We start from the raw sequence: 144,179 nt of genomic DNA on the forward strand, positions 1-144,179 counted from the left end.
TGATGAAGGGATAGTTGTCTCGGATTGCAGCAGCTTTTACTTGCTTCAGATTTACACACACTTGCAGTTTACCATTCGTTTGGGCACCATGACAATTGGTGACACCCACTCCGTGTGTTCAATCTCATAGATAAACTCTGTTTCTTTTAGTCTGTCTATCTCTTCCTTTAAATTTTTTTGCATAGGTTTCATTGTAGGTGTAGGGACATTGCCGACAAGGTTTTGCATTGCTCTTCAAAGGTATTGTGTGTTGGAAAATGTTAGGATCTACCTCTTTTAGATCTTTGTAACACTAGGCAAATACATCTTTGTATTGTTTGAGGGTATCTATCAATGGTCGTTCCTCTTCCTCGGTAAGGTCTATGGAGATGTAAGCCGGCTTTGGTTCTTCTCCTCGTTCTACCAAATCTTTCTTCTTTGAATTCTCAGGTCCATCGTACGACGCAGCTCTCGCATAGGTTGTTCCACCACAATGTGTTGATCTTGAATGGTGTATTTACTGTAATGAGAGGATGCCTCAAACTTGTCTGAGTCAGATTCTTCCTCACTCTCCATTTGTAGTCCAAACCTCGTTTAGTGTCCGTTTTAGCTTCTGGTACTCGCTTTCGCGTTGAATTTTGGACATTCTGGTGGCTTTTTTGTTTCATCTTTCGGTTGTTTTTTGCTTTGTTTTTTTTAGTTTGTCCAAAAACTAGTCAACTTTAATGGTCTTTGTGTGATTTTGTCTCAGACACAACCGTCAACCCCTACAAGCATTAGATATTGCATTTTTCCCATCAATTTTGGCATGGGCTTCTTAGTTTTGTTTTGTTGTTGCTTGTTTTGATATCTCCTTTGTCTGCACATTATTTTTGTTAGGAAAGTCATAAAAGATTGGTTCATCCTGTTTTTCTACCCTTCCAGGTTTAGAATCATTTGAGAGCTCGTCTTTGGCCTAGTTCCCTACCTCATCACTTCTAGAATAATGGTATTCTTCCTCTTCATTGTGTAAAAGGTCTCGTATTGAAACTTCGTCTACTATCCATGTAGATCCGCTTATATGTCATGTCTCAATCATTTTAGAAAGGTTTTTGGATTCTAGAATAGTAGATACCATTAGAAAGAGTCTGATGTCGTACCCATCTTTGTCGCAAAACGTGGTATTGGTTACCTCGTTTACACAAACGTGGAGAGTCGCCAAAATTTGATCCTATCCAAAGGGTTCAAACAACTCCTCTAGAAATGGTTCTTTTACATAGTAGTCGCCTTCTATTTATGCATGAGACTGCGATCCTCCTTGCTTAGACTCCCACACTCAGATGCTCCACACATCCAAAGGTGCATGTCCTTTACTAGCCAGGTAGGTAACTGCGTCCCTTCATCTGTTGTGATAGGAAATCTCTACCGGAGTCTGGTTTACGTCTTTGTAGCTATGGTCTTTGGTATTTACTTTGGTGATGACTCCCTTGTGTCATAAGTAGAGATGGTCATAGCCCCAGTCTTGGACCATTTTGAGTTGACGCATAAATGTTCGCCCCAAAATAACTTCAAAATTGTTGCCTTTTCCAAAATCCACTACCGCAAAGGTGTGTTCATATTCTATTATGCATGAGGATACTATCACCTTTTCCAACATTTCCAAGGGTCTTTCTACATATCCATCAGCTAGTTGCAGTTTCATGCGTGTTTTCTGAGAGCTGGCTTTCCCCATTCCTCCCAAATTTCTTTTGTAGCGATAGCTATTCCAGCCCCATTATCAGTAGTATTGCAATGGTTGTCACTCCCTTGTATTCTAGAGGTAAAATTGTGTTTCCTTCTTCCCCTTCACAATAATCACCCAACCTTATTTACAAGAACAGGTTTTGCTTTTGTTTTCCCATGATTATGCGTCTCTTTGTTTTCGTCGGTTCAATTTCCAAAGCATTTTTTTTCGCAACTTCTTGACTTTCGTTTTATCCCGTTTTGCTTTCCAAGATTTTCTTTGAGTTCTGATTGATCCGTTGTCAAATTCAGTTTGTTCAAGAAGTTTTAGATCATCCTCAATAGGTCAATTCTTTGCAGCTGCTTGAGCTTGAGCTCTAGTCACCACTTTGACAAGAAATGTTGGCTCCCTCTCTGATCCGCTTGTGCATGGTAATATCCCAATGACATTTATAGTTGCTTTCCCAACATTATCCGCGTTTTTTGCACAATTCTAAATAAAATGGTCTCTTCCACACCCCTTAAAAAAAAACAAAGATTTTAGTGCGTTGACCTTTAAAAGGACATCCCCTCACCCAATGGTCACCTCCGTATTCATAGCATGGGCCCTAGGGTTTGGCTGCTGGGGATGCTCCCATTGGCTGGCCTGCTCTAGGTGGATAATCCCTAGGCTTGTAGTTTTGGTTTTCAATGAACATGAGTGTATTTTCATCCATCGTGAATTGGTTTTTAGATGTCTGAGCCACATAAAAAGGATCAGAATCTTCATCAGCACTAGCCCAATATGGACTTTTTTCTGGAGCGTAAGCAACTCCCTTTGTCTCTCTCACATGACTTTTTACTTGGTCTTCATAATAGACAGTTGGTGGTATTAGCGGTTGAGTTACAAAGGAGTCTATTGGATGTGCATAATGCACAATGCCTCGATTATCCTGTGATAAAGAAGGCTGTTGCCCCAATACTGGTTGTGGTTTATCCCCTCCCTGTATAGTGTTGTTATGTTTGGTACCTTGGAGGCGGCGATAATTGTTGCATTGCAGGCGGTCCATATGGCCTTTCCCTCATGTAGTTACGGTGTTAGCATGCAAATGAGAAGGAAAATGAATGCCTCTATAGCCTTGCACGAGCCACACCGTCGGAAGGAAGAACTATTACACGACCAAAAACACCTGTGGTAACCACTTGTGGGAATTTATGAAAAACTCTTCAAGCATGAGATACACTTGAAATTAAACAAATTAAGGACATCATGATGAAGCTCGTCTTGTGGAGATGTCCCTAGAGTATCCATATACAAAAAATAGATGAAAGATGAAGAAGTTATGGCTGCCCGAAACCGGGGTTGTTCTCTTTCTTGCTAAAAAACGAGCTCTCTAGAAGTTGTGTAGGTGTTGCAGCTATTAAAATGGGGGCTCTCTTAACTTTAATTCCCTCAAAATCTCCTCTCTCTTCTCAGCCGACAAGGCTTCATTTGCAGGCACCTTTTAATTGGCTCATTTTATGCCTTTTGGGCAAAAAATGAGGTGTCGTTGACCCTTTGACCAAGGAATGGGGTGGGGGCAAGTGGCCGGGGACATAAAGGTGGAGCCAGGTGCCTGTCTAGCTGAGTATGTACTCAAAAAATGTGCTATCTCTCTCCCCATGAGCCCACAAGCCCCTCCATGGCAAGCCTTGAGAGCCTCTCAGCAAGATTTACACCAGGGCTCCCCCTTTAGGCTATATACCCCCCACCTTCCACTTTCCCGTTCCCATGTGGGATAATCCCCCCGCCACATGGCACTTCCTCCTCAAGCTTCCCAAATCCCTTGTGCCCACGAATTTCTAGATTTCCCCCAAAGCAGGAGAGCTTCTCGGACAAACTTCCCCCAAGCATAACTTGCTGCTCAGGTCACCGAATGACACACCGTAACACACTACTCAAAGCCCATCATCTTGGCTACATCTAGAATTCTTAAAATTCAGCATTTCTAGTTCCAATTATCAAGTTGGCCCAGTTGCCCTTGTCGCATGCACCTGCAATCACCTTCTAAGTTGAAACCGTCCACTTCGAATGCCCATAACTCATGATGTGCAAGTCCGGTTCACGAGTTATAAAGCACGGTTGAAAATAATTATTAAAAACTATGTTTTGGAGATTCAAACAACCCAAAAAATCACCACCCAATCTTGGCAAAATCACACCTTTGTACGTGAATTTTTACACGACCACTTCCAAAACTTGCAGGGCTATGTACACATATATACATGAGGCTAGTGGGCAAGCTTTTAGGCATTACCTAGTGAATTTATGCTCATCCAAAAAATGCCTGACATAGCTTGCCAACCCCCCCTAGCCTGCTTGATCATGCATGACAATCAAAGGTTCCTAGGGTGAACAACTGTTGTAGCTCATTCCCAAAAACCTCATTTACACTCTCAAGTGTCTCCACACTGCCTTCCTCTATTGATAGCATCTCATCAGTCACAATCGTCATCAAACATGCCAAATATTTCTTAAATTTGTACCCATTAACATGATATTAATGATGTGCACCACTCAAATCTGCTAAGTGATATGTGCCATTATCAAACTTCTTGATAACAGTAAAAGGACCTTCCCACTTGATGTCAAACCTTTTTTGAAAGGTATTGTCCAATTTACTATTGTATCGCAATACAAGATCACCCTTTTCAATTCCCTTATCCTATACGCATTCATTAGCCTTTAGTTGAGCCTTCTTTGTCACTTCTTCATAGTAGCTCAAAAGCTAAAAGTCTGTCCAATTGCAAACATTGTAAATCCAACAACCTTTTCTGTCAAGTATTTGTTTTCTCTTCATCTCCCAATGACAACAACTTGAGTGCAAGAATCTCCACTTCAATTGGCAATAAAGCTTCCTTGTCATAAACCAAGTGGTAAGGAGAAAATCTTGTGCTTGTTTTGATAGCAATTTTGTAGGCCCATAATGCACAAGGCAACTTTGAATCCCAAGTCTTCCCATGTGTTTGGGTCATCTTTGTTAAAATCTTCAGCAACTCTCCATTGAATCTCTCAGTGAGACCATTACATTGTGGATAATAAGGAGAATTGTACCTATGTTGTATATGGAGCTTCTCGCATAAGAAATCAAACAGCTCTTCTCTAAATCATGGCCCTCTATCAAAAAGTAGCTCTAAGGGCACACCAAATTTGCAGCATATATGCTCATAAACAAACTTCCCCATTTCTTTACTGGTAATCTGTTTGACAGCCTTGGCTTTTGCCCATTGTGACAAATAATCAACTACTGTCAAAATGTAAGCATTTCTTTTGCTTGTCATAGGTAAGGGTTCAATAGCATCAAGACCCCATTTTTCAAACACATCAAAAGCTAGAATTGTCTTCCGCAATTCAGCCTTCAAAATTCTCTTTTCCATCTTCTGGCAAGGCAAACATGACTTGCACCAATGGTTAACATCCCGCTAAAGGCTTGGCCATACATAGCGTTCTTGCAAAATTTTATGCAACATGATGTTCATGGCAAAATGGCCTCCACAGGATTTCTCATGATTCTCTTCCAAAATCTTGTAAATTTCCTCTTTCTAGGGCACACGACGCAAAATCAAATCACTTCCTTTCATGTAAAGCACATCATCAAGCATTTTGTATTTCGTGGCTTTTCTTATAAATGCTACTACTTTGGAGGATGGTAAGCCTTTAGGTAGGACACCTATTAACAAAAAATCCATCTCCTTTGATAACACTTCCCTCCCATGATATAAAGGGGCATCTTCCTTCAGCACAAACACATGAGTGATCATTTCTTGGGCAGCATCATGAGCTTCTTCATTTTGGGACCTTTCAATATGCTGCACACTCCATGCTTCAAACTTTTTGAGCAACGATTTCACCTTGAAGCATAAATTTTTCAATTTAGGATTCTTATTCCTCCATACTCCTAACACTTGCTTCACAACCAACAAAGCATCTCTTTTGATCTGTAAGCGACTAATCCCCAACTATTAACAGATGTGCAAACCACCTTCAAGATCCATGTACTCTGCTTCATTGTTACTTTTTGCATCAAGCTTCATCCCTTGCGTCCTTACAATCTTTCCTTATGCATCATAAATGACAATGCTTCCTGAAGCAGCATCATGACTTCTTCAATAAGAACCATCCAAGTATAACAGTGAAGCATCAGAGATGGCAAGAGTCTCTACTTTCTTCTTTTGCACCACCTCTTCTTTAACCAAAACAGGAGTGTCTTTATAAGTCAGTAAATCTGTCAGGGTAGCCTGAGTACTCTCTTCTACCAAAAAGGTGAACCGAAACTCCTGGAGTTCAATAACCCATTTCATCACTGTTTTATATATATTCGAGGTATTAGACAGTTGAGGAAGTAATGAATAACTAGTGAGAAAAGTGAACAACTTTTGCAATAAGTAATTCCTGAATCCTCTACAAGCATAAACCATACTGGTCATCACCAATTCAACTTCAGAGAAATCTCTTTCATGAGGAGTTTTCACTTTACTAGCATAATGAGCAGGCTTCATATACTGAGACTCCTTCCCCTTTTGCAGTAACATGGCCCCAATGGCATCGTCTCCCACTGATGGGTTAACATAAAACTCCTTTTCCCAGTCAAGAGCTTGCATAATGGGTAGTGTACTCAAAACTTCTTTGACTCTGTCAAAAACATCGTCACAGTCAGACCACTTGAAGGGATCATTCTTAACTGATCGCTGCAATGGATACAATAGTTGTGATGCCAAAGGTATGAAAGGAGACATATATTTAACCTTTTGTATGAAAGTGGCCAACTATCTTGTATCTTTTGGAGATGACAACAACAACAAGCGTCCACTTTCTCTGAATCCTCTTCAATCCCATTTTCTAAAATCACATGTCCAAGAAGCTTCACCCGTGGCTATGCCAAATGACATTTCTTAGGGTTCAGCCGACCGTCGCATTCATCATACCTTGCAAAAGTCATTTCAAGCTTTTGAACATGCTCTTTCCTTGAGCTGTATACACACAAATTATCTATGAATCCTTTGACAAACTTTCCAAGGAACGGGGTAAGGACCCAATCCACTTTTCTTTCAAAATCTCCAGGCCCATTTGTCAACCCAAAAGGAAGGCAACAAAAGCAGAAATAGCCCATGGCGTGATAAAAGTAGTATTTTTTTGGTCTTCAGGAGCAAGGATAAGCTGAAAATATCTTGACTTACCATCACAGACACTGTATCTTTCAAAGCCAGCCATTGCATCTAAAAGTTGATTAATGAAAGGCAAAGGGTAAGGATCTTTCTTGGTCACCGCATTTAATGGCTTGTAATCAATGCAAACTCTCTAACACCTATCTTTCTTTGGAGTGATCACTACAGGGCTCACCCATTCAGCATTATCAACTGACACAATGAACCCTGCATCTAGAAGCTTATCCACTTCTTCCTTGAACGCATTCATTTTCTCTTTACCCATCCTTCTTAATTTCTACCGTATTGGCTTTGCCCCTTCTACTAGTTCGATCTTCATCAAATCCCCAGAAAAACCCCTTCTTTTCTGGTATGAAGTGATGAAAAGATCTGGAAACCTATCCAACATTTTTAAGTACTCCCTTATTTCTCCTTGCGTCAAATCAGTACTCAACATATTTTGAATCAACTCTTTCTTCATTGGCAATTCCTGTTTAGGCTGCATCAACTCTTCAAGTTTTTCTAAGTGGCTTGAAGCGTTTATATTCCCTGACACCTGCAATATTGTACCCACTTCCCTCTTCTCCTCGTCCAACAACAAGAATGACACTTCACCCTCATCACTGGAACTGGAAGCATAACTACTTTTTGAATCTTCACAATTGTCTTTCACTGGTAACTTCGGAGTCATCATTTTCACTCACATCTTCTAGTGCCATAGGTTGCTTGGTAGTCATATCAAACACCCTCTTTTCACCCTTCCTTCCTACACACAAAATGTGCCCTTGCCCTAATCTTGCAGAGCACCAACATCTCTCAACCAAGGTCATCCCAAAATGAAAGGAAAAGCTCCCAGGCCAGCTGGCATAACATGAAAGTTTACTATAGCCTTCATGTTAAAGACTTCAACTTCCATATTCTTAATCATCCCCAAACACTTTACTTTGGCATAGTTTTCTAGTCGAATCCAAAACCCAGAGCTTCCGCATGTAATGATACCCAATCTCTTGACACATGCCTGTGTGATCACACAAACTTGAGAACCTCTATCACTGTAGGCCTCTCCCATGCCCACACCTTTGTGCCAAGCATTCACCACAGGACAAATGTTGGGTAACTCTCCCACAGCCAACACTCTGACTTGTTCATGCTTCACCTCTTTCTCTAGATTCACTAATGACGTCCACTACCTCTTGAGTTTGATATTCATCAACTGTTCAAAACTACAATCTACTTTCCTCCCAATCAGGTTTTCCTTTAAACTGTAAGCGTTTTGGCCTTCTCCCAAATGTAAATCTGCTACTTCAAACCGTCTACGAGGTCTTCTCTTTATTTTGGCTTTTGCATCTTCATTGTCTTTCTCTTTCCCTTTCTTTTTGCTAGGACTTGGTGCATCATAGCCTTCCCTCTCTCTTTTGCCTACGGGTAGCGTATCTGCTTCTTTCTTTTCAACCCGCACAATACCCACATGACCACCAGAGGTTGAGGCCTGATTTTCCTGTTCAGTACCTTGATCTCCTTGTATATCCAATGCATAATCATTAGCCCTGTTAGGAATCTACTGGGGGAGTGGGAACATATCACCTCCCATCTTTGTTGGCTTTGAACAATAAGTGCTGATATGACCAAGATCACCACAATTATAACAGGTAGGGATGAACCTCCTTTGCAGCTCAAAGACGCCTTGTCCACGACCCGCATTAGCATTGGGTTGGCCTTCACATGCCTGGGCCATTCCTCTACCACGTCCATGAACACAACCGCCTCCACCTCCACCTCCAAGAACACTAAGTCACAACTCCTGCATCATGGTCATCATGTCTTGCATATTTCGATGTAACTATTCAGTATTAAAAACCCTTTGAGTAGGTTGGGCTCCAGCTTCTATCTGATTTTTCTCCTTTTGGCCACCATTACTTTGCACAGGGACCGCTTTTCCATACTCATTAAGTCTTTGAGCCTTCCATTCTTTCTCCCTATCGATAGTGACAGGTAGCGGACCTTTTTAGCTCAACTTTGAACTTCAGACTCTCTTTTAGGTTTTCCACAAAACGGTCCTTCTTTAACATGGATGGAGGGATTTCATTTCCCAAAGCTCGGGCCCATTTATCCCATAAATGGGTGCACTGTATGACAAAATCATCAACACTCTGATTACCCTTTTGAGTGTACCCCAAATTTCATACCAAACTTCATCAGGTACTGTGATGGATCTGTAATGTGCCAGGAAAGCTTGATTCACACGATTGTAGTCCAAAACCACCCCTGGAGTTTGTGCCTACAACACCAAATCTTCATGGTTGTGTAACCAAACTTTTGCCTCATCGTGTAAACTGTATTGCAGCAGCTGCAACAATATAGCTTGGTCTAGTATATTTCACAATAAGCAATTGACTTCCAATTTTTCAATAAAAGTATGTGCATTCTCATTATGCAATCCATGAAACTGTGGAAACTCATCTGGCAAGTTTGATTGCCACAAAAACACGTACATGTGACGTCGAAAGCTCAAGGGATGTCGATGGATCGCTCCAATACCTAATCCACCTCACATTGGGTAACCCAACCCCCAGTGCTTGTCTTTACAAAACCTCACGACCCTCCAAAGGCTACAATCCAATTACACGACCGCCTCATGTGTTGTCCACAATTTGCACATACATACGTGGTTGTCTATAAGGAACCACATCCTTTTTACATTCTCTGCTTGCAAAATAGACATATTTCTCAAGAGTTGGAGCATGGGAGCACTTGCTCCTCTGTGGGGGCACCAAAACAATGTTAGCGTGCAAACAAGAAGGAAAATAAATGCCTCTATAGCCTTGCACGAGCCACATCATCGGAAGGAAGAACTATTGCACAGTCGAAAACACCTGTGGTAACCACCTGTGGGAATTTATGAAAAACCCTTCAAGAGACATACTCAAAATTAGAAGAGACCAAGGACATCATGATGAAGCTCGTCTCATGGAGATTCCTATAGAGTATCTATAGGCAACAAAATAGATGAAAGATGAAGAAGTTATGGCCGCTTGAAACCGGGGGTGTTCTCTTTCTTGCTAAAAAATGAGCTCTCTAGAAGTTGTGCAGGTGTTGCAGCTATTAAAATGGGGGCTCTCTTAACTTTAATTCCCCCAAAATCTTCTTTCTCTTCTCAACCAACAAGGCTTCATTTGCAGGCACCTTTTAATTGGCTCATTTTATGCCTTTTTTGGGCAAAAAATGAGGTGTCGGTGACCCTTTTACCAAGGAATGGGGTGGGGGGAAGTGGCCAGGGATCACAAGGTGGAGCTAGGTGCCTGTCTAGCTGAGTGTGTACTCAAAAAATGCACTACCTCTCTCCCCATGCGCCCACGAGCCCCTCCATGGCAAGCCTTGAGAGCCTCTCACCAAGTGATACACCCATAATGGGCTCCCCCTTTGGGCTATATACCCCCACCTTCCACTTTTCCCTTCCCATGTGGGATAATCCCCCTACCATATGGCACTTCCTCCTCAAGCTTCCCAAATCCCTTGTGCCCATAAATTTCCAGACTTCCCCAAAGCATGAGAGCTTCTCGGACAAACTTCCCCCAAGCATAACTTACTGCTCAGGTCACCGAATGACACACACCAACACACAACTTGAATCCCATCATCTCGGCTACATCTAGAATTCTTAAAATTCAGCATTTTTTATTCCAATTATCAAGTTGGCCCCAGTTGCCCTTGTCTCATGCACCTGCAATCACCTTCTAAGTTGAGACTGCCCACTTCGGATGCCCATAACTCATGATGTGCAAGTCCGATTCACAAGCTATAAAGCATGGCTGAAAATAATTATTAAAACCATGTTTTGGGGATTCAAACAACCCAAAACATCAGCACCCAATCTTGGTAAAATCACACCTTTGTACATGAAGTTTTACAGGGCCACTTCCAAAACTTGCAGGGCTATGTACACATATATGCATGAGGCTAGTGGGCAAGCTTTTAGGCATGACCTAGTGACTTTATGCTCATCCAAAAAATGCATGACAATGGTTAAAGAAACACTCACTACTGTCATGGTTCATGTATTTTTGTTCTATGGCACACCACTTCAACATTTGTGGGGCATTGAATGCTTCTGGTTGTTGTGATCTCAGATTTGGATTTGGCATGTAGGTCTGATTCATCTTGCAGACCACTTCTTCAACTAGTTGTTCCACATTTGGTGTGATTGCAACAAGAACACTCTACTTTGCAATAATCCCATTGGAGGTAGAAGATGCACTGCTAGGATTAGTCTCTATCTCTTCCATTTCCTCGCCATAAATTTTACAATTGTCAATCAGTTACAAGGCTTCCTTGGTGACTTGTTTAAATGTGGTACATGCTTTTAGGTGTAAGTCCTTTTTGAGACTTTTGTTTCTCAAGCCCTCAATAAAGAGGACTGATAAGCAACCTCCTATGGTAATTCTCGCATTGGATGTATTACTTGAAACGAAGTGAATCTTCCTTCACTTTCTCATTTTCCTTTTGCCTGAAAGCATATATTTGGGAAATTGTGTTGTCCTTGATTCCTCTTTTGGAGAATTCCTCAACAAATTCTTGCAAGACTTGATCAATGTTTAAGAAATCTCTACTACTGAGTGGTTGGAACCAAGATAACGCAGTTCCCTTCAATGTTAACCCGAATCCCTCGTACTATATATGGAAATAAGCTACTTGTTTTGCTCTTTAGACTTGTTTGAAGATGGAGACATGCGCGTATGGATCTCCTAAGCTGCTGTACTTCTTCAATATGCATTTATCCACTTGGGAAGGTTGCATTCTTTGAGTTTCAACTACCATTCTCATCATTCTTGGCTCTCCGGCCATGACATCTCTCATTTCATAAGTGCCTATAGGTACTCTCAAAGGGGTTTGTTCAGTCGCCCTTCCCTCAGGTCTTAGATTGAGGTCCTAAGTGTGTTCACATACATCAGTACCACATGTATATGGTAACAAATCCCCCCTGGGAGTGATGCGATGAACGAGATCTCGCACCTAGAGTATAAGGAAGTGCCATGCCCTGAGGACATGATCAATTCACAAAGGGGAGTAAGCCCAAAGCTTTGCAAAAAGCTTCGAACTTCTCACAAGATAATTCCTTTCTGAAAATATCTACAAGGTTGTCATGTGTTGGCACATAAGCCAAACTAATCTCTCCTGTTGAGAGCCTCTCCCTGACATAGTGGTAGTGCAAGCATGAAAAACTGGGTTTCTCACAACTGCCAATGCTCTCCTGGTAAGAGCCTCTCCCTGACATAGTGGTAATGCACCTCAATGTGCTTTGTGCAAGCATGAAAAACTGGGTTTCTTGCAACTGCCAATGCGCTTTATACACACTCAAGTGTAGCTATGAAGACTTCCATGTACTTAGCCTCACAACTAGAAGTGGCCACAGTACGTTGCTTCTCGCTCAACCATGATATGCATGAGCTGCCAAGCATGAAACAAAAACCACTTGTGGACACTCGTATGTCAAAACAACCAGCCCAATCTGAGTCTAGAAAAGCATGTAAGTCTGGCGTAAATGATCCCCCCTTGGGATAAAACAAGCCAAGATATAAAGTGCCACTCAAGTAGCAAAAAATCCTCTTGAGAGTCTGCCAATGCTTAGACCTTGGGCTATGCATAAATTTGCTCACTTGTGAGACTGCAAATTGAATGTCTGACCTCGTGTTGCATACATAAATAAGGCATCCAACATTAGTTTGGTAAAGAGTGACATCAACAGGATCACCAGAATCATGAAGACTCAATTTCAAACCTATTTCCATGGGAGTGGCAATAGGTTTGCAATCCTCAAGTCCAAACTTACATAGCAATGTATCTATGTGACCTTTTGACACAAGGCAATACCACCATCGCACTGCTTAAACTGTATACCCAACAAATGATGCAATAGCCCCAAATCTTTCATCTTGAATTCAAATCATCCTTAAATTCAGCAATATGTCTATCATCGGTCCAGTGATCAACAAATCATCCACATAGAGAACCACAATGAGAAGTACATCACCCCATGCTTTACATACAATGTGCTTTTTGTTGGATTGTTACGAAAGCCTCATTTAACCGAATGAGTGTCAGCCTTCTCATACCAAGCACGAGGGGATTGCTTCAACCCATACAAAGCTTTCTTACATTTTCACACTTTATCCTCTTGTCCTTTCTTGACAAAACCACTGGGTTGTGTTACATAAACTTCCTCAAATATGGCACCATTGAAGAAAGCAGGAACAATGTCTAACTGATGTACATCCCAACCAAAATGAGCTGCCAATGCACAGAGAAAATGCATAGTGGTCATACAACAAGTGGGAACAAAAGTCTCTTCATAATCCATGTCTTTCTACTGTGCATAAACCTTTTGCAACAAGTTGAGCCTTCTAGCGATCAATCTCACCATCCGGCTTGCGTTTCCACTTGTAAACCCACTTTGTACCAATGGCCTTTTTGCTAGGAATCACATAAAGTCCATGTGTCATTTTCTATAAGTGCATCATATTCAGATTGCATGGCAACCATCCAATTTTTTGAATTATGTGCTTCATCAAAAGACAGAGTTTCCTCAACATCATGTAAGCTAGACACAGCCAAAGCATAAAAATCTTATGCATAAGATGCATGGCGAGAACCTGAACGAGTACAACTAGACAAAGGTTCATCCAATTTATTGTCATGCAAAGTATGCACCGGCAATTTTGGCATACCTCTAGCCTGCTCAATTTCAGCCCTTTTCTCATCAAGTACATCATGTACATCTGCATCAATAAGAGGCTGATCTGTAACATTTTCAAAACCTCCCATAGGCTGTACATTTGCCTCATTGGAATTTACATTCAAACATCCACCACTGAAAAGAGGCAAAAAAGTGTCATAAATGTTTTGTGAGCTTACATTACCGTCTCTGGTACATGACAGAAGGGTTGAATATAATCTTACACAAACACAACATCCCGTGAAACCAAGAAACTCTTTGTTTGTGGATGATACAACCTGTAACCTTTGATTTCAGCACCATAACCAACAAAAATACATTTGATAGCCTTATCATCCAATTTCATGTGTTGCATTTGTGGCACCAAAGCATATGCCAAACAACCAAAAACACGCATGTGCTCAATAGAAGGCTTTCTATGATGCCATGCTTCATATGGAGTAATAGACTACAAAGCTTTCGTAGGACATTTGTTAAGTACATAAGTGGCACAAATTATGGCCTCAAGACAAAACGAATGCGGCAAAGCTTGTCTTTTGACCATACATTGTGCCATTTCCATAAGTGACCTGTTTTTCCTCTCAGAAACACCTTTGCTGAGGCCTATAAGGCACTGTACATTGGTGTTTTATCCCACAACTAGCCAGGAATGCATTAAATTCATGAGACATATACTCCCCCCTTCGATCGGAATGGAGGGTGCCCATAGTATATTTCGAGACATTTTCAGCCATAGCCAAAAAAAAATTGAAGCACATAAAAACTTCAGACTTCGCTTTAAGCGGATATACCCATGCATGCTTGGAGTAATCATCAATGGAAGTCACGAAGTAAAGGTAATTACCCAAGGATGGAGTTTGCATGGGTCCACAACCATCACTATGCACAAGCTGCAACCTGCATGTGGGCCTAGTTGAACCATCCTTTGGAAACTTCAAACGCTGCATCTCGCCCAAAATACAGCCTTGACAAACATGTTTGGCAGGTGCTTCAAGAGGCGGCAAAGAAGCAACCACGTCAAATTTTTACAGACGCAACAAACTGGCAATTTAGATGTCCAAAACGTGCATGCCAAAGTTTTGCATCTGAAATAGCCTTAGAATCCACAAGTGCATTTGCAAAATTATGCCCACACTTGTCATACAAAGTGAGCTTATACAACCCACAACATAAAATGCCAGATGCAACCATGTCATCACCAAAACTGAGATAATGTATTGTACATTTGTCATCCACAAATTTGACTACAAATCCAAGTCTAGCAAGTGCAGATACAAATAAAAGATTCTTCTTGATCCCAGGTACATAAAGTGCATCAATAAGTGTGAAAGAATTTCCATTCATAGCAATAAGCACAAAATTTCCAACTCCCTGAACCGGATAAGAGGAATTGTTGGCATAAGTAACTGAATAAACATGAGGGACAGACTCAAGAGAGGTAAACAAATCACGATGTGAGGTAATGTGCTTTGTAGCGCCACTGTCAAAATACCACACATGTGAATTTACAGCAGCTGACATGCATGCATCATGGAAAATAGGATTATAGGTACACTCTGCACTAAAAACCTATTTTGCATCAACATCATCATCATTATCTCCTTTCATAGAAGACTCAATAATAGCTGTATTTGTAGTGGAACCAGTATTTGCAATGGAACCAACCTCTTTCTTCTTAGCCTCTTTACCCTTCAACTTAGACCCTGCTTGATCAAGTGATCAGTAGATTTACAATAATGGAAATACATTTTCTTTTTACCCTTATGAGCAAAATTTCCAGACGCATTGATGCCAGAAGATGCATTAGAAATAGGCGATTTACCACTCGTAGAAGAACCATGAGAAGTGGCTACATTGCTGTTACCACCTTTTCTTTGAGCAACAATAAAAGCATGTTCAACTGCACGCTGTCTAGTCTTGCTTTTTCTGGAAAGTGACTCTTGCAACAACAATGTGCATAATGCATCAAACTTGACAACTTCAGGATTTCCTTGGGTCATAAGTCTCCAAGTACTAGCAAAAGTCTGGTAAGAATTTGGCAAAGCATCAAGAACAATCTACACAAGAGAGCTGTCTGAAATGACTTCATCGGTAGAAATAAGTTACTGATTGATATGCTTGAGACCAGCAAAGAAAGTGTCCATATCATCTTCCTCATGCATATTCTTCGACTCCAGCTCTTTACGCAGCAATGCAATTTTAGCCTCATTGCGACTTGCATAAAGACCAACCTGAATATTCCAAGCTTGTTTTGCAAATTTCAATAAGGGAAAATTACAAAAATACCCCTCTAATTTGTGGAAATTCCCAAAATACCCCTCAAATCTCAAAAAATTCCCAAAATCGTCTTTTATCTATTTTGGTTGGATTGTTCAATATTTTCTAATCTTTATTCCTTTTCGACAATTGAGATTAGTTTTTGAGTCATTAGTATGTAATTTGTCCCAAATTATCTCAAAAAAAAAGGCAATCATGTCTGAAAACAAATGAAGCAATTCATATCCAAAGCCTACATAACCAACTCATTTTTAAGTTTTAGTATCTTGTATTGATAGTCAATCGGCCTTCTTACAAAAAGTTGCAAATTTTTTATCTTCGGAGATATGTAATCTCACAGCCAAGGGTATTTCAAAAAATTTGGAGGGTATGTTGGGAATTAATGACAAAGTATTGGGGGTGTTTTGGGAATTTCCATAAATTAGAGGGGTATTTTGGTAATTCCCCCTTTCAATAAATGAATGTGAGGAGTAATAGTGTGCTTCATCGACAATAGAATCAATGCATGAGCTTGTGCATCCTTTACATCCCAATGAGCTTGCTTAACAGTAGGCAAAATAGCTCTGTGAGCAGCAATCCTGCCACCAAAACCTGCAACATCCTCAACATCGCCTACATCCTCAGAACCAGGACATACATCAATGCCTTGCACAATGTTCCAAACGCCCTTTGACAGAAGAACATGTTGTATCATATAAGCCCACATAGGGTAATCAGCAGCAAACATCTTGAACACATCTGTGTTGTTGTCAGCCATGGAGAATGTTGCACTTGATGTGAAAACTGCCCAAAAAGGGGAGAAACAAAGTGGGAACAACACGTGCTATATAGCACAAACCGTTGAAGACTATACAGGACCTGTTATGCAAAAAACAACACTAAAATTTTTTTTGCACAAAATGAAAAAATAGTCTATGCAGTACTGCTTGTAGTGGAAACGGAGACCGAAATGAGCCCAAATCAAAAAACTGAGCAGACCAAGCTCTACGAGTTTCCCCAAAATATTTGTTGACCTGTGAATGCTCGCTAAAGCTCATAGAAATTGAAGAAACTGATCAGGCGTGTGCTGGAGCTGTTGGCAATTAAGCCTGAGAGGATGCAACCTACTCTGATACCGATTGTTGGAATTAGAGTTGCAGGAAAACATACAGAGCTTGGAGACGACGAAGGAAGCTCAAGGCACACAATAGAGAGTGTATTACTTAGTGTGCAATGGAAAGATAAGATAGCCCTAGAGTGATGGGCGTATATACAATGCACGGGGGAAAAAACCTCCTAGTGAGGGAAAAAATACCCCGACGATCCTAAGTGTGTTCACAGACATCACTACCACATGTATATGGTAACACCTACTCCTAAGTACATAATTGAAACATGAAAGAAAACAGACAAGACAAATTGAATTCAAAACAAAAAACGATACATCACTCTGAAAGTAGTGAGAAAATTGGAGAATGAAATGCTTTTGGCTATCTCACTCACAACCCTCTTACCTCTCAAAAATAGATATAGACTCTTAGACTCTACCAAGTACTAAACCTCGTGTCTAGCTACCTGACTGCTAAAGTGTAAATGTAGTGGGAATCAAAATTAAAGTTTCTAAGTAAAAGCTACGACTCGGTCACTCACCACCTAAGGATCACTCTCCCCGGCAATGATGCCAATGTTAGTGGGTTGCCGACGGACGTCTATAGCATAGCTTTTCGGCACTAACATAATGTCAATACTTGGGGAAGCGACTCAGATGGGGCACGAAAAATCTTTGAGGGTGTCAACCTTGAGAAGTGAACCGTCGGAATGGCTGAATCCTTAACACATGCAAAACTCTCGCTCTTGGATTTGGCAATTTACCTATGTCCTACGTCACTACACTTAGTAATCAACCCGTTTTGGCACTCAAACGGAGTCTTTAGGAGAAGGTCAAGGAGACTTAGGGGCACTATCCTACCAAGTTTGGTTGCATTTCGAGGAGGTATCAGAATCACGATTCATCATAATTTAGGTCTCAAAAACTATAACAGATTACATCAGATAGGTCTCCCTAGAGTCTAGCAACACTCTCCTATAGTTGGAATATCAAAAAACATTCATGAACGCACTCAAATCATCAGATTTAGCCTAATAACGTGTAGTCAAAAATCATAGCACAATCGACAATGAGCATGCCTGAATGAAAGAGCATCAAACAAGGAACACATTGCAAGGTTCAGAATTGAAATGTCATTACCAAAGCTCAAGATATGAGGATTACAAGTTGTAGGGAGAAGTCACTCTTAGCCATACGCTTCAACTCCTTCGAAACATGATAATAATGTTGTGTCCTTTTCCCACTTTACAACTTAGTCTTTATACCTAAACACTCGGTCATCAAAAATTACAATAGGGCATGAGGTGTACATTTGCTTGCCACAAAAAAACCCAAAAATAGCCCAAAAAACTCAAAAAATGAGCATTTAAGCTCGCAAGTTTTTTCCAAAAGAAATTATGGCTGAAAAATGTTAAAATTTCTACATCACGCTTCATTTAACAATGAATGATCTTGAAAACAATGGAGAATTGACGAATTTACAATCACATGTTTAAATCAAATTACATTCCCATAATCACATCAATTTTTGACCAATTAATAAAACATAAACTTTGTGATTTCACTATTGTGATGAAAAATGCAAATAAAACACATGCTTATAATTTACAAACCCACATTTTGCATCTAATTTTTCAACAAGTTAAGTAACAAGATTATCTTTACTTTTGCAACAAAGCTTCATAAACAAAACTAAAAACTAAAATTATGAAGCAAGTTTGAAAGCATATTTCTTCTCTTTGTCATTCACAATTTGTTTTACTTTCCCTTCTAGAAGACAATATAAGATATTTTGCGAGGTATTTTCTCTGACATCAAGAAGATAACCTACCACTTTGAAAATTCTTTCCTCATTGTTGAGACCTCTATCATCAACGACATAAAGAAATAAGAGCTTCAATAATTGTTTGATTGTGCCCAAAAACACCTACTCAAATTCACCAAGCATGACCTTCAGACTTCTTGTGTCGTGCATGCTCCCAAAGGATTTGAACATCATGAGTTGATGCTTTTTTTTTTATGAGAGGTAGCAAGCATACCTCTAGGGGGAGCCATGACTCTCTGTAAAGGCACCATCAGTAAAGTATCGTCAATACCTTGAGCTTGTTCTAGAAATTGATGAGTAGCTAACAAATGTCACCGAGGATTACCACTTTCAAAAGTGAAAGGAGGTGGAAGCAGTTGTCTTCTAGAATGTGCTCCAGCGATTGACACACGCATCCTAAGTGCTTGAAAGTGAGGACTTATGGGAGCAATTTTACTACGTGAGGGAGTGAGTGAACTTGTACAACCTAAACCAATTAGAGAAGATGAAGATTGATTAGCGAGATTAGATTTTTGACCTCTTCTTTGCTTCTTTAAAACATGAGCATCACCAGAAGGAGAAGGCTTTACAAAGAAGAAGCTGCAAACATTGACAAAAGAACCATAAATTCTTGCGATCAAGCATGCCGAATCCAAAATATATACTTAAAAACAACAAGAAGGATATAAAATTTGCAAAAAAATCAAACAAAGAAGATTAAAAAATCTCTTATATTTCAAGGCTTTCTTAAGTAGAAAATTAAGAATTTATGTGTACTTAAAGCAAAAAAATCAAAGTATGTCTTTAGTTATGGCACAATAGATCTTTATATGCTAACAAAATGATACCAAAAGCAAGTGTATTATGCTAGTTACATCTCCCTTGCTCTAGTGTGTCAACAACAATAGGTGCTACAATAGTACTGACACTATCTCTTTGTGGAGTGGCTAGAGCAACACTCAACGGTTCAATCTCCAAGCCAACCACATAATCTCACAAATTTCTTACAACAAGTACTTGTTTGACCAAGGAAGACCAAACAGAGTAGTTTATACCATCCAACCTACACTCATTGAAAAGTACATCAAGAATAGAAGAATCACACTTGCTTTCTTGTTGTGTCCTTATGCATATAACAATTAATCCGCACCATGTGTACAAAGATCTACACAACCAATGTATCAAACAACCAATGGAAACTTTCTCTACACAAGATTGACAAAACATAGCTCTCTTTGTATCTACAATCCATCATGCATGTATAATTCTAACCTCCACACCAATACATGTTTTCTATAAGATATATAGGAAGTTTTTTTGTATGGTTGAAAACTATCTTCTGTTGTATTTGCACACAACCATGCAAAGTACACACGTGAAGATAAAGCAAACTCACACAAAGAACAAGGAGATGGAGAACAAGGAGATGGAGAACATGAAGATGGAGATGGAGATGGAAAAGACATACCTAGATACGACCTCTGGAGAGAGCAAAACCTTCTTGTTGTGTTTTGGAATACAAGATTGCAGCAAAGTTGTATTTTAGAATACACCTATGCTATAAACTTGTATTCCAGAATACACTTGTGCTACAAACTTGTATTCCAGAATACATATGGGTTTCAAACTTGTATTCTAGAATACACTTGTGTTGTAATTTTGTATTCTAAAATAAAAAATTGTTACAATCTTGTGTTCTAAAATAGAGAAGTGTTGAAACTTGTATTCTCGAATACAAGATTGAAGTACTCTTGTCTTCTAGAATTAAAAAATCTTGAATCCTAAATACTTATACACAATAAATGAACAAAAATCTTCATACTTGTGTCTTCTACGATACAAGTGTATTGTAAATTTCTATTCAATTGATGTTCATTGATACAAAGTAGTTTGAGAAGATGCAAATACAAGTAAGTACTACTTGAGGTGGTCAAGGTGACTAAGAACAAGAAAACAAAAAATTGCAAAATACGTATCAATAAATTAAACTTGGAGGATATGAAAATTCTTGTTTATGGTCTCACTTTGAAGAAGTTTGGTCATCTTTGTCAACAAACCATAAAAAATTTGATGAAAAAATTTTAAGGATTGTAATTGAAAGCCTTGAGTCTTTAATTGTAAGCTTTCGAGGATGTAATTCTTTTTTTAGTGAAATGTTGTGTGATTTTTTAAGGAATATTTGCACTTTTTTGTCTTAAAAAACTTTCTATATTGACTTTAGTTCAAAAAATTGTAGTCTTTTTGACAATGTTCATTGTTATTTTTTTGAAGTTGCTCCAAAAATTGATGTTTTTTTAGTTCTTTTAGAACTTTTGGCCAAAGTCAAGGTGAGGTGTCTTTTTTGCGATTTAGGTGTACTTTTTGATGACCAAGTGTTCCTAGGGCTCTTTTGGCCAGTGGCCGACTTTACATGACTCAGACTCATTAAAGGGTGATATGATTCAACTTCTCAGAGTTTGTTCATCTTTATCAAAGATAATCAATATAATTACAAGGCTTTTGGAGAAGAAGAGAAATACATCAAAATTTTAGGCTCTTAGAAGAAGGGTTCAACTTAAAGGGCGTCCATCTGGCTTTGACTGCTAACAATTTCGATGAGATCTTTTCTTGAGTGGTCAAAATGACTACATTGCATCTTGTGCTTGGTTTAGTAGCCATAGAGGACATAGAATTGATCCAAATGGATGTGAAGATGGCGTTCTTCACAGGGATCTTAAAGAAGGTGTTTACATGAAACAACCAGAAGATTTTGGGATAAAGCCTGAGAAGCCGATAAGGCCAGAACTGGTGCCATGACAAATTTGCGCGATGCACATCACTTTCTTGGTATGCGTATCAAACGAGATTGTCAACATGAAATGTCATAAAATATAATATCTAACTTTACCAAATGATTTTCTCATATTAAACTGATCATTTAATATGGGAAGATAAAAGGGGAACAAGAGTTAAGATATAGATATGTGCTTCTAGACCTATCTCAATAGGGGACCAAAAGGAGGAATGGTTGCATCTCAATAGGGGTCCAAAAGGAGATGGCCTACCAAAGAGCAATGTGCAATAAGTGCTTCTAGATTTATCTCAGAAAGGGACCAAGAGGAGAGATGGTTACATCTCAATAGGGGTCCAAAAGGAGGTAGTCTATCGAAAAGAAACATGCATCTAATGGAGCTTAAAAGCCCTTAGGGTTAGCTTCATTAAAGACCTCCAATAGTTAGTGTTAAAAAGTCCTTTGACTTTAGGCAAGCTAGGGTTGACCTTGAGATGGTAATCCTACCCAAGCATGAGGTGCTTGTCGGCTTGCTAACTAAAGTGCTTAAAGTGTTTGTGGGAAGCTTGTCCAATCTTGAAGTGATCCTCATGATTAAATGACTAAGGTTCTTGAAGTGTTCAATTCAAAGATAAACTCTCAAGAGGCATAAACGATTAATTGACTAAGTGCTTGAAGCGTTCAATTCAAACCAAATGACTTAAGAAGCATAAAAGACACATGTCAAAATCCTCCACATGTGGCTCTCATGATGTGCTTGAATCCGATTGGATAGGCTGTAAAGGGGTTTAATGAGAATTTAGTGTTGGAATTAGGGTTGCAGAGAAACACACGCCAGCTTGGAGAAGATGAAGGAAGCTCAAGGCAGACAATAGAGAGTGTGTTACTTAGTGTGAAATGGAAAGATAGATAGCCCTAGAGTGATGGGCGAATATACAATGCACGGGGGGAAAAACCTCCTAAAGAGAGAAAAAATGCCCCGGCGGTCCTAGTGTGTTCACACACATCACTACCACATGTATATGGTAATAAATCCCCCCTGGAGTACTGCGGTGAACAAGAGCTGGCACATGAGTAAAGGGAAGTGCCATGCCCTGAGGACATGATCAGTCCACAAAGGGGAGTAAGCACAAAGCTTTGCGGAAAGCTTCAAGCTTCTCACGAGACAATGCCTTTGTGAAAAGATATCCAAGGTTGTCCTGTGTTGGCACATAAGCCAAGCTGATCTCTCGTGCTGAGAGCCTCTCCCTGACATAGTGGTAATGCACCTCAATGTGCTTTGTGCGAGCATGAAAAACTGGGTTCCTCACAACTGCCAATGCGCTCTGACTGTCAGTGTAGATAGTGTTGGCAGTGTCCTGTCCAACACCCAAATCAGCCATAAGGCGTTTGAGCCATACACACTCAACCGTAGATGTGGAGACTGCCTTGTACTCAGCCTCACAACTCAAAGTGTCCACAGTAGGTTGCTTCTTGCTCAACCATGATATACATGAACTGCCAAGCATGAAACAAGAACCACTTGTGGACACTGCGTGTCAAAACAACCAACCGAATATCTGAATCCGAAAAAGTCTGGCGGCAATGATCCCCCCTTGGGATAAAACAAGCCAAGATGTAAAGTGCCACTAAGGTAGTGGAAAATCCTCTTGACAGCCTGCCAATGCTTAGACCCTGGGCTATGCATAAATCTGCTAGCCTGTGAGACTGCAAACTGAATATCCGGCCTTGTGTTGCATACATAAATGAGGCATCCAACAACAGTTTGGTAAAGAGTGACATCAACAGGATCACCAGCATCATGTAGACTCAACTTCAAACCTGTTTCCATGGGAGTGGCAATAGGTTTGCAATCCTCAAGTCCAAACTTACATAGTAATGTTTGTTTCTATGTAACTTTTCTGACACAAGGCAATACCAGCATCACAATGCTTAAACTATATACCCAAGTAATGATGCAACAGGCCCAAATCTTTCATCTTGAAAGTAGCATTCAAATCAGCCTTAAATTCAGCAATATGTCTCTCATTTGGTCCAATGATCATCAAATCATCGACATAAAGAACCACAATGAGAAGTACATCACCCTCACGCTTTACATACAATGTGCTTTCTGTTGGAATGTTACGAAAGCCTCGTTTGACCAAATGAGGGTCAGCTTTCTCATACCAAGCACACGAGGAGATTGCTTCAACCCATACAAAGCCTTCTTACATTTGCACACTTTGTCCTCTTGTCCTTTTATTACAAAACCGCGAGGCTGCGTTACGTAAACTTCCTCAAATATGCACATAGAAAACACACAGTAGTCATACGACAAGTGGGAGCAAAATTCTCTTCAGAATCTATGCCTTTTTGTTGTGCATAACCCTTTGCAACAAGTCGAGCCTTATGGAGATCGATCTCACCATCCGGCTTGCGTTTCAACTTGTAAACCCACTTTGTACCAATGGCCTTTTTGCCAGGAGTCAAATCACATAAAGTCCATGTGTCATTTTCTATAAGCGCATCATATTCTGATTGCATGGCAGCCATCCAATTTTCTGAATTCTGTGCTTCATCAAAAGACAGAGGCTCCTCAACATCATGTAAGCTAGACACAGCCAAAGCATAACAATCTGATGCATAAGATGCATGGCGAGAGCCTGAACAAGTACGACTAGACAAAGGTGCATCGAATTTACTTTCACGCAAAGTGTGCACCAGCCATTTTGGCATACCTCTAGCCTGCTCATTTTCAGCCCTTTCCTCATCAAGCATATCATGTACATCTGCATCAGTAATAGGCTGATCTGTAACATTTTCAGAAACCCCCATAGGCTGTACATTTGCCTCATTGGAACTTACATTCGTATTTCCACCACTGAAAAGAGGCAACAAAGTGTCATAGATGTCCTGTGAGCTTACATTACTGTCTCTAGTACATGAAAGCAAGGGATGAACAGAATCTTCCACAAACACTACATCCCGTGAAACCAGAATTTGTTTTGTTTGCGGATGATACAACCTGTAACCTTTACTTTCAGCACTATAACAAAAAAAAAAACATTTGACAGCCTTATCATCCAATTTTTTGCGTTGTATTTGTGGCACCAAAGCATATGCCAAACAGCCAAAAACACGCATGTGCTCAATAGAAGGTTTTCTATCATACCGTGCTTCATATGGAGTAATAGACTGCAAAGCTTTTGTAGGACACCTGTTTAGTACATAAGTGGCACACATGATGGCCTCAAGCCAAAAAGAATGCGGCAAAGCTTGACTTTTGACCATACATCACGCTATTTCCGTAAGTGACCTAATTTTCCTCTCAGCGACACCATTTTGCTGAGGTGTGTAAGGCACTGTACATTGGTCTTTTATCCCACAACTAGCTAGAAATGCATTGAATTCATGAGACATATACTCCCCCCCTCGATCGGAACAGAGGGTGCCCATAGTACATTTCGAGACACTTTCAACCATAGCCAAAAATTGTTTGAAGCACATAAAAACTTCGCACTTTGATTTAAGCGGAAATACCCATGCATGCTTGGAGTAATCATCAATGAAAGTCACAAAGTAAAGGTAATTGCCTAAGGACGGAGTTTGCATGGGCCCACAAACATCACTATGCACAAGCTGCAACCTGCATGTGGCCCAAACTAAACCATCCTCCGGAAACTTAGAACGCTGCATCTTACCCAAAATACAGCCTTCACAAACATGTTTGACAGGTGCTTCAAGAGGCGGCAAAGAAGCAACCATATTAGATTTCTGCAAACGCAGCAAACTTGCAAAAATCAGATGACCAAAACATGCATGCCAAAGCTTTGCATCTGAAATAGCACTTGAATCTGCAACTGCATTTGCAAAATTTTGTCCACACTTGTCATACAAAGTGAGCTTATACAGCCCGCGGCACAAAAGGCCAGATGTAACAATTTCATCACCAAAATTGAGATCATGAACTGTACATCTGTCATCCACAAATTTGACTACAAGTCCAAGTCTAGCAAGTGCGGATACAGACAAGAGATTCTTCTTGATCCTAGGTACATAAAGTGCATCAACAAGTGTGAAAGAACTGCCATTTGCAGCAGTAAGCACAATCTTTCCAACTCCCTGGACCGGATAAGAGGCATTGTTGGCACAAGTGACTAAATTCCCATGAGGGACAGACTCGAGAGAGGTGAACAATTCACGATGTGAGGTAATGTGCTTTGTAGCACCACTGTCAAAATACCACACATGTGAATCTGCAGCAACTTACAAGCATGCATCATGGACACCAGGATTGTAAGTGCACTCTGCGCTAAAAGCCCATTCTGCATCAACATCAGCATCACAGTTTTCTTTCACAGAAGACTCAACAATGGCTGCATTTGTAGTGGAACCAGCATTTGCAATGGAACCACCCTCTTTCTTCTTAGCCTCTTTGACGTTCAACTTAGGACATTGCTTGATCAAGTTATCATTTGCTTTACAATAATGACAATGCATCTTCTTTTTGCCCTTATCACCAGAGTTTCCAGACAAATTGCTGCTAGCAGAAGCATTAGGAATATAATTTTTTCCACTCGCAACAGAACCATAAGAAGTGGCTGCATTGCTATTGCCACCCTTTCTTTGAGAAGCAATAAAAGCCCGTTCAACTGCTTATTGCCTAATCCTGTTTTTTTTGGAAAGTGACTCTTGCAACAGCAATGTGCATAATGCATCAAACTTGACAACTTCAGGATTTCCTTGGGTCATAAGTCTCCAAGTACTAGCAAAAGTCTGGTAAGAATCTGGTAAGGCATCAAGAACAGTCTGCACAAGGGAAATATCTGAAATGACTTCACCTGCAAAAATTAGTTGCTCATTGATATCCTTGACACCAGCAAGAAAGGTGTGCATATCATCTTCCTCATGCATAATCTTCGACTCCATCTCTTTACGCAACAAAGAAATTTTAGCCTCATTGCAGCTTGCATAAAGACCTGCTAGAATATCCCAAGCCTGTTTTGCAGATTTTGTTGAAGGAATGTGAGGAACAATGGTGTGCTTCACACACAATGAAATCAATGCATGAGCCTGCGCATCCTTTACATCCCAATGAGATTGTTCTGTTGTAGGCAAAACAACTCTAATAGTAGCAATCCTTGCAGCAAGACCTGCAAAATCCTCAACATCGCCTACATCCTCAGAACCAGGACGTACATCAATGCCCTGCACAATATTCTAGACGCCCTTTAACACAAGAACATTTTGCATCATGCAAGCCCAAATAGGGTAATTGTCCCCATCCAACCTGTCCTCAGCAGCAAACATCTTGAATGTGCAATGGAAAGATAGATAGCCCTCGAGTGATGGGCGTACATACAATGCACGGGGGAAAAAACCTCCTAAAGAGGGAAAAAATGCCCCGGCAGTCCTAGTGTGTTCACACACATCACTACCACATGTATATGGTAACATTTAGATGCATAAAAATAAATAATTAAGTTCCTTCTCTCAAAGAGGAAAAAGAGGACACGTGTCCAAATGATATAATTAAATAATACGAGCGAAAGAGAGAGAGAGAGAGAGAGAGAGAGAGAGAGAGAGAGAGAGAGAGAGAGAGAGAGGTGGACCAAGCTTGAGAGGGGGAGGTATACTCTCCCACACAGACACACACAAACACACAAACACATTCTCTCATTGTGTGGAGTGCAAAGTGCAAGAGCTCCATCTCCTTCTCCAAGCTTGTTCGGATGACCAAAGTGAAATAACTAATCTAACGATTCTTGAATCCACTAAAAGCCTATGTCATAAAAGTAGATCAACGTTCTCAATGAGGGAAGTACCTACCTCTTATAGAGTATGCGTCTAATGACATTGTACATACTTCTATGGGGAAAGCACCTTTCGAAGTTAAAGAGGGAAGATCCAAAAGTCCCTTACTACTTAAAGTACATGGGAAGATCTTCGCTGCTAATAAATATAGCCGAGACTTACAATAATCTTTTCCAAAGATAAAAAAAGGTCATATCCATCTCACAGAAAAGGCAAAAAGGGTTTCTACTAATAAGCACAAAAGAGCCTTAGCCTTTAAGAAAAATGATTGGGTCTTGCTAAAGTTTCTCAAGGCTCATCTAAGGTATACAACGAGCAAGAATCCTACGAGCCACCAAGAGTATTATGCTAAACTAGCAAAAAGATACTATGGTCCTTTCTTTTGAAAATTCTTAAGGCAATCAATGAGATGGCTTATTAGTTAAAGTTGCCCAGCCATTGGCTCATTCACAATGCTAACCATGTGAGTCTACTCAACCTGTAACATTTAATGGGGTAGTAACTTATGTGTAGCGGAAATTAACATAGACATAGTGAGCATTTCATTAAGAATAGATTCCTAATGAGCATAGCAAGAGTGCTTGGTTGGAGAGAGAGCAACAAAATCATAATGCCTCATTAGAACTAGGCATGAATAATACTTGAAAAAGAGAGAGAAATTAAGCTATTGACAACAGTTGAGGACCGGATGTACATGGAGCCAGTCCCCCCTCCAAAAGGCTTTGTATTATAGGTTTCCCCCATCAAGGGAGACATTTTACAATAAAACACTTTGTGTTCCTTCAATAACTTGCTAGTGCAATGAAGACGGAAGCTTCAAGCACCAAGCTTACACTTGAAAAACACAACATCAATTCCCTCACGGTCTCAGACCCAAGACCTCACACAATTTCGAAGATGGTGAGAGCTAGCGGGGTATGAGAGTAGATCTAGAGGAAGAAGAGGTATTCTTACAGAAAGAAGTATTTCTCCTCACATAATCACTCTTAATAGCTGAGCATAGCGTAGTAATTAGCATGGTAGAGGAGATGAGCATGCATTGAAGCTTGGCTCTTGGTTGGATTTGCATCACAAAGCCAAGAGTTGTTGGTGTAGGCCTCCCTTCTCAAAATCTTGGAGAAGATGATGAGCTTTCTATTAAAGCTTGGATAAAGAGAGAGTGTTCTTTGCTTCACACACGAGCTTGTGTGAGTGTGTGCCATAATGCCTTTTCAAAATCAACCCCCTCTCTCTCTTGGTCGACCCCTCTTGCTAGTTCCTCTTGCTGGCACCTCATTGGCTCTTGCCATGTTTAGCCAATAGGAAATAAGAGGTCAAATGAAGAGCCTTGTGACAAGTATCCCTCTTTCCCCTTTAATGAGAGCTTAGCTAATTCAAATATTACATTTAAATCCCCATTGGACCTTTTACCTTCTGGCCACAATAGGAATTAAGCAAGCCATTGGGCTGCTTAATTCCCATTGGAATCCTTGACAGGTTGTCCAATAATCTTCTAGGAGACTTAATGTTCATTAGTTCTTTTATCAAGTGTTTTTAAAAGAATTAAACTAAATTTACTCTAGCCTAATTTTTATTGGTCCACCTCTATGACCATCCCTTTGTGTAAAGGGAAGCTTTGAGTGAGTGTGTGTGTGTTCTCTCACCTCTTCTCTCTCTTCCCCTACCTTTAGGGCTCTCCCCCTCCCATCTAGGGATATGTGAAGATTTTATGGTCTTCGAAAGCATCCAATTCTGTTAAGCTTGACCATTTGGACTTTACCTTTGAATTTTGGAACCTTAGCATTTTGGAAGTCTTAATGGGCTAAACCCTAAGGTCTTTGAAGCACCATTCATGCACACTGCTCTTTTGCAGATGGCCCCCCTTTGGATCCCTATTTTCCCTCCTTTGTTGAATTATGGTGTAGAGAAGTGTGCGATGGTCTTCTCCATTTAGGGGGTGTTGGAGAGAGTTTTTTTCGCCCTCTTCGTGGAGCCATCTCCGTCGAGGTGGCGGAGACTCGCTTCTTTCTTGCTCTTTCAGTGGGGGCTCTACCGTTGAAACGTGAGTTCTCCTTTGGGAAGGAGATACGTTGCCGAGTAGTAGATTTTTGAGCCCTTCGTACGGATCCTCTTCTTCTTCCCTTCTTGGAGAGAGGCCTCTTTTGGAAGTCTCACAAGGAGGCTTCCTAGATACTCTCTCTTCTTGGTGGGGAGTTGGAGAATCACATGAGTACGTAGCTGCCATTGCACTTCACCTTGGAGGGATGGATTGCCCATGGCTTGTTGAAGCCTGGTAACAAAGTAATTAACAAGCATAGGGGCATCATTAGTAGTTTGTTCATTAGCAAAATCAAAGCTATCAACATTAATTTCACTCTTTGTACTATTGTCAGCCATTCTAAAAAATTTTAGGTGTAAAATTTTTAAGTGTACTTTGGCACTTCAAGCCCTAGTTGCTACTCCTCTTAACCCTTTAGAAAAGCACTCAAGCTTCTGTACCCGCACGACTCGAATATCATTAATTGCAAGGAATAGAAGAGAGGGTCTTTCACCACCAAAACAGTACCGGCTCTTGTCAAGCTTCTAATAGCTCAATAGTGATTAATCCGTAGGCAAGCCCCGTAGGACTCCACTATTAAGACCATAGCTCTCGACAGTGATGCCCCGTTATCTGCACGAAGCACGCGCACTGCAAGGCTGAAAAATCCCTATTCTACATAATTGCAAATAATAATACCAACCATTTATATCAGCTTGAGGACCTCTCTTCTTGAGCAAGAAAAGAGAAACCTTATGCTCTGATACAAATGTAACATTTAATGGGGTAGTACCTTATGTGTAGCAGAAATTAACATAGACATAGTGAGCATTTCATTAAGAATAGATTCCTAATGAGCATAGCAAGAGTGCTAGGTTGGAGAGAGAGCAACAAAGCATAACGCCTCATTAGAGTTAGGCATGAACAATACTTCAAAAAGAGAGAGAAATTAAGCTATTGACAACAATTGAGGACCTGCAGCCGGTCCCCCCTCCAAAAGGCTTTGTATTATAGGTTTCCCCCATCATGGGAAACATTTTACAATACAATACTGTGTTCCTTCAATAACTTGCTGGTGCAATGAAGATGGAAGCTTCAAGCACCAAGCTTACACTTGAAAAACACAACATCAATTCCCTCACGGTCTCAGACCCAAGACCTCACACAATTTCGAAGATGGTGAGAGCTAGCGGGGTATGAGAGTAGATCTAGAGGAAGAAAAAGTATTCTTACAGAAAGAAGTATTTCTCCTCACATAATCACTCTTAATAGTTGAGCATAGCGTAGTAATTAGCATGGTAGAGGAGATGAGCATGCATTGAAGCTTGTCTCTTGGTTGGATTTGCATCACAAAGCCAAGATTTGTTGGTGTAGGCCTCCCTTCTCAAAAGCTTGGAGAAGATGATGAGCTTTCCATTAAAGCTTGGATAAAGAGAGAGAGTTCTTTGCTTCACACATGAGCTTGTGTGAGTGTGTGTGCCATAATGCCTTTGCAAAATCAGCCCCCCCCCCCCCCCCCCCCCCCCCCCCCCCTCTCTCTCTCTCTTGGTGGACCCCTCTTGCTATTTCCTCTTGCTGGCACCTCATTGGCTCTTGCCAAGCTTAGCCAATAGGAAATAACAGGTCAAATGAAGAGCCTTGTGACAAGTGTCCCTCTTTCCCCTTTAATGAGAGCTTAGCTAATTCAAATATTACATTTAAATCCCCATTGGACCTTTTACCCTTCTGGCCAATAGGAATTAAGCAAGCCATTGAGTTGCTTAATTCCCATTGGACCCCTTGGTAGGTTATCCAATAATCTTCTAGGAGACTTGATTTTCATTGCTTCTTTTATCAAGTGTTTTTAAAAGAATTAAACTAAATTTACTCTAGCCTAATTTTCATTGGTCCACCTCTATGGACATCCAATAGGATTTGAATGCACTTTGGAGGCAATTGGGCTAGGAACCTGACATGTGTCCACTATGCCCTTTGTGTAAAGGGAAGCCTTGAGTGTGTGCGTGTGTGTGTTCTCTCACCTGTTCTCTCTCTTCCCCTACCTTTAGGGATCGCCCCCTCCCAACTAGGGATATGTGAAGATTTTATGGTCTTCACAAAAGTATCCAATTTTGTTAAGCTTGACCATTTGGACTTTACCTTTGAATTTTGGAACCTTAGCATTTTGGAAGTCTTAATGGGCTAAACCCTAAGGTCTTTGAAGCACCATTCATGCACATTGCTGCAGATGCCCCCCCTCCTTTGGATCCCTACTGTGGCCGGTCTGCTAGCCTTACCAATATTCTAGCTTTTTTCTCCCCTGGTACTTCCCCATATTAAATGATCAGTTTAACATGAGAGAATCATTTAGGAGAATTAGATATTAGTTATTATGACACAAGCCTTACAAAGGAGAGCTTTAAAAAGAACGAATAATGGAGGACCCGCCAGAGATCAAAGATCAAGAAGAGGTGTTGCAGCCCGAATCGATTCTTCAACACGAAGACAAGGTACTAAGAAATGTTAACGTTTTCAATGATATCTTGTTAAGTTTAAGAATTATCCTTTTAAAGATGCTAGAGGGATGCTTGGAACCTAGCTTAAGGATCATAATATAAACCTTGTCAATGCTTACAATGCTACACTAGAGTAAGCAAATGAAAATGCATTTTCAATGAACAATGTTTTTGTCTTATAAGACTCATTCTCTTTCTTTTATTGTGCACAAAAATCAAGAAGTATGCATGCTTAGGATCATGCTTGTGGTGACGACGTCTCCCAAACACAAGAACTTGTCACTCTATTTTGGAAGTATGATATGGACTAAAGAATAGACATGCTTGCAACAGCTAAGTCTCGCGAGCTCCAAATGGATTAGTCATCCATTCTGGAATGATGTCATAGGGTAAAAAGGGATTCTCTACCCGCTAAGAAACATGGACTAATGACTAGGCTTTATCTTCTCTACCTTATAGTCAAGGACGACTATGATTTCAAGAGAGAGATAATGTCATAAATTATAATATCTAACTTTACCAAATGATTTTCTCATATTAAACTGATCATTTAATATGGGAAGATAAAAGGGGAACAAGACTTAGGATAAAGATTTGTGCTTCTAGACCTATCTCAACAGGGGCCCAAAAGGAGAAATGGTTGTATCTCAATAGGGGTCCAAAAGGAGACGGCCTACCAAAGAGCAATGTGCACTAAGTGTTTCTAGATTTATCTGAGCAAGGGACCGATGCACCAAGGTGGTGTTCCTGCAGACACCAACAATTAATATTGGTTCTCCTCTTCATGCATTGCCATAGCTTTCCTTGCTTCTCTTTTGTTTTATGCCCTTCACATTTGAGAACAACATCTGAAGTGTGGGGTTCATGCGGAGAGGGGGACAAATTATTTGACATCAAAAGTCTGCCATGTCCCCGCCGCACTACTCTCATGAGAATTCAGACGCTCTTCAGTCTCAATGGACTTCTTTTATTGTAGCACTTCAAAGGGATTGCGGAGAGGGATGCCAACAATCCCTCCTTTTAGTGGAGCAGGGATGGGTGCTTTTCCCTTTCAAGGCATTAGCAACTCCCAGTGGCATCGAATCCCTTGCCACAACCTTCACCCTCTTGATTCTCTTCAGCCTTGGGACTTGCACGGCCTACGTGGCTGTTATTGTTAGAAGTTTACGTATAGCAGAAAACACTCTCATTGCTTGGGCATTGATGGACTTACAGTGTAACGCTCTGCTTTTCCACAGTCTTTTCCTGCATGAGCATGTCTTCTTTGTTGCAAGTGATCACAACCTCTTTTTCCTCCCTTGCGCTCTTCTCTTCATTAAACGTCATATGATGCTCACTCTCTTCCACTAATGTATTCCTAGCAAGGACCGTATTGCCGTCCCTTGTAACGGGATCTTGCACTTTAGGATTGGTACTTACTCTAGCTTTCATGGGACAATCCTTGACAAAGTGCCCAAATTTGTTACACTCGAAGCAAACCCCAAAGCAGGTCCCTAAGTTGAGAGAGATCGTTATGAATCCAACTTTTGCATTGATCACCATGCTCTTGGGTGGAGATCTAGACATATTCCAGCCTATACACACCCGATTGGAGGTCCTGCCTTGACCCCTCTTGTTTGGAACGAACAAGGGGGTTCCCAGTTGACTGGCGAACATCTTGATGTTATCCTAGAGCCAAGTAGGCAAGCCAACAATTTGACCCAAACAGGATGGAACTCCTGGAGAGACTTCGCTGAGTCAAATATTGGCTCCCATGCTACCACACAGACTGTTGCCCTGTTAAAAATAAGGGGACCCTTTTCAAGAATCCTCGAGACATTAGTGTCCTCCTTGGCCCGCCCCTCGGTGCTTGCCACCTGTGTGATCGAGGGCGCCCACATTCATCCTCTTTGTCAATCTTGGCAACCTGCTGGTCGCCCTGCAGCCTGCTAAGTGCTGCTCACATCCGCCCTTCTCGTCCTCCTTCGCCAGCCCTTGCCCCGTCATTTACCATATGAAGTTGAGAGAATATACTCCACTAATGTATGATTTTATGAATTTCTCTCAGCTGGGATTCCCTACTTTACCATCTGAAGTCGAGAGAATATACTCCACTAATGTATGAGTTTATGAATTTCTCTCACAAGCTTAATCCAATGGTCCACATTTGCTCCCAAAAATTTGGGGAGTCTACGAAAACTGCTCGTTGACTTGAAAGGTACAAGTTACATAGGGTGGCGCCGAGCAGCCAAGATTCTCTGTACTCATCTGTGCAGGTTTCATGGCGCATAGGCAACTATCTTGGCTTCTCCATAGAGGCCGCGGTCTAGCCTCTACCATTCGCACGAGTTATGGATTCGACTATGCCCTGCCTTTGCGCAGATCTATCACATATATGCCCCGTCCCGGTGATGGCACCCAGCGCACAGTAACCCTCATTCCCGGTGATGGCATCGGCCCCCTCGTCACTTCCGCCGTTGTAGAGGTCATGAAAGCAATGCATGCCCCCCTCTCCTTTGAACGCTTCGAGGTGAGTGGAAAGATGGACAAAGTGCCTGATGAAGTTATGGCCTCCATAAGAAGGAATAAGGTTTGCCTTAAAGGAGGGTTAGCAACACCTGTTGGTGGAGGTGTGAGCTCCCTCAATGTGCAGCTTCGCAAGGAACTAGACCTCTATGCATCTTTAGTGCATTGCTTCAACTTGCCCGGACTCAGGTCACGCCATGAAAATGTAGACATTGTGGTTATCAGAGAGAATACTGAGGGAGAATATGCTGGGCTCGAGCATGAAGTCATCCCTGGCGTTGTTGAGAGCCTGAAGGTAACCTTTTATAATGTTGATTGGCCTTGATTTATGGTTGCTCGAGAGTCATGTTTTTTGTGGGCGATTGCAACTTGTGCTTGAAAATTTTCAAATTGTAGAATTTTGTACATTGAAAACTAGCCTGACAATTATCCAAACCCTGTGTTAGAGCTTCATTAAAATGACCTGTAGTCTCTAGTGAAAAAAAACGCCTATACAACGGGAGAAATACCTCAGCAAGATGGCGAGCTACTGGGCGGCACTGCCTTGGGTTTCAGCATGTTGGGAAATGCCAGGAAAAGCCAAAAAATTGCCCTCAATCCCTAGCACTATATCTTTGTGTGCCTGGCCCGGGTGTGGATTACCGGATTATACTCAATGTTATTATAACTTTAGGGGTACTACAATTGTCCAGTAGATAACCAAATTCTGCTGTGGAAAGCTTGGGAAAGCCAAGCTTTCGCAGGTGGTTACACAAGTAGCACTACATATTCTGCTACATAAAGCAATTCTAGGCTGCTTCTTACTACTCCATGAATTTGTTATAGGTGCAGCAGAAAAGGTAATTGTGAGGCCAAGGGCTAGGTGGGGACTGGCACGGAGGCTGCTAGGATGGCTGGCTAGAGTTTGGGTTTCCACACTCCTCGTCCTTACAGTGGTATCATAGCATAGAGTTAGTGGTTCTATTTTGGGAAGCTCATGCATGCATGCAAGCCGTGGTGAAGGAAAAAGCTTCAAGGTCGGTGTGTGCAGAGCCACTAGCGCACCATTGGGCAAAAATTCTACCATCGCCGAATCAACTTCTCTCTCTCCCTATAGGTTCGCGCTGAGCAGAGGGCTCTTTCTCGTTTCTGCAACGACAGGAGGAGAGCAATGTCCGAAGCTTTTTTGTACTCTTTTTCTACTATAGACGATTTATTCGCCATTTTGCACATGTCATTGCACCTCTCCATGATCTCACAAAAAAAAAGATATCCTTTGTTTGGGGGACTAAATAGAAGGAAGATTTCGAAAAGCTTAAGTACCTCCTCACCCATGGGCCAATTCTCATTGTATGTGATCTCTGAAAACCTTTTGAAGTACAGTGTTATGCTTCAGGCGATTGCATTGGCTCAATTCATAATCAAGAAGGCCATGCCATAGCTTATGAAAGTAGATGACTTCATGATGCCTTCCATCTATGAGAAGGAACTCATGGCAATTATACATGTGCTTAGTTTGGAAGCATTACCTTCTAGGAGCAGATTTTATAATCAAGACAAATCATCAAAGTCTTCCATACTTTCTCTCTCAAGGTAAGTTGTCTGAGAAACAAATGCGATGGGCCAATTTTTTCTCTATGTTCACTTCCAAATTCTACACACTTTTGGAACTAAAATGTAATGGCAGATGCTCTTTCTCGATGGCCTCAAGTAAATGCTATAACGAGCATACATCATCATGAGTGAGAATCTCTACCCGCCGAGATATACCCTGATGACTCCAACTTCGGTGAAATGTGGCATTAGCTACAAACTGGTACTAAAATATTTTTTTACTTTATTAAGGATGATATCTTTATTTTCATCAGGCTTTTGTGTGGCACGTCCACTTAGAACAAAGTGATGGATGAAGCACATGCTTCTCCTTGCGCAAGACATAAGAGGTATGATGTCCATAACACAAGCCTTAGAAAGATACTTTTTTTGGCTAGCGCTACGAGATGACATAGGTAGATACGTTGGAGAATGTATACTATGCCAAAAGGCTAAGTATAATCGTAACACTCCTGGTTTACTTCAGTCCCTATCGATACCTGAGGTACCCTGGGAAAGTATTGCCATGGATTTTATAATGGATTTGCCATGAACTCGGAATGGAAATGATGCAATCTGGACTGTTATAGACAGATTCAGTAAGCAAGCTCATTTCATTCCAGTAAGAAAGACCATAAAAGCTGATCACATGGCCAAGATTTTTAAACATCATGGTATGCCCAAAACAGTTATCGGTGATTGCGACCCGCAAATGACTGGTAATTTCTGGCGAGCACTTTTTACGAACCTAGAAACTAAGTTGAATTTTTCTTCAGCTTATCATCCTCCGACAGATGTTTAAAGCGAAATCGCTAATTCTACAATCATAGATATTTTGAAGTGCTATGTCTCAGATAACCAACAAGAATGGGAGAAGTATTTACCTCTCACAGAATTTGCCTATAATAACACTATACATTCCACTACAGGAAATGCTTTTACTGAGGTTATTTATGACAAACCACAACTTTCCCCAATCCTTCTCACCAAGGATAAAATATTTGCAGCTAATGAATTTGTTCAAGACCTAGATACCGCTTACACGCAAGTGAAATGGGCTATCCTTAGATCTCAAGAAAAGCATAAGAAAGCAACGGATACACATTGTTGTGCTATCAAGCTAGTTGAAGAACAATTCGTTCTTCTCAAGTTTGACAAAGCTGGACTTATGAAACATGCCAATCAAAAAGGGAAAGTTGTAAAACTTTCCAATAGATACTATTGCGCGTTTAAAAAGAAGTCACATTTAGATTGGATCTTTCACAGACGTGGAAAATTCATAAAGCTTTTCACATGAGCCTTCTACGACCTTTTGTTGACAAACATCTTGCAGACCAATTACCGAAGATCCCCTAGAGGTAGATGAAATACTTCTTCCAGAACGGATTATTCACCATTGGGAGCTCCAAAACTAAAGTCTTGAAGGACTCATCGTAAGTACTTAGTAAAGTTCAGAAATTACTCCTCTCTAGATGCTTAGTGGATGACAGAATTCGAATTGAAAGATTTTTCAAACATCGTGCATAAGTATCATGAAAATCAAGGACGATTGTTTAAAAGCAAGGGATGTAATATTTTTAGCTAAAGCTATAGATGATTGAAATGAATTTTGTGCCCACAGAACAAATTTATGAATTTTCTGGTATCAATTAATAATTAAATAGACGGGTAAATTTTACAGTGCAATGTGCCATCTGGAAATTTATTGGTGTTTGGAGAGTACGATAAGTAGAGTAGTAGCCAGACACAGTGCGGAACACATCAGAATAAGCACATGAATAAGATGGTGTCCCCAGTTCGCTCCTAAAAGTCACTATTTAATATTTTTACTATGGCTTTCCAAGAAAGTCACTTTCCGGACAGTGTAAATACATCCCGACGGTAGCAGACGGACTGAGTCGGGAGAGGCATGGAAACAACAAAGTTAATAATGCTCCAAATTGGTCAGAAACTGTTGTTTTAACGCTTGTTTCTAAGTTTATGGTTTAAAACCTTGAAAAATGAGTAGTCGGGCCAATTTGAATGTGGTCATATTTAATAACATTAAAAAAAGAACACATAGCGTGGAGTTTGGGAAAACAAGCAACATTGACAAATTTGCGGCTCTCTCTCTCCACGTGTAGTGCCAGATGATAGGAAAAATGCACGCTTTCGTTTCTGTGACACAGGTCACTAGTGGGATTTCTACAAGGGGGATGGAGTTTTCACTATGTATTTAAAATGCACGCTTCTGTGACATAGGTCAACAGTGGGATTTCTACCAGCGGGATGGAGTTTTCACTACAATGTGTAGCATCACGCTTTGGACCATGTGGAATGCTCAATGTGCTCACATTCTAGGCGCACGGTCCTCCCCTACATCCATCATTTTGACAGCCATTTGGAATGAGCTTCTGGATACTCTTCACAATCAATGGGATACTTCAGGCTCCTCCAGGGCAGCGGAGCAGCGTAGATGCACCTTCCTTCAGACATGGGCAAGATCGCAGTTCTTTTCAGTCGTGATCATGCCCAACATTACATGGCATTATGCGCCTCCCTAATGGTTCATTTTACGCTCTTGTACCACCTTGGCGTTTACATAGCCTACACATTGTTATCTCGCTCTTGTACCTCCTTTGGGTGATAGGCCATTGTGTAACAAACTTCGGACACACCAAGTTAAGATTCTACCGCGACACAATAGAGATTCACTTCAAAACAGTTCACAAAGACGACACGGCCCAGCGTGGTTCCGTGCCCAGAGGTATTGGCCCCAAAGACTGGCGTCCCTTTCGGTATTTCTTTTTATATTAATTTGAGTTCAAAGTACAAGAGAGTCGGCAGGCGCTCACTCTCAGACTCTGCGTCCAGATGCCCTGAGTAATGAGGCCTAGCCCACTTATTTATTGGTACAAGGGATGCCCAAAAGCAGAGCCCCAAAAATCTTTAACTCAAAAGCTTACTAACTCAAAAGCAATTATCCCAAAAAGCTTGGCTTCAAAAATCAGCCAGCGTAAAGCAGCAGCGCAACTTACGGAATTCTGTACATTCTGCCACGTCAGCAATCATTGGAAATTGTAGTGTTCATACAACTGCCACGTGTCAGCTTGTCAACGCGATTTCCGGTGCGTTTTCTGGGGCTGTCACGTCAGTTTGTCGGCGCATTTCAAGGGTCCTACAGGCTGCCACGTCATCAGTTTGTGACATACTCCCCTCTTGAAAGAATTGTAATCGCCCTCGATTACGTTTGCAAAACAGACAGAGGCCATAAATTGTCTTAGTAGACACTGACTGTTAGTACCGACGCACTAGACACAACACATCTAGCACATGTACCAATCGACAGTCACATCACCGGACATCAAAGCACATCACTTGACAAATCACATTCAAATTCATTCCAAATCTCAGACCATGATTAATCGGCAACGTATTTAGTAATCGTATCTAGATCCATTTGGGACCTTACAGATGTCCTATTAACTAATCCTTATTGCAATCATGTCTATGGAGATTTATGAGACCGAAATGCTACAATCATTTCGTCTTTCAGTTCCTGCACTCAAACAAGTCAAGTACAAATCAATCATTTTCATTTTCGGGAATTCCAGTTCATAAAGTCATACAACAGAATACTGTCAGCCGAGCAGTATCCCTGAAACCCAAAGGGACATCAATGACTCTATCAAAATCGGGGTAATCCGTTGACAAAGGAGCGGGTGGAATGATGACGAGAACTGCAACCGTGTGCCAATGTTCTCCCAAATAGCCTTCCAAAACAAACCCATGAATCAGGGGTCTCTGTCAGAGACTATTGTCTTAGGCATGCCATGTAATCTGAAAATCTGTGAAATGAGTAGTTTCGCTAAATGATCCGGCTTCACTGTTTTCTTCACTGGACGAAGTGAGCTTGCTTGCTAAATCTGTCGATGATAGTCCAAATGTCATCATGCCCACTCTGTGTCTTCGGGAGATCAAAAAAGAAATCCGTAGCAATACTTTCCCAGGGGCGGGTGGGAATGGGTAAAGGCTGTAACAATCCTTGTGCTTTATGCCTGTCAAATTTGACCTTCTAGCATACCAAGCAACTGTGCACAAAGTCGTCCACATCCTTCTTGAGTCTCGGCCAAAAGAAGTAATGCTCCACACCTTTCAAGGTGGTGTCAATGCCGCAGTGACCTGTAAAAGGTGGACAATGGCATTTAGTTAGAACCTTTTTCTTCAACGGCTGTGTAACGCACAATATCGTTTTCTTCATCAAGTAGCCATCCCGTATAAAATATCCCGCACCTACCTCCTCATTCTGTATTTGAGTGAATATATCCGAAAAATCGGGATCTGTGGCGTACTGATTGACCATGTCTTATATGATGAATCGCGGAAATAGCAAAGACTAATGGCTTTTTGGGACAAAGAATCTGCCACCAAGTTCTTTTGTCCCTGAACATGGACAATCTGGAAGTGAAACTTTGACAAGATGTTAGCCCACCGCATCTGCTTTTTCGAAAGCTGCTTTTGTAACAAGAAGTAGCGTAAACTCTGATGATCAGTGAAGACCGTAAAATCGGCTCCGAGTAGGTAATGTCACCACTGAGTAAGAGCATGGATAACCGCCAAAAGCTCTTTCTTGTAAATCTGTGCTGTCAATTCCGGCCTTGAAAACAATCGGCTCTCATCACCGTCTTTCTTTAAAACCAACAACATCAGAGAACAGTAGGGTGAAGTACTTGGCTGGATAAGAGCCTTTTCCAAAAGGTCTTTCACTTGGTTCATAATCTCTTCATTCTGATGGCCGGTTCAGTGGTGTGCTTCCAGGTATCCGATCAATAGTGTTATCCTCAAGACGAGATGGTGGCAAGTCGCCTGGCATGCCCTCATAAAAGCAATCGGCATGACTGTGGAGAAAATCTTGGCGTTCTTTATCAAGTTCAGACATATACGTTCTGTGTTTATCACTTAACTCTTTCAAGTAGATTGAGTAAACAATTAGACTGGATTTCATTAATTTGGAAACGGCTGAGGCCGATACAATAGGGATAGATTCGCCCTTCAGTTTTACATCAAGTCTTGCTTTCATCTTGACCCAAGCTCGGCAAAGTTCTGTACTTTCATCAATCATGCTTGGGTCAGTACCCATGCAATCTGGAACTAGTCTTGCTTTCATCTTGCCTTTTTTGCCACGTTCCTTAGCTGCTCTCGAACTCTCTGGCCTGTCTTCATGTTGTTCTTGCTGTGCCTTATTGGGCACTTTGCGGAGACGTGCCCATTTTCCCCGCATCCCCGCATCCAAAACACTTCCCTTCGTTGATGTAATTGGCCCTCTCTCGAAGAGTGAGTCGGGGTCGTGTATCCTTGTCTTTCTTTTCTTGGGAACTCTTTCTCTTTCTACTTTCATTGTTAGAAGTCTGTGGGTTCTCTGAGTCAAGATCTCATCAGGTGGGTAAGTCAAATTTCCCGAATGTATTGCAAAACCCCGTTTCGCATGAGCCATCATTTCTTGAATAGAATTTGACTTTTATTCCAAGCAGTAGTCTCGGATCTCTGTAGGAAGTCCGCAACAAAACCACTCAATCTGTTCCATAAACGAGACCTTAAATGAAGAGGTTGGTAGAAAAGAGTTCCAAAATCTCTCGCAATAAGCGTCCAAAGAATTTCCCTTGGTTATCCGAAGATGATTCTAAGCGGTTCGTATATCTCGTTTGTATTCCCGAGTCAGCCAAGAAGAACGAAAGAGCCTTTTGAATTTCAACCATTTAACTGGAGCTTCCTTTCTCAGAAGAAGAGTGGACCACCATGTTCGAGTGTCACGTGACACATCCAACCCTATGTGTCCGTGGACAAGCTACAGCACGACAAGGGTTCCATCAGTCCATTCGGTCTAGATTTGAAGTGTTCTGACACTGTTTTTGAGTCTATTCGCAGATCGTGCACGCCCAGACACTTAGTGTAGATGCATATCCTCTGGTTGCACACAACATGATTATAAGCATTCCTATCAGAATCCATCAAAATCCTTCAGGGGAATTTTCCAGTGCATTTAGCCTATTTTCCCTATTTTTGACATTTTTCACTTATTGTTTTTAAGTGACTTTTGTTGGAAAGTAGGTAGGGCAAATTGAGTAAGTTTGTATATAAGCAAACCTATACTAGCACTAATTGGCAGAAGAGGCAGCAGGAGCACTCGCTCAACAGGCAACTTCTCAGCAGAACCCCAAGCCCTAGCATTTTTGCTCCACAGCAACCACCTAGCGTTTTTGGACCAGATCAGCCAATGTTTTTGCTCTTGCAGATCCCTGGCGACAGAAGACTCAACAAGAGACCTAGCGTTTTGCAGTTGCAGGCCATCCGGCGACAGCAGAGCCATTTTCAGCCCTAGCGTTTTTTATTTGCAGATCAGCCCCAGCGTTTTGCAGATTCACCGCGACGGAACATCAAGAAACCTCAGCGTTTTCAGTTTTCAGCCTTTAGACACCGCAGATCAAGTCCCGAACCTCGCAGATCTCACCTTCTCGTAGCAGTTCCTCGCCGCACGGTCAGTTTCCGCAAGGTTTACAGTTTCAGCCCGGAAAACGCAGATTTCAGCATCTGCGTTTTCAGCGCGTCGTCGTCGCATCGTCGTCATCGACATCGTCACCGACATAGAGTCAGAATTCAGCAGATAAAGATTTGCAGATTTCAGCCATTAGCGTTCTCAGATTTCAGCCCATCTCGGTGTCGTCCTCATCGTCGTCGACATCGTCGGCAAGTCCAAGCATTGTAGAGATTGTGCAATCATAAGTAGACCGCTCTCGCCATAGAGAGTGGGGCCTTTGGAGGAGGGTTTTACAACGTCTCTGGTGTCGTATTCTATTCTCTCTCTATCTCTCAGTCTCATGCACTTTCACGCACAATGTCCATTCACTTTGTTTGTGTCCATTGCACTCTCTCATTAAGAACGGAAGGCTCTCCCTTCCATAAGAACAAAAGGAACCTTGAGCACAGTTCAGAGCACTCATCTTGAGCAAAGTTCAAACATTCATTCCGCTGCACCTTACATTGGTATCAGAACTTTAGCAGTGTTTTGTATCACTCAAGGAAAGAACCACAAGAACCACACATAACTTTTTTGCTTGTTGAGGTCGCACGAACCCAAGTTCGCTTGGACGTGTCGATTCCTAATCGTGTTTTTGAAGAGTGACAGGAATCCCAAGAAAGAAGGTCTTGTTCAGCCTCCCCGTGTGCCTCTTTTCACTCATCGAGAGCGGACCGTGTACTTAGCGGCCGGCCAATTGACGTGAGGTGGGAAAAAGCAACCTTGGTGTGAGTGCAAGGCCGCCAAGGGGTGCGCCCGCGGAAAAGAGCAGAACTCGGGTGAAGAGAAGATCCTTCTCTAACACAGATTGCAAGCGAAAGAAGAACCTCAAGAACCTCAATACCCTCAATACCCTCAAGAACTCAAGACCCTCAAGACCCGCAAGAACCCAAGTTCCTCGTGAACTTAAGAACCCAAGACCACAAGAACCCACAAGAACCCATGACTTCAGAATGGTCATCACTCGAAGCGGAATGGATACTTCGCTTGGAGGTGATGAGCATGAGAGAGACGAAGAAGAATTTTCCCCACCAGGAGGTTTTTCCCGCCCTTCCTCATCTACGTCAAGGATTGCTCTAATTCCTATGGAGGCTTTGTACCAGATGTTTATGGAAAGGAAGTTAGAACGCGAAGCAAGACAGGCAGAAAGAAAAGCAGAAATGGATCGCAGACACGCAGAAAGCAAAGCAAAAAGAGAAGCAAAAAGAAACGTAGCCATAGCAAGACAAGAACAGAGCGACTGACACATGAAAGAGTTCTTGTGACTCTTTTCTATTGTGCAGGCATCGTTTGAACAAAATCAGGAAAAGGAGACTCTATTAGTCTCTACTTCTCCAAAGCATGACACATAGGATTTGCATCATGATAAGCATGATGATTTGAATGACAATGACAAGCATGATGATTTGCATGATCAAGATGTGATTTCTCACAAGCATGATGATTTGCATGATAATCAAGATGTGATTTCTCACAAGCATGATGATTTGCATGAAGATGACGTGATTGTTCACAAAGATGCTATGTTAGTTGATGCTTTTTCTAGCGAAGCTAACCTCGTTGTAGATTCGATCAATCACGAAGAATCGATCTTGACTTTCGAGTCGAGGTCCACAGAACCCCCACAGGAAGATTCGATAGATTCCGAAGAACCGATCTTGGCTCTCGAGCCTCGGTCCAAAGAACCCTTACAGGAAGTACTATGTGCTCGAATGATTAGTACGCACGCATTGTTCGAGTGTTTCATTCGTGATCGTTTTCTGTATTTTAGTCAGCGTCTTTATGTGATCCCTTTTCCTAGGCATGACATATTGTCACGTGACACATCCCAACCCTATGTGTCCGTGGACAAGCTACACCACAGCAGGGTTCAGTCAGTCCGATCAAGTTAGATTAGCAGTGATCTGACACTTTTGTGAGTCTATTCATAGACCGTGCATGCCCAGTCACTTAGCATAGATGCATATCCTCCCGTTGCACACAGCATGATCATTGGAATTCCCATCAGAATCCATTAGCATCAGTTAGGGGAATTTTCCAGTGCATTTAGCCTATTTTCCTATTTATTGGTATTTTCACTTATTATTTTTAAGTGACTTTCCAACAAAAGTAGGTAGGGCAATTTTGCTAAGTTTGTATATAAGCAAACCCAAGTTAGCACTTTCTGGCAGAAGAGGCAGCAGGAGCTTCCCGCTCAACAGGCAACTTCTCAGCAGTACCCCCAGCACCCCCAGCGTTTATGGTCTCCATCCTCGCCGGGCAGCCCCCATCATCAGCATCGCCATTGACTCATCTCCTTGGTGTTTCTCCCCTACAACAAACCATCGCCCCCAAGCATTTCAGATCAGGGTTTTGACATCAGCAGTACCACAGCCATTAGCGTTTTTGTGCATGACCAGCCCAGCGTTTTCAGCCATAAAAACGCCAGCAAGCTTTGCAGATCATCAGCGATTCCAGCCTTGGACTAACGCTAGCATCAGCAAGCTTTGCAGCCTCAGCGTTTTTACAGCAACTTCAGCCTTTTTCAGCGTTTTTTAGCCCATCAAAAATGCCAGCAGATCTGCAGTTTTCAGCCATGGGAAAACGCAGGTTTTCAGCAGCAGAACATTAGAAGATTTCCCCCATTCAGTTGCATATGAACCCCCAAGTTTAGCCCGACAAAACGCAGCCAAAACAGTCCATTTTCAGCCTTGAAACAGTCCCAGAAATTCAGCATCTAGAAGATCTCAGATTTCAGCCCAAGTCGTCGTCGTCACCGTCGTCGTCATCGGCATAGACCGAGTTGCATAGTCCCTTGCATTCGCATTGTACACCTTTGTGCAATCAAAGTAGACCCCTCTCGCCGACGAGAATGGGGCCTTCGGAGGAGGGTTTTACAACCTCTCGGTGTCGTATCTCTTCTCTCTCCTTCTCTCAGTTTCATTCACTTGCACGCACAATATCCAATCACTTTGTTCGTGACCACAACACTCTACAAGACGGAAAGCTCTCTGTTTCCCTAAGAACTAAAAGGAACCTTGAGCAGTAAAGATCACTAATCTTGAGAAAACACAACATTCATTCCGCTGCACCTAACACATATTGTACGTTGAGCACGTTTCACTCATGAATGAGCAAAAATGTATGCGGATTTTTCATGAAAAGCTAAAAAGTAAGCATTCAAGGAAGCCTATTTTCCCTATTTTTGACATTTTTCACTTATTATTTTTAAGTGACTTTTGTTGGAAAGTAGGTAGGGCAAATTGAGTAAGTTTGTATATAAGCAAACCTAGACTAGCACTAATTGGCAGAAGAGGCAGCAGGAGCACTCGCTCAACAGGCAACTTCTCAGCAGAACCCCAAGCCCTAGCGTTTTTGCTCCACAGCAACCACCTAGCGTTTTTGGAGCAGATCAACCAGCGTTTTGCTCTTGCAAATCCTTGGTGGCAGAAGACTCAACAAGAGACCTAGCGTTTTGTAGTTGCAGGCCATCCGGCGACAGCAGATCCATTTTCAGCCCTAGCGTTTTTTATTTGCAGATCAGCCCCAGCATTTTGCAGATTCACCGCGACGGAACATCAAGAAACCTCAGCATTTTCAGTTTTCAGCCCTTAGACACCGCAGATCAAGTCCCGAACCTTGCAAACCTCACCTTCTCGCAGCAGTTCCTCGCCGCACGGTCAGTTTCCGCAAGGTTTACAGTTTCAACCCGGAAAACGCAGATTTCAGCATCTGCGTTTTCAGCGTGTCGTCGTCCCATCGTCGTCATCGACATCGTCACCGACATAGAGTCAAAATTCAGCAGATAAAGATTTGCAGATTTCAGCCATTAGCGTTTCCAGATTTCAGCCCGTCTCGTTGTCGTCCTCATCGTCGTCGACATTGTCAGCAAGTCCAAGCATTGTAGAGATTTGTGCAATCATAAGTAGACCGCGCTCGTCATTGAGAGTGGGGCCTTTGGAGGAGGGTTTTACGTCGTCTCTGGTGTCGTATTCTATTCTCTCTCTATCTCTCAGTCTCATACACTTTCACGCACAGTGTCCATTCACTTTGTTTGTGGCCATTGCACTCTCATTAAGAACGGAAGGCTCTCCCTTTCATAAGAACAAGAGGAACCTTGAGCACAGTTCGGAGCACTGATCTTGAGCAAAGTTCAAACATTCATTCCGCTGCACCTAACATAGAGCATTTCCCTTGAAGAAAGATGTAGCCCTCCTAATCTTGGAGTGCTCTGAGTAATGCTCTCCAGAGAACGCTATGTCAAACTGTTGAATGAAGGCCAAAGCCCTCGGAGCATCTCGGAACCTAGAAAAGGAATCAAACTTAATCGACTGTCCACCTTCTTTGAATTCTTTCACTTTCTTGCTTTTGCTTTGAGAAAGTCATATTGGTTGGCTCTGTAAAAAATGCTTCTTCTTTGCATAAAACATGTAATCGTCGAAGTCCGAACTGTCAAAGAATGACTCCTCTGTAGAACTGTCAGAAACTGGGGGAAATCTGGGCTTCTTTGCCTTTTTCTTGCCCTTTCCGAAGCTTTTTTTTTTTTCCCCCCCGAGAAAAAGATCCTTCTATTAGTTATTGAAAGTGCCCATAGGGCTACTACCACCTCTTCAAGAGAGGGCTACAACAACCATGGTGGGAGACTCTCCCAATGAAAAAACCAGCATATGTACAATGGGGCTAAATCAAGAAATGGGGGGAGGGATAAGCCACACAGGTGGTCGGTAGTGCCATCGGAGTACACCCTGGACCATGGTGTAGAAAGGCCCAGGATGCCAGAGTCGAAGGAAAGCCTCTTTGCGCTCCCGCATGCGGTTGGAGCTGCCCTGTAGTCCCTCGAGCTGTCCTTTGAGAGTGTGGATCAGCTCTAGCCAAAAATCGCGAACAGTCTCTGCTGGTGGCACAGGGCGAGCCTCAAAGATGCGGAAGCAGCGGGCCCGCCAGATGAACCAGAGGGTCAGGCTCCCAACACTCCTCTCTCTCATTGCACCACTCTTGTGGAGTAAGCTCTGTGGCAGGCTGGAGTGTAGGTCACCCCACCCGCATCACTATCATCCTGCTGGTGGAAGATAGCTCAAACTGAAGTGCCGGGCCTGTGAGGGTGGACCAAGCCGCTACTCCCCAAGTGTACTGTCGAGCCGTGGAGAGAGCAGGCATCAGCCGAAGAACTCGAAGCCACACCTGCTGTGCCGAAGGAGAGTCCCAAAGACAGCGACGTTGACTCTCCACAAGATGGTCACAAGCTGCACATGCGGTCGAGAGACCACTATGCACTAGCCAGCTCCCAACTGTTGTAGCTTTGTGTGGGACCAGCCACTGAAACAAGGTGACTCGTCTCGGCTGTCTAGAGTCCCACAACCTCTCCCAGAAGGCTGCCAAGAACTCAGCTTTGAGACCCTCCTCCTGCCAATGAGGTGCTGCAGCGGGGCGGGTCTCTCTGTGTGCTTCTAGTATATGACGTCCCAATCAAACACTGTACTGAAAGAACAGGACACCTGGGTGGTCTGCAAAAGAGAAAGGGACCCTCTAGAGCCACTCACGAGGATCCCACTGTACTCGTGCCAGTGGACAGCACTCCAAAGCCCACAGCCTCCAGTGTCCAGTCTCAAGAGCTGCTTGGTCAAGATCGATGACACAAGTCCTCCCACAGATGCCCACTACTCGGATCCTCTGAAAACAGCACTCTGCCACCTGCGGGGCCTCTACTGCAACTCGCTATTAGCGTGCCCCACCGTGAAGCTCGAAGAAAAGGGATGGAACAGTCTCTGAGCAGGCCCTGATTGAGATGAGAACCTCCAGTCGTGTGAAGGCTCCCATCCACCTGGGTGCTACTGGCTCGAGAGGCGTGAGCCACTCAGCTGGAAGTGCCTCTGAGATGTCCTGGCATATGCTCTGCACCCCTCTCATGCCCTGTAACTGGAAACCCTGCACCTCCTCTGACAAGCCTGTGAACTCTAACCAGTCACCTAAAGAGCACGTTGGACCCGCTGCCATGGGACCCAAGAAACACGAGGCCAACTACCAACCAAGTGGCCTCTCTGAGTGCTAACCATGGGGTTCCAGACAAGGGGCTACTGTAGGCGCTCTTCCGTGCAAGTAGGCTGTCTCTACTCCAGGCCTCGCCGCAAGAGCTCCCAAGATCGAAGCAAACTCACAGCGAAGCAGTCCTCCAGTCTCCTGCTCAAACCAACTCTGCGCATCTCTGTGAAGATCCATCTGGTCGAAGTTCGCCAGGGGCCTCTAGCTTGAGGCACCCTAGCACGAAGCTGCTGTAGCAAGAACTCTTTCCTGGGCTCCTCACCTGGAAGAAGTCCTCTGACTATGAACTTCCCAAGAAGGGCGTTGCTCTGCTGTGCTGGGTCAATGATCCCAAGCCCTCCCTGTGAACAAGGAAGAGTGATGACCTGCAAGCCACTTTGGCTCGGGCTATCTGAGTGTCACGTCCTGACCAAATGAAGTTCTTGATCAGCCCCTCTACCTGGCTGATACAAGAACTCGAGAAGATCCAGCAAGAAGTGATGTACCATATAGTCGCCAACAACACCTGGTTGGCCACTACTACTCTGCCAGCCAAAGAAAGTCGTGCTGAGCTCCAGTGTAACAACTTCCTCTTGATAGACAGGAGGAGGGGAGCAATCTGCTGCTCGGGAGACAAGTCCAAACCAACCTGACAGCCCAAGTACCGAACTGCAATCCCTGGAGGAATCCACCTAAAACCCTCTCCTAGCATCCAATTGGGCACAGGAGCACTACCAACTGAGAAAGCCACTGTCTTTCTCCAGTTGATGAGTGCCTCGTGGCCATCTAAGTACAACGCTGAGTCGTTGGCAAACTCAGCGTCCAGTAGCTCATCTCCCCGAATAGGGAGTGCTAAGCCCCGTAGACCAACCTGTTGCGACACCAAAAACCTGCTCATCGTCTCCGCATAGAACAGAAAAAGGAAGGGGGCAAGAGGACAGCCCTATCTGACCGAACGTGTGAGCATGAAGCGATCACCTCTACCTCCTGCCAAAAGTACCTGACTGTGAGCTTGTCTGTACAAAGCTGACACCCCTCTGATCCAAGCATTTGAGAAGCCTATCCTGCGTAGAGTGCCCTCTTGAAAGTCCCAGTCAACTTTGTCGTATGCCTTCTCAAAATCGAGAAGAAGAATCACTAGGTCCTCACCACGGAGCCGTGCTAGGGCAAAAGCCTCCCAAAAAGTAAAGATGTTGTCAAGGATACTGTGTTCCTTGACAAAACCTGTCTGAGTCCCATGTATAAGGCTCTCTAGAAGTGGCTGAATCCTCAAACTCAGAGCCTTGGCAAGAATTTTGTAGGCTGAGTTGAGGATGGTGATGGGGCGCCACTGTCGAATCTCATCCAAGGAGCCACCCTCCTTAGGAATGAGGTAGATCAAGCTCTCACTCATGCTGTCAGGCATCACTCCTGTGTGCAAAATGTACTGAAAAGCACTACAGAGATCTGGGCCAAGCAGGTCCCAGTACTCCAAGAAAAAGCTGGGAGTCAACCCATCCTCACCTGGACAGCTACCACGGGGAGGGTCCTAAGAGCCGTGTGTAGCTCCTCAAGCTGAAGTGGCAGCTCAATCCTTTGGCGCATCTCCTCAGTCACAAGACAGGGCATCTGTGCCCAAACCTGCTCCTTGCATGCATCCTGACACTCTGACTGAGGCGCTGCAGACAGTAACTCACGGTAAAAGTCGGTAGCAACTGCACGCATATCCTCGGGCTTAGAAGCAACTGACCCGTCGGGCCTACGCAACTGACTGACCTTGGCATGCCAATGCCGAGGTCCCACTGCCTCAAAGAAAGCACCAGTCACTTTGTCGCCCACCTGTGTCCACTGAGATGCCTGTCGGTGGAAAGCAAACTCGTGTCGCCTCTCCTCTGTGCTAACAAGCTCCTGTCGAGCCTGCTGTAGCTCCTCCTCCAACCAAGGACTGGCTGGATGCTGCTCTTGCATCCTCTGTAACGAAGCAATGCCCCGTCCTAGACGTTGCTCCTCCTCTCTCGCTGCAGCCCGGCGAGCCAAAGACTCCTGGAGAAAGAAACGGCTAATCTGAGCTAGTCCTGAGGCCACTCTGTCAGTAGGAGAATCTTGCCTGTCCAAGCTCTCTGTCCAGAGAGCCTCTACTCGCTCTCTTGAGTGCAGAGTCCAACAAGACCCTCTCTGGGATGCGAAGCATCGTGCTCCCTCTCCTTTGCCTGTCTGCCACTGTGAGGATCACTGGTGCATGGTCCGAGAAGGAAGTCCCTGCCAGAATGCCAACTGTCCCTCCCAAGTCACCGAAATGGTCACTAGTGTAGAAGCAATCTATCCGCGATAGATTCACTCCTCCTACTCTGCGGTCCGAACGAGAAGGCAAGGCTCTCTGGGGGCCTCACAAAACTAGAGTGGTGCCAAACATCCGAGACCCTCAGAGTCATACAAAACCTCTCCCAAGCTGCCAACTCAACCACATGCACAGTAGCATGGCTACCACCAATCCTGTCAGAAGGTTCCTCCAACATGTTGAAGTCCCCCCCTATGCACCAGTGTTCTGCCTGCGGCAGAGACTCAACTATCTGTGACCAAAACTCTACTCGAGCACTCGCCACATTGGGCGCATAGATGTTCAGGAAGCCCACAAGGCAACCCTGAACCTGCACAATAATCCACTGAGCCCTGCCTGGCACAATAATCCCTCTGCCCACAATGGCCTGTTGCAAAGAGTCCGCAATAGTCATACATACCCCACCCTAGATGCCTCCAAGTCCAAAAGCAGCTGACCAAAAAGTATCATATCGTCCACGCAAGAGTTGACCACAACGTCTAATGCGGCTCTCACAGAGATGGTGCTCCTGAAGCATAAGGAGATCAATCTCTCCTCCCACAAGGCAGCGCTGAAGCTCCTGACGCAGTCGGCCCCGCTGACGCTAAAACTGGGGCCCACCAAGTCCCTGCACGTTCCATGAGACGATGCTCATGGGGAGCGAGAGAGAACAGATGCTGCCGCAGCAACTAAACGGGCTATCTTCGAGGCTGGCTTGGATGGGGAGTAATCCGCATCCGAGCGTCCTCTAGCTAGACGTGACTGCAACGAGTGCCTGGCCCAAGCCCAAGGAGAGCGAGCCGTACGCAAAGCAACCTCCTCTGTCCAGGAGTCCTCATGAATGTGTACATAGCATGGCAAGCACTGTGTATCGGCAAAGAAGTAAACCACAATGTGTCTACATCCTGCTGTCTGGAGGTGTCACACAAACTTGGCCAATGGCCACAAAGTCTGAAGGATGTCTGTAACTCCTAGTTCTTCTATGTGGTGAGAGAACTCTAGGACCTGTGTGTGCAACCACCCCAACACTGAGTCGAGAGTCCACTCAGTCTGGTCCCTGCCGCAAAGAGGAAAGGAGAAGCCAACTGCTGAGTCCAAGGCCTCTGTCCCCCTAGTTGCAAGGAACAGAACATGGACCCTGAAGCAGGCTGCCTCATGGTCTGCGGAGGGGTCACCGAGAAAACGAGTAAAGTCATAGTCGAAGAAGTCCCATCGGCGCCGGATGTCGATGCTCGTCAGACCACGAGGGATAGCTGCAAGGGGAGACGTCTGTACCTGTAGAGGGGGTTGCAAGAAAGGCTGTCCCTCTCTCGCCAAGCGACTCGTGGCAAAGGCGTTGCCAAGAGATCTCCTAGCAGTCAGAGAGGGCCTGTCCCTTGGGTCGACTGTGGAACTGGAGCGGGAGGGGGGGGAGTAGGACCAGGGGGGAGCGGCAGAGGGGCCGGGGGGAGCGACAGAGGTAGAGGAGTGAGGGGAAGAGGCGGCGGGAGCAGGAGGCGGGGGGGAGGATGATGAGGAGTAGGGGAACTCTGGGGGGGGGGGAAGGGGCTGTCGAGGGTGAGGCTGGGATGGGGGTTGGAGCAGGGACCTCATCCTGCTCAAGAGGACCGAACCGGTTCCCCGTGGGAACCCACTGCTGCTGGGTAGGCGCCTGAGGACCACTCTGAGTGCCAGGTTGTCGCTGTGGCCCTTCCCGTCGTCGACCACGGGCCTGCTACCATCCCTCCTCCGCTGGAGCCCCAGGCTCAGAGGGTGGCTTTGCATGTGTGTGCTGTCTCTGTCTGTGGCTGTTGGTTAGCCCTTGCAGGCTAGGGCTGAGTCTGTGGTGTAGGTCGAGGTCTCCTCCGTGGACAGGCCTTCGCAAGATGGCCCATCTGTCGACAAATGAAGCACTGGTTCGGGAGGCCCGAATACTCCACACTCTGTCTAAACCAACCCCCACTCACCCAAGGCAAAAGAATGACCTTCAGGAGCGTGTGAGAGTCTGTGACCAAAACGCGAACTGAGGGAATGCCAGCCGCCTTGGCAGCTACTGAGGCTGCCGTGCGAGGTGTCTCCAGTACAGTCCCAATGGTTGAGTCTATCCTGGACAAAAGTGGTAAGTACTCCCTCTGCAAGCCTGGAAAGCAGACGGAGATGGGGATGTCTGCCTCCTCTACTAGAACATCCGAAGTAGGGTCGAAACCATGTCTCCACTGTCGAAAGTGGGCTCGTGCTGCTCGGATGGTCAGTGGACTCATGGCTATGACCTTGGACGCCATCTTGAAGGTCTCAAGCTCGATCTGATAGTAATCTCGTCCGAGTATCTGTACGTCCAAGATCTTGCCCACCTCTGCGAGAAGGCGGGCTTGGAGAAGGTCACGCAGCTCTTCTCTGCTAGGTCGGGTGCCGAGAATCTTGCAGATGACAGAAGTCGCGTGCAAGCGCTCTACCTCTGCGGCAAGGCTCGCCTCTTGTCGGTGAAAGAGCAAGTCGAATGGTGAGCTGAGTGGGGTCGGGCAAGGGAGCTTCGGACGAGTCCCTCTGTGGTGGAGCTGGAGCCTCCATCTGTGTCTACTGCTGTGGCGAAGAAGCGGACGGAGAAAAAAACCTCTGCAACTGAGCGCGCCCAACACTGTCCAAAGAACAATGCCGCCAGAGCCAATTGCAGGGAGACTTCAGGAAAGAGGAAGGTTGGGGGGGGGGGGGGGGGATAAGGCGGGTAGGGGGGCGGCAGCTCAAGAGGCAGCAGGCGGGGGGGTGATGGCGCGAGAGGGCAACGGGTAGGGGGGGGGGGGGGGGGGGGGGGGGGGGGGGGCGGGGCTGCCGTGCGCAAGGATAGGCGGGAGGGGGGGCAACGAGAGAGGGGGGGCGGCAGCGCGAGGGCAGCGAGAGAGGGGAGGCAGCAACGCGAGGGCAGCGAGAGGGGGGGGGGGGGGGGGGTGGTGGTGTTAGCAGTAGCGAGCTTCAGCAAGGGTCGCCATGCCCTTTCCGAAGCTTTGGCTTTTGCTTCTCTTTTTACCTTTTCTGTCTTCCTCCCTCGAGTCAGAAGAGCTAGAAGAGCTGTCAGAAGGAGAAGAAGAAGAAGAAGAAGAACTGGGTAGTCCTTCAAATCGTACACGCTTCTTCTGCTTTCTTGCTGATGCAAAAGAAGATCGACGACCCAAATAACCGGGGAAGTCAGTCTCCTTCTTGTGCTTTTTGTCTTGCTTTTTGATTTGTTGTTTGCGTCCAAAAGCCGGCTAATCTGTGTCTGAACCACCTCTTATAATTCTTGCTTTGTAAACATCCTCGGAGAAGGAGGTTTCTTGATTGACGGTTTGATGAGTGGTTATGTGGCTTTCTACCACTAGGTGTGCACTTTTCCGATGGATTGCTGAGACAAAAATTTTGCAAATTTCAGATCCTTCAATCATCTGCTTTGTGCACTCGTCAACCTGCTGTCGACGTTCCATCTCTTCAAGTTCGTATTGAGTAGGCCGAGGTGGCCCGTACTCTTCCTCTGTTTGATCATGTAAATCTTCTTTGTGATCTCCTCCCGCATTAGCAACAAACTTGGACACCCCAAGTCAAGATTCTACCGCGACACAACAGAGATTCACTTCAAAATAGTTCACAAAGACGACACAGCCTGGCGTAGTTCCGTACCCAGAGGTATTGGCCCCAAAGACTGGCGCCCCTTTAAGTATTTCTTTTTATATTAATCCGAGTTCAAAGAACAAGAGAGTCGGCAGGCGCTCACTCTCAGACTCTGCGTCCAGATGCCCTGAGTAATGAGGCCTAGCCCACTTATTTATTGGTACAAGGGATGCCCAAAAGCAGAGCCCCAAAAATCTCTAACTTAAAAGCTTACTAACTCAAAAGCAATTATCCCGAAAAGCTTGGCTTCAAAACTCTGCCAAAAATCAGCCAGTGCAATTTACGGAATTCCGGACATTCTGCCACGTCAGCAGTTAGCGAAAATCTCCATGCCTTTGTGTGAGTAGCCTCACCACCCATCAGGATGAGAAGTTCCTTGACTTCCTCTTCCACATCATCCCGGTCTCTTAGACCGGTTACTCTTACATACAAAGCTCTAGTCTTCCTCCTCTGCTCTCTTCTAATTTCATATTGATGATTGTAGGAGTGGGGATAGATGTTGTTTCTTTCCCTTTCCCTTCTTGGCGACTTCTATCCATTTCTCGGCCTCATCCACCTTCTTCTGTTTTTGTGATCACATCGATCCACGAGGATGTCTTTGCTACATTTTGCTTCTCTTCTTGCTTGACCATCCGTATCTGCTCCTTGATAACTTTGAGTTCCTCTATCATCAAGGGCTGGATTTCTCCTTCTTCAAGTCCATCGCTTGCTCTATCGGCAAGCTCTCGCTTGAGGGCTGAAACCTCCTCTTTAAGTGCTTGAGAGTCCGCCTTCAGTGCTTGGATTTTTGCGTGTAAGTCCTCTTTCTCCTTTTTCCATTGCTTGCCTTCACTAAAAAGCAGTTGGAAAAGTCTAGCCTTCTCCTTCTACCATCCTTCCATCTCCGCTTTCCACTTCTTCATGTCCTTTTCCATCTGTGCTATCCCTTTGTTCGTGACCATGAAAGTTGCCTTCGTGACCGGTGGGGAAGACTTGCAAGTTGGTGTTCATTGCCGACCTTGGTACAATGCAAAAAGGAAAAGGGGGGGGGGGGGTCAGCCCATTACCTTAGGTGACAGCGGGCAGCGGGCTGAACAGTAGCAGCCGACTCCACTTGTTGGGAACAGAGGCACAAGAGAAAAAGTTCGCGCTAGATCAAGAGGGAGCAGAGAGTTTGCGCATTGAAGAGAGTGTAACTATGTCAGACTTTGTAAATAATTGGTTTATTTACGAGAAAATAGTTATCTAATTAGTTGTGTGTACATCAAAATAGAACTGGCAGTTCTAGGGCCTCAGATGCACCCAAGTTTGGGCCAGAGCACCTCAGGGAGACCCTAGCAGAAAATACCATGAAGCCCTAGTGATTGAGAAATCGGGTCTTCAATAAGGGGTAGACAGTAGCCTCAGATTTCAGGCTGAGAGAATTACGCTTGTTAGTGCGAGCACAAGAATGAGATGGGGTCCTTACAACAGTAATCCTAAGGTCTGGATTATTTATAATGCCTTAGGATAAGTCAGTTAACCTAATTTTAATTGTTTGTGCCGTACCAAATGGCTCGACAAGTGCGAACAAGTAATGCCGGAGCAGTGCCGGTACGACATTATGCCGGGGAGCAGCTAACGTTTTTATAAGTAGCATTCATGTGTGCAATTGTGAGTAAAATTGCACATTTCATTAATATTCTAGGAACTTTTAAATGTGAAAGTTGAATGGTTTTTAAGTTATTAAGTAAGTGTGCCACTTGGCACACTTACCAATGTAAAGTGACTCTCTTACTCTCACTCTCACCCTCCCTCTTCTTCTAGTGTCCCCTTCTTGCTGGAGTATAAGAGAGTGTAGCCCCTTCCCTCTTCTCAGGTTGGCAGTGCACCTACCCCCCCTAAAGTGAGCGTGCTCTACGCACCAGAGCTCACCATTGAAGCTTGAGAATCAACCCTTGTGGTGTATGTGGAGAGTCCTGGGGCTCCCATCACCTAGAACAAGGTTTCTTTTGATCATAGGCTGCTGTGGGGAAGGTTCATCGCAAAAAGTAGAAGAAAACTCTCTCTCTCTCTCTCTCTCTCTCTCTCTCTCTCTCTCTCTCTCTCTCGTCTAGCTGCTGAAAATTCTTTGTCTTCAGTCTCTAATCACCTCTATTAAGGTGAATTTCAGCAAAGTACTCATAGAATCTCGTTCTTCTTTACCTACACTACGCGTACACAAAGTTTGGTGCGATTCCATCGCGCAAAAGGTCTCTATTTCGGAATTGGAACGTGCTCAGGTAACATCTTCAGATTATGTGCAAAAAATTACAGCAAGCATGTGTGCGTGCATTTTGCGTGTTTCTCCCTTGTTTTTATTGCAGGAATGCTTATGCATGAAGGGACACAGTTAGCAGAAGGTAAACTCTCATTTTTGAGAGCTTCCGAGGAGTTTTGTGGAAGATAGATTCCCGTTTACGGGAGATTCCCAAAATCTCACAGCAGAGGGAAAATCCTCTCAGTAGTTAGAGAGTAGGTTTCTCACTCTCTCAGTCAGAAAAGCAGAAAAGGACCAAAGAAAGAATAGAGGACGGGCTTTTACCCCGTTCTTGTGTTTGTAAAGATTCTCCCTTAGTAAAACAGATATTTTCTTAATGGAGGGGGAGACCAGCCCATCTTCTGGTCCCCAATGAAGTGTCAAGCTCTCTCTCTCTCTCTCTAAAATTCTCAAGTATTTGAAGTGCAATTAAAAGTCGGTTTACGCTTTCGTATTTTTGTGATAGTGGTATCAGAGCAAGGCCATCTCTCTCTTTCTTAGGGGATTGGGCACACTGCAGAAATGGAAGGATGTGAGATAGAGTTCACTATCCTTCAACAGCAGGTGACAGAGTTGCAAAAAGCTCTCTCCCATCCAAAAGTTCAGAAGATTCTCCATACCCTTGAGAAAGGGAAGGAGAAAGTGCTGATAGGGTCGGGAGAAATGCCCCAGAACCCAAAGACGCAAGAACCAAAGAAAGATCCTTTAATTGGAACCTCCCTCATGCACGAGAGACAGAAGAAGACTCCAGAACGTCATGTGCGGTTGAATCCAAAGGTTCAAGAGTAGGATCCTCATGATTCCCCTTAGTTTTCTTTCATGAAGGATTTGGATGACATAGTCGCTCCAGAGGACACGTTCCTTGACGATTTGTCGCAGCAGGAAGTGCAGTCGAGGGAAAGGACTCCTGTCCAGAAGGAGTCTAAGCATAGAAAGAAGGAGCACCACAAGTAGAAAACATTCAAGTCAAGTGACAAAGATGTAAAAGTTGACACCTACAACGGATGGCGGGATAATGAAAAAGCTTTGGCTTTCATCCGCCAATTTGAAGTTGCATTTGCAGAAGGGAACTTTAAGAAAAGGTTCAAGCTTCGCCATGTCATACGTGAAAGGCACCGTCAGTAGTTGGTGGCTGACCCTGATCCTAGAAAAGCGCAATCCCCAAGATTGGACTGCTTTCAAGGAGTTCTATGCACAATTCCTTCCTCCAGACTATGAGAAGAAGTAAAGAAAGAATGGGATCGACTCTCACAGTCAGAGAACGAAACTGTTCCACGCTATGTGAATAGGTTTTGGGACGTTCTCTTGAAAGTCACCCCATTCAAGAAGATTGAAGATTCGGAGAAGATTTGCAAGTTTGAAGCAGGATTGCATGAAGCCTTGCAAAAGGCTATGAAGCTTTACCCTCGAGATAACTTGCAGATAGAATCAGCTCGCATAGCTGATGGTATACATGACAAGGGTACTTCCAGGAAGATGGAGCAAAGCACCTATCATGCTAAGCAAAAGGCTCTCCATGAACAACCTACTTCTACTTCTTCTGCTCAAAAGAAGAAAAGAACCGCCTCCCATGCAGAAGCAAAGCTGAATCAGCCCAAGAAAGGGAATTACCTCTCTTCTGTTGAATTGAGAACCTACATCAACGAAGGAAGATACTTCAAGTGTGGACAAATTGGACATGTGAAGGGTGATTGCCCTACCAAAACCCCGCACCCACCTTCTTCCAATGCAGTCCCAGATGTACAACGGAATACAACCAAGGATGGGAAAGAAAGATCTCTTCTCAAAACATGGGGTAGCATCAACAACTAGCAGACACTTATTGTGTTTGGCCTAGGCAGTGGATAACTTCATCTCTACGAAGTTAGCCGAAGATCTCAATTTTTTGTCCAACCATTTTGGAGTTTCTATTCAAGGAACATTTGCTTTTAAAGGGCAAAACTCCAGTTCTACTCCAATCAGAGGGAAGCTGAATTTAAAGGTGGATAACTACAAAGATCAAGAATCTTTCTTACTAGCTTCACTTGAAGGGTGTGATGTCATCTTGGGAATGCCTTGGCACTACAAGATGCATCCCATTCTTGACTATGTCCAGAAAACTTTATCTTTTGATCATAAAGAAAAGCAATATATTGTACTTGCGGATACAGGCGATTGGCGTATCCCCATCGCCAATCACATTGCAATCAAGAAAGCAATGAAAAAGTGTGTTTCAACGTACTTAATTTTTGCAAGAGAGAGAGGTGTCTTCTTCACAACTTTCTTCCTGTTTAGAGCTAAATAGAATTAAGTTACTAGAAAGTTTTGAAGATCGTTTTGCAGATGAACTTCCAAATGAACTCCCACTTTCTCGACCTGAGGATCGTACAATTGATTTGATCCCAGGAAGTTCTCCTCCAAATCATCTCCCTTATAGAGTCAGTTTAATGCAGCAAGAGGAGATCCTCAAGCAGGTTAACGAACTTTTGGAGAAGGGCTTAATAAGGCCTAGTACTTCTCCATATTGTTCACGTGTCTTGTTAGTACAGAAAAAAGATGGCACATTCTGTATGTGCCTAGACTATAGATCTTTAAACAAGATCACAATCAAGAATCGATTCCCAATCCCTCAGATCGATGACATTCTTGATAAGCTACAAGGAGCAAGTGTCTTTAGCCGTATAGACTTGAAGAGTGGGTATCATCAAATCCGCATAGCTCCTCAGTATGCGCATAAGACTTCAATTAGAACAACCTTCGGGTTAGTAATGTCTTTTGGACTCACTAATGCACTAGCCACATTCAACAGAATGATGGATAGAATCTTCCATTCATATAGAAGATTTACAAGAGTCTTCTTCAATGACGTCTTAATCTTCTCAGAGACGGAAGAAGAACACTACAAGCATCTCGCATTAGTGTTTGAAGAATTATGCAAACACAAATTATTTGTGAATGCTAAGAAGAGTGAGTTCTTTCTAAAAGAAATTCACTACTTAGGCCATATAGTATCTCACAACCAGGTGAGAATGGACCCTGATAAGATTCAGGTAGTTGTAAAATGGCCTACACCAATTACAGCACATGACATACGAAGTTTTCTTGGCCTCTGTTCCTATTATTAGCGTTTCATTCGAGCCTTTGCCACCATAGCGGGTCCTCTGCATGATGTGACAAAGAAGCGGATTCCCTTCTATTGGGGACCTTGACAATAACAAGCTTTTGAAAAGCTTAAGTATCTACTCAGTCAAGACATGTCCTCACTGTCCCTGATCTTCGCAAACCTTTTGAGGTGTACTGTGATGCATCTGGAGATTGTGTAGGAGGAGTTTTGAACCAAGAGGGTCACGCCATAGCCTATGAAAGTCGACGCCTTAAAGATGCAGAGTTGCATGCTTCCATTTATGAGAAAGAGCTAATGGCATTGATTCATGCTCTTTCCATTTGGAAACATTATCTCTTAGGAGTTGATTTTATAATCAAGACAGATCATCAGAGTCTTCGCTACTTTCTCTCACAGAGAAAGTTATCAGAAAAGCAGATGAGATGGGCCAACTTTCTTTCAATGTTCCATTTTCAGATTTTACACACTTCTGGAACAAAGAATGCGGTTGCAGATGCCCTCTCCAGGAGTCCAAAGATCAATGCAATGACAACTATTTATCATGAGGAACTAGAATCTCTCAGTGAGATGTATCCTCAAGATCCAGACTTCGCTACAATCTGGGCAGATCTTCAAGCTACAATCTGGGCAGATCTTCAAGCTGGTCATTCAAGATCACCCCCCGTTCCTGTACTCGTAAAGATTCTCCCTTAGTAATAAAGTTATTCTCTTCATGGGGGGGGACCATCCCATCTTCTGGTCCCCAATGGAGTGTCAAGCTCTCTCTCTCTCTCTCTCTCTCTCTCCCCAATTCTCTTGAGTATTTGAAGTGCAATAAAAAGTCAGTTTATGCTTCCGTATTTTTGTGACAGAGAGACTGCCCTATGGTCCCTGCACGCTTGCTGCCCTCAGATTGCAACCAACTGCCCTCAGATTTCACAAAGTGATGACGTGGCTACCGAGAGCAGAAACTGCCAGCAACCCTAATTCTTGCAAACCCTAATTATTACCAAAAACCCTAATTTTTGGAAACCCGAACCCTAACTGTTGGCTGAAACCCTAACCTGGCGACTGAAATGCCACGTGGCAGTAGTATGGATGTTTCCGGATTTTGCGGAGCTGAAAAAAAGCCAGCCAAGCGACGCAATTTTTTTATTTTGGCTCTACGCTTTGGAGATAGAGAGAGAAAGGGAATACTTTATTTATTTTACTCTCTTGAGAGAGAGAGAGAGAAGTTTTTCTTTCATTTTTGGAATCTTTTGGGGCTCTGCTTTTGGGCATTCCTTGTAATCTTTAAATAAGCGGTGAGGGGCTCACTCTGCAGAGCATCTGGATGCAGAGTCTGAGAGTGAAACCCTAACCGCTCTCTTGTACTTTGACATTGATTTAATACATAAAGAAATACCGAAAGGGGCGCCAGTCTTTGGGGCCAATATCTCTAGGCATGGAACTCCGCCGGGCCAGTGTAAATCTATTGTGATCTGTGAATTGTTTTGAAGTGGTTATTTGGTGCTGTGGTGATTGATTCTTGACTTGGAGTGTCCAAGTCTGTTACAGTGGTATCAGAGCACGGCCGATTTCTCTTTTACGGGAAATCCGATCCCCAAAATTTTTTTCCGCGGCACCTATGGCTTCACGCAAGGATCAATCGACTCCCTCTACATGTGGAGATGCGGGCAGGGATCACAACGGAGATTCCGGCAAAGAGTATGGCCCGCCTCGGCCTACTCAGGCGGAGCGACGAGAGATGGAGTATGAGCGAGACTTCTTTTCAGGAAGTGCACGAGCAGTGGCAGAAAACCAGAACACCACCCCCAAAACCCGCTCTCAAGAAACCTTCTGCTCACAAGAAATATTCAGAGAAGGAATTAGAAGAGGTGGTTGATGCACGGATTGCTCAGCTTTTTGACGCGCAAAAGAAAGCCAAAAAGCAAAAGAAAGGCATTGACTTCTCGGGTTATTTGGGTCGTCAGTCGACATTTGACAAAGCAAAGAAATAGAAGAAGCGTGTTCACTTTGAAGGAGTACCCAGTTCTTCTTCTTCTTCTGACAGTTCTTCTAGCTCTTCTGATTCGAGCGAAGAAGACAGAAAAGGCAAAAAGCGAAGCAAGAAACAACGCTTCAGAACGGGCAAGAAAAAGGCATAGAAGGCTAAATCTCGCCCAGTGACTGACAGTTCTACTGAGGACTCGTCTACAGACAGTTCAGACTTCGATGACGGAAACTTTTATGCGAACAAGAAGAATTTCTATAAAGCCAACCAGTATGACTTTCTGGAAGATAAAAGCAAGAAAGTCCGAGAGTTTAAGGAAGGTGGACAGTCGATCAAATTTGACACTTTTTCAGGATACTCAGACGCTTCGAAGGCTTTGTCTTTTATACAACAGTTTGACATCGCTTTCGTGGGAGGACGCTATTCAGAGCACTCCAAGATTCGGAGAGCTGCCTCTTACTCTAAGGGGAATGCTTGCACTTGGTGGTCCACGCTTCTTTTAAACAAGACTGCGCCAGTTTAATGGCTGAAATTTAAAAAGCTTTTTATTTCTTCTTGGTTGACGCAAGAGTATGAACACGATATACGAGCTGCTTGGAACCATCTTCGGATGACCAAGAAAGATACAATAAATGCTTACTGTGAAAGATTTTGGAGCTCTTTTCTACCCGCCTCTTCATTCAAGAAGATCTCGTTCAGAGAACAGATTGAGCGGTTCACCTTGGGTCTACCTACAGAGATCCGAGATCACTGCTTGGAGCAGAAGTCAACTTCTATTCAGGAGTTGATGAATCATGCGAAGCCGGGCTTTGCCATTCACTCTGGCAGTCTAACCTACCCCACAGATGAGGCCATGACACAACGAGCCGAACAGACTTCTGGGAATGAAAGTAGAAAGAAAAAGATCAACCCAGAGAAAAAGGATGCACGATCGAGCGAGCTCGATTCATCAAGGAGGGAAAGTGCTTTGGATGCGGGGAACATGGACATATCTCCGCGAAGTGCCATAAAAAGGCACAGAAAGAATAGAATGATAAGGACGACGGCAGGCCTGAGAGTTCGAGAGTAGCTGAGGAATGTGGCAGAGGCAAGATGAAAACAGGACTGGTTCCAGATTGTGTGGGTACCGATCCCAACACCATGGACGAGAGTACAGAACTTTGCCGAGCTTGGGGCAAAGTGAAAGATCAAGAGGCCTTGATCTTCTTTGATGGAGGAGCCAAGGCCAACTTCATTTCACCGGAATTGGTGGCGTGACTCGAGATCACTCCCGATCGGATGGGACCACTTGCGGAGGCAGTTCTAGCAGCACCTGGCAGGGACGTAGCCATTACACCTGTCATTGGCAAACTTCGGTTGCATCGTCAGGGGTATTTGGGGCATAAGGACTTCTTTATAATGCCTTTGGAGGGTTGTGATGTTCTCTTAGGGATTCCCTGGTACCACAAGAACAACGCTGTGGTCGACTATTGGGCGAGGAAAGCGACTTTGACTACAGAGAAGGGCAGAACCATTGTACTTGATATTAAATGGAAGGGCGAGTCTGTATCGGCTTCGGCCATTTCAAAATTAATGAAATCCAGTCTGTTGTTTACTCGATCTTTATGAAAGAATTGAGCGATAAGGATAGGACAAATATGTCTAAACTTGATAAAGAACGCCAAGATTTTCTCCACTCTCACGCTGATTGCTTCTTAGAAGGCCTACCAGGCGAGTTACCACCTGCTCGTCCTGAAGATCATACCATTGATCTGATACCTGGAAGCACACCACCGAACCGGCCACCTTATCGTGTGAGCCGAACACAGAATGAAGGGATTATGAACCAAGTGAAAGACCTCTTGGAAAAGGGTCTTGTCCAGCCTATTACTTCATCGTATTGCTCTCTAGTGTTGTTGGTTTTGAAGAAAGAGGGATCTTGGAGAATGTGCATCGATTATAGATCTCTCAACAAAATCACCATCAAGAACAGATTTCCGATTCCTAGGATCGATGATATACTCGACAGGTTACAGGGATCCTCGTGCTTTAGCAGGATTGACCTGAAGAGTGAATATCATCAGATCGAATCGCGCCAGGAGATGTCTACAAGACAGCCTTTCGGACTACTTTTGGGTTATTTGAGTTTTTGGTGATGCCTTTTGGCTTAACCAATGTTCCTGCGACATTTAACCGGATGATGGACAGGATTTTTCGAGACTACAGGCTATTTGTTGGCACTTTCTTTGACATCATTGTTTTCTCCAAGAATGAGGCAGAACACACAGATCATCTGCTTCAGGTCTTTCAGGCATTACGAGATCACAAGTTAGTGATTAATGCAAAGAAAAGTGAATTTTTCCTACCAGAGATACACTTTTTGGGACACATTGTCTTAGCAGCAGGAGTGCAAATGGATCCGGCCAAGATAGAGACTATACGTGATTGGCCCGATTTGAAGAATGTCCATGAAGTTAGAAGCTTCTTGGGACTGTGTTCGTACTACAGGCGGTTCATTCGAAAGTTTGCAGAGGTTGCTTCCCCTTTGCATATCTTGACACTGAAAGGAGTCCCTTTCTCGTGGGGACCCACAGAGGTGACTGCCTTTCAGACATTGAAAGAGAAATTGACTACAGGACCAGTTTTGACTTTGCCGGACTTGCAAAAGTCATTTGAAGTATATTGTGATGCTTGTGGTCGTAGTCTGGGTGTGGTCCTAATGCAAGAAGGCCATGTCATTGCTTACAAGAGCCGATTGTTCTCTAAACCGGAGATGACAGCACATATTTATGAGAAAGAGCTTTTGGCGGTTATCCATGCTCTTACTCAGTGGTGGCATTACCTACTCGAAGCGGATTTTACTGTCTTTACAGACCATCAGAGTTTGCGCTACTTCTTGTCATAGAAGCAGCGTTCGGAAAAGCAGATGCGGTGGGCGAACATCTTGTCACAGTTTCACTTCCAGATTGTCCATGTGCAGGGACAAAAGAATGTGGTGGCAGATGCTTTGTCTCGGAAGCCGTTGGTTCTGGCTATTTCCGCGATACATCATAGGAGCTTCGAGGATACGATCGACCAGTATGCCACAGATACAGATTTTGCAGACGTTTTCACACGGATACGGGATAGGGAGACAGTAGCGGGATATTCCATTCGGGATGGCTACTTGATGAGAAAAACCATGTTGTGAATTACACAGCCGTTGAGGGAAAAGGTTATGATTGAATGCCACTGTCCACCTTTTACGGGCCACCGCGGCATTGCTACCACCATGAAAGGGGTAGAGAGATACTTCTTTTGGCCGAGACTCAAAAAGGATATGGAAGAGTTTGTGTGCAATTGCTTAGTATGCCAGAAGGTCAGGTTTGACAGGCATAAGGCACAAGGATTGTTACAGCCTTTACCCATACCCACCCGTCCCTGGGAAAGTATTGCAATGGATTCCATTTTTGATCTCCCGAGAACACAGAGTGGTTACGATGGTATCTGGATTGTTATCGACAGATTTAGCAAACAGGCTCATTTCATTCCAGTAAAGAAAACAGTCAAGCCGGATCACTTAGCGAGACTATTTGTGGCCCAGATTTTCATTTTACATGGCATGCCCGAGACGATTGTCTTCGACAGGGCCCGATTTACGAGTTTGTTTTGGAAGGCAATTTGGGAGAACATTGGCACGCGCTTGCAGTTCTCGTCATCGTTCCACCCGCAGACTGATGGGCAATTTGAGATTGCAAATTCAGTGGTTCTAGATTTATTGAAGTCTTACATCTCAGATTAGAAGACTCAATGGGAAAAGTACTTACCTTTGGTGGATTTTGCCTACAATTACATGATACACTCTTCGATTGGGAAGGCGCCATTTGAGATTGTTGAAGGTGCTGCGAAGGTTCCACCCTTCCTAAGCACGAAAGATAAGATTTTTGAAGTGGATGAATATACGCGAGAGTTAGATACGGCTTTTGCCAAGGTTCGCGAGACTTTGCAGAAATCTCAAGAAGGACAAAAAAAGGCGCGACTTGAAATTGAAGAAGGATGATTGGGTGCTCTTACGTTTTGAGAAAGCACGCCTCAGAAAGAAAAAGGGAAAGGAGAGGCTTTTTCCAAAGCTTAGTATGCGATACTACGGACCTTTCCGGATCACTGAAAAGATAAATGATGTCTCCTTCCGATTGAAAGTGCCAGATACTTGGAGGATTCACAATGCATTTCATGTGAGTCTCTTGAAACCTTTTAAGGGAGATGTGCCTGATGATGGGGAGCCTGATGAGCAACCCGAAGTGGAAGAAAACGAGGAGATCCTTGTTCCTGAACAGATTTTGGCACATAAGGATGCGAAGAATAAAGGTAAAGTCCGAAGGCGGTTTTTGGTTAAGTTCAAGAACTATCCTGCATTGGATGCGAAGTGGATGGAGGAGGAGGACCTGCCAGATACTCCTCAGATTGTGAAACTTTACCTCGATGCTTTTGGTTTAGCATAGTCTACTCCAAACGGGACCCAGAATTCAGCTTGGCCAGAGATCTGGTGCAGTGGGATGCACAAGAGGGGAGTCACTCCGCTCTATTGTCAACAGATGCCTTGATTTAGATACTAAAGTCATTGATGTCTCTGAGAGTTTCAGGGATACTGAAAGCTGACAGTATTCTGATGTATGACTTTATCAAAATGGAATCCTTGATTATGATACTGATGTGTTCTTGACTTCTTTTAAGTGTAGGAACTGATAGACGAAATGATTGCAGCATTTTGGTCTGATTGATCTCGAATAGACATGGTTGCAATAGGGGTTAGTCAATCGAACATCGATGAGGTCCCGATTGAACCTAGATGCGATTGCTAGCTACATTGCCGATAAATCATGGTCTAAGATCCGAATGAATGTTGAATGTCATGTGATGTCCTGTGATGTCGTGTGATGTGACTGTCGATTTGGTACATGTGCTAGATATGTGTTTCTAGTACGTAGGTACTAACAGTCAGTGTCTGCTAAGACGGTTTATGGCTTCTGACGGTTTTGCAGGCGTAATCGAGGGCGATTACAATGCTTTCAAGAGGGGGGTATGTCACAAAGTGATGACGTGGCTACCGAGAGCAGAAACTGCCAGAAACCCTAATTTACAAAAACCCTAATTTCTGGAAACCCTAACCCTAACTGCTGGCCGAAACCCTAAAGTGGCTGAAACCCTAACCTGGCGGCTGAAATGCCATGTGGCAGCAGTACGAATGTTTCCGGATTTTGCGGAGCTGATAAAAAGCTAGCCAAGCGACGCAATTTTTGCTTTTTGGCTCTACGCTTTGGAGATAGAGAGAGAAAGGGAATACTTGCTTTATTTTACTCTCTCTTGAGAGAGAGAGAGAGAGAGAGAGAGAGAGAGAGAGAGAGAGAGAGAGAGAGAAGTTTTGCTTTTATTTTTGGAAGCTTTTGGGGCTCTGCTTTTGGGCATCCCTTGTAATCTTTAACACTAGTTTGGTACCAAAATAGGACAATTTAAGTGTCATTTTTTAACAAATTTAAATGAAATGCTACTTGCATTAGACGGTTTATTTAAGAAAATTCTCTTGATATGCTTAAATATGTTAGCTAGAGGGTCTTTTAAAAATATAACCTTGTATTTTAGAATCTATCATGATCAAGAACTATACTCATCAAGTTGACCCTCGTAAGACTGCGATTGACGCTTTGAAGAAATCGCCTTTATAAGCTCAAGAAAAAATGAAGCGACCTTGTAGAAAATTTTAGGCGACTCTTCCACAATTTTGCTATAGATAATTGAAAGTTTGCAAAAAAATTGACTTTGGAGTATATAAAATAATAGAAAGTTCCATGTGTTTGATATGATCATTTCAAGCATATCGTTGTATACAAAGAAAAATATGTTTCTGATGTATTTGGGAGTTTTAAAAAGTGATACATTGCTTGCCCTTTCCATTAAGCACTCAAGGTGGCAATTAGAAGGGCTTTTTGGTATGCAACAATATTGGATCATTTTAAATATTCAAAAGTGCATAAGAGAAAACTTTCATATTTTCATTCTTGAGACATAAGCATTCAAAACCTCAAATAATATCAAACTTTCCATGTAGATCAACTAAATGTATCAAAGTACGTGGTACATACACAATTGGGGTGCTTAAAACCTTGGTTTCAATGTTATTATGGAGAACTCTAGATTTTCAAGAGTTTTTGCACAATAAAAAATTCAAGATAGAGTTCAAACAACGAGATTTAATTGAGTTAGGGAGCCCAAAAAATACGTAGTTTCTTGGTTTAAACATATAAAGTCATTTGTAGTTGTCCAATTGCACTAGAATAGTACCAATTTCATGAGGGGACCTTTGGAAGACCAAAATTATGCTCTTATTCAGCACGTGCTCAAGTATGAAATTATGTCTATAGCTTGCATGTGACATGAAAACTTATCTTTGAAGTGCATTTCATTGTTTTGTAACACTAAGTGCTACCACTTGGCTTTTATAAACATAAAAAAGGCCATCTCTACAAAAAGATATAATAATTTTATGATTTTTTTGGTAAAACAGCTTGAAATTTTACTAAAATTTTATGTCTTAGAACTTACCAGAATTCTCTCCATATAAATTGTATTTTGATATGGAGAAAAATCCAGTGTTTTCTTTCCCTCATAACCAATCTATGGTAGAAGTAAGGTGTAAAAAACTTTTTTCTAGCTTGACAAATAAATTGTCAAAACTTGGTAGAAAAACAGGACACTTTAGTGTCTCAGGACACTTAAGTGTCCAATTACAGAACTAGTGTTAAATAAGCGGTGAGGGGCTCACTCTGCAGAGCATCTGGACGCAGAGTATGAGAGTGAAACCCTAACCGCTCTCTTGTACTTTGACATTGATTTAATACATAAAGAAAGACCGAAAGGGGCGCCAGTCTTTGGGGCCAATATCTCTAGGCACGGAACTCCGCCGGGCCAGTGAAAATCTATTGTGATCTGTGAATTGCTTTGAAGTGGTTATTTGGTGCTGTGGTGATTGATTCTTGAATTGGAGTGTCCAAGTCTGTTACACAGATCGCAGCCAGAATGAGCTACGTGTCTGGAGCCTATTGCCTTTACGCTACCTTGTTGGCTGTAGCCGGGCTACAGTGTCACTTTCACAGGACACAGTTAGTACAGTTGGTCCAGGCTGGTTCACACTGGACGGACCCTCTGGACCCTCTGGCCTAGGAGTGACACGTGGCAGGGTACCGACGGTGGTCTAGTGGACCTCGTGGCCAAGTCACCACATGGCTGACATTTATGAGCCGTTGGTGGCTCTTTATGGTGGTACATAGGAGTGGTAGCGGTGGGTCATCGGATTATCTTCTTCGCCTTTGGTCCGGCATCATCGAGGTAGCGAGGCTTACACAGAGCATTGCTTCACCATCCCTGCACATCTGAGCCTCGACACCCTATTTTGTACCTGTGAGTCTTGGGCTGGAGCTGAGTGTGCTGCCACTCCAGAGTCTGTACATGGTCCTTTGAGTTAGTCGAGTCCACATGTTCTGGTCTACTGCTGTGTCTCTGTTATTATCCATTGTTTCGTGTATTTCATTCTGTTGAGAGAGTTTCTGTTTGTTGAGTGAGATTGTCACGCACATTGCACTGGGGACACCCACACTGTAGAGAGCACGACACATTATCCGCGCTACAGGTGCTCTCATTTTGGCGATCACGGTGGGACGTCAACTGAAGTCTCACTCTGTTGAGTAGCTGGTTTCTTCGCTTCGCCTGTGCAGCCTGTTGGTCTGGTCCAGTTTCACCCTTGATAGCTTAATCTAGCTGGTCTAGTCTCTCGCCTTGCTGGCCTGGTCCCCTCTCGCCCTGGTCCAACTTGCCTCGTCTCTGGTATAGACCCCTCGACCCTGGTCTAGTCCTCCTCGTCCCTCGTCCCTGGTCCAGCTAGTCTAGTCACTCGTCTGGTCTAGTAGAGTCTAGACCAGTCTTCAGCCAGTTCAAGGTTCTCTTGCCCAAAGCTTGGTTGGATTGGAGGTCACTGCATGACACATACAAGGAGGTCAGTTGAGCGTCAAAGCCCACTACTGAGCCCTCTGAAGTACTATCACAGAAGACGACCTTTGACACCTTGTAGAAATCCTTCAACCTCATCACCTATACCTCCACATATCACATCACCCATTCCTTCATCAGGTCCCCCATCTTCGCCCCCATCTTCGCGATCACCTTCTCCAGAAAAGCTCTCTCCTATTCTTCTACAACAAGCTATTGTGCAACAGACTCAGCAAGGAATCATGGAGCCACTAGCTAGTGTTTTGGCCAAGGTGAACATCAAGTTCCCTACATTCAAAGGGCTGTCTTCAGAAGATGCTGACGACCATGCAAGAAGATTTGTATCTCTCTGTAGGGGACGTGGGCTGAACAGAGAAGATGCTTACTTGGTACTATTTCCATCCACCCTGGATGGCCTAGCAGATAAATGGTACAGCCAATTTGCAAAGAACCATTTTGCAACTTGGGCAGCCTTAAGACAACAGTTCTGTGCAGCTTTCAGGCCAGGTGACTACCAGGAGAAGGTGTTGGATGAGTTGGCCAACATGGTGCTCAAACCTGAGGAGACTTTTGCGGAGCTTATGACGAAAACTAAGTCGCTGGTGGCCAAGCTTCCCCAACAACCCGGTGAATTCATGGTTAAAAAGTGGGTGGAGAAGGCGCTTCCCAAAACTTCTCAGCAAAAACTCCGAGAGAGTCTCCGACCCGACGCCACTCTCGACGAGTTCATCGCAGCTGCTACTAGGATAGAGGGGGCTAGGAAATTGTTCAACAACTCTCCTCACATAGAAACTCCCTCTGTGTTCTCGGAAGGTAGTCTTGCTGATCCTTTAACTTCTTTACGCAGGGAATTGGAAGCCCTAAAGTTACAGCGAGCTCTTCAAGAGGAGAGGTCCTTCTCTCTTCGACAAGAGAAGCCTCCTAATCATGAGGCATTGGAACAGATTAAGCGCGAGCTAGAAGAGCTCAAGTGTCAGCAAGAGACTAAGGCTACGGTCTGGTGTAGCTCATGCCGCTCTCCAGGGCACCCTCCACAGGAATGCCCCCTTCGGGTTTACTGCCACTTCTGTGAAAAATCTGGACATGAGGACAAGGATTGTTACTACCTTAAGGGATTGCACAAAATACAGCAAAGTCTTGGTCCTTCTCTCCAACAAGGGTTAGCACCATCATCCAACATGGTTTCCCACTACGGCCATCCCAACTACATGCCACCTTTGCTCAATACCCCTGCTGTCCAAGGTATGTCAAGTACTTTCCCGACTCAAAGTTTTTATAATGCTAATGCCACCTCAACCCCTCAGAGCTTCTACACTTCAGCCTCCAACTCCATGCAGCAACCACCTCGTCCCCCGTTTCGTCCTTCCAATCGGCCCATACTCTGCTACAGATGCGGAGAGTATGGGCATTATCAGAGCAAATGCCCTCTGCCAGAAGGCTCTTCTCCGTGCCAACTTTGCCCTGAGGCTCAGGATCACTACACTAAGGATTGTCCAAAACAACGCGCCTCTACCTCTGCGAGCCCAAGTCAGAGCCAACCTGAATTCACCTTTCCCAAGATCAATTTGATAGCAGTTAGTACCAACCCCAAGCCACCCCTTTCTGCCCATGTGATTGCCTCTCAAGACAAGTTGCAGCTGGTAGAGGAGCCAGCTGGTGTCCTCACACGAGCTCAGAGGGCAGCCCTCGGCCTCAATCTTCCAGCAGGTACAGCCCTTTCCTCCCCAATGCCTACACCTCCTCCAGCAGCTGACATGCCATCCCCTAGTGCTAAGAAAGGATCTTTTACTATGCTCTCCGATATTGATGGGGCTTTCTTAGAAGCAGTTGCTGACTTACAAAAGATCAAAGTACCAGAGGAACAACAACAGGTAGAAAAAGAGAAGCATACAACAGAGACAGTCTTGAAGAACACTTTCCAACAAGTGTCCCTCTATGACATGCTTCGACTAGATGCGAGTTTCAGAAGTGACACCCTTGCAGTTATTCAGTTACTTTACCCTGGAGCAGGTCCTAGTGGCGGGCACCTCCCAGTGCGACAGTCAGAGTCCTATATGATATCCAATCCTGCTGCTCCACTTACTGATTATAGAAGCCCTCGCCTGACAGTGTTCGTTTTAGGTCGGCAATTCTCAGGAGTGATAGTGGATGGTGGATCTGGCATCAACGTGATGCCCGAGTTCACTATGCTAGCTCTAGGTCTACAGCCTACTCGCCTTGCTCCCTTCACAGTTACATTGGCTGACCAGCGGACAGTCTACCCAATGGGCATAGTGAATAATGTGCCTCTGCAGGTACAAGACTTTACTTTTAACTTGGATTTTGTGGTGGTTCGTCTTCCCCAGGTTGAGGGCGGATTTCCCTTGCTTATTGGAAGACCATGGCTGCGACACACTAAAGCACTCCACGATTGGGGAAACGATGCAATGTGGATACATACTTCTGGCTCCTCTTTTGGCTCCCCGATGCAACCCATCCTCTTAGAAGGAGGCATGGATCCAGTGGTGCAGAAAGTTTCCGTGTCAATGGAAACCAACCCTGAACAAGAACAGCCTACTACACCTGAAGGGTCAAACGAAGATCTGCTGGAGTGGCTGGAGGCTACCAAATCTATGCCTTGTTATGGAGTCTCTATTCACTCTTTGCTTGAAAGTACACCCTCTTCCAATGTTTCCAAGGTAACTAAACCTTATGAGCCACATGAGCCAGCTCAAGAGTTGAAGGTCACAGAAGATACTCCTGATGCGCTCATGGTGAAAGCCCTCTTGATAAAAGCCATTGAATTCGGAAAGCCGAGGAAAAAGTATAGAAGCAAAAAGAAATCTCCCCTACAAGAGTTCAACACCCTTCAGACATCAGCCCCATTGGTGTCTGCTTCTCCAACCAGAACGAAGCTAACCTCTGTGTCTAGCCAACTCCCTTCACAGAGCAGGTCCTGCTTGATGTGCTGGATGAATTCCCTACTCCTGCTCGTAGTCTTGCTGAGAATAGTTGGTTCTGTCCTCAACCTGCACTTTCATAATGCTCTGACCTTCCTCGCCCTTACCAACACACCCTCTCCCTCCCCCTCTCGCCCCTACCTACCCTCCCTCTCTTGCCCATACCCACCCTCTCCCTCCCCCTCTCGCCCCTACCCTCCCCCTCTCTACCTCTCGCCCTACTCTCTCCCACTCGCCCCTACCCTCCCCCTCTCGCCCCTACCCACCCTCTCCCTTCCCCTCTCGCCCCTACCCTCCCCCTCTCGCCCCTACCTACCCTCTCCCACTCGCCCCTACCCACCCTCTCCCTCCCCCTCTCGCCCCTACCCTCCCCCTCTCTACCTCTCGCCCATACCCTCTTCCACTCGCCCCTACCCTCCCCCTCTCTTCCTCTCGCCCCTACCCCCTCCCCTCCCCCTCACCCCTCTCGCCCCTACCCTCCCCCTACCCACCCCACTCGCCCCTACCCTTTCCCTCTCGCCCCTACCCTCCCCCTACCCACCCCACTCGCCCCTACCCTCCCCCTCTCGCCCCTACCCACCCCCTCATTCCCTCTCACCCCTATCTAGCAACCTACCCCTCTCGCCCCTACCCAGTTCCCCTCGCCCATACCCCCTCACTTCCCCTCTCACCACTACCCACCCCTCACTCCCCCTAAACCCTATCTAGCCCTCTCAAGTTCAGCTTTCATTCTGTCATCATCATGGAGCTTAACCCTATTTGCGGTGTTACTCGGGTTTATGGTCATCCCTCTTTTCGAGAAGAGTGTTGTTGCAAAAAGAGTGGCAAGGGTCATCTGCAACTACAAGCATGGCCCAGGCTTTACAATCATACATACTGGGTTCCTGCCTAGTTAGAGGCTTAAGGCGATTGCAAGTAGTGCAATGTTTTTAACTCCACTTTTGAAGTCTGTAAGGTCATGGGCCTAACACCTGCTTCAGAAAGATGTACGGATGCAGTACCTAGTGGTTTTCCTTCACAGTTTTTTCAGTATTCCTCACCGAGACGGTGAGCGGTCTTGTGGCGGGCAACCTGTAGCCGGGCTACAGTGTCACTTTCACAGGACACAGTTAGTACAGTTGGTCCAGGCTGGTTCACACTAAACGGACCCACTGGACCCTCTGGCCTAGGAGTGACACGTGGCAGGGTACCGACGGTGGTCTAGTGGACCTCGTGGCCAAGTCACCACATGGCTGACATTTATGAGCCGTTGGTGGCTCTTTATGGTGGTACATAGGAGTGGTAGCGGTGGGTCATCGGATTATCTTCTTCGCCTTTGGTCCGGCATCATCGAGGTAGCGAGGCTTACACAGAGCATTGCTTCACCATCCCTGCACATCTGAGCCTCGACACCCTATTTTGTACCTGTGAGTCTTGGGCTGGAGCTGAGTGTGCTGCCACTCCAGAGTCTGTACATGGTCCTTTGAGTTAGTCGAGTCCACATGTTCTGGTCTACTGCTGTGTCTTTGTTATTATCCATTGTTTCGTGTATTTCATTCTGTTGAGAGAGTTTCTGTTTGTTGAGTGAGATTGTCACGCACATTGCACTGGGGACACCCACACTGTAGAGAGCACGACACATTATCCGCGCTACACTGGCTGACTCCACTTACTGTCCCTTTATTGTGCACTGCCTAGTTTGCTGCCTTTGCCTGCTGTTTGCGCGAATTGCCCTTGCTAGCTCAAGAGTGATGGTCTCCAACTTCACGGTTCCTTGCCCAAACCTGCCCGATTCTCTGCGCACTGCCTTGACCTGTTGATCGAACCTTACGTAACATCAAAACATTAACGTAAGTTTTGATTACGTGGCGTGGCTACTTGCCGTCAACTAGTGCACAAATACTGTGCAACGCGCAAAGGTGTTACAACGCTGACAGGTCGCTCATCAGCAATCTCTTACGCGAGAGCGAGAGAGAGAGAGAGAGAGAGAGAGAGAGAGAGAGAGAGAGAGAGAGAGAGAGAGAGAGAGAGAGAGAGAGAGAGAGAGAGAGAGAGAGAGAGAGAGAGAGAGAGAGAGAGAGAGAGAGAGAGAATGTTATGTTAAACGTCTTCAAAAGGCCAAATGACCTATGAGACCAAACTGATACAATCTTGGTGGATCTAATACAATGTCTGGGTACAAAATAAAAGTGAAACTAAAATCATCATCATCATCAATGTCCAAGGATGCTCGACATTGGGCATTGTCCGAGAAAGTATTACATCGTCACTGAAGAGCATTGTCTCAATGGCCGACTTTGTAAGTAGTCGTATTGTACGTCTCCCTTGTCGTGCTAGAATAGTCCTGATCCTTTGATGGAGCCTCCTTCGATGTCGTGGTCGCCCTCGTAGGCATGGGCGTCTTGCTCTCCCCCACTCACTGGCTCTATCAACTAATATACCTCTGGTATAGGTGGGCTCTGAAATCTGTTGTGAAGCTTGACCATTTGAATGCTGAGTCCCTACTCTAAAGTGATTCGTCTGATATCCAAGTTGAGGTGAACATTTTCTTGAATTTTAACCATGTCGCAGGTGCTTCTTTGCGTAACAACAGAGTAGACCACCATGTCTGTGCAGTTCCTTTCAAGTAAGATGTTGCCCTTCGCTCCTTGAAGCGTTCTGTGAACCGACCTTCAGAGGAGGCGACGTCAAACTACTGTACAAACTCAAGGGCTTGATGGGTGTCCTGGTAGCTTGAAAACGTCTCAAACCTGACGGCTTGACCCCCTTTCTTGAACTCCTTGGTCTTCTTGCTCATTTGCTCACTGTCTAAAGAGGACGAGCTCTCCTCCGCCAAACTGCTAGATGGCCTTCCATGCCTTCTAGACTGTTACAGACATCTGTTTTTCTTTCTTTTCTTGCTTTTTCTCCGCTTCTTCCACCTTTTCTCATCCTCTTTGGAACTAGAGGATGACGAACTGTCGGAACTCTCTAAAGACGAAGAAAAATCTGAGTCACGCTCGGAATGAGTACGCTTCTTGGGTCTGCTTGCCACCCTGAAACTCGACTTCCGGCCTAGATAACTGGTGAAATCCACCGATTTTCTCTTCTTTCGAGAGTGCTTCAGTCCTTTCATTATTTGGTTCATCTATTAGTCAAGAGCTCCGTCCAACTCCTCCTGCGAGTACAGCTTCCGCTTTTCTGTACTTGTCTGTCCATTGAGCTGTCCTCTCGACCTAGAATCAATGGCCTCACGCCATCTCAAGTGAATCTCATCAATTGGGTAATTCTCCTGATGTTTTGCAAATCTCAGGTCTCTGAATTACTCGATCAGTCTTTTCACACATGTATCAACCTGTAGTTGACGTTTGTACTATGCTCTGGCAACCTTCCTGACCGAAAATTTGCCAAATTCTTCCTTCTTTTCTTCAACTCCCATGCTCGGTTTCAACTTTTCTTTGCCTTGCCGCCGAGTGGTGTTATCTCTGTCAGATTCTCCGCGAGAACCCATGTGTACTCTTGGGTTCTTCAAGGCTTATGCCCTTTAAGACAGAGCGATGAAGATGGGAGCGCGCCCGATGTGTGATGTACGAAGGGTGGGAGTGGCTAATAAGTCTGGGGTCACGACACGGAAATTCTTTCAGACCCGAAGAATTTGTCTAGTATGTCAGATTCTCCTTGAGAACCTCTGTGTGTTGCAGAAGGGATCGGATCCTCCGTAGAAGAAGAACCTTACTGAGCTCTGATACCACTACAACAGACTTGGACACTCCAAGCGAGAAATCAATAGCAACACATGAACAAAAACCTTAAAGTCACCGAACTTTAATATATATTCAGAGAGAGAGAGTGTCGACAAGGCACGGCGGAGTTCCGCGCCCAAAAGCATTGGCCCCAACGACTGGCATCTGTCACAAGACGGGCACCATGTGCCAATAGAGAAGAACAGACTGAACGAACTTTTAGCACTTCAGTAACAACTGAAACTGAAAGAGAGAGAGAGAGCATACGCGACACGGAGTGGCGAAATTCCATCCCAGAGAGTATTGGCCCCAAACCTTGGCTCCTCTTTCGGTATTTCTTTATATATTACTTGAACTCAATACAATGCCGGTACTCGCGCTCTACACCTTCTCACTGAAGCATGCCAGAGAGTGAGCCCTCTGTACTTATTTAAAGGCCCTTGGCCTTGAAAAGAAGTTACATGAAAAGGAGTCAAACTCAAAAGCAATTGGTCCCAAAAGCTGGCATTGAAAACTGCCCAGCATAAATCACGGAAATCCGTACAGGCTACCATGTCAGTAGGTCAATGTAAAATCCGGATATTCGTACAGGTTGCCATGTCAGCAATCAACGCAAAATTCGGAAACCCGTACTACTGCCACGTCATCAGCTTCTACGCTGTCTTTTGTGTGTGTGTGAGGGTCCAACTTTGTTTGAATTCCTTTATGTCACTTGGGCCCCATCGGACGGGGTCTCATAAGTACTTCTTCTGCTGTTGCTTGTTCTCTATAGGGTTTAGGCCCCTCGGCTGTGATCTGAAGGTTGGCTCTGTTCTTCAGCGACTTGACACATCAATAGTTTGTCACATCCCCCCTTCTTGAAAGAAAGTAATCGTCTGTGATTATAGCATATCTGCAAAACAACTCAAGTTAGCTCAAAAATTTTCGAGGGACAATCTGTTTGCTCTTTTTGTTAAGGAGTTTGCTTCTCCTTTCGGCTCTTTTGATCAAGTAGCTGGCTTCTCCTTTCGACTCTTTTGATCAAGGAGTTGGCTTCTCCTTTCGTCCAGATCGGAACTCTTGATATTCTGACGTATTAAAATTAGCCATCACACCTAGACCGCACTGATCTTCCACAGGTGTCTTGATGCACTAAAATTACATACCCAGGCAATCTCATCCAATTAGGAATATTCAGTGGTTGGCACATCACAATGCAACACAAATGCTTACATATGTTATAAGACACAACGAACAATGCTGAGCACTCCTTCGAGACAAATGGTCTGCGGTATGAAGCTGCTCAACAACTACCTCGTCACTCCCCCCACAAATAACCTAAAAAGGTCCGGGCCGTGAGCTCAAAGGACTGTACAACCAAATGCTCCCCAGACCGCAGTCTGCATCGCTTGGAGGTTCAAGTATACAACCAAACGCTCCCCAGACATCGGCCTGCGTCGTTCGGAGGTTTTCTAGCATACAACAGAATGCTCCCTAGACATCGGCCTACGTCATTCCGAGGTTTTCAAACATACAACGAAACGCTCCCAAGACATCGGCTTGCGTCGTTCCGAGGTTCAAACAATACCAAAACAATATTTCTCGCTACTCCACCCGAGAGTAAAAATCACCAATCAATGAAACCAGTATTAAAACCAGAGTCAAACAGTTCAAGTCGGCACCAAGACAGGTTCAAAACAGAACCATCCATTTCAAACAAATTCCAAAGAGGATCACCCAACAAGTTCTCAAACTGATTCTTAGACAAAAGTCAAACTTTAAAAGCAATCTCGACATCAATTGAGTTTGAAAAGTCAACTAACTTTTCATCTTGAAACCTGCACCAAACATTACGGTTAGATTCCTTCCATCAGGTCGTAGCCGACCACAACATGGTCCATAAGCTCTTGGACAGACAATGTTCCTCTGGCGGCTATGGTAGTCCCAAGACAAGCAATTACACTGGACCTCCGAGGTTATCAACAAGAGACTTGCTGAAAGATGTCTAAAGACTGCAAGTTGGAATCTGCTAGGGTTTTCGTGGCAAGCATTTCAGGATATCCCACTTTGCCAGAAGCTGCAATCCGAAGGGAGATGTTTGAAGGCATGTAACTTCGGGCAAAAATTTTCTTGAAAGCTTGCCAAGTCCTTGGAGTGTACGGCTTGGTAGCTATAGACATCAACCTCTGTATGGCATTGCCTTTGAGAAAAACAGCAGCTCGAAACAAATCTTGGATTCTTCTCTTGCAAGTCTTTTGGTTTCAGGTGCCGGCCTAAATTACCTTTTTTATATACCGTTTGGAAGTTCCACAAGAACCCTATACGACCTAGATTTATAGCTGCTTCTTGTAACACCTCTTTGACCGAGGTTTCCAAATGGGGCTTAGTTATTGTTTCAAAGCTATTTTACCTAGCGTAAATGAATTGTGGAAAAATATGCTAAAGGAAGCAGACATACCTACCGATTCAAGTTGGATTTTAAATGATTCATTAGGTGTGATTCGTGTTTTAAAGTTTTTGAACTCTTCAAGAAGCCTTAAGGAGAAATCTTCTCCTTTATGTCTCCAAACTTTTGACTTTACTACGCTATACACGAAGCTAAATTTGGAGGACCTTAAATTTAGAGTCAAGTCACTTATTTCAAAAGTTTTTGCGTACAAGCTTGAGAAGGATAGGTACAAGGCATTGATAGTAGAAAAGTCAGCTTTGAACTTTGACTTCTTATGGTTGAAAAGTAAGAATGTAGATGTAGACAAAGGAAGAAAGAGATTCACCAGGATTGTAGATGACATTGATATCATATCTTGGTTAGATTTTCTTTTGGACAATTTATATATAACCATCGGCGACTCTCTTTTCAAGCAAACAATTGGTATCCCTATGGGCACCAATTGTGCTGTTTTTCTTGCTAATTTCTATCTTTTTACTTATGAGTTTGATTTTATGGAGCGTCTTGTCCTTGCTAACACTTGCCCAATATTTTTGCACAAGTTATGCAATGTAAGACGCTTTGTAGATGATCTTTTTGTCCCTGACGTTCCTTCTTTTCAAGATTTTATGTACTTGAATTCGAGCTCTGTAGGTGGAGGAATTTATCCCAAGGAGTTTTGTGAACTCAAGTGTACCACAAATAGTGATTGTTGTGCCTTTTTAGACCTTAAGATTTTTCAGACTCCCTTGGGATTAGAAGTAGATATCTATGATAAGCGCCTTAAACCAGAATATGCCAATCTAAATATCATTATTTAGATTTTCTCGTCTTTGTTCTAGTAAATCTGCTTTTGTTGTTTTAATCTTGCCATCTTATTTCTTTACTAGTTGAAAAAGGATACTCATTCAAAAGAATCATGAAAAATGTTCGTTCATTTTTGCATCGTAGTAAGTTTATTTTTAATGTTTCTTCCTTTGGAATGTTCAAGATAATCAGTAGTAAATTCAATAGAAGTGGGAGCTAAAAAGCCCACTTATTGTTTGACTTAATAACACCTTATGTTGTTGTTTTGATCTTTAGCGCTTCTAGTATTTTTACTATAGCTTGACAAATGCTAGCCTTTATCATGGCTGAGAATGCCCATCACCTCCCGAGGGTGATAGAAACTCAGCACGTTGGTTTTGTAGAGTACGTTCAAAGCATGAATGACCTCTATATAAACCTGCACCTACTCTTGGGCACTGACGACGTGAGTAGGGATGTCATAGCTGTTGTCCAAGCTATGCATGATAAAGGTGATAATCTTATTCTTCCTGTTTGGACAAGCAACGAAGTTGAGATTACATATTGTCAAATTTGGTTCTTTGCTCTTCGTAGGTTTGTAGTAGTATTCATTTTTCGATTTCGTATTTAGCTTACCTGAGGACTTAAGAATGTGTTCCGTTAGAAGTTGTTGTGTGAAGTTTGATTTCTAGGATTAAGTTTTTAAGATGTTTTATTCTTTTTTGCTTAAAGTTGAGTACTTGTTTTAAGCCAAGTAAGTTGCGTCAACTTATTTTACACATGCCTTTTCTAAAAACATTTTTAAGTTAATAATGTTTTGTTTTATTTAGTTTTGTTTTGTAGCAAACAAAGTGATTTAGTTAGATTGTTTGTTTGTTTTTGTTTTTGTTTTCTTTTCTTGTGTCCCTTGCTTTTATAGTTCTATGAGTGCTTTATTCCCTCTTATAATTCGTGAGTTCAGACTTTTCTGAACTTATGAAGGTATATATCTTCCCTTGCAAGTGATCTTTATGGCTTATGTCCTGTAAGACATGAGCGGTGAAGACAAGAGTGTGCCCAATGCGCGATGTATGAAGGGTGGGAGTGGCTAATAACTCCGGGGTCGGGACCCGAAGGTACTTCAAATAAAATTCGAGCAGCCTCTAGTTTGCTCTGCCTGCTCTTCTGTAGGACCGGTATGCTTTCAGAAAAGCACATGCCTGATGCCCCGATACCAGTGTCACAAGATGGGCACCACGTGCCTATAGAAAAGAACAGATTGAACAGACTTTTAGCACTTCAGTAACGACTGAGACTGAAAGAGAGAGCCCACACGCGACACGGACTGTCGGAATCCCACCTCAGAGAGTATTGGCCCCAAACCTTGGCGCCCCTTTCAATATTTCTTTATATGTTACTTGGTTTCAGTACAATGCCGGTACTCGTGCTTTGCACCTTCTCAATGAAGCGTGCTAGAGACTGAGGCCTCTGCACTTATTTAAAGGCCCTTGGCTTGAAAAGAAGTTACATGAAAAGCAGTCAAACTCAAAAGCAACTGGTTCCAAAAGCTGGCGCTGAAAACTGGCCAGTGTAAATCATGGAAATCCTTACAGGCTGCCATGTCAACAGTCAGCGCAAAATTCGACAATTTGTACTGTTGCCACGTCATCAGCATCTACGTTGTCTTTTGTGTGTGTGAGGGTCCAGCTTCATTTTAGTTCCTTGTGACTTGGGCCCCATCGGACTGGGTCCCATAAGTTGGTAGGACTTCTTCTTCTGCTGTTGCTTGTTCTTCTTAGGGTTTAGGCCCCTCGGCCGTGATGTGAAGGTTGGCTCTGTTCTTTAGTGACTTGACACGTAAGCAGTTTGTGACAGCATCCCTTTTGGTATTTCTTTATTATTGATCACAACAAGGTACAACTCCGGAGGGTCCTCTGCTCTCAGAATCTGCGTCCAAATGCTTTGCGGAGTGAGAGGCCCGAGGGCTCTTTTAAACGTTCAAGGGATGTCCAAAAGCAGAGCCCCAAAAGCATCATATCAAAAGCACTGCAAACCCAAAAGCACCTGGCTCCCAAAAGTTACCAGCGTGAATTGCGGAAATCCGTATAGCCTACCACATCATCACAACAACACAAAACGCGGAAATCCATACAACTTCCACGTCAGCATGCCAACATGATTTACGGAAATCTCTCCCAGAGTTCAAGCTTTTGGTCTCTAGGGTTTTAGGCCTTACGGCATGTGCTTCAAAATTTCTTCAAGTAGTCGGTTCAGTTTCTCTTGTCCACTTGACCATTTCCCTTCGAGTTGGTCATGCCATGTCATCACTTTGTGACACTAGCCCCATGTTTATGAGGAAAACAAGTCATAGAAAACAAGTGAACCCACTCAATGCTGGAAATCTTTGGAGGCCATTCAAGATGGCCAGCAGTCCATGTGCAGTCCCCATGTCTATTAGATATCCCCCATATCCAATGTGCTCCTCGTCTTGCGAACATCTCGCCAATCCCATATCATTGACATCCAATCCTCTCAACATTTCCTCTGAGGTATCGTAGAAAGGTGTCTGAGATTGGCTTGTCCTGACATTAAAATCTTCTTATGTCCGCATCCAATATCATGTAGGGTGATTGCCCCTTGGGCGATGCATAATGAGATGTGATGGGGAAAAATAGCATATTTCAATGTAGAGTAGCCTCCTTGTCTTCGCTCTTACTTTGACCCACATATATCTGGCCTGCTCATCTCTCCAAACAATACGAATAGGACGGTTGAAGACCACAGTCAAGCAAGGCTTGAGTAAGAAAAGGTATTGATACGAAGCACGACTTCTCTTCATGCAACGCATCGGCCAGAGCACCTCGATTGAGTACGATCATCAGGTTTGAGACTTCCTCTTTTCATGAGTTTGTTAGCTTTATGTTTATTTTCATATTGCAGGATGTCTCCCAGAACATTTCCAAAGTTCAAGGAAACGATCATGCCTCAAAGTGGTCAAGAATCATCATGGACAATTGGCAAGACCTGGGGCTTGTAGGGTAAAGGTATTCGGCAGGGCCGACAAGTTATTCAAATTAACGGTAGACATCTTTTTCTCTAGTTCGGAGTTTTGGGTTTGCTAGGGCATGGCTCCTAGGCAAGTTTTTGAACTTGATGTAGTCAACAACGATCATGATCAACCATTGTCGGCAAGCAAGATTCGACAGGTTTTCAAGAAGACATGGCAATGGGTGCATACAAGCCGTATTGAGAAACTTAGGTACGCTTTGTCTATGCAATTACTCTAGTTATTTTTTATGCTGCCAATACGATATCCTTCTCGACGAGGTCGAAAATCAACAATACAACATGAACATGTTCGACCTAAGGAGCACGGCTCCATAAATTTGGTTGGCCATAGATGTTGTTGGAAACTATCTTTGATATGTCCTCCTTGTGCTATCAAGCGGAGGCAAAGCAGGGCTTCCGAGAGCACGACTCTGTATCTATGTCTATGCATTGGGTGCATAATCACTCCAAAGCAATTACAACTTGCCAGAGTGCAGGCAAAATAAGTACACGAAGTACAATGAAAGCACAATCATGCCATATGATGCTCCGACTTCTGATGCTAGGGGCTGTGGTTACAAAAATTGGTAAGTACCTTAAATTTAAGTTTCAATTTCGAACTTTTTCCAATTTGCAAGATTCTGCATTGTCAATTTGACATGCAAATGTTGCTTCGATCAAGCGGAGTTTGGCATTTAGATGGCATTTGATAGCTGAGCTTCAGGAGCTATCTCTTGTAATATTGGGCAATCTCATGCTTCTCCATAAGCTGCATGATTCGGCAAGGCCGTTCCTCTCTGAAAGATCGACAATGTCGATTCTCTTTTGCTTTGAGATTTGTGTGTCAACAGGAGCACTTGTTAGCTATGAGCACTCAGGTTGCGTTCTGTCTCACCTTTCAATGAGTATGCGAAGCCTCAGGGGTTCACCATTCAATTTCCCCCTGTATAACGTGCGTTTGCGGGGTATTAAAAGAACCCCTCTTTTAACATTCTTGAGTGAAAAATCTGCCGCTCGCTGCTGCTGCTTCTCCTGCGCGCGCCTTCGCTTACCCTCCCCCCCCCCCCCCCCAACCTCAGCCCGCTGCCTCCCCCCCCTTGCCCTTCTTCCTCGCTGTCCACCCCCGCGTCTCCTACTGCCTGAGCCGCCCCCTTGCCAGTCCGCGTGCTACCTGCCCCGCGCTGCCGCCCCCGTCACCCCCTCCTCCTGCTGCCGCTAGTGCCTCCCCCCGCCCACTGCCTGCCGCCCGTTGCCCCCCCCCCCCCCCCCCCGGCCCGTCTGTCCCATAGTTACATGGGACGGCGGGTCGGGGTCGGGAACGGGGTCGGGACGGCAAAAGTCAGGAAATGGGGACGGGGGTCGGAACGGCAAAAAAAAAAGAGTTTTTTTGGCATTTTTTGACCTACACACATGCCACACACATAGAGCATCACTTTGACCATAAATTTACACTAAATAGACCAAAGAACACGAGTCATATTGGCTGAAATGTGCTAATAAAACATCGATGATCGATCGATACAAAATGAGAAGTGCATGCCACAAGGGCTCAAGAGTCAAAAAGCCTAAAGGACTTAGGACAAGCCTGAGGCCTCAAGGATAACAAAAAGTACAAAGGGCTATGTAGTAGGTAGAGTCGTAGACTCAAGAGTCTAGACTCGAGAGTCGAGTGATCAATGATCATCAAACTCAAGAAGTGCTCGCCTGTTGAATCTCCACATCGTTGTCGTAGTCGAGGTCGTCAGCAACGTATGAGGGCTCCGGCTCGGGAGGCTCGCATTGAGGTTCGAAATCCTCCTCTAGCTCCTCCAAAAGAGTATCGGCCATAGATGGATTCTCTTGTGCCATCTCCCACTCAGTGAAAGGATCTGCCTTGTGTGTGACGCTCTTGGAAAGCATGCGCAAGTTAGCGCTCACAAACACCAAATCATTGGTCCTCTGAACCTCAAGGCGATTCCTCTTCTTAGAGGCAATGTGGCTGTACACACTCCATAGTTGCTCCAAGCAACTAGTGGTACATGCTTGGCTAAGGACACGAACAGCCAAGCGCTGCAAATGTGGGCCATCTCCTCCATAGTCCTCCCACCACAAAACCGAGCCAATCTTGTTGCGATCAAGCTGTGCATCTACACATCCATAGGAGCCCTTCTTTTGCCTGTAGTTGAGTAGCTCGTCTCTAATCTTGCGCCTAATGTCACTGCTAGGCTCAAGGCGCTCCAATGCAAGCCGCCATCCTTTGCTCACCTCCTTGTCGGTCTCTTGACGCCTTCCTTGAAACTCAAGGTCAAGCACATAAGCTGCCGCATGAAGTGGAGAGTAGTATCCATTCCACCTCGACTCACACAAGCCATGAATCTCCGCATACTGAACAGGGTCAGGCACAAGCTTCTCAAGTGCCTCTATCATCCGATCCATGGCTTCGTAGACTTTGCCAATGCATGGCTGCAAGCCATCCACCACTCGAAGTAGGTGTAGAATAGGCTTGACCATGGCGTCAAGAGTCTTCACCTCCTCCCACCAAGCGGCGTCGTCGGCCCATTCTCGGCATTTCAATCCTACTGCTGATGTAGACTCCGGCATGGCCTGGAACTCATCACTGAGAAAGAGGCCCCTTAAGGCTCCGCCACATGTAGACAAGCGGCCTAGCATAAGCCAATTGAATGCAAATCTTGTCTCTGAATATTTGAGCAAAGACAAGTGGCTCCTCTTTGAGAATTCATGGCGCACTTTTTGATGGTTGAGCACAAAGGAGACGATTCGAGAGGCGTCACCAATGGTGGGTGAAATCCATGACAAGTTCCCTATGTCCTTGAGGAGGTTATTGAGGCAATGCGCCATGCAAAATGTGACATGGATGCTGGGATACATGCCCTCAATGATAGCTCTGGCTGCCCTATTTGACGCCTCTCCATCTGCAACCATACAAAGGACATTCTCCGGGCCGGTGATCTCTATGGTGCTTGTCCTCTCCGCAGCAAGCATCTCGGCGGCCTTGCCACTATCAGATGCATCATGTGACTCCACAAAGTACATCTCCCCCCGAGAGTAGGCCACCACCCCGTGGATGGACCGTTTGCGGGTGTCGCTCCATCCATCTACAAGAAGACAGACGCCATTGGTCTCCCACAAATCCTTTGTTGCTTGGGCCGCTTGCTCCACGGTAAGCTTCTCTTTGTCAAGGAGGGTGGTGCGAAGCCTCTCCGATGAAGGTGGCGCATAAGAGGAGCCATATTCCCCTATTTTCGTAACCATGGTTCGAAAGTATGGAGACCTATCCACACAAAATAGAGCATGTTGCGTTAGTATGGAGAGTCGAGAAATTATAACCCATTATGAATACAAAATGGAAGATTGCAATGTGTATATGCCAAGGGAAACTCACCGCGAAGCATGGAAGGCAATGTGGTCGTGGAAGAAGAATCGGGCAACCGACCTATCCACCTCTTTCTTCAATTTAGGATTCCAATTTTCGTTGAGAGTGGTTTGGCGATGCAGAAGGGAAGAGGACGGTGTAGATCCATGGCTCTTGAAGGTTCGAGAGATGTCGTCAAGGTTGGCTTCCCTTTGCTCTCGCGGTGTCGCCGTGGCGGAGGGATCAACGGCAACAAAACGGCCCCTCTTGGCCGCTTCCGCAACCTCATACACCGTGAGTTTCTCAAGAAGATCCAACCAACCTCTTCTCGGGAGCTACATGAGGGCAAAACTTCACCTCGTGACCGGGTTCATGAAGAAGATGGGCTCGCACTTTGTTTGAACCACCCGATCTCTTGTATGGACATAGCTTGCACGTCCATGGTCTTGCACCGCCACCTTTGCCACGCGAGCTAAAGTCGACTTCATCCCACCACGACCACGTTTGCACGGCGGGCCTCCTTCGAGAAGAAGCGGCTTGAGAAGTGGAGTTAGCTTGAGATGACATGATGGTGGAGAGACTCGAGAGAGTAGAGCTTAGAAGTTAGAAGGGTTAGAGGAGAGCTTGTGTGGAGAGAGAGTAAAGGAGAGCTTCAAAGTGGGTAGAAGAGGGAGAGGAGAGCTTCAAAGTTCAAACTTGAGCCTTGAGCTTGAGGGAAATGGAATGAGCATTGAGCATTGAGGGAAATGGAATGAGCATTGAGCATTGAGACTATGACTATTAAGAGGCCCAAGGGAGCCTTTTATAGCCTCCCAAGGGCCAAGGCTTAAAAAATATGGCAGTTGGGGCTGCACAGAGCCGTTGCAAACGGTAAAAAACGGCCATTTTTTTGAATTCGACCCTGGCCGACCCCTGTCGTCCCCGTCCGGTCCGTCCGACCCCGGTCCGGCCCCGGCTGTCCCGGTCCGTCCCCCCTTGCGACCCGCCCGTCCGGCCCGTTTTCCGTCCGTCCCTCGGCGTTCCCAACCGTTATCGGCCCGGTTACGGCCGTCCCCCGGCCCTAGGGCCCGTCCCCCCCGTCCCTTGTAACTATGGTCTGTCCGCCCGCCTGGTTCTCACCCCGACAGCCCTGCATTTCGGCCCACTTAGCTTTGCTTCAATTCTTGGGCGGTGCTTTCTGCGCCGGATTGCATCATCCTCCCGTTGACTTCTTATGACACAGCAGTAGACACAGATGGAGGCTCCAGCTTCGCCACAGAGGGACTCGCCCGAAGCCCCCTCACCCGACCCCGCTGAGCCCACCATTCGACTTGCTCTCTCGCCGACAGAGCAAGCGAGCCTTGCCGCAGAAGTAGAGCGGTTGCAGGCGACTTCGGTCATGTGCAAGATTCTCGGCACCCGACCTAGCAGAGGAGAGCTGCGAGACCTTCTCCAGGCCCGCCTTCTCGCAGAGGTGGGCAAGATCTTGGATGTCCAGATTCTCGGACGGGGGTACTATCAGATTGAGTTCGAGACCTCAGAGATGGCGTCCAAGGTCATAGCTATGAGTCCACTGGCCATCCGAGCATCACGCGCCCACTTTCGACAGTGGCGACATGGTTTTGATCCGACTTCGGATGTTCTAGTAGAGGAGGCAGACATCCCTATCTCAGTCTGCTTTCCGGGTTTACGGAGGGAGTACCTACCACTTCTCTCCAGCATTGGCTCCGCCATCGGAACTGTCCTGGAGACACCTCGTACGGTAGCATCAGTAGCTGCCAAGGCGGTTGGCATCCCCTCAGTTCGAGTTTTGGTCAGAGATACCTACACGCTCCCGAAGGTCATCCTTCTGCCTCGGGTGAGTGGGGGTTGGTTTAGACAGAGTGTGGAGTACTCGGGCCTCCCGAACCAGTGCTTCATTTGCCGACAGATGGGCCACCTTGCGAAGGCCTATCCACGGAGGAAACCACGACCTGCACCTCAGCCTCAGCCTCAGCCCCAGCCTGCCAAGACTGGGCCGCAGCCACAGTCAGCGGCACACTGCACAGATGCAGAGCCACCCTCTGATTCTGGGGCTCCAGCGGAGGAGGGGTGGCAGCAGGCCCGTGGCCGTCGACGCCAGGGGCCACAACGACAGCCTGGCACACAGAGTGGCCCTCAGGTGCCTACTCAGCAGGAGTGGGTTCCCACAGGGAACCGCTTTGGTCCTCTTGAGCAGGAGGAATCCCCTACGCCAGCCTCCACCTCCGCTTCACCCTCGACAACCGCTCCCCCTTCAGAGTTCCCCTCCTCCTCCTCATCCCCCCCCCGCCCTCTGCTCCCGTCGCCTCTCCACCTCGCCCCGCTACCTCTGTCGCCCCACCCTGCTCCTCTTCTCCTCCGCCCCCCTCAGCTCCTTCTCCCCCCCCTCCTGCTCCAGCTCCACTGTCGACTTAGGAGACTTGTCCCTCTGCGGCGGCTAGGAGATCTCTTGGCAGTGCCTTTGCCACGAGTCGCCTAGCGAGAGAGGGTCAGCCCTTCTTGCGGCCCCCTCTGTAGATTCAGACATCTTCCCTTGCAGCTATCCCTCGTGGTGTGACGAGCATTGACCTCCGACGCCGCTGGGACTTCTTCGACTACGGGTTCACTCGTTTTCTCGGCGATTCCGTAGCAGACCACGGGGCAGCCTGCTTCAGGGTCCATGCTTTGTTCCTCGCCGCTAGGGGGACAGAGGCCTTGGACTCAACAGTTGGTTTCTCCTTCCCCCTCTGTGGTAGGGCCGAGACAAAGTGGTCCCTTGCCTTAGTGTTGGGATGGTTGCATACACAGGTTCTCGAGTTCTCTCACCACATGGGAGAACTTGGAGTTACAGATTTACTGCTGACTTTGTGGCCATTGGCCAAGTTTGCGGTGACACCCCCAGACTCAGCAGAATGTAGGCACATTGTGGTGTACTTCTTTACTGATACGCAGTGTTTGCCTTGCTATGTATACATTCATGAGGACTCCTGGACAGAGGAGGTTGCTTTACGCACGGCTCGCTTAGCTTGGGCTTGGGCTAGGCACTCACTGCAGTCTCGCCTATCTAGAGGACGCTCGGATGCGGATTATTCCCCATCGAAGCTAGCCTTGAAGATAGCCCGTCTTGCTGCTGCGGCAGCATCTGTTCTCTCTCGCTCCCGCTCCCCATGAGGATCGTCTCATGGAACGTGCAGGGACTAGGTGGGCCCCAGTTTCAGCGACAGCGGGGCTGATTGCGTCAGGAGCTTCAGCGTTGCCTTGTGGGAGGAGAGATTGATCTCCTTATGCTTCAGGAGCACCATCTGTGTGAGAGCTGCATTCGGCGATGTGGTCAGATTTTGCGTGGACGATATGATATCTTTTGGTTAGCTGCTTTTGGACGGAGGCATCCAGGGTGGGGTATGTATGACTATTGCGGATTCATTGCAGCAGGCCATTGTGGGCAGAGGGATTATTGTGCCAGGCAGGGCTCAGTGGATTACTATGCAGGTTCAGGGTGGCCTTGTGGGCTTCCTGAACATCTATGCGCCCAATGTGGCGAGTGCTCGTGCAGAGTTTTGGTCACAGATTGTTGAGTCTTTGCCGCCGGCCGACCATTGGTGTGTAGGAGGGGACTTCAACATGTTGGAGGACCCTTCTGACAGGATTGGAGGCAGCCATGCTACTGTGCATGGAGTCGAGTTAGCAGCTTGGGAGAGGTTGTGTATGACTTTGAGGGTCTCGGATACATGGCAACACTCTGGCTTTGTGAGGCCGCCAGCCAGTCTTGCCTTCTCTAGATCGGACCGCAGAGTGGGAGGAGTGAATCTATCGCAGATAGATCGCTTCTACACTAGTGACCACTTCAGTGACTTGGGGGATCAGTGGGCATCCTGGCAAGGACACCCTTCTCGGACCATGCACCAGTGATCCTCACAGTGGCAGACAGGCAGAGGAGTGGGAGCACGATGCTTCTCATCCCAGAGCGGGTCTTGTTAGACTCAGCACTCAGAGAGAGGGTAGAGGCTCTCTGGACAGAGGGCATGGACAGCCAGGTTCCACCTGCAGACAGAGTGGCCTTAGGCCTAGCTCGGCTTAGCCACTTTTTTCTCCAGGAGTCTCTGGCTCGCCGGGCTGCAGCGAGAGAGGAGCAGCAGCATCTCAGACGAGGTATTGCTTCACTATAGAGGATGCAGGAACAGCATCCAGACAATCCATGGTTGGAGGAGCAGTTACAGCAGGCTCGACAGGAGCTTGCTAGCACAGAGGAGAGGTGTCATGAGTTTGCCTTTCACCGACAGGTATCTTAGTGGACTCAGGTGGGTGACAGAGTGACAGGTGCTTTTTTTGAGATAGTGGGACCTCGGCACTCGCATGCCAAGGTCAATCAGTTGAGGAGACCCGATGGGTCAGTTGCTTCTGAGCCTGAGGATATGCGTGCAGTTGCTACTGACTTTTACCGTGAGTTATTGTCGGCTGAGCCCCAGTCAGAGCGGTAGGATGCATGCAGGGAGCAGGTTTGGGCACAGATGCCTTGTCTTGTGACAGAGGAGATGCGCAAAAGGCTAGAGATGCCACTTCAGCTTGAGGAGCTGCACACGGCTCTTAGGGCCCTCCCTCGTGGTAGCTGTCTAGGTGAGGATGGGTTGACTCCCAGCTTTTTCTTGGAGTATTGGGACCTGCTTGGCCCAAATCTTTGTAGTGCCTTTCAATACATTTTGCACACAGGAGTGATGCCTGATAGCATGAGTGAGGACCTGATTTACCTCATTCCAAAGGAGGGTGGCTCCTTGGATGAGATTCGACAGTGGCGCCCGATCACCATCCTCAACTCAGCCTACAAAATTCTTGCCAAGGCTCTGAGTTTGAGGATTCAACCACTTTTGGAGAGCCTTATACATGGGACTTAGACAGGTTTTGTAAAGGAACATAGTATCCTTGACAACATCTTCACTCTCTGGGAGGCTTCTGCCCTGGCACGGCTACGTGGGGAGGACCTTGTGATTCTTCTTCTCGATTTTGAGAAGGCATACGACAGAGTTGACTGGGACTTTCTAGAGGGCACTCTACGCAGGATGGGCTTCTCAGATGCTTGGATCAGAGGGGTGTCAGCTTTGTACAGACAAGCTCACAGTCAGGTACTTTTGGCAGGAGGTAGAGGTGATCGCTTCATGCTCACGTTCGGTCAGACAGGGCTGTCCTCTTGCCCCCTTTCTCTTTCTGTTCTATGCGGAGGCGATGAGCAGATTTTTGGTGTCGCAGCAGGTTGGTCTGCAGGGCTTAGCACTCCCTATTCGGGGAGATGAGCTACTGGACGCTGAGTTTGCCGATGACTCAGTGTTGTACTTAGAGGGCCACGATGCCAATTTGCACAGATGTGAGCAGGCTTTGGAGACCTTCTGTTGTGCATCGGGCGCACTGATCAACTGGAGAAAGACAGTGGCTTTCTCGGTTGGCAGTGCTCCTGTGCCAAATTGGATGCCAAGAGAGGGTTTCAGGTGGATTCCCCCAGGGACTGCAGTTCGGTACTTGGGTTGTCAGGTTGGTTTGGACTTGTCCCCCGAGCAGCAGATTGCTCCTCTTCTCCTGTCTATCAGGAGAAAGCTGTTACATTAGAGCTCAGCACGACTTTTGCTGGCTGGTAGAGTAGTAGTTGCCAACCAGGTGTTGTTGGCGACTATGTGGTACATCACTTCTTGCTGGATCTTCTCGAGCTCTTGTATCAGCCAGGTAGAGAGGCTGATCAGGAACTTCCTTTGGTCAGGTCGTGACACTCAAATTGCCCGAGCCAAGGTGGCTTGGTCGGTCATCACACTTCCGTGTTCTCAGGTAGGGCTTGGGATCATTGATCCAGCACAGCAGAGCAGAGCCCTTCTTGGGAAGTTCGTAGTCAGAGGACTTCTTCTAGGAGAGGAGCCCTGGAAGGAATTCTTGCTGCAGAGGCTTCGTGCCAGGGTGCCTCAGTCAGGAGGCCCTTGGCAACCTTCGACCAGATGGATCTTTACAGAGTTGCGCCGAGTTGGTTTGAGTAGGAGACTGGAGAACCGCTTCGCTGTGAGTTTGCTTCGATCTTGGGAGCTCTTACAACGTGGCTTGGAGCAGAGACAGCCGACGTGCACGGAGGAGCGCCTACGGCAGCCCCTCGTCTGGAACCCCATGGTTAGCACTCAGAGAGGCCACTTGGTTGGTAGTCGGCCTCATGTTTCTTGGGGTCCCATGGAAGCAGGTCCAGCGCGCTCTCTAGGTGACTGGCTAGAGTTCACAGGTTTGTCAGAGGAGGTGCAGGGTTTCCAGCTACAGGGCATGAGAGGGGTGCAGAGCATGTGTCAGAACATCACAGAGTGAGTTCCTGCTGAGTGGCGTGAGGTTTGTCAGAGGAGGTGCAGGGTTTCCAGCTACAGGGCATGAGAGGGGTGCAGAGCATGTGTCAGAACATCACAGAGTGAGTTCCAGCTGAGTGGCTCACGCCTCTCGAGCCAGTAGCACCCCAGTGGATGGGAGCCTTCACACGACTGGAGGTTCTCATTTCAGTCAGGGCCTGCTCAGAGTCTGTCTCAGCCCTGTTCTTCGAGCTTCAGGGTGGGGGACGATTACAGCGAGTTGCAGTAGAGGCCCCGCAGGTAGCAGAGTGCTGTTTTCAGAGGATCCGAGTAGTGGGCATCTGTGGGAGGACCTGCGTCATAGACCCTGACCTAGCAGTTCTTGAGATAGGACACTGGAGGCTATGGGCTTGGAAGTGTTGTCCGCTGGCACGAGTACAGCGGGATCCTGGTGAGTGGCTGTGGAGGGACCCCTTCTCTTCTGCAGACCACCCATGAGTCCCTTTCTTTCAGTACACTGTTCGACTGGGACGTTATATACTAGCAGCACAGAGAGAGGCCCTCCCCGCTGCAGCACGTCATTGGCAGGAGGAGAGTCTCACAGTCAAGTTCTTGGTAGACTTTTGGGAGAGGTTGTGGAACTCCAGACAGCCGAGGCAAGTCACCTTGTTTCAGTGGTTGGTCGCACATAGAGCCACAGCAGTAGGGAGTTGGCTAGTGCATAGTGATCTCTCGGCCACATGTGCAGCTTGTGACCATCTGGTGGAGAGTCAGTGTCACTGTCTTTGGGACCGTCCCTCGGCCCAGCAAGTGTGGCTACGAGTTCTTCGGCTGATGCCTGCTCTCTCCACGGCTCAACAGTACACTTGGGGGGCAGCGGCTTGGTCCACCCTCACGGGCCCGACACTTCAGTTTGAGCTATCTTCCACCAGCAGGATGATAGTGATGCAGGGGGGGCGTCCTACACTCCAGCCTGCTACAGAGCTTACTCCACAGGAGTGGTGCAGTGAGAGAGAGGAGTGTTGGGAGCTCATCAGTGGCCTGACACTTTGGTTCATCTGGCGGGCCCGCTGTTTCCGCATCTTTGAGGCTCACCCTGTGCCACCAGCAGAGACTGAAACCGGCCTGTTCAATCCAAAAAGGGCGGTAGACTTTACTTTAAACCTTGATTTAGCTTTCACCCATTATTAGTCGTCTATTTTACCTGTACTTTCAAGACACAACAAAGGGGAGAGGGATACAGGCTGCTAGATTGCACCTGTATGAGTAGACCGACACCAGATTGGCCCCTAACTTAGGCACCCCTTTCGGTATTTCTTTATTGTTCAAAAGAGGGAATAAACGCTGTGGATCCCTACAAGCTGCCCCGCACACACTTGGCTGAATTTCAACTGTTCCGGCCCGATTTCGGCAGCATAACTCCACTAGGACCCTTCACAGTCAGTATTCCCACGTATTGACTGACTTTCCCGACGCATACGGGCACTTTACAAAACCTGGTGAGAATCTGCAGCACGCTGAATTCTCTGTTTTCTGCCCCGAAAATGCGCCAGATCACTTGTACAGCGGTCCTCTTGCGTCCCCGAACCTCTTGGGGGTATTAGGGTCCGTTTAGGGCCAAATCCCTAAACCTGCAAAAATACACAGCAGGCTGTAATTTACTGTTTCGGGCTCCGTTTCGCGTGCCGGTCGCATCCGTAGCAAGTCCTCGAGCTCCCGCACCTGTAGGGCTACTTGCCCTTTGAATCGGACGAGATTTCGAGCGTGAAACCTCTCCGAATCACCTGTACCTGCGGGGGATTAGCCGTTAGCTAATCCAGTACCTGTGCAAGAGGCTCTTGCCTCTGCAATCGCGCATGAACCCACACAAATGTACATTGGTCAAATGAAGAGCCCACTAGAGGGGCATAACATACTGCCATAGGGGAGAGAGAAGGCAGTGCGTAGCGTGCAGGGCATGACTCTTGGCACCGCATTGTACATAGGAGGGAAAGCAAGCACTCCATAGCTCTTAACCTGTGACAAAACTGAAAATGAGCCTCTCCCAGCTTAAAATTCAGTGCCCCCTTCTCTTGCATGAGGAAAGTGCACCAGAAGGTGCCACTTGGCACATTTATAAGCATTTTCCCGTTTCGGGGTTGCCGCCTAAAAATCTCCCAACCGGTTGCCCAGTTGACTTCACGGCAGAGTAAGAAAATGTTCCCCTTGTCATTCCGGAGGTAATGACGCAAACACATTTTCAGGTCCCAAAATAGCAGTTCCCTAAATTTTAGGAGATGTTGCCATTGTATCTTTCTAGGTCATCCGACCCTCTTTGTACACTATGGCCACATCCAGAACTGAAATGTAGCCTCTGTAGCAAAGGATTCGCTTTGGCTAGTCAATGACCCCACTTAGCTAACCATAGTCCTTGTCCAACCTTAGTGCTCTCTTGCCCTCAGGCCTGGACTCCCTCTGGACAGTTCCACACTAGCTATGCAATGCAGGGCAGTTAGATTTCCCGAGGGGTGTTTCCAAAAAGTGAAAGTAAATAGATAATAAGAAAGAAATCAACAAAAAGGATAGATAGTAGTCACACGCTGGTGACAAAGACTGTTCGTGACTTTTGGCTAGAGCTGATCCATACTCTCAGAGGACAGCTTGAGGGACTACAGGGCAGCTCCGACCGCATGCGGGAGCGCCGCGAGGCTTTCCTTCGACTCTGGCGCCCTGGGCCTTTCTACACCATGGTCCAGGGGGTGCTCAGATGGCACTACTATCCACTTGTGTGGCTCTTCCCTGCTCCCATCTCTTGATTTAGCCTCATTGTATATATGTTGTTTTTTCATTGGGAGAGTCTCCCCATCATGCTTGTTGTAGCCCTCTCCTGCAGAAGTGGTTATAGCCCTATGGACAGTTTTCATTAACTAATAGAAGGATCTTTTTCTCGGGAAAAAAAAAACATTCTTGAATGAATAAAATAACCCCTTATTTTAGGAAATTTTGTCCACAATCGAATATAAAACCCCCTTATTTTAGTGTATGTTTGTTAAATTGCCTAAAATGTTTGCATTTTAAAACCCCTCCTTTCGAACTCACGTTATACATTAACATGATTACCTAGTGCACCCCCCAAGTGCGAAGCAAGGCTTCATTTTAGGGAATATTGCATGTGAGCTTCCAAAGTTTGGAATATGCTAGTAGTTGTCACAAACGGGAGCGCATAACAATATAAAATATACTCGGGTAAATAGAATTTATCACTTAGTACTGAAGCCAGAGGATATTGAGAGAAATAGAGATAGAGAGTGAGAAGATCGACACAGTATTAGGGGCCAGAAGATGGGCTGGTCCCCCCCCCCCAGTTACAGTATCTTTATTATGAAGGAGAAGTCTATACAAGCACTTGAATTGAACGTATTACCACGTTCGTTCTAGAATCAAACTCGATGGTTCCTAGAAACCTCAGCTTCCTATTCCTAGGGCAAAACCCTATTCCAAGGAATTTCTGTTCCTTATTCTGAATCCTCGAGAATCAAGGTTCTCGCCTCTAGATCTCACCTTCCAGACTCAAGGCATGGCATCCCTGCAACTCTTTTCCGAGTCTGTTCCGAGAGTCCTTGCAGATTAACTCCGCTTTCTCAGACGCAAGGCCTTCCTTGGGAATCTCAACTTCTAGATCACAATTCGAGTCTACCAGTCTTGGATTCGTGGATCTACTTCCCAAACTCGGGTATGAAACCCTTGGGCTGATCTGGCTCTAGTTCCTCAGAGCACTTTTCTCCTGTAGAGGCTCATGCCTTCCTCTGCTCCTACTCCCTCGTGAAGAGGAAGTCCACCTGCAAACAAACACTCAGAGATCATAAAATGAAAACGCATTACCTCCAAAGTCTTGACGCTCGAAATGCAACTCGGTTCTCGGAAAGCAATTCCTTGGAAGAGTTGTCTGCACAGAGAATCCTCTCTTCCAATCCTACATGCAGAAGAGGTGTACTCTCGTGTTCCTTCTTGTAAACAGCCCCGTCTATGACATTCATGGGCTGAAAGCAGAGAAAAACAGCAGCTTGTGGACACGGCTTTGGCGATTTTTCTCACACTCGGCAGCCACGGGAGTCCTTTGCGTCTTCTGCAGCAGCATCCCTTCTTCTTTGGCACTGGGTTCTCTCGTCTTCTGATGCGGCAAAGTTCCGGCCCTTGGCACTGGCACACACACCCCTGCAGGAAGAGGGCGCTGGCTGCTTTTATATCCTTCAGAGGCTGGCGAGAAGAGGGGGGGTGCCTTGGGATGCAAGCCGGCCAAAATAAGAGGTAGAGAGAGAAGAGCTGGTTCGCGGTAGCTCTAGAGAGAGGAGAGAGAAGGGGATCGTTGGCTGTTTTCAGCCATAAGGGGAGCGTTGGCTCTTCCTCTTTTGTTTTTTTTTTAATAATAAAAAACCATGGACTGTCCACTTAATAAGTGGGCAGCCGGCCACTTAATAAAAAGTGTTAATCTGCTTAAAAACTCAAATAGCACTTGTGACCTAAAAACCAATGCTTACACTGCACTTCCAAGGCGTCTTTGGATGCAACCACATGCACAGATGCAATGCAGACATAGACCTCCTCGTGGGAAAGCACTTGCTTTCCCGAAAAGCAACCCGTTTTCTCAAAAGCATCTGTTTTTCCTCAAAGTTTCCTATGAACCCATCTTCATTGAAGTGCTTGCTCATCCTTGTGCACAATTCTAACACAGTTCGGACCCCTGCCACCCACCATGTGACGCATCAGGAATACCCATTACCTAGTCCTTTCCGATCGAACTTATGGTACAATCTCCTTCACAATGCTCTATGTCACCCATCCTATGACGCATCAGAGATGTCCATTCCCGGATGGTTGAATAATGCTAAGTGCAATTAAGCTCAAGGGGGTTTGAAGGCTAGAGCATCCATAGCTACACACACAAGAGAGAGAGAGAGAGAGAGAGAGAGAGAGAGAGAGAGAGAGAGAGAGAGAGAGAGAGAGAGAGAGAGAGAGAGAGAGAGAGAGAGAGAGAGAGAGCTTTATTTACGTCTTCTAAAGGCCGAAGTCGGCCTATGAGAGAGAGAGAGAGAGAGAGAGAGAGAGAGAGAGAGAGAGAGAGAGAGAGAGAGAGAGGGAAAAAGAGAGAGGTTTACACTCAGTATACAATACAATATTTTTAGAGCATATCATAAAATATGTACATGAAGGGCTTTATTTATAAGCCTTGAATAGATATCCGGGTGGCACTGTTTCTCTACTTGGCTTACACATAGCCATATGGAAAACCTAACAGCTCATAGATGATAGGCCAAAAGCCAAATACTAAGCTATACATGTGTAGACGAGTTTCCCATGCCCACCTTTCAATCCTCCCTTGGGCATGTAATACATAATGAAAACTTAATTATCCACACAGGATGACACTATCCACTAAGGATGACAAGAACTATCCACGGAGGATGACAATAATACCTCCCCTTGAACTAGAGAAAGTAGAAACGAATCTTCAAAGTATATCTGTAATGAAACAAACCTTCCCTTCTTCTCGTGCTTCTTCGTCTTTGACTACATAAAGTGCTCCTTTCATTGGCTGCTTGCCTTTATTGTTATTGCTGTTGCTACTATCTTGATCCTTTGAATAACACCTAGAAGGACGATGCCCCTTCTTACCGCAATTGCTACAGAATTTATTGATATAACAATCCTTAGCTATGTGTCCCATTTTACCACAATCGTAGCATAGTCGAACGTTGGAAGATGATGTAAAATCTATAGATGATTCGCCTCCCCTTGCCAAAAAAGCTCCATTTGTCGTGGTAGATGAAATTTTCTGCTTCTTTTCCTCCGCTTGGAGCGAGCTTACCACATCTTGAAGTACTGGAGTTGGCTCCTTTTCTTCAAGAATACTGACTATATGGTCATAGGTGGAAGGAAGTGCACTAAGGAGGACTGCAACTTTGTTGTCTTCTTCTACTCTGCATTCGATGTAGGTCAATTGCGTGATCATGTTTTTAAGCCTATTGACCAAACTTGCTATGTCTTCCCCCTCGAGCATAGTGAGTTTGTAAAGTTGCCTTATTAGGCTATCTTTACTTTATTTGGCTCTAGCTCCAAAATTCTTCATGTGTGCACTCATCTATAAAATGTACATAATTATCATGGAGTGCAGTAATTATGATACCAAGTACCTGTTCATCTTTTTCTTGATTGAGTGCAGTAGATGCCTTGCTTTGTGTGCCTTCGTGATCACTGAGAGGTGTTTTAACTACACCCCATAATGTGTTCTTCATTTAGTAACCCCTTAACTTAGTTTGCCAGGTATGGAAACCCTCTTCATTAAATTTTATAATTCCTCTCTTCCATGATGCAAGCGCTCATGAAAAATGCCAGGGACTTAGGTCTTACCGACAGAGAGACTCTCTCTATGGCAGTGTCTTCCCCAATTTTACAAAAAATTGCGCAGGTGCGAGCTTAATGATTTTGATTGTGAAGTCACTCTTCATGGATGAGAATCATGAAGCACCTCTTCACAGGAAAGTAGTGCCCTTATGTGGCTTTGGTGCATTTACCTTGAGACTTCGAAGCTCTCGAACACTTGACGTTTAGAAGCTTTGAAAGTCACTTTAGAACTTGCCTTTTTAGCTTTGGTTTAGGCTTGATTGTTTTGTAGTTCCACGTGAACCTTTCCTTGATGAAGCCTTGAAGTTAGACTTATTTTTCTTTTGTGCTTGAAGCTTCTCCTCTGCTGCAGTGTGTGGGAAATGGTCCTTAGAAGGGATGGCTCTTAGGACTTTGGAGTATTCACGTCACACACGGGGCAGGTCGCTTAGGGAGCTATGACGGGTGGCCAAATTGAAAACAAAAAATTGCTTTGTAAAGGATGTCTCTTTAGAGCATATTATAAAATATGTACATGCAGGACTTTATCTATAAGCCTTGAATAGATATCTGGCTGGCACTGTTTCTCTACTTGGCTTACACTGCCGCATGGAAAACCTAACAGATCATAGGCCAAATGCCAAGTACTAAGCTATACATGTGTAGAGGAGTTTCTCATGCCCACCTTTCAAATACTTCTTCCTGATGCTCCCTGTCACCCATCCGATGTGACGCATCGGAAGTACCCGTTCCTAGTGGCCTTACAGATATTCTTGTTCATAGTGCTCCTGTTGTTACTTTGAATGGCGCACTATAAATATCTGTACTCGGATGTCTCCAGTGAGAAAAACCCTCACTTAAAATTCCAATAATTCATTTAGAATTATTTTTGTGTCAGATAAAGCCAATTTAGCAACAATAGCATACAAACTTGGGAAAACTTGGCAACCTGTTACTTGTTTTTTATTGGAGGTCGGTATAAACCAAACCTTGAGGGCATAGTGCATACAAGGTACATCCGATATTTTTGAGCATGCATGGCTATGAGCCACATTCTAGAAAAGAGAACTGCTCTCAAATGGGCGAAAGGTCAGACAATTTCAAGTTCTATTTGTATTTTCGTCTTTCAATTTTCATTTGAATAAGACTTCTCTGCGGTGCAAAGCAAAGTGCTTTGACAAACTTACTGTGAAGCAAGGCTTCTATTCCGTGCCACAATACTGTCCATTGACTTAGGGTCAAGGATAATAGCACACAGGTTTGGCAATAAGAGGATATAAGCTCATAGTTATGGTTTGCGATGACCAACTGTGATGTATCCATGCCAGTACGCATTGTGCAAGGCACGTATGGCATCTGCTCGGGAGCGAAGCCATGGGAGTGTCAACACTCGGATTTCATCATTTATCATCCTCCAACAGTACGCCATCTGTCATCACTCACATCCGATTGATGAAGGATGTGAAGTAGATTCGGGATCAACTTTCCTTATTATATGATCGAGTTTCTTCGATGATGCAGATTGCTTTGGAGGTGCAATTGCGGACCCTAGATGCCAAACAAACATCCATGAGCGACCATATCAACAAGATGTAGAAACTCCAATAGGCAATACTTCATATGGGAAAGCAGATCAGTTTAGAGGACATGGCCATTCAGCTTTTGGCCCAATTGCCTTCTTGGTATTCCAATTTCGATTCTTTGCTGATTACGAGTGGCCAATAGAACACCATCACTTGAGACGATATTGTTCTAATGATAGTGGACCGGGAGGAGCCGTTCAATGCGGGGAAGAAGCCAGGCTCCAAAGCCTTGACCGGTTCTTCCAACTACAACAACAAGAAGCAGAAGGGTAAGAGGAAAAGCAACAACACTACCAAGAAGACTGATGTTGGAAAGAATGCTTTGAAAGATGCTACCTTGAGAGACTTCTCAAGAGACATCGAGGGCTAAGACAGCTCTTGCGGTCTGAGATACTGGAATTGGATCCTACATAGTGGTGCTTCATTGCACAAAGGATTAGTTATCCAACATGCAGCGACTATGTGGTTCCATTTTCAATGGAAAAAAATCGAACATTCCTGTTCATAGCGAAGGTACCATGGAGTTGATTCTAGACGGCAAAGGGAGTATGCATACCTCCAAGGTTCTTTATGCTCCAAAGCTCGGTAGTAGTACAAGTTAGGCATGGAGGTGATCTTCATGGGATTTGTGATTGACACTCCGGCAAGGAGGTCAAAGAGGGCATGGTGGAGAACGGTCTCTACAGGCTCTGTGCTCTTTCTTTAGTGATTGGTAGGTGATTTATGGCATTATCTGTTTGGTCATTTGAACAATGATGCTCTTCGTCGTGCATTTCGTACAATTGATTGATGGCTTACAAGATGTTGGGAGTAAGCATGGGAAATGCATTACTTGCATTCTTGGGAAACAACATAGAGGCTATTCAAAAAATCTCTACATACCGAGCTACTATGGGTTTGGAGATGGTTCACACTGACCTTTGTGGACCTAATGCAAGTCCTACAAGTAGGCTCACAAAATTTCCGGCACAAAATCCCTAAGGCTCTATACTTTAAAGAGAGAGTGGTAGCATGCCCATGTGGCACATAGAGCCATGTGCATGTGACATTCCCTCCTACTTAAGGTGAGGCAACTCCAATGCACCTCTCAAGATGGTTTGCAAAGGAGTGATGTCTTTGCAAAACGCCAAGTCCCAAAAGATAGAGGCTCCTCTTGCGGCCTCTACTGGATCTTTGGGTGATGGAAGCTTAGATGAATCCTCCTCCCTCTTAGTATTGAAAGTCTTTGGCTTTGGATTAGTGACTAATAATCGCTTTTAAGATGCGGATGGGTGGGGTGGATGTGCTGTCATAAAGGTATGCAGATTGGTGATGGTCTCCTCCTCTCGATTGGTTGACGTCTCCAAGAACATAGGAGAGATGTTTGTTCAAACAATGCCATGACTTCAAATGAACGGACCGACTTGAGTTGGGAAAGAGGAAGAGGGGAGCGGGAGGGGGGGGCGGGGGTGGGGGGTGTTTAGCTGTTTAAAGGCAAAGATGGTTTTATTTTCTTAGAATCTTTTCATAAATAAACCGTGTGGCTGTTGATGCAAATAAAGTTCAGTTAGATTGCATGTTTAAGGCTTTTTGTGGCACTTTTTTTCAGGTGATTACAAAGTTTTCCTCAGAGAGGATTGCCAAATATGCATTTGAGTATGCCTATTTGAACAACAGGAAGATTGTAACAGCTGTTCACAAAGCTAATATCATGAAGCTGGCTGATGGACTTTTCTTGGAATCCTGCCGAGAGATTGCAAAAAAATATCCAGGAATCAAATACAATGAAATTATTGTCGACAATTGCTGTATGCAACTTGTGGCTCGTCCAGAACAGTTTGATGTCATGGTAAATCTTCTTTTTACAACTAGACTTTGCAACAAGTATTTTCTGATGATTCTACATATTCAAGTCTGGCTGGCTTGACCAACCAGTGTAAAGCACACATGCAGACCGACACAATGTCAAAGGGGACAAGATAGTCGAGCCATTTTCTGATTAGTGGGCTGTCTGAAGTTTTGAAGGAAAATCATGAATTGTAGAAACATGAGAATGGCATGACCAGTCTAAACCACTCCAGTATCAAAGGGGACAAGACAGCTGAGCCATTTTCTGATTAGTGGGCTGTCTGAGGTTTTGAAGATTGTAGAAAACATGAGAATGGCAGAACTATTTCACTTCTGATAGTTACATCATTAACTTTTCTTTCCCACAAAACAGATTATTCTCTTAGTGAAAAAACTGCCCAGCAGGCTACGCATACCCTTTAGAGAGGGAACATGTACAAAGAGGGGTGGCTAATAAATAATGGCAGAATTTTTAGAGTGCATAAACAATAGTTAAACCTTCCCTCTATGTTGTGCTGTAGTTGCTCTCAGCCTTGGTGAGCAGATGACTAGCATATTGAATGGGGCGACCAAGGTTGAATTCTTTGCTAGGCTGAGTCAGAACAACGCCCATAGCAGTCTGACTAGCATCAGTATGTATGTAAAAAGTCAGAGACCAATGTGGGGCAACTAAAATAAGTGTCTGAGTCAGGTGCTTTTTTAGGTAAGCAAAAGCTTAGGCCTCAGCCTTGGACCACTGAAGGGTACAATGGCACTGACAAGTGGGTACAACAGCACTGGTCAGGTGGGTCGGGGGGGCTGGTCAGCCTTGGACCGCTGAAAGGGAACAATAGCATTGGTCAGGTGGGTCAGGGGCTGGTTAACATCTGCATACATGCCAATGAACCTGCGATGATAACTTGTATGGCCTACAAAGCTTTGTACATCCTAGGGGTTGATTGGGGGAGGCAACCTAGAATGGCCACTATCTTATCAGGGTCAGGAGCTACGTCCTTAGCAGACACCACATGACCTAAAAGCGTACCTTGAGTGACCGAAAAGTGGCATTTGTTAAGATAGAGCTTAAGGTGCACCTCTCGACATTGCTGAGAGTTGAGCTAGGTGTTCTTCTATAATCTCCATTGGGGTGGAACATTGAGCGTGAGAGAATGATGAGTAGGTGTCCATGAAGATTCAATGAGCAAAGGACAAAAGATGATGTAGATTGTACGGTTGAAGAGGGTGGGATGTTTCAGTCCAAATGACATTCACGTGTAGATGAAGATTCCCTAGGGAGTCACAAAAGCAGTCTTGAGCTGGTCATCAGGATGAATGCCCAACTTATTGTAGCCACTGAAACCATCCATGAAACTGTAGAATATGTGCCCCTCCAAATACTCTTTCGGGTGAAAGGGGTCGGAAAACCATCACAGATTATCAACCCGTTGAGAGCGTAGTAGTCGATGCTTTTATGGAGTGCTTCTTGAGAGCTATGACCCTTGGTGACAGCTCGGAGTGCTCCAAGGGCACAATGATACCTGCTTCTTGCATTTTCTCTAGCTCTAGTTTGAGGGATTCTGCTTACTAGGGGTTGAGCTTGTAAGCCCATGACTTGCTTGGCCTTCACGACCAGAAGGATTGTATGGACTCCTAGATCTGGTTGGATCCCTTTTTTAAATCTTTGTAAGACAAGGCAAAAACGTTGATAAATTCCAGATTTTCCTCAACCAATGCATCCGAGAGCAAGACAATCCCATCGTTGGCCGCTTCCGTAATGACTGTGCAAGTGTTAAAGCGAGATCGAGGCATTTCTAAGTGGAAGCTTCAAAGGTTGGACTCATCAGGACCTGTCTACCATGAGATCGACATGTTTTGCAGCTTAAAATCGATCGTCATGTTTGGCCACTAAGATAAAGATGAATATCGAGCAGACACCGAAGCATGTTTATTGCCCACCTTTATGTGAGCTTTAAAGTGGGGTCTCCAGCTTGGGGTATGGAGAATCATCGTAAATGGTGTTGGCAAACTTGATGGTTGAGACGAAGGCTTGAATCAAAGCCATGACTGTCCATGCACCGTCCAAGAGAAGGCTGAAATGCCCGCTGCAAAGGTTTGGTGAGAACAAAGTCTTGGTGGTTCTTTTTAAAAAGCAATGCTCTTTTTAAGGTTCCTGTTGGAAACATGAGAAAGGGAGTCAACTTGCAGTGCAGCCATGCTGAGCACGTGAAGGGCCGCCATTGAGAGCGGTGCCAGTGGAGGCAGGGAGGACATGACTGACATGGACAGCCATACCGAGAAGTCTCTCGAGGCCATGCAGCTCAGCACTTAAGGAGGCAGTGCTGACCGAATTGAGCGAGGAGCTCTCTGAAGCGGCCGGCTCACAATGAGCAACAGCAGGGAGCTACTGACAGGGAGGAGGGCAACTTGAGGAGGCCACCTTGGTTATGGTCGAGGAGAATAGAAAGCCAGGAGAGAAAGGGCGTACATGGCAAGTAGAGAATGATGCGGGGGGTCGCCATGCTCAGGGGGCCACTTTCCAAGGCACACTGCAAGAGTTAGCCAGAGAGCAGAGGGGCGCCATTCAGCAAAAACGAGGTGCCAAGAGAGGCGGCTCGCAGAGCTGCAGAAAGCCGTGCAAGGGCAGCCAATTTCAGAGGGGGGCCGCTCAGAAAAGAAGGAGAGAGGGGTCGCAGAGTCGAGACCTGGTGGGGGAGGAGCTTCAGGGACGAAAGTTGGGCTCGACGTCAAAGGGGAGCCAAAGCATGAGTTGATTCGGGGGCTGCCATGACAAGCAGAATTCGAAGGGGTGGTGGTTGAGAGAGCCATGAGGGGCATCGAGGCCAGCAAGATATAACAGGTGGAGGCTTTAAATATAGAGCAGCGAAAGGGAGTGCACCATTCAGAAAAAGGCGAGCGGAGCTGCATGACAAAAGAAGACAGGGTCCATGAGGGGCTGCAGCTGGAAAAGGAGGTCGAGAAGCATCCAGAGGGAAAGTGGAGGCTCGAAAAGCGGTCAAAGGCTGGTTGGGCCACCGACCTGTGCAACGATAGGGAAAAGGAAGAATGCGCTGCAGAAGGCGGGGAGTTCAGCAAAAAAGAGAGAGGAGTTCTGACGAACTGAGGGGGAGCTCGGAAGGAGACTGGTGGTGGGATAGCATGTTGTGTGGCTTGCCAATAAGCACAAGGGCCTGGTAGTGAGGGCGCTCCAGGCAAGAAAGCCAGGGTCTGAAGGTGTTTAAGAGAGGAAGATTGGGGGGGTTGATCTAGTTGAGGGAGCTGACTAACATGGAAGGAATAGCCCAAGAGGGAGCTTGACTAGCTCAGAGGTCGTGCTCTATACAAAGCCTTACATGTTTCTACATGGAAATTTACAGCTATATGTTGGCGATCATAGGCGTCCATGGATACCTTAGCGTTACGTGAAGCCGCTCGGATGCATGCAAAGCGTCCACAAGTCCAAGCATTCATTTGAATCTGTATGAAGATGTTTGAGAGTGTCCATGGTATCTAGATGTCTTTTTGATCTTATTCGAGCAAATGCATGGTTATATATGAATTGATATGGTGCTAAGGGTCACTTAAAGGATTGTCAAGTTCTCAAATTGAGATGCTCAATAGGTGTGTGTGGAAGGCATCTATCAGGTTGCCTTTGGTGATGATAAGCGAGTTCACTGTTGCTCCATTTGGGATGCATGCTGGAAGCCCGCAAGAAGATTAAAGACTATTAAGTTTGGTTATTGAGAGACAGATGGTGTGTGTCCGGGTGTGGGTATCGTGAGCCGCATCATCTTCTGGCGATCCCGTCGGGGAACGTGTTTTTTTTTTTTTTGCATTGTAAAGCTCCCAGAAAATGCCTTCAAGAGCAATTATACCAAGGATAATTCCAACCGTGCTAACGTTTTTAAGGCCAAGGTGTTGTAGATGGCATATTCCAAGATTGACAGGTGGTTTAGTGGATCACCAGGGCAGAGGATTGACCTTGGATATGGCTCGTGGAGCTAGAGATGGAGGAGTTGCAGATCTACACAGACAAAGAAAAGGCAGATTACGTTTGGCAAGGACTTCACAGAGCTGCATGGAGACTCTGTTGCAACTTGTCAGCCACAGAGCAAAGGAATTGGTACCAGATAAGGTTGGCTCTACCTATAGCCTTCTGTGAAGATCAAAAGAGGTTCATGGGATCAACAACCACAGTAGAGGCTATCTCTGATGATGGAGGGTCATCAACATCTACCACTAGCGGAGATATGAGTGGATCTGTGGATGATTGGAGCGACAAAAGCTCGATTAGTGCCGAAGATATGGGAATCTCGAGCAGGCTTTTTGATGCAGTACTTGATGGAGTGCATACTGTAGGAGGGCAAGACAGTGAAGCGGATGGTCTATATCCAGATGGTGTACCTAGTTCAGAGGAAGATTTCAAAGTGGTATTAGAAGCCAGTTTGCCAAGGCAAGAGGGTGGGCAGCCTCGCCATGACCAGCAGCATGCGGAGGTGCACCGGGTTCCAGAGTCGGTGTCCGTGGAGAGGTGTCTCCGGTAGCAGACTCTGTAGGAACCGCCTTTGACTCCTAAACATGAGACAAGCTTCTCATTGCCTTGATCCTGCTTAAAGCCTTGTCGACATAGGCATGTTGGGAGGGATCCATTGGAACAGCTGGGCCATCAAAACCCCATTCATCATCCAAAGACTCGTTCTCCTCATCATCCAACACATTCAGAGCTTTTGAACCTGTAAAAGGAACGACCAAGTCCTCATTGGCAAGCTCATCTACAGACACCACATCGTCTTCGGCAGACATCACCGCCCCTATAGCCTCAATCTCTATCACCACTTGCTCCTCGACAGAAGATGATTGCCCACCCCCCTGCTTTGGCAGATCTCCTACCAGCTTGCAAACCACCGCTTTCTCTTCTGTGTGCACCTGCTCACTTATCACATCATCAACCAAGCAAGACATGAATTCGTCCCATACCTTTTCAGACTCAGCATCAGAACAGTGCAAAGGGAATATTTTCTCATCCTCGACCCATGATGACACGCACTCAAAGGATGCACCTCCATAGCAGCAGATGCAGCAGTCAATGCTAAAAGACACCTCTCTCGACACTCATGAAGCAGAGGAAATCATGGAGGAGACGGCTCTTTGATACAGGGTGTACACCTTGATAAGAAGCTGCAACAAGGGGGAGGGCAGGCCTCTCTCTCTCTCTTGCAGAGTATATGCTGCCAAGAGGGGCTAGATATGTGATGAGTGTAGAGTCAAAGATTCTTTGTAGCAGCGAGAGCCCAAGTGAAGTGATCTTAGAGGATGAGGGCCTGCTGATGGCAGATGTGATGACTTTGTTTTTTTTTATTTCTCTTATCCGAGGCAGGTGATGTTCCTCCTATAGGCTATTTCACCTCGGGCTGATGTATGCATATCTAGCGAGGTTGACTTTGATGATTTGGAGAGTTTGCTCAATGAAGATAGGCCTCTTGTTCAAGTGAAGAGCTCTCTCATGGCTCATGATATGAATGCAGATGCTGATAATGTGTACAAAGCCTTTGTGTGCCTCTTTGCAGGGATATATACTCTTGATAGTCTTTTAGAGGCCCAAGTGGCTACCACGTATTCTCATAAGGACAATGCACTTATAAGGGAGTGCAGTTCGGGCCTTGGTGATTCCTTCATAGGTTTTCCTGCTCATGGTAACAAGGATGAGACTTTTGAGCCTACCATATGCGATGTTAGTGAGGGCTTATATCGAGGTTTGACCATTTTTCATGGGAAGGGAAGATATGTCCAGCTTGTTTGGGATCCAAGTGGGAGTCACTCTTCAAGTTGGAAGGCCCAGAGCTTTCCTTCTGATCGAGGCAAAGCTCCTTATTGAGTGTCTAGCAGGTGGAGGCAGTAGAGGAAGTGATCTCAAAGCCAACTTCAATGTAAATATGGTTTCTTTTTCATGATTTCAAAGATTTCAGAATATTGTACAGGTTAAAGGAAGCATGTGTACATAGTTCTCTAGTGAAGCTTGAGCTGAGCATGAATGCTCAACTAGGGGGTTGGACAAAGATGATGAATACCAGATTTTCCTCAGCCAAGAGCACCTGTAGCGGAGATAATGTGTCGTGCTCTCTACAGTGGGTGCTCCTCAGTGCAATGTGCGTGAGATCTAACTCCAAGAATGAAAACACAGAAGACAATGAATAACAGAGCAACAACACCACGACTTAGCATTGGAACTTGAACAACATGAACATCGACTAACTCAAAGAAATCAGTAATCTGGCATGGCAGCACACTCAGCTCCAGCCTAGAACTCACGGGTACAATGGGGGTGTCGAGATTCAATTGTGCAGGGATGGTGCAGACGTGTTGTGCATAAATTCAAGATGCTAGACTCAAGATGAATGACCACACAAAGTAGATGATACCCTTGATAACTCTAACAGCTACGGATATATACAACCATAAAGCCACAAACGGCTACAAATATCCAATCCAGCTAAGTCTATCTCCAAACTATGGTCGTGGTGGTCTGACCCCACGTCGGCTAGACAAGCACCCGTATGCATGCCACGTGTCACTTCCCAAGCGAAAGTCCGTCCAATGTGAACCCTAGCCCAACTACAACTAACTGCCTGTCCAGTGCATGTGACATTGTAGCCCTGCTACAGGTTGCTTGCCACAAAACCACTCACCATCTCGGTGAGAGGAACACTATTTTGCAAAGAGAACCGAGAAATCACTACATGTACAAAAGAAAGCTGAGCAGAGCAATGCGGTCCTGTCACTCAAGAGAAAGAGTCGTCGCCACTGCTGCATCAGAAGTATCCGCCTTTGGAGGAGGAGCCATCAAATCGATGGTGGGAGGCTGCTGCTGCTGAACTCTGCTGCTTTGGACAAACTGGCTCTGTGACTAGAGCAGCCACCTGCTGCGCAGCGGATGGAAGCACCTGGCCTGATGCGTACACAGGCCGTCTGCTAACACAGCTTTGACGGTGTGCACGTCGCAAGGAACGCTCTGTGTCGACTGCATATGTGGTAAGGAAGCCGATTGCTGAATCCCCCGAGGATAGTAGGTAAACTGCTGAGGCTGACTATATCCGACAAGAGTCTGTGTAGAGGGTCCCATGAAATGTATAGAGGTACCTGGCTGTGCATACCCAACAGGAGGTTGTTCTTGTATCCCCTAGATGGTGTATCCTCAGGCAAAGATTGAATAGAAACCACATAACAAGGCATAGACTTGGTAGCAAGCAGGTCTTCCTTTGGCCTGTCAGGTGGGGTAGGCTGTTCCAGTTCGTTGGACAAGGAACTATGATGCACCACCAGATCCATCCCCCCTTCAAGGCAAATGGGCTTCATTAGGGATCCAGGAGTATGAATCCACATCGTGTAGTTTCCCCAATCATGTAGCACTTTAGTGTGCCGTAGCCATGGTTTGCCATTGAGCAAGCCGCCCTCAACTTGGGGCAGACGAACCACAACAAAATCCAAGCTAAAGGTGAAGTCTTCTACCTGCAGAGGGCACCTTGTCCTTTATGCCCAATGGGTAGACTGTCTTGTGGTCGGCCATAGTACCTATGAAGGGGGCGGGTCGGGTAGGCTGCAGACATGATGCCAACATAGTGAAGTCAGGCATCAGGTTGATGACAGATCCGCCATCCACTATCAGATCTAACGATTGCTGCCCCAAGATGTACACAGTGAGATGAGGGCTTTTATAATCAGTGAGGGGAGCAGTGGGGTAGGAGACCATATAGGAATCTAATGGCTGCACTAGGAGGTGGCAAGGACACAGTGAGATGAGAGCTTCTATAATTAGTGAGGGGAGCAGCGGGGTAGAAGAGCATACATGACTCTAATGGTTGCACTGGGAGGTGCCCGCCACTAGGATATGCTCCGGGGTAAAGCGACTGAATAACTACAAGGGTCACTTGGCAAACCCGCATCTAGCTGAAGCATGTCAGATCGACACTTGCTGAAAGGTATTCTTCAGGATAGTTTCTTTTGTAGTTTTTCTCTTTGGATCAGTGTCTTCTCTGGTTCCTTGATCCGTTGTAGGTCAACGATTGCTTCTAAGAAAGCCCCATGAATATCAAAGAGCAGAGATGTAGATCCACCCTTGGCGCTAGTGGATGGCTTGTCTGCACACTAGCAGGCTCCTCTACCAGCTGCAACTTGTCTTGAGGGGAAACCACATGGGCAGAAGGTGGCAGCAGTCATATAACATGATATGGACTGGTGTACCTGATAGGTCGACCCCGTTTCTGCCTCTGCGCACTATGAATTCAGCCACCTTGTCGATGTAGAGTCCGAATAGGGTAGGGGAGAGTGGGCGTCCTTACTTCACACCAATGGTGCTAGCAATGGTCTCTAACATCCCTCCTGGGCGTTGGGACTTTGCAAATACTCGCTCTACCAAAGCATTTATGCTGCCCTATGTCATCTCTGATGACATGCCCAATGAGTGTAGGGGCCAAAATAATCTCTCTCGTGGTAGTGTATCAAAGACTTTATGGAAGTCCACAAAGCACCAATCAAACATCCCAAAGTAAAACATGCTCTTTGGTAGAGAAGGCTCTCTTGAAGCCCACCTGTTCTGATGCTTGCAGACCCTCTTGCTCAATATGCATGCTCCACTCTGCCTCAAGCACTGCTCCTTATAGTTTGGCCAAAATATGGCAACCATAATAGTCATGTAGTAGCTTGAAGTGAGCATATCTCCCGTTTTTGTGGATCAGCACGATGGTATGCATCGTCCACTCAGCACAGTCTCCCTGCTAGTGCCCTGTTGAAGAGGAGAGCAAGAGAAGAAGCTAGTGAATCTACTGCATAATTGAGGTGCTCACTACGTAGGTCTATGACTGCTTGCCCGTAGTGTGTGCGCACGTGCACAAGAGGGCAAAAGAAGGGAAAAGAGGGGGTCACAGGGGAGGAGAGCAAAGAGAGGGGGCGAGTGCCAGGTGGGAGGAGGGTGGAAGCAGACAAAAAAATGGCCAAGAGCCCCATGGCTGCCAGGAAGAAGCATGGAGGGACTGGAAAAAGGAGGGCAGGGCAAGGGCGACCGAGGAAGCATAGTGTGAGGGTGCTAGTACACAGCAAGCAGGGGAGCAAACGGCAGCAGTGCTCATACTTACTTTGAACTTTTTGGCATTAGCTGAAGTAAAAGCTGGTCATCTTTACTTCTAAAGAAAAAATAATGAAGGATCTTACTGAATGCAGGTTAGCTCTTAGTGTTTGCACAATGTTCTTCTCAACGGTTTGTATGATGGCTGTTTGGTAGCCAGGGAAGAAGCATGGAGGGACTGGAAAAAGGAGGGCAGGGCAAGGGCGACCGAGGAAGCATAGTGTGAAGGTGCTAGTACACAGCAAGCAGGGGGGCAAACGGCAGCAGTGCTCATACTTACTTTGAACTTTTTGGCATTAGCTGAAGTAAAAGCTGGTCATCTTTACTTCTAAAGAAAAAATAATGAAGGATCTTACTGAATGCAGGTTAGCTCTTAGTGTTTGCACAATGTCTTCTCAACAGTTAGTATGATGGCTGTTTGGTCAAAATGCCTATGTGGATTAAATGTACAAGGAAATCTGTTTCCTGTCATGTGCGCAATGATACATTCAAGTATTGCATCTATTCTGTTCTCTGCCCTGAATATTGCTGTCTGAAATGTAGGTAACCCCAAACTTGTATGGTACCCTTGTGGCAAATACAGCAGCAGGCATTGCTGGGGGAACTGGCGTGATGCCTGGAGGCAAGTCAGCTTGTTCATAATTCTGCTAAATTGTGTTTACACACTTGAATATTGATTTCCCCTTTTTGAGCTGAATATTCATGATTAAAATTGAAACACAGGAAATGTAGGTGCAGAGCATGCTATATTTGAGCAGGGAGCCTCAGCTGGCAATGTGGGAAGCCAAAGGCTTGTAGAACAAAAAAGAGCAAACCCTATTGCTATATTACTATCATCATCTATGCTTCTGAGACATCTACGGTTTCCGTCCTTCGCCGATAGGCTGGATCAGGCGGTGATGGCAGTTATTAGAGAAGGTACTTATCGTACGAAGGACATTGGTGGGACCAGCACAACACAGGAGATTGTTGATGCTGTGATTGCAAAATTGGATTGAGGCAAATGGTATGGTTTCAAGTAGTCGGTTATTTTTCCCCACATTCTGTGTGGTCAACTTGTGGATCATAGAATCCGATTGAGTTGAGGTACACCATTGTTACCTTGTGTATTATAGAAGTTGATTGAGTGAAGCCATTCTTGCCTTGTTTACCGTGGACATTCAGCCAAGGCATACCATAACTATGCCAAAAATTAAGGTTTAAAGGTATAACTTTGCACAGATTTAATGACTGACTATACTTGATTGGGGAGCTTGCTCTTCATCTCCTCGTATTTGTATAGGAGCCGAATTTGCATCCCCTTCATGTAAATTCAGCTGATTTGAATGTCAATGAGCAGGTTCTGACATGTTCTGCTCAAAAGAGCTATTTCCAACTTGCTGCAAGGTGGGCGCCAAAGAGCGGTAACTCTGACTGAGCAATTATTTTATTTCTAAGAGATTCACCTAGAGCCAAACCTTCCCATGTTCAAGGAAGCTAGTATCCATCTAGTTGATTACAATTTTACTTTTTGTGAACACATGGACAAACAACCTTTATGCCTTTGCGCTGAAGTCCCCTCACCGTGAAGGCGCACCTCTCTCAGTATAAAGGTGACCCCTGCCCTCTCATTCTCATTATCTAGTTGTATGAGCATTCTCTTTAATTTTGAGTTATCGCTCTCTCTCTCTCTCTCTCTCTCTCTCTCTCTCACGCACACACACACACACTTTTTTTGTAAATCTGCTTTGATTACTTTACAAGTGGGAAACCCCAAAACGAGGAAAACCCACGAAAAGAAAGGGATACAAAAATCTGAGCACTATAAGGCTCCGAAAGCTAGAAACAGTCAAAGTAAATCCTGTAGGCATCAAGAGTGATGTCTCCAACATCATGAGCAAAATGTAGTGCTTCACCAAGAGATGATTTGAAATAATGGAAGGGGTCAACATAGGTGCCGTGGAACATTAAGGAGTTCCGATGGTGCCAGATAGTCCACAGGGTCCAAAATCTGACCCAAGTGAAGAACACGGAAAACTGAGAATGCGATGGCCGAAGCACTCCAAAAAACCAAAAGCGTCTATGAAAAGAGCCGGAAGGAAAACGCAGTGGAAGAGCAGTCGACACTTGCCGAATGAAGGCTCGGGAGTGGCGACAACGCCATAGCAAGTGTGGCACGGTCTCCTCAGCTTCAAGGCATCTGGGGCAGTGGGAAGGTGCAATATGCCGAGTATGCAACACACTGCCAACAGGTAGAGCTCCCACCAAGCAGCGCCACAAGAAAACCCGTTCCTTCAAAGGTAGATGACTCTGCCAAATACGAGACATTGTGTGTTGCCACCACAAGGATGACTCGGAGAGCAACCACAACCGATTACCATGATGCACAATCCATATATCAGACTGAAGGATGGCATATACACTGCCAGCTGAGATGCAGTCCAATCTAGTCGTAGCCAGATTCCAATCAGAGAAGCGAGAGTCCACATCCAAAGGAGGAATGGGTGAGTAATCAGCAAGCATCCTTTGAATTCTCCGCCAAAGAGAAGAATAGTGAGGACCCAACCGAAAGCGGGACACTGCATCAGCGAACGAAATAACATAGCCCGAGCCATCGAGCACCTGATGGACCTGACAGATTCCTTTTTGGGCAAAAAAATATGCTTGGCGAGGTGACCGCTGAACCAAAGTGAAAGCGAAGGCCCTGCTCCAATGTAGACTCTCCAAATGAAGAGAATTACCTGCAGCTGATGGTCGACCATTCCAAGCCAAATGCGAAGTGACAACTTTCCAATCAACAATGAGAGAAGAAGTAAAGGGACATCCAGGAATGTGTCCTTCAAGCTTCCCAAAAACAACATCCCAATAAATCGGTTGCCAATGACCAAAAGTTGGGGTGACAATGTGCGTACACAAATGTGTGACCATGAGAGTCCAGGGTTGTTGTTGCTCCACCAAAACAGGCAACAGCATAGCTTTCCAGGCGAAAAGATTACGTCGCAAGTCCAAAATATTTAACCCTCCAAGCCGCTTGGGAGAACACAGCTTGTCCATAGAGAGAAGCCGAAGACCCTTCTTGGTAGACGAGGTCCGCCAAAAATGCTCTAAAATATTGGACATGAGGGACTGCAAGCGCAACCAAGGCCAGGATAACAAAGGTAAGTAAAACTGCACATAAGCCACAAGGATGCATTGGACAATCCTGAGACATACATGAAGTGGCCACGTGGACAGTTTCCAATAATTTAACTTGGAATGTAGACGTTGGAGCACCCAATCCAATTTTTGCATAGCCGATACATTCCAACCCAACGGATAACCCAAATGACGAACCAAAACATGTGGAGGAACAATCTCCCCAGGCCATAATATTCGATGCCAGTCACACTCCTTCATAGGCAATAGCTTGGGTTTACCAAAGTTAACTTTGAGACCCGCTGCCGATCCAAACAAGTCAAGAGTATGCATAATTTGCTGTACATCCTCATAGTGGTTACGAGGCATAAACAAAGAGTCATCCGCATAAGCCTAACCAGCAAATTGCCGTCCCGAAGGTAAAGATAGGCCATGTAGCCTGCCACTGGAAGTCAAGGAATCCAAATACATAAACAAGGGGTGAGTGGCAATCGCATAGAGCATAGCACTCAAAGGGCAGCCCTGTCTCACCGACCGTCCCAAAGGCCAAGATTCTGTAAGAAATCCATCCAGCAAACCCGCAGAAGTGCTATGTGCATACAAGAACAGCACGACACGGGATATCCTAGGCCCAAATCCCCAAGTGTTGCATGGTGCCGGCAATATAATCCCAAAGCACAGTATCAAAGGCCTTTTCAATGTCAACCTGCATGACCAATACATCCTGTCGAGTGTATTTTGCATATTCCATACCAATGATGACATTCGCGAGGTTATCAGTAATTTGACGTCGTGGAATGAAGCCGTATTGAGATTGATGCAAGCCTTCATGCAAAAAGCAATTGAGTCGGTTAGCTAGCATTTTGGCCATTAATTTATACACCACAGGCATAAGTGTAATAGGCCGCCAATGAGAGAATTCTTCGCACAATGCATGCTTAGGTATCAGCTTGAGAAAACCTTCTTTCCAAGAGGAGGGCAATTCCTGCTGTTCCCAAGCTGTATTCATCATGAACAACAGAGGCATCTTCAAATAATCCCAGAAGGACAAGAAAAATTCCACAGAGAGGCCATCCCAACCAGGAGCCCTCCATCGACCCAAATCAAGTAAGCTGGCATGCAATTCTGGCTCAGTGAAAACAACCTCCAAGTCTTGAGCCTGTCGCATCGAGAGGATGGGAGTAACATGGGATAGAAACATGCGACACGCGCGACAAGCAGCGCTCGTGGGAGAAGAAGGGGCCTCAAAAATCTTGCCATAATGAGAATGTAAGGCGAGTGCTAGCTCTTGTAGAGGTCCATTGTCCTGACGGTAATTTAACTCTTCGTATAGCTTGAGACTGCCTGGAGTGATGCAAATGCCGGAAAAATTGTTTAGAAGAACAGCCTTTATCTGCAAAAGCTTGTTGTCGAGCTTGAGTTTGCCATTTGGCCAATTTCCTCTCATCATTGTGCCGTAACACAGCGTGAGCAGAAAACAACTCAGTCGCTTGAGTGTCAGTAAGAGAAGAATGATTCGCCAAGTGCATTAGTCTGCTACAAGCATCCTTCGCCTGAGTAACCCGTTCCTTGAATTGTGACAAATAATCCCTGCCATAATCCTGGATAACACATTGAACACGCATAACAAAGCGGAACCAGGCTATGTCCATATCAACATACATCTGGGAGATCAAAGGCGGGATAATATCCACAATCATAGCCCGAAAAGGCTCATGCTTGAGATAAGCATTATTGACATGCAATAGCCTCTTCTTGGGCAGGCGATCATTGGCATCAAAAGAGCCAAAACAAAGCTTCAAGCATACAGGAAAATGATCCGAAAGACACATAGCATAATCAATCTTCAACTCGCAAACAAAGTTATCATATTGTTGCATGTGAAAAAGATACCAGCGATCAAGCCGAGCGCGATACATAAATTGAGCATTATGTTGAAAAGTGAATCCTGGATCAATAGCATGCGATAGGGGCCACAAGTCAAGTCCATTACATGTCATCATAAATTGATCCCACGATTGTCGTTCCGTATGAAGCATGTGAGAATGCCTAGTAGTATTATCTACATGGTTAGGTGCATTATTAAAGTCCCCACAAAGAAATGCATTAGAACGCCAACAATAAGAGGAGATAGCGCTCCACAACCGTGCCCTATCTGCAGAAGCTGTGTATGCATATAAGCCTCCAAATTCAAAAACTTCTCCATTAACAATACATTGGATGACCATCCATCTCCGAGCTGGGTCATTAAAAACCAAGGTCGGGAAGAGTTCGTGTCGAACAAGTATAAGCACACCAGAATAGCCGGCCGAGCCTGCATAAGCTATCCAGTAGCCTGCAAGGTAAGAGGTCTGTCCTGCAAATTGATGCTGGTTATGCTCCTGAAGAACCACAATATCTGCTTGACATGTATGTACATAGTGCCTGGTTAACCGCCACTTGTCGTGATTGCATAACCCACGCACATTATAGGAGATGCACTTCAAAGAACTATGCATTCTGATATGGTATATAGAGTGGGTGAGGAACTGAGAAAATGGGAAAAAACTCAAGTGCCAGTGCCCATCGACACATCCTCCCCGGCTACAATCACCTGAGGAGGTGGGTCAAGACCTGGACTTGGAAGATTGAAAGTAAAAGCACCTTGCGATGAAGAGGCTTCGCCTGTAACAACTTCCTTATAAGAACGGACCACCTTGTCCTAGGCTTCAGTCAAAACGTGTTGTCATTACAAGGGAGCTTTTTTTGAGCAACATTCTTCAAAGGAGGCACATAATTACGAGAAGATGCCGAAATACGGGCTGTAGCAGCTTTAACGGGTTTCTTGGGCAACATCCAAGCTTGGGACGTTGAAGCCGATTCTTTGCCTTTGTCTTTAATATTCGGAGAGGTAGAAAGTGCAGACAATTGGAATTGTGTCCCCTTGCCTTTATTCACCCCGGTTGTCGGAGAGGAGGTTGAAACACCTTTGGTTTGAACGTCAGTAGAAGATTTCGAATTTGAGGAGTAGGAACAACTGAAGGTGGTGGTTGCAGGTTGGGTTTCGGACATTCGGACTGCATATGGCCGAATTTGCCACATCGGAAACAAGAGTTTGCAAACTTGCCCCACTTAAGCTTAAATGGGCGCTTGCCAGCAACTGTATCCCCAGAATCGATGGAAATACCTCCTGGTGTGGGGATATCTGTGTCCCACAGAATACAAAAACGGTTTGTATTTGCGTCCAGCTTCGGAGGGCAAATGACTTTGCCCAACTGAGCAGCAAGCAAAGGAAGAAAGTGACTCCAGGTGCGAGGAAAATCGACCACCTCAACCCAAACAGGACACTTGTGACGAATGAGACTTTGATAGTCCTTGGTGAGAGCCCAGGGCAGTACATGAGTCATCTGCGTATTGAAGAAAAGAGGAGACATTTCAAGCAAAGCGTCCCGAGGATCAATGTCGGCCAACAAGACTTCATAGAACCCGCGCACGCCGAAGTAAACCCCTCGGACTGCTTGCCGTTTGAGCAGGAAATCAACCCATTGGCCTACATCCTGAGCCGTAGGCATTCTTCCCGGGAAAAAAAGAATCACCGCGTTGAGCGCATATTGAGCAACGGGATCCATAAGCTCCTGTATAGGAATGCGCACTTCCATGTCAGGAGCGGATCCTTCCCAGGCTTGGCGAGCATCCTCGAAATCCTCATGCAAACATTCTTTGATAAGGCTTAAAGCATCCATATCCGAAGATTCCATGGCCTTCCGGCGCTTGTATATACACTGCTCGGCCGAATCCATGTGAAACTCCCACACACACACAGACTTTTTTTTTTGAGTTCTTTGGATATTTGACTGCTATAACACTGACAGACACACACAAGCTGGCTATACGCGCGCGCACACACACACACACACCCACACACACGCGCACGCGCACACACACACACTTTTTTTTTTTTTGTAAATCAATTTGATTTAACTATTTGTGGGAAACCTCAAAGAGAGGAAAACCCACCCAAAAGATGTACAAGGAAAGGAACACAACAGTGTTCAGCTGTACAAAATATCTAAAAGCATTCATAAGAAAGCTGATGTATCTCTGCCGTGATATCACCAACTTCCAAGGCAAACCACAGAGACTGCCGAAGGGAAATCTTGAAGAAAGGTAGAGGATCCGTGTGAATGCTATGGAACATATAGCCATTACGTTGTCGCCACAGGCTCCAATATGCCCAAAACCTGACCCACATGAAGAAGGCTGCAAAGCACTGCAACGCCGGCGAGAAGATACCAAAAACACAAAACCTCTTATGGAAGACAGTCGAGGGAAAACGTAACCGCACACGCAGATACCCGACGAAGGAATTCTCGAGTGACACTGCAATCCCACAAGAGGTGACAAACATCCTCCTCGGTAGATAAGCAACAGACACATGATGAAGGGCGGATACGGCGCTTCCGAAGAAAGGTACCCACTGGGAGCACACCAAGTAAACACCACCAAAGAAACAACCGCTCTTTCAACGGCAAACGGCTTTCCCATATTGCAGATATAATCCTACGCCACCAAATATCGGATTTATGCATGTGCCAAATAGCGTTGCAATGATCAACAATCCATGGACGAGGCAGAAGAAGAGCATATGCCCGGCCAGCAGAAATATCTTGAAATGGCATTTCCCCAAGCTTCCAGTCAGACATTCAATCACCATCAACCAAAGGTGAAACGGGCAAAAAACCAGTCAACATTTGTTGTAATTCTCTCCAAAACTGGCGATAGTGCATGCCCAATCCAAAGCGGCGAGCGGCAAATGGAAACTCGAAAAGTAAAACCAGTTGCATCCACTACATCCTCAACCACTCGAATGCCACGGCAGGAGAGAAAACACGCCTGGCGAGGCGAGCGATCGATCAAAGTAAGAGAAAAAACCCGACTCCAATGAAGGCTCTCCGCACGAAGCGAGTTTCCTTCCCTCCGAGCATTCCATGAGAAATGAATCGTAACTTGTTTCCATGCAGAAATCAAGGTGGAAGAAAGCGGGCATCCAGGAATACGACCATCCACAATACCAAATACTGCCTCCCACATGGATGATTGCTAGTGACCAAATGAGGATGTAACCACATGCTGACTCAAGTGTGCAAACATAAGAGTCCAAGGCTGAGATTGATGCACAAGTGTAGGCAAAAGCATAGCCTTCCTAGCAATGACATGCCTATGCAGGTCCAAAATATTCAAACCCCCAAAGCGCTTTGGTGTACAAAGTTTTGCCATCGATATCAAGCGCAAACCTTTTTTGTGAGCACGCGTTTGCCACAAATGAGACAAAATGGCCGACATGAGAGAGTCAAGACAATGCCTAGGCCAATGCAACAATGGCAAAAAGAGCTGAACATATGCCATGAGGATACTCTGAACAAAAAGAACTGAACATATGCATGAGGATACTCCGAAGGTAACTGCAAACCATGAAGACGCTGCGCAGAGGTCAAGTGATCAAGATACATCAGCAAAGGGTGAGAAGCAATTGCATACAACAAAGCACTAATAGGGCAGCCTTGCCTAACCGAACAACCAAGCGGCCACGATTCTGTCAATTCCCCTTCCAGAATTCCCGAAGACGTACTACAGTCATACAAGAAATGAACCACATTGGCCAACTTACGACCAAACCCTAGGCTTCTCATTGTGGCAGCAATGAAATCCCAGTGCACAGTGTCAAAGGCCTTTTCAATATCAACTTGCATGACCATCACATCTTGTTGCGTATACTTAGCATATTCCATGCCAATCATAAGATTGGCGAAATTATCCATGATTTGACGACGAGGAATGAAACCATATTGAGTCTGATGAAGTCCTGTAAACAAATAGTCCTTGATGCGATGGACCAACATTTTAGCCAAAATCTTGTATATCACCGGCATCAGAGTTATGGGCCGCCAATGAGAGAACTGCTCGCAAAGCGCTTGCTTGGGCAACAACTTAAGCAAGCCCTCTTTCCATGAAATTGGTAGATCCTGTTTTTCCAATGCCGCATTTATCATAAAGATTAGGGGTTGCTTAAGAGCATCCCAAAACGAGAGGAAAAATTCCTCAGTAAGTCCGTCCCAACCAGGAGATCTCCACCGACCCAATGCAAGCAAGGCACCATGCAATTCAGCGACAAAGAAAGGATCCTCAAGGCAGTGTGCCTCCTTCGAGGGCAAGATCGGACGAACATAAGAAAGCAACAATTCACGCGCTCGACAAGCTGTCGAAGACGGCTGAGATGGAGCAGCAAACACCTTACGGTAACGTGAGACCATAACCTCAGCAAGTTCCCTCTTCGAAGAAGTCCAAGCACCCGAGGGAAGCATAACCCCCTTAATCGACTGTGAGACTCTCGAATGATGCAAATGCTTAAAAAATTTCTTCGAAGCACAACCTTTATCCATAAAGGCCTGTTGACGTGCACGCGTCTGCCACTTTGCAAGCTTCCTCTTATCATTTTGCTGAATACACACTTTAGCTTCACATAACTCCGTCATTTCAGAGTCAGACAAAGGGCGAAAATCAACCAATTGTTGTAATCGTTGACTAACCCCGGATGCGCTGCATATGCTGCCTACCATAGTCAGAAATCACAGTTTGTACTCTCATGACAAAACGATACCAAGCAGCAGCCACATCAATATGCATTTGAGCCAACAGCGGAGGAATAATATCGGCAACCATATGACGAAAAGCTTCATGAGTAAGATAGGCATTATTAACATGCAACAAACGTTTCCTGTGAAGAGGCCGATCACAAATAGACTGTCCAAAATACAACGACAGCAAAAGAGGATAATGATCCGATAGCTGCAGAGCATAATCTATCCTCATGTCACATACAAATTCTTCATACTGTTGCCCATTAAGCAAATACCAACGATCCAATCGTGCTCTATAAGAGGAGTGAGCAGCATGTTGAAAGGTGAAACCAGTGGCATCAAGATACAAAGAACGCCATATATCAATCATTTGAGCAGAGGCAACAAAATGATCCCAGTTGTGTTTCTCCGCAAGCAGCATATGCGAATTTCCTTTGGTACTGTCAAGCAAACCAGGAGTATTATTGAAATCTCCACACAGAAATGCATTCGATGTCCATGGGCGAGAGGAGATTTCCCGCCACAAAGCAGCTCTTTGCCCAGAGGCCGTATATGCATATGTACCTCCAAATTCATGAACTCTACCATTCAACAAACACTGTACAACCATCCACCGACCATGCGGATCATTGTATAACAGAACAGGTTGAAGCTCATGCCGAATTAGCATCAATACACCAGAGAAATCTTGCGAGCCAGCATACGCAATCCAATATCCGACAAAATAGGAGCATTGACCAGCAAACTTGTGCTGATTGTGCTCTTGCAATACAACTATGTCTGCTCTACATGTATGTACATAGTGCCAGGTCAGCTGCCATTTGTCAATGTTGCATAACCCACTCACATTGTATGAGATGCATTGAATATTGCATTGGAAACATATGTTCAAAAGCAACAAGAATCAAAATCAAGTGGAGGTGCCCATAGACACGTCTCCATCCACTGCATCCGTACGAGGACCCATCCTCTGAGTCAGGGCAGGAAACCTGTCCACAGTGTTCACATGCGATGTGGAAGCCTCACCAAGGAGTACCTCTTTGTAAGAGTATCGCTTTATCCCATGCATCAATTAGCGTGCGATTGTCATTACAAGGAAGTTGCTTAAACGATGCATTCTTGTTAGCATTAACAGAAGGAACGTAATTACGCGAAGAAAGTGGCGTGCGAATCTTGAGTGCTTTTTTCGGCACCACCCATGTATTGACATCAACAGGTCCAACATTTTTGCCTTTAGCAGTAGTCCCAGTCCAAAGATCAGTAACTTGCTGTACCTTGCCTTTCCCCTTGTCCACATTCGAAGCCACTTTAGCAGTAGAAACTCCACTTTGCTTGGCGTCACTTGTGGGTTTCCCAGCAGGGATAGAGGTGGACAAAGGAACAGCAGAGGGAGGAGGTTGCAAGACCGGCTCTGGACATTCGGATTGCATATGACCAAATTTGCCGCATCGAAAACATGAATTCGCAAATTTTCCTCATTTAAGTTTAAAGGGACACTTGCCTACCCATGGATCACCTAAGTCAACCATAATACCATCAGGGGTACTCTTGTCCGTGTCCCATAGAATGCAAAACCTATTGGTATTCGCATCCAATTTTGGCAGACAGATAACCTTTCCAAGCTGCACAGCCAACAACGGCAGGAAATGTCTCCACGTGCGGGGGAAATCAACAATTTCCACCCACACCGGGCATTTGTGATGAATAAGACTCTGGTAGTCTTTAGTGAGTGCCCATGGGAGAACATGTGTCATTTGCATATTAAAAAAGAGGGGAGACATCTCAAGCAAAAGATTTCGAGCGTCCATATCTGCGAGCAACACTTCATAAAATCCACACGCCCCAAAGTAGACACCACGGACAGCTTGCCGCTTAAGGAGAAAATCGATCCATTGGCTGACATCCTGCGCAATAGGCATTTTCCCTGGGAAAAACAGAATAACTGCATACACACACACACACTTTTTTTTTGTAAATCTGCTTTGATTAATTTACAAACACACACACACACATTGTTCGGGATGAGCAGGCCAGATATATGTGGGTCAGAGTGAAAGCAGAGACAGGGAGGCCACTCTACATTGAAATATGCTATTTTGCCCCAGCACATCTCATTATGCATCACCCAAGGTGGAGTCACCCTACATGATTTTGGATGAGGACATATGGGAGTTCTCTAGGGATGGAGATGTCCTTCTTTTGGGAGACTTCAATGCCAAGATGGGCCAGTCTCAGAAGACTTTTTACGATACCTCAGAGGAAATGTTGAGAGAATTGGATGTCAGTGATATGGGACTGGCCAGGTGTTTGCAAGATGAAGAGCACACTAGATATGGGGGATATTTGACAGATTTGGGGACTGTACATGGATGGGCCATCTTGAATGGCCTCCACAGATTTCCAGCATCGAGTGGGTTTACTTGCTTTCCTCAAACATGGGGCCAGCACACTGGATTATGTTTTGGCTCAGCCCAGTTTCATACCCTCTATTAAGGAATTTAGAGTCGGCCCAGGTCTATTGGGGTAGCAGTAGATCATGCTCTCCTCACGTTTACTGTCTCATTCCAGTTCAACACAGCTCGACTGGCACATACACCTATGCATACCTGATACACTTTAACTTCAGAGACTGATTCTGTCTACATAGATGGTATGTACAGACGCTTATGCACAGAGGATCAAGGGAGACCTTTAATGGAGGTCACTTATATAGTGACAGAGACACTACAGGATGTAACAGCAGAGGCATATCCCCATACTGAGCCTGGGCAGCGCCCCTGAGCTGGGGCAGCGCCACATTCTGGGAGCATACCCCAAAATAGGTGGTATGATGAGGAGTGCAGAGAGACGAGAGCCCGACTTGAGAGGGAGGTACTTCTAGGTGTCATCAATCACAGGCAGTCACGAATTGCTTCTCGACGTTTGGTATGGCGAAAGAAGAGGGCGTTTCTAGCTCGGCTAGAGCAGGATTTATATCAGTTGTTTTTGAGCCAGGATTCAAGCTAGGCATGTCGACTCTTCCATGAGCACTCCCCTCCACGGAGCACAGTTGGCAAGGGCATGGATCCCACTACTGTTATATGCTGATGATATTGTGCTGATTTTCGACTCCCCGGAGGGGATGCAGCGTCATGTAGATGCTTTGTACACATTTGCCCACGATAGTGGATTGTCTGTTAACCTGGGGAAAAACAAGGTTATGGTGTTTAACACCACACCATAGTGGGTCAGGAGGTCAGCATCTACTTTTACATTTGGCCAGGAGACGGTGGAGTATACAGATGCTTACACCTTAGGGTAGTCTTCAGTGGACCGGCATTTTCATTGAGGAGAGCAACAGAGACTAGATTGACGAGAGCTTATGCAGCCTTGGGAGGTTTGGAGAAGATGTGTTCGTAGGTTCAGTTTCAGGAACCTCGAACAAAGCTGTGGCTTTGTGACACTATAGTGGCTTCAGCTATGCTCTATGGGGTTCAGATTTGGGGGCCCTCAATGGACCACCAGGGCAGATCTAGTAGCATTTATGGATGGAGATGTATGGAGAGGCCTCTAGTCTCTGTGGTCTCTCGGATGATTCGGGCTAAGGCCTCAGTGCCACATGAGATTATTCGGGCTGAACTAGATGCCCCTCCTCTCGTAGTTGAGGCCCTTACTCAATCAATCTCCTTCATGCATAATTTATGGGACCTTCCCAGAGACAGATATGCTAGGCTAGCACTTGAGTCATCTTGACAGCTAGCGCTACAAGGGGACAGAGCATGTTGGTATGGGCAGATGACATCATGGTTTTAGTCACATAGCTTCAACATGGATAGACTGCCTCCATTCCAGTACTCCTTGGATGCACCCTCCCTTTCTCTCACGCGGATGGAGACCACTAGACTTATACGTCAGGTTGATTCAACTAGATACCAGAAGCACATGGATACAATTGGTACAAGAGTTGGACACGAAGATGGCTTTCTATAGAGAGCATCTCCTCCAACTAACAGAGGATGGATATGTGATCAGACCGGCCTATATGGCACTCATTTATCCTATGGGATACAATGTGCTATTGGTCCGATGCGCACATCATCGGATCAGCTAGAGATTGAGACTGGCAGATTTAGGAGAGTACGAGCAGAAGCCATGATATGCCAGTTATGTCATATAGAGCCAGAGACAGAGTTACATCACATTGTCATTGTCCGTCGGTATAATACGAGATACAAGGCCGCTTTCACTGTCTATTCAGACAGGGCTTTGGACCAGAGTCATGAGATATCAGGATCAAAGATGCCACGGGTTGTTTTTGCTAGAGCTGCGCAGACACAAGGAAAGTCTCTTGAGGAGACCAGGTAGTGGGAGACATTCACAGAGGGAGATCAGTGACTTCTTTAGAGCAGGGACTCAACAACCGGATGAGCATGCTTCGCAGCAAACTTGAGAGCCCACTGCTACTAGAGGTATATTAGTGGATAGAGCCACTGAGCTCGGGAGAGCTAGAGGCCCACGTCTACGGGGGCGACCATGGCATCGACAAAGGCTCCACCAGAGAATCAGGACTATTTTAGCACGATATGGGAGACGCCCATTCCGATTATTTACAGAGGCGGACATTGATGAAGCTCTTCAGCAACCGACGCAATACTTTCTCGGATAACGCCCAATGCTGGGCATCCTTGGGCATGGATGATGATGATGAGATTTTCAGGCAGACGATTTGAGTCTTTTATTATCAGCTAACATCGAGGATGACAATATTTATGAAACCCTGCCTAAATCAAAAGCGACATTTAAGCGGAGGATTCGAGAGAGCACACTATTGCCATTTTCTATGAGAGTAGAGAAACTTTCTAGAGACAAAGACGATACAGGCGATGATTAAGGCGGAGCTGAGCCTTTTGAGGGGTGACATTGAAAATGAGATGTATAAGAAGGTACATGCGATGATTAAGGCGGAGCTGAGCCTTTTGAGGGGTGACATTGAAAATGAGATGTATGCAAATGAGGAGACTTACAAAAAAGCTATGTATGGAGATATGAGGAAAGAGTTGGACAAAGAGATGCTTGGTAAGCGTGATGAGATGTACACATCATTGAAGGTTGAAATGCAGACTATAGTGAGGGCATACATGAATGTAATGAAATGTGTGATGCAAAACATATTAGAGAATGCACTTGCTGCTTTTGGATCCTTGAATTCATGGAAGAGTCCCTACGGAGAGTCGCCTCCACGTGGCGGGACTGGATTCTAACCGAGAACTCTCCATTGCCTCTTAGGGATCTTCTAGCGGAGGGACGACGCCCAGCCCGTGAAGATTTAGCCTACAAGCTTACCCCTTGTAGGTTTTGAACGCATTACACCCAAGGGCTCTCCAAGGGTCTTGAACGCACTACGCCCTCTACCTGGGCTAAAGGTAAGAACTTCTTACGGATGGGGTAACTCCCTTCCCGTGAGGAACTAGCCTACAAACTTGTCACTTGTAGGATGGATATTGAACGCAGTATGCCTTCTACCTGGGCTAAAGGTTAGAACATCTTACGGATGGGGTAACTCCCTTCCCGTGAGGGTCCAACATACAAACCCGTCACTTGTAGGTTGGATATTGAACGCATTACGCCCTTTACCTGGGCTAAAGGTAAGAACATCTTGCGGATGGGGTAACTCCCTTCCCGTGAGGATCCAGCTTGCAAACTTGTCACTTGTAGGATGGATATTGAACGCACTACGCCTTCTACCTGGGCTAAAGGTAAGAACATCTTACGGATGGGGTAACTCCCTTCCCGTGAGGAACCAGCCTACAAACTTGTCACTTGTAGGATGGATTTTGAACGCATTACCTGGGCTAAAGGTAAGAACACCGCACGGATGGGGTAACTCCCTTCCCGTGAGGGTCCAGCTTACAAACTTGTCACTTGTAGGAGGGATGTTGAACGCATTACGCCCTCTACCTGGGCTAAAGGTATGAACATCTCGCGGATGGGGTAACTCCCTTCCCGCGAAGATCCAGCCTACAAACTTACACTTGTAAGCTGGATATTGAACGCATTACGCCCTCTACCTGGGCTAAAGGTAAGTCTCTGAAGGACTTCATGAGGGCGAGGTGACTCACCTCCCTGAAGTTAGCGAAGAGCCCCGTGGGGGGAGGCCTTGGACGACTCGGGCCAAACCCCACGGGGTGCTTGGGAGGGAGGTGTAAAAAACCTGCCTCCCCCCAGACCTGGGTCAGAGGCGCTCCCCCTATTGAGCCACGGGACGGGGAGAAAGGAGTGGTGGCTCCCCTGGAGCTGTGGAGGGATGAGTCTCAAGCAGTACCCCCCAATCGAGTGCGAAAGGGTGGGTGTGTTGTAAAAACAAAAACATCAGAAGGACTCACTCCATGGTGAGATCCAGACTTCACTTTTCGATGTGCGAGAGTGGGGTATGTTGTGTAAACCTCCCCCTTGCCGGCCAAGCTTGGGACGAGGGAGTAATTTAGTGGTGCCAACCCTTTGGACCTCGGGGGGATTGGAGCCAATGGGTCTCTCTTCCAGCCCCCGCGGGAGAGAGTATTCAGGGGACCCCCTATGAAAAGTACAATCTTATATATAAACGCTCTTGCTCTCTAGCACTCATTCTTTCAAAATCTTCTATTCTCAAAGCTACCTATTCTCTCAAAGCTTACTATTCTCTCAAAAGCTCTCAAAGTGATGACGAACGTGTGCTCAGCGAGTGCTTTAAGCACCCTGTGCGCGCCTACTGGAAGGAACAAACTCCAGCAACAACGCCGGACAAGGCCTAATGAGAGGAACGAACCTCAAGGGCTAACAGGTAGGATACCCGGGAGGCACGAACCCTGTAACAAACTTGGACACTCCAAGTCAAGAATCAACCGCGACAGCACCAAATAACCACTTCAAAACAATTCACAGATCACAATAGATTTGCACTGGCCCGGCGGAGTTCCATGCCTAGAGATATTGGCCCCAAAGACTGGCGCCCCTTTCGGTATTTCTTTTTGTATTAATCAATCATCAAAGTACAAGAGAGCGGTTAGGGTTTCACTCTCAGACTCTGCGTCCAGATGCCCTGAGAAGTGAGGCCCTCACCACTAATTTAAAGGTTACAAGGGATGCCCAAAAGCAGAGCCCCAAAAGCTTTTAAAATCAAAAGCATCAGTTCTCTCTCTCTTAGAGAGTCTTTTCTCTTTTTTTTTTTAAAAAAAAAAGCAAAAGCAAAATTCGCGTCGCTCATCATTTTCCAATTTTTTTTTTTTTTTTTTTTTTTAATAATCCGCCTCCGCGATTTCCGGAATTTAGGGTTTCTGGCAGAAATTAGGGTTTTTGTTGTCCGCCACGTCATCACTTTGTGACATACCCCCCTCTTGAAAGCATTGTAATCGACCGCGATTACGCCTGCAAAACCGACAAAAGCCATAAACCGTCTTAGCAGACACTGACTGTTAGTACCTACGTACTAGGAACACACATCTAGCACATATACAAAATCGACAGTCACATCGCATGACATCACAGGACATCACATGACATTCAACATTCATTCGGATCTTAGACCATGATTTATCGGCAATGTAGCTAGCAATCACATCTAGGTCCAATCGGGACCTCATCGATGTCCGATTGACTAACCCCTATTGCAACCATGTCTATTCGAGATCAATCAGACCAAAATGCTGCAGTCATTTCGTCTATCAGTTCCTGTACTCACAAGAAGTCAAGAACAAATCAGTATCATAATCAGGAATTCCATTTCATAAAGTCATCCAGCAGAATACTGTCAGCTCTCAGTATCCCTGAAGCTCAAAGAGACATCAGTGACTTTAGTATCAAAATCGAGGCATCTGTTGACAAAGGAGTGGAGTAACTCCCCTCTTGTGCATCCCACTGCACCAGATCTTCGGCCAAGCTGAATTCTGGGTTCCATTTGGAGTAGACTATGCTAAACCAAAAGCATCGAGGTAAAGTTTCACAATCTGAGGAGTATCTGCTAGGTCCTCCTCCTCCATCCACTTCGCATCAAGTGCAGGATAATTCTTGAACTTAACCAAGAACCGCCTTCGAACTTTACCCTTATTCTTCGTATCCTTATGTGCCAAAATCTGTTCAGGAACAAGGATCTCCTCGTTTTCTTCCACTTCGGGTTGCTCATCAGGCTCCCCATCATCAGGCACATCACCTTTAAAAGGTTTCAAGAGATTCACATGAAATGCATTGTGAATCCTCCAAGTATCTGGCAGTTTCAATCGGAAGGAGACTTCATTTATCTTTTCAGTAATCTGGAAAGGGCCGTAGTATCGCATACTAAGCTTTGGAAAAAGCCTCTCCTTTCCCTTGTTCTTTCGTAGGCGTGCCTTCTCAAAACGTAAGAGCACCCAATCATCCTCCTTCAATTTCATGTCGCGACGACGGCGATCCGCTGCCTTTTTCTGTCGTTCTTGAGACTTCTGCAAAGTCTCGCGAACCTTGGCAAAAGCCGTATCCAGATCTCGCGTATATTTATCCGCTTCAAAGATCTTATCTCTCTTTGCTCCGCCTGAGTAGGCCGAGGCGGGCCATACTCTCTGCCTGAATCTTCGTTGTGATCCCAGCCCGCATCTCCAGATGCAGAGGGAGTCGACTGATCATTGCCTGAAGCCATAAGTGCCGCGGAAAAAAAAATTCGGGGATCGGATTTCCCGTAGAAGAGAAATCGGCCATGCTCTGATACCACTGTAACAAACTTGGACACTCCAAGTCAAGAATCAACCGCGACAGCACCAAATAACCACTTCAAAACAATTCACAGATCACAATAGATTTGCACTGGCCCGGCGGAGTTCCGTGCCTAGAGGTATTGGCCCCAAAGACTGGCGCCCCTTTCGGTATTTCTTTTTGTATTAATCAATCATCAAAGTACAAGAGAGCAGTTAGGGTTTCACTCTCAGACTCTGCGTCCAGATGCCCTGAGAAGTGAGGCCCTCACCACTAATTTAAAGGTTACAAGGGATGCCCAAAAGCAGAGCCCCAAAAGCTTTTAAAATCAAAAGCATCAGTTCTCTCTCTCTCTTAGAGAGTCTTTTCTCTTTTTTTTTTTTAAAAAAAAAGCAAAAGCAAAATTCGCATCGCTCATCATTTTCCAAATTTTTTTTAAAAAAAAAATAAATAATAATAATAATCCGCCTCCGCGATTTCCGGAATTTAGGGTTTTTGGCAAAAATTAGGGTTTGCAGGAATTTTAGGGTTTCTGGCAGAAATTAGGGTTTTTGCTGTCCGCCACGTCATCACGTTGTGACAAACCCCGTGAACAATCAGGTGTGTTTGCTCCTACCTTACGAAACACCTCAAGCAGGGGGAACGAGACATTGCATGAGGTGGGGGAATTTACCTTGCGAAGCGCTTCAAGAAGGGGGAACGAGTCACTGCATGGGGTGGGGGATTTTACCTTGCGAAGCACCTCAAGCAGGTGGAACGAGTCACTGCATGGGGTGGGGGATTGGACCCCCCACGCTTGGGGTGGATAGACCACCCCGTGAGGCCCATGCTAGTGACTTCAGACGAACGGAAACACTGGCAACGTTGAAACGTGGAGTAGCCTTTGGTGAATTTGGTCTAGTATGTGTTTGGGGAGCGGACAATCATAGCGTCCGCAGCTTTTGGAAGCAGTTAGATGTTGCGAGAGTGGGAGCTAGTGTGATCAAAGCTAGCAGAGTAACCAACATAAGCAATAGGAATATACGCTTTGATCTCTATACCCGCTCTCTTAGGGCAGCTGAAGCGCTGGTAGGTAAGCTAGTTGCAGAACAGCGCTTTAGCAGATGGAGGAGCAGGATGTCGAGACCTTATCGAGACCGGGCCCGTAGACCAGGTTCCACCTCCGCCACCGGGGAGCAGTCCGTCAACCACGTTAAGTTAACCACCTTCAACGTTAACGGGCTCAGAAACAAAAGGAGCGAACTTGGGTCGTTGATGGGAACCGGTAAATGGAACATTGTCGGGGTGCAAGAGACCCGAATGTTCCAAGGATGTTGGCCTCTTAGACTCCCCGGCCATTCGGTCTTTAATGCCCTAGGCACTGCAAAACCAGGAGAACGTGGAATGGCGTCTCTGGTCGCGGTTGAGCTCAGGCCCTTTGAGCTCAACTTCTCTTCCCCGAATCAATTTTTTCCCAAAGGTTCAGGGGCTTGGATTCATGGCAATGTGTACATTCCGCAGCACCAGTTGGGCGAAGCCAGGACAATCGCTTTGAGGACCCTCGCACGAATGTTGGGAGTCATCTCGAACAAAAACCTACCGGTAATTGTTGGAGGTGACTTCAACATGAAGACGGGGGCGCTGAAGAAGTCGCTACTGAGATGCGGAAGAGGATTCGAGAGCTTTAAGGTTCGAGGCTCGAACCTCACGTACCATTCCAGGTGGGGGAAGGGAAAGTCGGACATCGATCACTTCATCGTGAACGAGTCCGCCGCGAGACAACTTCTCAACAATACAGTACAGAGGGGGATAGATTTGTTAGACCATTGGCCACTAGTGTGCCACCTACACTGTGGATTCGGGAGTAGCAGCCAAAGCTACTTTGCCGTCCGTACCCAAATTGGATGCATGCAAGATGGAGGTGAATTGCAGGCTATTCCTCGATGACAATCGGTGGAATACTCTGCTGCACCTCGAGCATGAGGATGGACGTGCAACCCAACAGTGCTATGACAAGTTTGTCTCCGTTGCTACATCCATTGCCAAAGAGGCAGGAGCTCTTTCTACGAAGCCCCCGCCGAGGCCAAGGTTAGGTTGTCGACTCGAACCTTGGGCTCGGAGACTCATTAATGCGCGCCGGAAAGCTTGGAATAGGGTGAGAACCAAAAGTTCGAACTCTAGGGTTGGCCGGCAAGCGATTAGGGAGTACAAGGCAATAGCACTTCATGCGAAGGCCGCTGTCCGTGACAGTAACCGAAGATCCTTCGAGCGCTTCGTGGAAAAAGGGAATGAGCTCCTGAGGGAGGGTCAAATGAAGAAATTCTTTACCCACCTCAAGAAAATTGTTGGGAAGGGGCAAGGAACTATTGCCAATCAACCTTTGAACGCAAATGGGGAGGTAGTAATGGAACCAGAGAGGCAATTACAAGTATGGGAGGGCCACTACTCCAGGATCTTCGCCGATACGGACGGGACCAGCAAGGATCCTCTTGCTTGGTATGACAAACACGTGCGCATTTGGCCTGGTATGCCTGAAGTATGTGACCCGTTGAACTGGTACGAAGTGCGGGAGGCCTGTCGGCGGTTGAAGAGACACAAGGCAGCTGGAGGTGACGGGTTACCACCCGAATTCTTAAAGCTGCTTGTGAAAGATAAGGGGCTTAGGTCGGATCCGCGTAAGCCACGATCGGAGATGGGCAAGGCTTACTTGCACATGATTGAGGGCATTTATGATACCGGAGACATCCCGGCCGGCGCTAGCAATGAAGTGATTGTGTCAATCCCCAAGAAGGGTGATTTGACCAACACTGATAACTACCGCGGGATCGCGTTAATCTCCGTTGCCATAAAAAGTCCTCACTACGGTCGTGATTAGGCGGATCACTAAGTTGCTTGAAAAGAGGAATTTCTTCAATCCCGGCCAAGCAGGCTTCCGTACTAATGAGGAATGCATAGGGCAAGTCGCTTGTCTGAAAGAGATCGTGAAACTCCATCACAAGGATGGGAAACCAACTTATGCGGCCTACATTGATTTCAAGAAGGCATGCGACACAGTACCGCACGAGGCGTTGTTCCTAAAGCTCGTTGCGGCTGGCCTGCAAGGTCAAGCACTTAGATTCTTCCAAGCGCTCTACAGGTCCACCTCTGTTAAAGTCCGACATATGGATCAACTGTCGGATTCGATTCCGGTGCAGCGGGGAGTCCGCCAAGGATGCCCGGGATCGCCCTGTCTATTCAATATATACATCAATGATATTTTAGACATAGATGGGGAAACATGGGGCCTAGAAGTACCTAACCTCCTCAAGAGAATAAAAGGACTCCTTTTTGCCGACGACCTGGTTCTACTTGCTGACTCTCCTGAGAGCCTACAAATGAGCCTTGACAAGGTAAGTGAATGGGCAAAGACCTGGGGCATGACCTTTGGAATTGACAAATGCATGGTCACGGTGTTCCACGGCGACCTGCAAGACCTCTCTATGAGGATCTTTACTTTGGATGGTGAGATGGTTGAAGTAGGTGAAACGTACAGATACCTTGGCATCGACGTTGACTCGACCTTTTCCATTGAACGTATCGTTTAAGAGCAAGCGGACAAGGGGAGGAAAAGTCTCTTCGTGTGTCAACACCTACTGGCAAACCGAGCCATCCCTATTTGGTCTCGGCTGACTGTTTTTAAGGCGTGCGTGTATCCAGTGATTTGTTATGGCGCAGAAATTATGGGGGCCCACGACCAGCGTGTCCTTCACTCTCTGCAGCGCCTCGTCGCCACCGGGATGCGAATGTTACTCGGAAAGGGAGCAAGGTCAACCTTTGTAGGGACGGCAACTCTCCATCACGAGTTTAACATACCACCCGTACCTGCCTTTTGTAGGGGATAACGAGCACGGGCTTTTGACAAGTACCGCTCGGTTTCATCTACTTGGATAGGCTCCTTGGTAAACAAGAAGCCTAAGAACTAACCATTCAAGAAGTGGACTTGGACGACAAGAACCGAGAATTGGATGAATAAATATATCCCAGCGGCTGACTTCAGCTCAGTACGCTACCACGCATGGGACAAGTGGGACGAGAGGCATTCGTGCCTGGCGTTGGAGCCCTATAAGGAGGCCCGCTATGAACAAACACGCGGATACCTGTTGCAGCTCAATAAGAGCACTGTAGTCACTAGGAAGGAGGAGAGAATGCTGGCTCTCGCGAGAGTAGGTGGGCTCAAACTGGCTGATAGTCATATGCGCGGACACAGCATTTGCACGCTGTGCTCCCAGTTAGAGGGTCATTCGCTTTCGCATTTGCTGGTGAGGTGTCCGGCGGTAGATGATTCTAGGGGGAGGTGGCTAGAACAATTCAACTCCACCTTCAACGCTCTCGACCCTTCGTTGGACCCTGAAGAAAGGACCGTTATCCTCCTTGGTGGGGAGGCTCGCGGGAAGCGGCTGCCCTTCTGGGTACGTCGTGATCCGCACTCGAGGGACGGAACTGCAGGGCACGTGCCTGTGGCGAAGTTCCTCGGTGAAGTTGTACCCCGGTATTTAGGTGCTCTGCATAAGCGGATGGGGAGATAATGCTCCCCTTCCTATGCCGTTATTTGAATCCGATCCCTTCCGGGGGAAATGACGTAATTCTCCCCAAGCGAAGCCAGATGAGCTACAAGAGCATCCAAATGCCATTCCCCCCCGGGGGGGTCAACTTCACCTAAAAGGGGTTGGGAAATGCACAATGGGAGACATTACCAGCCTTAGCGGACGCCACCTGTGAGCCGACGCCCTTCCAAGCGGGTATGGCATTTCCTAGGGGAAAACCGTCGGGTTTCAAAGGCATTAGTGAGGTGAGCGATAAGTTACTTGGAGGAGGCAACTCCGAAGGGAAGACCAAAGTAAGTCCAACAGTACCTCGGCCTCTGAACAGAGGTACTTGGTCGCTGTCACACCCACCGAAATGGGTCTCTCAAGGGAAAAGTCATCGCCCTAAGAGTGTAGATAATTCTAGCCTCCCGAGTCCAGAGGAAACTAGTGACAAAAGCGTATGCCTTCGGTTTCTCGGGGCATAGTCCTGGTCGTTCTTCTTGTCCACTTTTATGGTGGTTAAGGGGAGCGGCCGGGCTTTCCCCGCCCGACTCCGAAAACAAAACAAAAAAAATTCATGGAAGAACGCATGAATGAAAAGGATGCATTGATCAAAGCACTTAAGGGAGAACTCGTAGCTTGTAAAAATACCCCTGCAAAGGAGGGAGAAAATCAACCCTTAATGATAAAGGAGCTCGAAAGCATTAAGAAACAGGTGAAAACTCTACGTGAAGGGGAAGAGGAGAAGGCACGAACACCCTCTTCATGGGCAGAGCACCTATTCAAAGCACAAGAGAAGGTTGATAAATCTGAAAAGTGGATCGAGGGCGCAAAGAAAAAAAAGATAAGATGCATGAAGCCACACCGACATCCACTATCATCAATATGACAATTGAGGAGGAGCAAAAGAGAGAGCCCTTCATGTTCGTGTTACAGGTCTCAAAGACACTGGAAACGTAAAAGACGAAGTGAAAGAACTCTTGAAGCACATGGGCATTTTTGAACCTACAAACACAAGTGCTCGGAGAGTGGGAAAGAAGGGAAGTGATGAGAAAGGAAGTTCCAAGGAAAGAGAACTCATTATACGTTTCCCCATGTTGGAAGCTAGAAAGGAATTTTTGAAGAAGAGACCAACGCTCAAGCAAACTGGGAAATTTTGGGGTGATGACCTCACTCTTACACAAGTAGCATACATGCAAGGGCTGATGCCAGAGATCAAGACATCAAGGGAGAAGGGAAAATTGCTTTATACAGAGGAGGGAGAGTAGTGGTTTTGGAAAAACGCACCGCATGACAATGCGAGTCCTATGGGACCAGCCTTAAAATGGAAGCATGGAATTGTAATGGATCAATGAAGCTAGATGTAGACGCGTTTTAAGATACCTTCAAAGAAGAGCCATTATTTTTTACTTGGTGATGCATCAGACTCCTGGTGGCACATTACCTAGAGTGACGGGATACCATTGGAAGATTACTTGTAGAAAGGAGGTGAGATTAACGCACAGAGGAGGTGTGGTAGTCTTATTGAGAAAGGAGCTTCAACTCCTCATTCGTATTTTTCAGAGAGATGAGCAGGCCAGATATATGTAGGTTAGAGTGAGAGCGGAGACATGGAGGCCACTCTACATTGCAATATGCTATTTTGCCACCAACACATGTCTCGCCCTATATGATATTGGATGAGGACATATGGGAGTTATCTAGGGATAGAAATGTCATTCTTTTGGGAGACTTTAATGTCAAGATGGGCCACTCTCCAGAAAACTTTCTACAATACCTCATAGGAAATGTTGAGAGAGTTGGATGTCAATGATATTGGATTGGACAGGAGTTTGTAGGATGAGGATGGGGGATATTCGACAGACATGGGGATTGTACATGGACTGGCCATCTTGAATGCCTGCGGAGATTTTCAACATTGAGTGGGTTTATTTGTTTTCCTCATAGACATGGAGCTAGCACAATGGTTTATGTTTTGGCTCAACGCAATTTTATACCCTCTGTTCAAGAATTTACAGTTGGCCAGGCCTATTGGGATAGTAATAGATCATGCCCTCCTCACGATTACCGTCTCATTCCAGTTCAGCCCACTGCTTGATTGGCACAGACATCTACGCATACCCGATATACTTTTACTTCGGAGATTGATTCTGTCTACATAGATGGTATATACAGACGCTTATGCACAGAGGATCCAGGGAGACCTCTAGGGGAGCTTACTTATATATTGACAAAGACACCGCAGGATGAAGCAACAGAGGCATACCCATACCCTGAGCTTGGGCAGCGACGACGTTCTGGGAGCATATCCTAGAATTGCTGGTATGATGAGGAGTGCAGCGAGACGAGAGCCCGAATTAAGAGCGAGGTACTTCTAGGAGTCATCACTCACAGGCAGTCACGTATTTCTTCTCAGCTCTTGGTGCGACGGAAGAAGAGGTTGTTTCTAGCTCGATTAGAGTAGGATTTATACCAGATGTTTTTGAGCCAGGACTCAATTGAGGCATGGCGACTCTTCCATGGGCATTCTCCCCCACGAGTCAGCACTTCTATGGAGGTATGGGGTCAGTATGCGTCATCTACAGAGTCTCGGGGCAGCCACCTCTGCCGGATTCGCCAGAGCCATGCCCACACATGTGCTTTATTTACCGCCGAGATGGTAAAGAAGGCCTTTTACAGGATGAGGATGAGGAGAGCATATGATCATGATGACCTAGTAGCAGAGCATTTTATACATGCGAGAGATCTGCTTACAGAGCCTCTAGCAGTGATGTTTAATTGGCCATGTGTGAGGGCCTACCTGATACTTGGAGTTTGTCTACTATCGTATCTATCTTCAAGTCAAAGGACCCTATGGAGCCTGGGAATTACTGCACTATCATGATTGGACACACATTGGCACGGTTGTATGCGTCCATCCTTGTGCAGAGAGAGAGGGTGTACGGGCAACAAGACAGACATGTTTCGGGAGAGGTTTCTCTACTCATGATCATATTTAACACTCGGAGCCATTATTGAGAAGGGGAGATCACATGGGAGACGGCTCTATTGTTGCTTTGTGGATTTTTGCAAAGCCTTCGATACAGTGCCCAAAGTTAGACTACTGCGCAGACTATAGGAGATTGGGGTACCCACAGAGTTGAGTTGGGGGATCATGGCTCTATACAGGTTAATAATTGGGCATGGATGCACTCCATAGGGGATTTTTGTTATAGTTCACTCCACTATCGGGGTGAAACAGGGTTGCCCGCTATCTCCTACACTATTTGGCATGTATGTGGATGAGGTTTCCGTCTACATTAAGAGGGATGGTCATAGAGGAGCACAATTGGCAGGGACATGGATCCCGTTATTGTTATATGCTGATGATATTTGGTTGATTTTCGACTTCCCAGAGGGGATGCAACGTCACTTAGATGCTTACTTAGATGCTTTGTCCACATTTGCTCATGATAGTGGATTGTCTGTTAACTTGGGGAAAACCAAGGTTATGGTTTTGAACACCACACCACAGTGGGTCAGGAGGTTAGCACCCATACTCACATATGGCCCGGAGACGGTGGAGTATACAGATGCACATTGCATACACCGATCTTGGGGTAGTCTTTAGTGGATCGGTGTTTGCATTGAGGAGAGCAGTAGAGACTAGGCTGACGAAAGCTTGTGCAGCCTTGGGAGGATTGGAGAGGATGTGCTCGCAGTTTCAGGAACTTTGAACGAAGCACTGGCTTTTTGACACTCTAGTGGCTTCAGCTATGCTTTACGGAGTTCAGATATGGGGACCTTCAGTGGACCACCATGGCAGATCTGGTAGCACTGATGGATGGTGATGTATGGAGAGGCCTTTAGTCTCTATGATCTCCCGGATGATTTGGGCTAAGGCCTCAGTGCCACATTAGATTATTCAAGCCGAGCTAGCTGCTCCCCCTCTCGTGGTTGAGGCACTTACTAGATCAGTATCCTTCATGCATAGTTTATGGGACCCCCCAAGAGATAGATATGCTCGGCTAGCCCTTGAGTCATCCCTATAGCTAGCGCTATAGGGGGATACAACATGCTGGTATGGGCAGATGACATCATTGTTTCAGTCACATGGTTTCAACATGGATAGACTGCCCCCATTCTAGTACTCCTTGGATGCACCCTCTCTATCTCTCACACAGACAAAAATCACTAGACTCATACGCCAGGATCTGATTCAGCTAGATACCAAGAGCACATGGATACAACCGACACAAGAAATGGGCACGAAGATGGATTTCTATAGAGAGCATCTTCTCCAACTCACAAAGGATGGATATACGATCAAACCTGCCTATATGGACACTCATTCATCCCATGGGTTACAATGTGCTATTGGTCAGATGCGCACATCATCACTTCAGTTAGAGATTGAGACTGGCAGATTTAGGAGAGTACCAGCAGAGGCCAGGATTTGCCTATTGCGTCATATAGAGCCAGAGACAAAGTTACATCTCATATGTCATTGTCCGGTATACTATGAGATACGAGGCCACTTTCACTGTCTATTCAGAGAGGGCTTTAGACCACTGGCTAGAGTCATGAGATATCACGATCAGAGATGCGTCGGGTAGTGGGAGACATTCACAGAGGGAGATCACTCACTTCTTTAGAGTTGAGACTCGGCAATCAGATGAGCAAGCTTCAGAACAGACTTTTAGAGCCCACCTATACCAGAGTTATGTCAGTTGACAAAGCCATTGAGCTCAAGAGAGTTGGATGCCCACGTCTACGAGGGCGACCACGACATCGACGGAGGCTCCGTCAAAGGATCTGGACTATTCTAGCACGACATGGGAGATGTCCAGTATGACTATTTACAGAGGCAGACATTGACGATGCTCTTCAACGACCGATGCAAAACATGCTCGGACAATGCTCGATGGTGGGCATCTTTGGACATTGATGATGATGATGATGATGTTTTTAGTTTCTACTTTACTTCATTTTTATTTTGCACCCAAACATTGTAGTAGATCCACCAAGATTGTATTCGTTTGGTCTCATAGGTCATTTTGGTCTTTTGAAGACGTTTCATATAACATTTCATTTTCATTTCTCTCTCTCTCTCTCTCTCTCTCTCTCTCACACACACACACACACACACACACACACACACATTGAGGAGAGCAGCATAGACTAGACTATTGAGAGCTTATGCAACCTTGGGAGGATTGGAGAGGATGTGTCTGCAGGTTTAGTTTCAGGAACCTCGAACAAAGCTCTACCTTTTTGACGGCTTCAACAATGCTTTACGGAGTTTAGATATGGGGACCCTCAATGGACCACCATGGTAGATCTGGTAGCATTGATGGATGGAGATGTACAGAGAGTCCTTTAGTCTTTGGATGATTCGGGGTAAGGCCTTCGTGCCACATGAGATTATTCAAGCCAAGCTAGCTGCCCGCCCCCCACCCCCCAAGTGCCTTGTGGTCAAGGCACTTACTAGATCAATATCCTTCTGCATAGTTTATGGAACCTCCCTAGAGACAGATATGCTTGGCTAGCCATTGAGTCATCCCGACTGGTAGCGCTGCAACGGGATATAGCATGTTGGTATGGGTACATGACATCATGGTTTCAGTCACATGGATAGACTGCCCCTTCCAATACTCCTTGGATGCACCCTCCCTATCTCTCACATGGACAGAGATCAATAGACTCATACGTTAGGATATGATTCAGCTAGATACGAGGAGCACATGGATACAACCAACACATGAGTAGGGCATGAAGATGGCTTTCTATAGAAAGCATCTTCTTCAAATAGCAGAGGATGGATATGCCATCGGACCTGCCTATATGGACACTCATTTATCCCATGGAATACAGTGTGCTATTGGTCAGATGCGCACATCATCGCAACAGTTAGAGATTGAGACTGGCAGATTTGGGAGAGTACTAGCAAAGGCTAGGATTTTCCAATTGTGTCATATAGAGCCAGAGACGAAGTCACATCGCATATGTCATTGTCCGGTGTACTATGAGATATGAGGCCGCTTTTATTGTCTATTCAGAGAGGGTTTTGGACCGTTGGCTAGAGTCATGAGATATCAGGATCAAAGATGCCTTGGGTTGTTTTTGCGAGAGCTACGTAGATACAGGGAGAGTCTCTTGAGGAGATCAAGCAGTGGGAGACATTCACAGATGGAGATCATTGTCTTCTTTAGAGTAGGGAGTCGGCAATCAGATGAGCAAAGCTTCACGAGCCTACCTATGACAAAGATATATTAGTTGACAGAGCCATTGAGCTCGGGAGGGCTAGACGCCCATGTCTGCGAGGGTGACCACGACATCAACGGAGGCTCCATCAGAGGATCAGGAATATTTTAGCACGACATGGGAGACGTCCAATACGACTATTTACAGAGGCAGACATTGGCGACGCTCTTCAAGGACCGATGCAATACTTTCTCGGACAACACCCGATGTTGGGCATCCTCGGACATTTGATGATGATGATTTTAGTTTTTCACTTTACTTCAATTTTATTTTGTACCCAAACATTGTATTAGATCCACCAATATTGTATCAGTTTGGTCTCATAGGTCATTTTGGACTTTTAAAGACCTTACTTTTCATCCATCTCTCTCTCTCTCTCTCTCTCTCTCTCTCTCTCTCTCTCTCTCTCATTCTCATTCTCATTTATCCCATCGGATACAAAGTGTTGTTGGTCAGATGCGCACATCATCGCATCAGCTAGAGATTGAGACTGACAGATTTAGAAGACGACCAAGAGGCCAGGATTTGCCAGTTGTGTCATATAGAGCCAGAGACAGAGTTACATCACATATGTCATTGTCCGGTGTACTATGAGATACGAGGCAATTTTCGCATCTACTTAGATAGGGCTTTGGACCACTGGCTAGAGTCATGAGATAACAGGATCAGAGATGCCTCCGGTATTTTTGCTAGAGCTGCACAGACACAGGGAGAGTCTTAAGGAGATTAGACAATGGGAGACATTCACAGAGGGAGATTATTGACTTTTTCATAGCAGAGACTTCGCAATCAGATGAGCAAGCTTCGCACCAGACTCCAGAGTCCACCTATACCAGAGGTATATTGAATGAACTTGGGAGAGCTAGATGCCCACGTCTACGAGGGCTACCACGAGATGGAGGCTCCCTTAGAGGATCATGACTATTCTAGCACGACATGGGAGACGTCCAGTACGACTATTTACAGAGGCGGACATTGATGATGCTCTTCAGCGAGGACTGATGCAGTACATCCTCGGACAACACCCGATGCTGGACATCCTTGGATGCATTTTGGCCTCTCTCTCTCTCTCTCTCTCTCTCTCTCTCTCTCTCTCTCTCTCTCTCTCTCTGCTAGATCTTTAAGGTCTCTTGGGATAGTTTCCTACGACGTTGAAACTCTCTTCTTCTTCTTCTTCTCTCTCTCTCTCTCTCTCTCTCTCCCCCCCCCCCCCCCCCCCCCCCGGGTTTAGACTCTCTCTCACTGTTTTTAGGGTTTTGAAATTGTTTTTTTGTTGTCTTTTAGGGTTTCGTCACTATTTCTTGCTGTTTTTCAAGGTTTCGAAACTGTTTTTTGCCATTTTTTAGGGTTTCGCCACTCTTTTTTTGCTGTTTTAAAGGTTTTCAAATATGTGTTTTGTTGTTTTTTTTTAAAAGTTCGAAGCTGATCTTCTCTGTTTTTAAGGGTTTCACAAGCGTTTCTTGCTATTTTTTAGAGTTTCTTGTATTTTTTTTATTGTTTTAGTCTTTCTCCCTCCATTGGTCTACCCATTGACCCCCTTTCACATGGCCTCTCCAGTGGCTATAGACAGCCTCCCTCTCAACATGAAGTTCTCGATTACCAACAAGCGTATATCAACACTTGAAGTTAAAGTGAAGGAGTGGAAGAAAGAGATGGAGGCAACCTTTCTTCAAAAGGTGGAGGAATAAAAAGAGGAGAAGAAGAACCTATGCGAAATGATTTCTTGGGTCGAAGAGAAAACGGCTTCACAAGAAGCCACAATCCGAACTCTCCAAGGTGAACTTCTTGCAGCAAAAAGTGGGTGGCTCGAAGAAGGAAAAATTTAGCCATCCATGATGGAAGAATTGAATACCATGAGAGAAGAAATACGGGTTATCAAGAAAGATGAGGAGAAGAAGTCACGGGCCACTGTCATCTCGCAACACAAAAGAAAGTAGAAGAGGCTGAAAAATGGATTGAGGTTGCCAAGAAAGGGAAAGGTAAGGAAGCTCCTTGACACCCACTCTTATTAACATGACCCTCGAAAAGGAACAAAGGAGGATGCGGGCTCTACATGTGAGGGTAACCGGCCTCAAGGACATAAACAATGTGGAAAAAGAGGTCACAATCCTCACATCCATGATGGGGGTGGACAAGCCTTCACACTCAAAGGCATGGAGAGTGGGCAAGAAGAGTGGTGGCCCAGGAGAATCTTCAAAAGAGAGAGCTCTCATACTACGCTTCCCCTCCTTGGAAGAGAAGAAGAAATTCCTGAAAAAGAGGCCTACTCTCAAGAAGACAGGTATTTTTCTCGGTGATGATCTCACTCTCTCACAACTTGCGTATATGAGAGAGGTAATGCCAGAGATTAAGGCGGTAAGGGAGAAGGGAAAGACGGCCTTTTATAGAGATGGTCCGGTGGTGATTTTAGAGAGGCACTCTACATGACGGTGTGAGACCTATGGGACCACACTGAAGATGGCTACTTGGAATTGTAATGGATCTATGAGGTTGGACGTTGGTGCCTTTGAGGACAGTTTTAGAGAGAGGGACGTTGTTTTCTTCTCAGAGACTCATCAGGCCCCTAGACAGCTTATGCCACATGTGGTGGGATATAGATGGGAGACAACCCACAACAGATCCGAGCATGGGAGTAGAGATTCAGGAGTAGTAGTGCTGTTTAGGGAGGAGTTATAGCCACTATTACATATTGTACGGAGAGATGATCATGCTAGATACATGTGGGTGAGGTTGAGAGCTGACACAGGCCGATTTCTATACATTGCAATAAGCTACTTCCCGCCAGTACGTCAGTATATGTTGCACCCAGAGGACAATCGCCTTTCTCTATACGAGATAATGATATATGGGAGTTTTCTAGGGATGGTGATATCATCCTCCTAGGGGACTTCAATACCCGAACGGGCAACTCTCAGATAGTCTTCTGTGACACTTCATATGAGATGCTTAGAGAGTTGGATGTGGGTGACTTGGGGCTAGACAGATGCTCACATGACAGAGAGCAGACAGAGTATGGGAGATACCTCACGGAGATGACGACCACACATGGGTTAGCTATACTCAATGGCTTACAACGATTTCCTGAGCAGCCGCTTTCACATGCTTTCCACACAAACATGGGGCCAATACAGTGGACTACGTTATGGCACATTTGAGCTTTATTCCTTGTATTCAGGATTTTATAGTGGGAGCCAAACCAGTGGGTGTAGGAGTGGATCCTTCTCTTTTGACATTGTCCGTTTCATTTCAGTATAGTACAACAGACATCAGGAGGCAGGTCACATACGTGTTATACATTTCCACCAGAGACTGGCTCAGTTTATACAGAGAAGATCTATAGCCGTCTATGCACAGCTAGTCCTGGTCTCTCAGTGGAGGAGTGCACCACTTTACTGACTGAGACTATGCATGGTGCAGCATCAGAGGCATATCCACACACTCAGTCGGGTCGGAGGTGACGTTCTGGGAGAATGCTCTAGAATAGTTGGTATGATGAGGAGTGCAGAGAGATTAGAGCCCAGCTCCAGAGAGATCTTCTTTTAGGAGTCATCACTTACAGACAGTCTCGGATTTCTTCTCGGTGTCTTGTGCGACGGAAGAAACGAGTTAAAAGAGAGCCATTGACAGGATGAGGACCAACAAGGCATATGATCGTGATGGTCTAGTAGCAGAGCACTTTATACATGCTAGAGATATACTGGTAGAGGTTCTTGTAGTGTTGTTCAATCGTGCCATGTGTGAGGGGTTACCTGAGACTTAGAGGTTGTCTACTATTGTGTCTATCTTCAAGGCAGGTGATCCTGCAGAGCTTGGAAATTGCCACACTATTATGCATTAGGGCCAAAAACGACTCAAAAAGGGTTGTGTAAGAATTGTTTAACTTACTAATCAGCAGAGCCGTTTATGGTCAAAACGGCTCCAAATTTGTTCGTTTTGGTCATTTA

At 45.5% G+C, this 144,179-nt stretch overlaps 2 protein-coding genes and 1 pseudogene across 3 annotated transcripts; all 3 read left to right on the top strand.

Moving 5' to 3' along the window:
* The first annotated feature begins 33,976 nt into the window (after nt 1–33,976).
* LOC147425373 (isocitrate dehydrogenase [NAD] regulatory subunit 1, mitochondrial-like) lies at nt 33,977–112,552 on the top strand. 2 transcript variants are annotated; one of them, XR_015186381.1, is made up of 4 exons: nt 33,977–34,616; nt 101,709–101,948; nt 111,198–111,406; nt 111,585–111,663. XR_015186381.1 is itself a non-coding variant. In XM_086499670.1 (4 exons), the coding sequence occupies exons 1-4, from the start codon at nt 34,077–34,079 to the stop codon at nt 112,037–112,039; spliced, it is 1,134 nt and encodes a 377-aa protein (XP_086355796.1). In that variant the 5' UTR covers nt 33,982–34,076; the 3' UTR covers nt 112,040–112,552. The 2 variants fall into 2 exon arrangements, 1 of the variants encoding a protein (XP_086355796.1); XM_086499670.1 differs by lacking the exon at nt 111,198–111,406 and adding an exon at nt 111,765–112,552 and having other exon boundaries at nt 33,982–34,616.
* On the top strand, nt 104,064–106,467 carry LOC147425374 (uncharacterized). The gene has a single exon (XM_086499671.1). The coding sequence runs from the start codon at nt 105,931–105,933 to the stop codon at nt 106,465–106,467; it is 537 nt and encodes a 178-aa protein (XP_086355797.1). The 5' UTR covers nt 104,064–105,930.
* On the top strand, nt 107,149–107,798 carry LOC147425375 (uncharacterized; annotated as a pseudogene).
* Nucleotides 112,553–144,179: the final 31,627 nt, after the last annotated feature.

This window comes from Adiantum capillus-veneris, chromosome 25 (genome assembly GCF_014529385.1).
Source record: "Adiantum capillus-veneris isolate H3 chromosome 25, ASM1452938v2, whole genome shotgun sequence".
NCBI classification, from domain to species: domain Eukaryota; kingdom Viridiplantae; phylum Streptophyta; class Polypodiopsida; order Polypodiales; family Pteridaceae; genus Adiantum; species Adiantum capillus-veneris.

What these genes read in the sequence shown, in the direction of transcription:
- LOC147425373 (XM_086499670.1), top strand. Translation starts at nt 34,077, where the DNA reads ATGGCGCATAGGCAACTATCTTGGCTTCTCCATAGAGGCCGCGGTCTA. An exon ending in GCGTTGTTGAGAGCCTGAAG is followed by an intron (nt 34,617 to 101,708) that starts GTAACCTTTTAT and finishes ACTTTTTTTCAG; the next exon opens with GTGATTACAAAGTTTTCCTC. An exon ending in AACTGGCGTGATGCCTGGAG is followed by an intron (nt 111,664 to 111,764) that starts GCAAGTCAGCTT and finishes ATTGAAACACAG; the next exon opens with GAAATGTAGGTGCAGAGCAT.
- LOC147425374 (XM_086499671.1), top strand. Translation starts at nt 105,931, where the DNA reads ATGGAGGAGTTGCAGATCTACACAGACAAAGAAAAGGCAGATTACGTT.